The sequence below is a fragment of the Pleuronectes platessa genome, chromosome 22 (genome assembly GCF_947347685.1).
Source record: "Pleuronectes platessa chromosome 22, fPlePla1.1, whole genome shotgun sequence".
NCBI lineage: Eukaryota > Metazoa > Chordata > Actinopteri > Pleuronectiformes > Pleuronectidae > Pleuronectes > Pleuronectes platessa.
In genome coordinates this window covers 14,960,514-15,077,711 of record NC_070647.1, presented here as the reverse complement: position 1 = coordinate 15,077,711, position 117,198 = coordinate 14,960,514, and the positions used below count along the sequence as shown (strand labels likewise).

At 41.5% G+C, this 117,198-nt stretch overlaps 17 protein-coding genes, 1 long non-coding RNA gene and 1 pseudogene across 28 annotated transcripts; 3 read left to right on the top strand and 16 right to left on the bottom strand.

The window, feature by feature from the left end:
- Positions 1-1,724: 1,724 nt before the first annotated feature.
- On the bottom strand, positions 1,725-5,083 carry LOC128428941 (4-galactosyl-N-acetylglucosaminide 3-alpha-L-fucosyltransferase 9). 2 transcript variants are annotated; one of them, XM_053415207.1, is made up of 2 exons: positions 4,908-5,083; positions 1,725-3,332 (listed from the first exon to the last, which is right to left on the bottom strand). In XM_053415207.1, exon 2 carries the CDS (start codon positions 3,321-3,323, stop codon positions 2,154-2,156), a length of 1,170 nt encoding a protein of 389 aa, XP_053271182.1. In that variant the 5' UTR covers positions 3,324-3,332; positions 4,908-5,083; the 3' UTR covers positions 1,725-2,153. The 2 variants fall into 2 exon arrangements, with proteins under 2 accessions (XP_053271182.1, XP_053271183.1); XM_053415208.1 differs by lacking the exon at positions 4,908-5,083 and adding an exon at positions 4,014-4,214.
- A 2,269-nt stretch (positions 5,084-7,352) lies between these two features.
- LOC128428896 (4-galactosyl-N-acetylglucosaminide 3-alpha-L-fucosyltransferase 9) lies at positions 7,353-16,450 on the bottom strand. 4 transcript variants are annotated; one of them, XM_053415167.1, is made up of 3 exons: positions 15,123-15,676; positions 9,859-10,846; positions 7,353-9,179 (listed from the first exon to the last, which is right to left on the bottom strand). In XM_053415167.1, the coding sequence occupies exon 3, from the start codon at positions 9,168-9,170 to the stop codon at positions 8,001-8,003; it is 1,170 nt and encodes a 389-aa protein (XP_053271142.1). In that variant the 5' UTR covers positions 9,171-9,179; positions 9,859-10,846; positions 15,123-15,676; the 3' UTR covers positions 7,353-8,000. The 4 variants fall into 4 exon arrangements, with proteins under 4 accessions (XP_053271142.1, XP_053271143.1, XP_053271141.1 ...); XM_053415168.1 differs by having other exon boundaries at positions 15,413-15,676; XM_053415166.1 differs by lacking the exons at positions 9,859-10,846; positions 15,123-15,676 and adding an exon at positions 16,307-16,450.
- A 1,793-nt stretch (positions 16,451-18,243) lies between these two features.
- On the bottom strand, positions 18,244-20,791 carry LOC128428899 (4-galactosyl-N-acetylglucosaminide 3-alpha-L-fucosyltransferase 9-like). 2 transcript variants are annotated; one of them, XM_053415172.1, is made up of 2 exons: positions 20,655-20,791; positions 18,244-19,856 (listed from the first exon to the last, which is right to left on the bottom strand). In XM_053415172.1, the coding sequence occupies exon 2, from the start codon at positions 19,845-19,847 to the stop codon at positions 18,678-18,680; it is 1,170 nt and encodes a 389-aa protein (XP_053271147.1). In that variant the 5' UTR covers positions 19,848-19,856; positions 20,655-20,791; the 3' UTR covers positions 18,244-18,677. The 2 variants fall into 2 exon arrangements, with proteins under 2 accessions (XP_053271147.1, XP_053271148.1); XM_053415173.1 differs by lacking the exon at positions 20,655-20,791 and adding an exon at positions 19,962-20,137.
- A 621-nt stretch (positions 20,792-21,412) lies between these two features.
- Positions 21,413-24,267, bottom strand: LOC128428901 (4-galactosyl-N-acetylglucosaminide 3-alpha-L-fucosyltransferase 9-like). 2 transcript variants are annotated; one of them, XM_053415177.1, is made up of 2 exons: positions 24,142-24,267; positions 21,413-23,343 (listed from the first exon to the last, which is right to left on the bottom strand). In XM_053415177.1, exon 2 carries the CDS (start codon positions 23,332-23,334, stop codon positions 22,165-22,167), a length of 1,170 nt encoding a protein of 389 aa, XP_053271152.1. In that variant the 5' UTR covers positions 23,335-23,343; positions 24,142-24,267; the 3' UTR covers positions 21,413-22,164. The 2 variants fall into 2 exon arrangements, with proteins under 2 accessions (XP_053271152.1, XP_053271153.1); XM_053415178.1 differs by lacking the exon at positions 24,142-24,267 and adding an exon at positions 23,449-23,575.
- Positions 24,268-24,899: 632 nt separating this feature from the next.
- Positions 24,900-27,754, bottom strand: LOC128428904 (4-galactosyl-N-acetylglucosaminide 3-alpha-L-fucosyltransferase 9). The gene is made up of 2 exons (XM_053415180.1): positions 27,629-27,754; positions 24,900-26,830 (listed from the first exon to the last, which is right to left on the bottom strand). Exon 2 carries the CDS (start codon positions 26,819-26,821, stop codon positions 25,652-25,654), a length of 1,170 nt encoding a protein of 389 aa, XP_053271155.1. The 5' UTR covers positions 26,822-26,830; positions 27,629-27,754; the 3' UTR covers positions 24,900-25,651.
- Positions 27,755-28,380: 626 nt separating this feature from the next.
- LOC128428905 (4-galactosyl-N-acetylglucosaminide 3-alpha-L-fucosyltransferase 9-like) lies at positions 28,381-47,592 on the bottom strand. The gene is made up of 2 exons (XM_053415181.1): positions 47,484-47,592; positions 28,381-30,317 (listed from the first exon to the last, which is right to left on the bottom strand). The coding sequence occupies exon 2, from the start codon at positions 30,306-30,308 to the stop codon at positions 29,139-29,141; it is 1,170 nt and encodes a 389-aa protein (XP_053271156.1). The 5' UTR covers positions 30,309-30,317; positions 47,484-47,592; the 3' UTR covers positions 28,381-29,138.
- Positions 31,747-38,805, bottom strand: LOC128428895 (uncharacterized). 2 transcript variants are annotated; one of them, XM_053415165.1, is made up of 7 exons: positions 38,776-38,805; positions 37,335-37,362; positions 34,657-34,721; positions 33,584-34,538; positions 32,923-33,090; positions 32,730-32,825; positions 31,747-32,528 (listed from the first exon to the last, which is right to left on the bottom strand). In XM_053415165.1, exons 4-7 carry the CDS (start codon positions 34,532-34,534, stop codon positions 32,211-32,213), a joined length of 1,533 nt encoding a protein of 510 aa, XP_053271140.1. In that variant the 5' UTR covers positions 34,535-34,538; positions 34,657-34,721; positions 37,335-37,362; positions 38,776-38,805; the 3' UTR covers positions 31,747-32,210. The 2 variants fall into 2 exon arrangements, with proteins under 2 accessions (XP_053271140.1, XP_053271139.1); XM_053415164.1 differs by lacking the exons at positions 37,335-37,362; positions 38,776-38,805 and having other exon boundaries at positions 34,657-36,164.
- Positions 39,484-40,041, top strand: LOC128428907 (uncharacterized). Its single transcript, XR_008333848.1, has 2 exons — positions 39,484-39,745; positions 39,993-40,041. It is a non-coding gene; the product is annotated as an uncharacterized LOC128428907 (long non-coding RNA).
- Positions 40,157-45,937, top strand: LOC128429196 (uncharacterized). The gene is made up of 3 exons (XM_053415475.1): positions 40,157-40,258; positions 40,592-41,340; positions 41,644-45,937. Exons 1-3 carry the CDS (start codon positions 40,157-40,159, stop codon positions 45,935-45,937), a joined length of 5,145 nt encoding a protein of 1,714 aa, XP_053271450.1.
- A 648-nt stretch (positions 47,593-48,240) lies between the features above and the next one.
- Positions 48,241-55,194, bottom strand: LOC128428900 (4-galactosyl-N-acetylglucosaminide 3-alpha-L-fucosyltransferase 9-like). 3 transcript variants are annotated; one of them, XM_053415176.1, is made up of 2 exons: positions 55,063-55,194; positions 48,241-50,171 (listed from the first exon to the last, which is right to left on the bottom strand). In XM_053415176.1, the coding sequence occupies exon 2, from the start codon at positions 50,160-50,162 to the stop codon at positions 48,993-48,995; it is 1,170 nt and encodes a 389-aa protein (XP_053271151.1). In that variant the 5' UTR covers positions 50,163-50,171; positions 55,063-55,194; the 3' UTR covers positions 48,241-48,992. The 3 variants fall into 3 exon arrangements, with proteins under 3 accessions (XP_053271151.1, XP_053271150.1, XP_053271149.1); XM_053415175.1 differs by lacking the exon at positions 55,063-55,194 and adding an exon at positions 54,336-54,413; XM_053415174.1 differs by lacking the exon at positions 55,063-55,194 and adding an exon at positions 50,968-51,123.
- LOC128428897 (4-galactosyl-N-acetylglucosaminide 3-alpha-L-fucosyltransferase 9) lies at positions 52,044-55,196 on the bottom strand. 2 transcript variants are annotated; one of them, XM_053415170.1, is made up of 2 exons: positions 55,063-55,196; positions 52,044-53,655 (listed from the first exon to the last, which is right to left on the bottom strand). In XM_053415170.1, the coding sequence occupies exon 2, from the start codon at positions 53,644-53,646 to the stop codon at positions 52,477-52,479; it is 1,170 nt and encodes a 389-aa protein (XP_053271145.1). In that variant the 5' UTR covers positions 53,647-53,655; positions 55,063-55,196; the 3' UTR covers positions 52,044-52,476. The 2 variants fall into 2 exon arrangements, with proteins under 2 accessions (XP_053271145.1, XP_053271146.1); XM_053415171.1 differs by lacking the exon at positions 55,063-55,196 and adding an exon at positions 54,336-54,449.
- A 728-nt stretch (positions 55,197-55,924) lies between these two features.
- LOC128429195 (4-galactosyl-N-acetylglucosaminide 3-alpha-L-fucosyltransferase 9-like) lies at positions 55,925-58,587 on the bottom strand (annotated as a pseudogene).
- Positions 58,588-61,349: 2,762 nt separating this feature from the next.
- On the bottom strand, positions 61,350-71,259 carry scyl2 (SCY1 like pseudokinase 2). The gene is made up of 18 exons (XM_053415163.1): positions 71,085-71,259; positions 69,525-69,721; positions 68,633-68,790; positions 68,122-68,266; positions 67,863-68,012; positions 67,516-67,737; positions 67,297-67,413; positions 67,067-67,192; positions 66,772-66,948; positions 66,172-66,294; positions 65,906-66,019; positions 65,621-65,753; positions 65,379-65,497; positions 65,060-65,160; positions 64,716-64,785; positions 64,515-64,598; positions 64,301-64,423; positions 61,350-64,206 (listed from the first exon to the last, which is right to left on the bottom strand). Exons 2-18 carry the CDS (start codon positions 69,699-69,701, stop codon positions 63,577-63,579), a joined length of 2,769 nt encoding a protein of 922 aa, XP_053271138.1. The 5' UTR covers positions 69,702-69,721; positions 71,085-71,259; the 3' UTR covers positions 61,350-63,576.
- Positions 71,260-71,899: 640 nt separating this feature from the next.
- depdc4 (DEP domain containing 4) lies at positions 71,900-77,181 on the bottom strand. Its single transcript, XM_053415182.1, has 9 exons — positions 77,072-77,181; positions 76,153-76,576; positions 75,647-75,795; positions 75,340-75,535; positions 74,925-75,172; positions 74,599-74,741; positions 74,313-74,438; positions 73,980-74,058; positions 71,900-73,663 (listed from the first exon to the last, which is right to left on the bottom strand). The coding sequence occupies exons 1-9, from the start codon at positions 77,145-77,147 to the stop codon at positions 73,434-73,436; spliced, it is 1,671 nt and encodes a 556-aa protein (XP_053271157.1). The 5' UTR covers positions 77,148-77,181; the 3' UTR covers positions 71,900-73,433.
- Positions 77,182-77,481: 300 nt separating this feature from the next.
- Positions 77,482-81,514, bottom strand: LOC128428622 (uncharacterized). The gene is made up of 10 exons (XM_053414841.1): positions 81,393-81,514; positions 80,915-80,994; positions 80,610-80,814; positions 80,151-80,295; positions 79,696-79,828; positions 79,490-79,610; positions 79,316-79,394; positions 78,959-79,061; positions 78,757-78,865; positions 77,482-78,454 (listed from the first exon to the last, which is right to left on the bottom strand). The coding sequence occupies exons 1-10, from the start codon at positions 81,406-81,408 to the stop codon at positions 78,393-78,395; spliced, it is 1,053 nt and encodes a 350-aa protein (XP_053270816.1). The 5' UTR covers positions 81,409-81,514; the 3' UTR covers positions 77,482-78,392.
- Positions 81,515-82,167: 653 nt separating this feature from the next.
- On the top strand, positions 82,168-85,412 carry si:dkeyp-38g8.5 (uncharacterized protein LOC568385 homolog). Its single transcript, XM_053415306.1, has 5 exons — positions 82,168-82,588; positions 83,001-83,112; positions 83,363-83,456; positions 83,638-83,725; positions 83,811-85,412. Exons 1-5 carry the CDS (start codon positions 82,268-82,270, stop codon positions 84,516-84,518), a joined length of 1,323 nt encoding a protein of 440 aa, XP_053271281.1. The 5' UTR covers positions 82,168-82,267; the 3' UTR covers positions 84,519-85,412.
- Positions 84,957-97,345, bottom strand: epyc (epiphycan). The gene is made up of 10 exons (XM_053415305.1): positions 97,213-97,345; positions 94,591-94,789; positions 89,801-89,978; positions 88,997-89,467; positions 88,535-88,747; positions 87,660-87,782; positions 87,279-87,437; positions 86,983-87,185; positions 86,445-86,540; positions 84,957-86,014 (listed from the first exon to the last, which is right to left on the bottom strand). Exons 2-10 carry the CDS (start codon positions 94,780-94,782, stop codon positions 85,844-85,846), a joined length of 1,806 nt encoding a protein of 601 aa, XP_053271280.1. The 5' UTR covers positions 94,783-94,789; positions 97,213-97,345; the 3' UTR covers positions 84,957-85,843.
- A 2,062-nt stretch (positions 97,346-99,407) lies between these two features.
- kera (keratocan) lies at positions 99,408-100,566 on the bottom strand. Its single transcript, XM_053415260.1, has 2 exons — positions 99,705-100,566; positions 99,408-99,601 (listed from the first exon to the last, which is right to left on the bottom strand). The coding sequence occupies exons 1-2, from the start codon at positions 100,564-100,566 to the stop codon at positions 99,432-99,434; spliced, it is 1,032 nt and encodes a 343-aa protein (XP_053271235.1). The 3' UTR covers positions 99,408-99,431.
- An 8,019-nt stretch (positions 100,567-108,585) lies between these two features.
- Positions 108,586-112,315, bottom strand: lum (lumican). Its single transcript, XM_053414834.1, has 3 exons — positions 112,047-112,315; positions 110,325-111,200; positions 108,586-109,914 (listed from the first exon to the last, which is right to left on the bottom strand). The coding sequence occupies exons 2-3, from the start codon at positions 111,193-111,195 to the stop codon at positions 109,760-109,762; spliced, it is 1,026 nt and encodes a 341-aa protein (XP_053270809.1). The 5' UTR covers positions 111,196-111,200; positions 112,047-112,315; the 3' UTR covers positions 108,586-109,759.
- Positions 112,316-117,198: the final 4,883 nt, after the last annotated feature.

The window sequence follows — 117,198 nt, the reverse complement described above, 5'->3', positions numbered from 1 at the left end:
CTCTTCATCACACATTTTGACTCCTGAAATCTTTAAGCTTCAACATTTGTTGCACAAAAGCCAGATTTCTTAATAATTAATATTAATATTCTTAACTAAGAATAAAAGCACAGCATCTAATAAAGAGTTGTTCTTTACTTTGAGGAAAGTGACAAGGTGTGTGCCTTCATGAGTAAGATGAAGCACCTTACACTTTTACAGCCATGACCTTCATTACTGGCTCATGTCTATAGGAACAGCAGAGAACAAAGATCGTGTGTTTTCAAATGCATCAAACACAAATGACTAAACTATAATAGGAGTAACTAATAAGTAGAAAAATGAATTTTTGAACATCACAATTTATACTGGTGTCAGAAATCTTTTAAAACGTTTCAAGTGCTTTTTTAAGTCTAACATTGAACTAAAATTACGCTTTAAACCAAAGGCAAAATGGGAAAATGCCATTCTGATTTTCATTTCAATAAAACAGAAACACACTGTATGAACAGACTCGATTTATCCTCTGTATGTTCTCAATCACAAACTTAAAATAACTCCTGGGCACAATACAAGCTGCTCTGTACTATTAATATTCAAAATGATACCAAGGTAATTGTATGGAGACTCCATTAAGGTAAAGCTAGAGCACAAAGAAACAGTCTCACCTTGGTGTAGAAAAGCACAGATAGATAGAAAATGTCACTCGGTATTATTTGCCTATCTGGCACGTCACTCTGACAACAGCCATTTGAGTACGGTGACCTTATTGTAGACAATAGACTCTGTTTGTGTTTTTATGGCAGTGCCAACATTGTAACTGGACTCCGGCCAAACGTCAATGTTTCACCAGCTGGGTGTGGCCACTAGGTTGACAATAAAGGACGCTGTAACTGGTTATTCAGAAATGTTTATCAGATAGATTACCTCTCCACTCCCCTTAGTTTCGAAGGTGGGTATAAACAGGTTCTGAGGATTGTACAGTACCTCCATGACATCACCCTCTCTATTGTCTGTAAAGTCAACTGTGTCACAAGAACAACGGGATTCAAATGTCAGTCGATCAGATTGAGGCTGCAGTCAGAAAGTCAAAAAATGATCCTCACTTAACCTGCCTGAGCCGACAAAGCCCCAAAATTGAAACCACCTGCTTTAATTGTTTAATATTTATTTGTGGCGGCATAAACCTGAAACATTACCTTATATTAAAAAGACCCTGAATAATCTTTCTTTTTTGTGACCTTTAATGGGAAAGAGAAAGGGATTTGCTCAGTTTTTCCGTAGCAACAAGATAAAATAAATTTTGGTTGGTGGTTGGTTTGTTTATTTAGAGAAAACCAGCTGGACAGATTCCTGCGAAAACCTAATGGACAGATGAGACATGTTCCCAAAATGAACCCATTAAATGTTGGCATGGATCTGAAGAAAGCAGCAGACCAGGATTATTTATTATGTTTCTTTCTTTAACATTTTGAGGGTGTCTTCTGACACTTTCACAGATTTCACAGGAAAGAGGTTTACAGACAACAATCAGAATCTGTTTAAAGGAGACTGTCGATGATGTAGAGAACCTGATGATGCTGCTGCACTGCATTCCAAACTGGTTGAAAAATTAATGAGGGAAACAATCAGAACGAAAGAAATGTAGAACCGCCGTAAGCAAGATTATAATGTCAGAGTGTCATGAAGGATGCGAGGATGTCACCTCGTTGTGAAAGATGCACATAAAGACACATTCAACAAAGTATATTTATCAGTTTGTATTTCACACGCTGACTTACTTTAGATTCCACCACCACAACATGGAGCCGTTTGACATTAGTTCAAATTTAGAGTATACATCCATATCTGCATCCAGTTGTTCCCGGTTCACCTTTCTTAAATATCAACAATTTCCGAAGATATTCACATAACATTTTATAAACACAAAAGGTGACATTTTCCTTGATCCGCCCCCTTAATTAAAAATCGCCCCAAAAGTGAATGAGTCCTTTTGGGTCCAGACCTCACCCTTCTACGAACCAGTCTGACAGGGGTGAAAACCTTCATAAGAAATACTGGGTCCTGGGTAAAATCCAGTTCATATTATGATTCCTTCACCAAAGAAGTTCCCTCAAGCCCAGTCTCATCAGTGAACCAAATGAAAAGATAATTTGATCAATGCTCTTATATTGCTATTGATCCCAGAACCACTTGGTAAGAGAATGACTAGCCTGGTATCCTCTGTTTTCTTGTAAGTAACGACAAGCTTTGCAGGCATGTTCTCTGCCGAACTGTGCCTGATGAATTCTATACCTATTTTTCCAGTCAAAGAATCTCATGTATTCAGTCATATTCTGGTCTAGGTGAAGTAGCCTCTCTACCAGCTCCTTTGGAGTGGAAAAGTCATCGACATGAATGAAAGAGTCTCGTGGGATATGGTCCTCATAGTTTTCTCTTGAAGTGCCAAGAACTACGGGTACAGTTCCCAGTTTCATAGGATTGAATACCTTCTCTGTGATATAATCTTTGTGCTGAGAGTTTTCAAAGGAGAGGTAGAATTTACAACTAGATAATATGTTTGCATAGTTTTGACCATCTACATTTTTGCCAAAAGCCCTCCCATAAGTTTCTATCTGGATGTGTTTTTTCAGCTCGTTGTAGTACTGAACTCTTTTGTGCCCGTCATGCCAGTTGCTCACGATCCAACAGACCAACTTGTCCTTGGTTGGCAGCTGGAAACTCTCCACCTCAGATGTTTGTGGCACCAAATTCCCATAAGGCACTGGGATATGTGAATCTGAGCGATAACAGGATGTCAAGTTGAACAAGTTATCAAGTCCGGGTAATTTTGAACAGTGTGTAGGTGACTCCATGTCCATCCAAACCCATTTCTGAAACCAGGGACGTGGCTCACTCGGCAAGTTTCCCATATTTCCATGAATGTCCCTGTGGTGAATGAAAACCCCGTGGGCTTGTTGGTAAAGAGACTTGTCATCGGTCAAGCGGCATCCTTTATATTTGAACATATCGCAGTTGAGATCGAATTTGGACCCAAATGGCCACGTCCAAATCAAGAGAAGAGTATCAGGCTCAGCGTCCACCTCCACGTCCTGGATCTGCTTGGGACCATCAGTAGGTGCTTCCACGTGCTGCTCCGAGGAAGAGTTTGGGTTTGAGCCCTGGATCTGTGCTTCCACAGGGCACTCACAAGAATGATTGCCTCTCTTCAGATAATCACGAAAATCCGGGAACTCGATATCTGGCTTGTAGTATGTAAAAAAAATTACCAGGAAACACACCAACAGGAAGCAGCCGGAGGCAATTTGCCTCTGACGAGTCATCTGGCAGCTTGAGAGGGACATGGCTCACCTCTGGAGAGAAAAAAAGGTTGTGTTTTATTTAAGTTTTGTAATATTAAACCTATCGCTTTTCCAACTCACACCAGCCTCTGCGTCTGTCACTCTCCCCCAGTCTTACCTCCTGCTTCAGCTCAATTCTTTTGACTATTTTTTTTAGTTCGCTTTTCCTCTGTATCAAACTTCTCTTAATTACACATTTTGACTCCTGAAATCTTTAAGCTTCAACATTTGTTGCACAAAAGCCAGATTTTCAACAAACTAAGAATAAAAGCGCAGCATCTAATAAAGAGTTGTTCATTTCTTTGAGGAAAGGGACAAGGTGTGTGCCTTCATGAGTAAGATGAAGCACCTTACACTTTTACAGCCATGACCGTGTCAAACATGTTTAAAACATTTAATGTGCTTTTTAAGTCTAACATTGAACTCAAATTACATTTTAAACCAAAAGCAAAATGGGAAAATGCTTTTTTCTGTCTTTCAGTTCAATAAAACGACTGAACATACAGTATGAACAGACTCGATTTATCCTCTGTTTGTTCTCAATCATAGCTTTGTTCAGCAGAATTTACAAACTTAAAACAACTCCTGGGCATAATACAAGCTGCTCTGTACTATTATTATTGAAAATGATACTGAGATAATTGTACGGAGACTCAATAAAGGTAAAGCTAGAGCACGAAGAAACGGTCTCACCTTTGAGTAGAAAGCACAGGTAGATAGAAAATGTCGCTCGGTTTTATTTGTCTATCTGGCACGTCACTCTGCCAACACTCATTTGACTACGGTCACATGATAGTACACAAAAAACCTGTTTATGCTTTTACTCCAGTTTAAACAATTGTAACTGGACTCAGGCCCAAGGTAGATGTTTTCGGAAAAGTGTGGATGCCAGGTTATGTCTTTCCTTAGTGCCGAAGGTGGACAGGTTGAACAGGTTCTGAGGATTGTACAGTTCCTCCATGAACTCAACTCCTCTATTGTCTGTAAAGTATTTTTCTGTACCGAATAAAAATTTTAATGTGGTGTCATACAGAGATTGTTGGGCCGTAGGGGAAGTACTCATCCTGTGATATTCTACTTTTTAAGTGCACATGTTCTGGCTTGGTTTTCATTGCAAGTGCTACCCTGTGTTTCTGCAATCATTCACTGAAAGCCCATTTACACACTTCTCAATAAAGTGCACAAAACCTAATCTGACCTTAATGATCTGCACATGGATTAAATATAAATCGCATCAGCATTTTTTGAAAGTGTTGCCCACCATACATACATCTAAATGGATTAAAACAGAGGAATGATTGGTTAGATTCATTTGAAAAAATAACAGTATAGAATAGAAAAGCAATTGTATAAATATATGAAGCAGGAGCTTTGTTGCAGGAGCTAATATTTGAAAATGTAATAAAAATGTGTTACCGAATAAGCTTCAAAAGTACAAATGGAAATTCTTGTAAACATCTCAAAATGTATTAGAATTCAACAAGGAAATGTACCTACTAACGTACAATTTGTTAAGCACAATTTACAGACTCTTCTGTAACCACCACTAGGATCCATTGAATAAGAGGAAGAGAGCAACAATCTCACCTTGAAGTCGAAAAAAAGGTTTCTTATAAAATGTAATATTGCTCAACATTTGTCTGAAATATAAACGCAGAGTCTAAAATGTCCTTTGATTCTCGACAAGCTGGTGCTTTCCTGCACCGTCCAAGAACAGCGATCATATGTGAATGTGGAAAGGAAATACAAATTAACCAGTCAGACAACTCCCTGTCAAACAAGTTTTGCAGCATCAGAACAGGTGTAATGTTTTGCATCTAGTCTCCAACTTAGTCACTCCCACTTATGATTACACGAACATGATGGGAGTTATGAGCAAATATTTGTAAAATCTATATGCATATATGCATATTATTTAATTTAATTTAATATTACCCACTCCTTCACCCTGTAAACTGCTGCTTCATTTGACTTTGACTTTGACTTGACTATGTTATATGTATACATTTATTCATATTCATATTATTTAATTTAATATTCCATTCACCCTGTAAACTACTGCTTCACTTGACTACGTTACATGTTACGATGTGATGTTATATGTTATGTTAGATAGCATGTTGTTTTTTTCTATCCTCTGAACAGTCACCATGTACATTCATCTCCCCGAATCATACAAATACACTTACTTCACATATACTTATCTTATTTAATATTCCCCACTTCTTCACCCTGAAAACTGTTGCTTCATTTAAATTTATTTGACTATGTTATATGTTATACATATATTCATGTTATTTTATTTAATATTCCCCACTCCTTCACCCTGTAAACTGCTCCTTCATTTAACTTTGACTTTGACTATGTTATATGTTGTACATATATTCATATTACTTAATTTAATATTCACTTGACTGTGTTATATGTTATATGTTACAATGTTATGTTATATGTTATGTTACATAGTATGTTATTTTTGTTCATTTTGTAAAGTCGCCTACTGCGTAGATGTTTGCCTGCCATGTCATAAGAATTTCACTGCTCCGATGACGCTGTCATTGGTGCATGTGACAATAAACTTTGATTTGATTTGATTTGATTTGTACCCCCCCTCACACACACACACACACACACACACACACACCGTCAGAGCCTACAGGTGGATGCTGGGGTTGTAGAGGGGCTGAAACAACTGGAAGCAATACTGCAGAAGCAGTGGGAGCAAAGGGGATGATGGGATATATCTCTCTGCTTAAAAAGAAAACCTGATAAGGTGGGTGTGTATAAGATGGTAGTTGGGAGTGAGGTGTTTCACATGGTTGGAGCAGCGCAGCTCGAGTTGGCTGCCTGAACTAGCTCGGCCGCATCGCTCCATTTAATACCTGAATGAAAGTTAATATGTCTGAGACTCCACAAAGGACAGAAGGAAAAAAACATGCAGAAACTGTTTGAGGTAATTTGACCTGTATTTCACTTCCTTAGCAATTCATTTTTACTTATGCTAAATACAGTAGAGAGTCATCCACTTAGAAAAACATGTTGTTCAAAAATATAGATCCTTTTCAGAATAACTAGAATGAAAGAAAATGTAGGAATAAATACAACCTGAGCCGGTTTCTGGTTGAATTTAAACCTGAGGCTAAAATGTATGCTTTGAAACCATCTGTACATAAATGAGTCTGATCATGAAGTTTGTGATAAGTTTGATAGTGAACCTTGTGATTTTGAAGTTCAATGGGAGGTGTCTGTTACATCTTTGTCCTATTATAGGTTCCTCACTAGTAGAGGTCATATTTCAGCTAGATTCAGGGGGAGCTAAATTATGGCATGGCTTTCAATGTGGATGTAATGCATATATGTATATAGCTGTACTAGCAATACTGCTAATTCTAATAATTCTTTATTAGTAAGCCATGACTGTGTGCCAGTTACATTGCTAGAACTGCAGGACCCTGAAACTGACGTAGCTAAATGAAATTCAGCCATTTTTTATTTTAAATTATATTTATTTTTCATTTATAGTACTTATTTTCACGATATTAATACTTTTACTATACTGTGAAGTGTTAAAACGGCCACTAGATGGGAACAGAGTCTCTAGTATAAGCAATATATGTTGTGCTTCTAAAGTCTGCTTTGTGAAACAATTGGAGGAACTATTCTACTACCACCCAACTATTATTACTACCACTACTACTTCTTATTTCCCTGTCTTTGTCCCAGTAAGCCCCCACAACACCAGGACCCTCAAAATGAGGTCACTAGATGACATTCAGTCCTCATTATTGTTGTTATACTTTATGTGGATGGATCTTTCCTACTGGGGCATATTCAAATCTCTACTCTCTACTGTACTGGCAAATACTCAATGGGCTCAATATCTCAAAATCTATCTGTATTCAAATGGATGTACATGTATCTGAAATATCATACTGCACAACTCTGAAAGCGCAAGTGTGAGGAAGTTGAAGTTCAATGCTGTTTTAAAAAAGAGCACTTATTACTAACAGACAATTACGATCGTGTTTAGAGTACGATTTAAACTTTTTACTTCTCCTTTAAAGATTAGTAAATACCAAAAAATGTGGTTAAAAAAACTATTGATTTATGATCTTCTTTTTAGGCCTGGCAAGAGTTAGAAAAGAGGTTTAAGAAATGTAGAACCGCCGTAAGCAAGATTATAATGTCAGAGTGTCATGAAGGATGTGAGGATGTCACCTCATTGTGAAAGATGCACATAAAGACACATTCAACAAAGTATATTTATCAGTTTGTATTTTACACGCTAACTTACTTTAGATTCCACAACCACAACATGGAGCCGTTTGACATTAGTTCAAATTTAGAGAGTATACATCCACATTTGCATCCAGTTCTTCCGGTTCACCTTTCTTAAATATCCACAATTTCTGAAGATATTCACATAACATTTTATAAACACAAAAGGGGACATTTTCCTTGATCCGCCCCCTTAATTAAAAATCGCCCCAAAAGTGAATGAGTCCTTTTGGGTCCAGACCTCACCCTTCTACGAACCAGTCTGACCTTCATAAGAAATACTGGGTCCTGGGTAAAATCCAGTTCATATTATGATTCCTTCACCAAAGAAGTTCCCTCAAGCCCAGTCTCATCAGTGAACCAAATGAAAAGATAATTTGATCAATGCTCTTATATTTAGTGCTATTGATCCCAGAACCACTTGGTAAGAGAATGACTAGCCTGGTATCCTCTGTTTTCTTGTAAGTAACGACAAGCTTTGCAGGCATGGTCTCTGCCGAACTGTGCCTGATGAATTCTATACCTATTTTTCCAGTCAAAGAATCTCATGTATTCAGTCATATTCTGGTCTAGGTGAAGTAGCCTCTCTACCAGCTCCTTTGGAGTGGAAAAGTCATCGACATGAATGAAAGAGTCTCGTGGGATATGGTCCTCATAGTTTTCTCTTGAAGTGCCAAGAACTACGGGTACAGTTCCCAGTTTCATAGGATTGAATACCTTCTCTGTGATATAATCTTTGTGCTGAGAGTTTTCAAAGGAGAGGTAGAATTTACAACTAGATAATATGTTTGCATAGTTTTGACCATCTACATTTTTGCCAAAAGCCCTCCCATAAGTTTCTATCTGGATGTGTTTTTTCAGCTCGTTGTAGTACTGAACTCTTTTGTGCTCGTCATGCCAGTTGCTCACGATCCAACAGACCAACTTGTCCTTGGTTGGCAGCTGGAAACTCTCCACCTCAGATGTTTGTGGCACCAAATTCCCATAAGGCACTGGGATATGTGAATCTGAGCGATAACAGGATGTCAAGTTGAACAAGTTATCAAGTCCGGGTAATTTTGCACAGTCTGTAGGTGACTCCATGTCCATCCAAACCCATTTCTGAAACCAGGGACGTGGCTCACTCGGCAAGTTTCCCAGATTTCCATGAATGTCCCTGTGGTGGATGAAAACCCCGTGGGCTTGTTTGTAAAGAGACTTGTCATCGGTCAAGCGGCATCCTTTATATTTGAACATATCGCAGGTGAGATCAAATTTGTAGCCAAATGGCCACGTCCAAATCAAGAGAAGAGTATCAGGCTCAGCTTCCACCTCCACGTCCTGGATCTGCTTGGGACCATCAGTAGGTGCTTCCACGTGCTGCTCCGAGGAAGAGTTTGGGTTTGAGCCCTGGATCTGTGCTTCCACAGGGCACTCACAAGAATGATTGCCTCTCTTCAGATAATCACGAAAATCCGGGAACTCGATTTCCGGCTTGTAGTATGTAAAAAAAATGACCAGGAAACACACCAACAGGAAGCAGCCGGAGGCAATTTGCCTCTGACGAGTCATCTGGCAGCTTGAGAGGGACATGGCTCAGCTCTGGAGAGAAAAAAGGTTGTGTGTTATTTAAGTTTTGTAATATTAAACATATTGCTTTTCCAAATCACACCAGCTTCTGCGTCCGTCACTCTCCCCCAGTCTTACCTTCTGCTTCAGCTCAATTCTTTTGACTATTATTTTATTTCTCTTTTCGTCTGTATCGAACCTCTCTTAATTACACATTTTGACTCCTGAAATCTTTAAGCCTCAACATTTGTTGTGCAAAAGCCAGATTTCCAACAAACTAAGAATAAAAGCGCAGCATCTAATAAAGAGTTGTTCATTTCTTTGAGGAAAGTGACAAGGTGTGTGCCTTCATGAGTAAGATGAAGCACCTTACACTTTTACAGCCATGACCGTGTCAAACATGTTTAAAACATTTAAATTGCTTTTTAAGTCTAACATTGAACTCAAATTACATTTTAAACCAAAAGCAAAATGGGAAAATGCTTTTTTCTGTCTTTCAGTTCAATAAAACGACTGAACATACAATATGAACAGACTCGATTTATCCTCTGTTTGTTCTCAATCATAGCTTTGTTCAGCAGAATTTACAAACTTAAAACAACTCCTGGGCATAATACAAGCTGCTCTGTACTATTATTATTGAAAATGATACTGAGATAATTGTACGGAGACTCAATAAAGGTAAAGCTAGAGCACGAAGAAACGGTCTGACCTTTGAGTAGAAAGCACAGGTAGATAGAAAATGTCACTCGGTTTTATTTGTCTATCTGACACGTCACTCTGCCAACACTCATTTGAGTCCGGTAACATGATAGTACACAAAAACCTGTTTATGCTTTTACTCCAGTTCCTCCATGAACTTGTCGAGGGAATTTCATCCAGACATGTATCAATGTTGTAAGAATTCACGAATCAACACCACACATACACTCGTACGTTTTTACTTGCAAGGGAAGTCCGCACCTTTGAGTAGGTTGCAGCCAACTTCGACGGTACTTTCCATATACAGCGTATTTATTCGAAAGCTCAGTTACAAGGTCAAGGTGGGGTTACATTTGCATACAGAAAAGTGAAACATCTTCATCATCACATCTTTCCAGGCGTGTTTCCTGTTTAAGTAGAAAACTAGACCGCATCTGTCTGTGGTTTCTTGCAAAGCGTTGTTGCCCTGTTGTTGAACTCAGAGGTGCCAGACTGCACCTCTATGTCAGACAGTCACACTTTGCATCAGCAGTACATTCAAACATGATAACTTACATACAATTCTTCTAACATTTCCCTCCTGTTTATCATTAATGAATGTCAAATCCTCTTTGTCAAGTCATAGCATCTCTTTTGCAAGTTTTCTGCGTGACCATCATTTTCATAACACCTTCATTTCTTGTATACGAACCAGGTTTCCAGCGAGTGCCCTAACAGTTAGAGGATATGTTGGTTACTTCACTGACGTTGAGACGAGTTACCACTATTTGATAACCCCCCTTTGAAGTCAGGCTTCCCCTCCTAACCAATGGCGTCACCGGTCCCCTGTGTCGCTTTTTTGCAGTGGGAGAGATGTATCCAGGTTCCTCTCTCAGCGATCTTTACTGCAGTGGGTGTTGTGAGTAGTACTTGATGCGGTCCCTCCCACGTGGGCTGTTCCAGTGCTTCCTTTTTATCGCCTTGATGAACACGAAATCTCCCACGGTCACTTTTGGAACCTGCAAAGAAAAAGGATCGTTTGGCAGATCATTTGCAATTTTCACTTCTCTCATGAGCAGGGTGGCTTTCATATAGTCAGCAAGCGTTTGTTCTTCATTTGGTACAGCTGTTTCCAATGTGAAATTAGGTATGTAATATGGGCGTCCATACAATATTTCAAACGGTGTTAGCGAGTTGTTTGCTGTAGGTATAATGTGCATGCTTAACGTTACTAAGTCGAGGCACTCCACCCACGGTCTTCCTGTCTCTTCCACACATTTTCTTAGTTTACTTTTTATGGTGCCATTATTGCGCTCCACTAGTCCAGCACTTTGAGGATGATAACTACAATGGTGTTTTAAGTCCATTTTCAAACATGTCGACATCTTTTTTACTACATCGTTTACAAAATGAGTTCCATTGTCACTTCTGATGATTTGTGGAATACCAAACGTGGGTATGATGCGTTTGCATAATGCTTTTGCTACTGTGATTGCATCTGGATGTTTGGTAGGTATGATTTCAACCCATTTGGAAAAAGCATCTATTATCACTAAACAATATTTGTATTGTTGGCAAGTGCTTAACTCAATGAAGTCCATGTGGATGGTATGAAACGGATACGGTGGAGTGGGAAAAGCCCCTCGTCTTGGTCTTATGTTTCCCTGTGGATTATGTCTCGCACATGTAATACAAGCTGCACAAAAATTTTTAGAATAGAGATTATAACCATAGGTTGTATACTGTTTGTTTACTAGGCTCACCATTCCCCCTGTTGAGACATGGCAAGGCCCATGGCTCAATATAGCAGCCCATTTGTATAATGATTTTGGAAGGATAGGTTTTCCTTCAGGTCATGTGTAGATATCATCTACAAGTTTGGCTCCTTTTTTCAGCCAGCCCTGTTTTTAATGTCGTGCATCTGAGTTAATACAGATGTCATGAACCCTCCCCTGCAATCCACTGTTTGTGAGAATGGTTTATCATAATCAGGAAGTGCCAGTACAGCACTTCCAGCGAGTGTCTGCTTCAGGTTGCAAAATGCAAATTCAGCTTCCTCGTTCCACTCAAGGGTGTCACTCATGCGCAGTGGCGTCTCATACATCAACTTTTGCAGAGGTGCGGTTATCTCTGCATAGTTACACACCCACGACCTGCAATAGTTAGTGAGTCCTAAAAAGGACATCATCTGTTTTTTGTTTTTAGGTTTGGGTGCAGCCAAGATGGTCGATTTCCTATCTTCACTAATCTTTCTGCCTTCTGCCGTTAACATGTGACCTAGATATTTGACCTCGGTTTTGCAAAACTGTAGTTTGTCTTTGCTGACTTTATTTCCTGTTTTTGCCAAATGTGTTAGCAGGGCTGTTGTGTCCTGTAGACATTGCTCTCTTGTTTTGGAGGTAACTAGAATATCGTCTACATAAGATAATATTTGACTTCCTGCTGGTGGATCAAATTTAGCTAAACAGTTACTAATGGCAGCTGCAAAGATTGTAGGGCTTTCTGCATACCCTTGAGGCAACCTAGTGTAAGTATATCTTTTCCCATCAAACGTAAATGCAAACCAAAACCTACTATCTTCATGTAGGGGAATAGAGAAAAATGCATTACTTAGGTCTATCACTGAGAATACTTTAGCTTGTGGTCACATGCTGTTTAGCAGTGTGTGTGGATCAGGGACATTGGGCGCTCTTTGTATCACTGCAGCATTTACTGCTTTTAAATCTTGTACCATCCTCCATTTTGTGGATGGTGCTGCCTTTTTGACTGGAAAAATCGGAGTATTACACGGTGACTCTGGACAGGGTATCAAAACTCCTGCTTTTAAATATTCTCTTATTACAGGGCGGATTCCGTCAATTGCATCTTGTTTTAGAGCATATTGTTTTATGCGCGGTCGATATTCTCCTTTTGGTCTAATTTGAACTGGTGGACAATCTGTTAATGCACCCACATCTGTGGATCCAGTTGTCCACAGGCATTTTGGTATCTCTTTTAACTCTTTCTCTTCCTCCTCTGTTAACAGCATGGTTCATGTGTCTGTGCTATCTGTTAGGTGTGTCTGTGGCGTGGTTCTTGCAACCCAGTGCAGTGACACCCTCTTGTAAGCACTATGTGGATTTATTTGCACGTCTCCTTCCTGCGTCCAGTCAGACTCATCGTTTCTCTGCACCATTCTGGCTTCATAATTTAAGTCTTTCCATTTTTTCTTTTGCGGCTTCTGAAGTGACACGTGAGCGGTTTGGCCGTACCCTAAGAGTGCTTTTGCCTCTTTAGTCAATACCACTGTACAGAACGCGGTGTCTTCTGTAAAATACATGTAATTAAGAGTCACTTTCTGGGGTAGGAGCTTATGGAATGCTTTATCATAAGTGTCATCAGGCCCAGGCTGTTGTCTGTAGCGTATGGTGACATGCAGATCTTCTGCAGGCATCTGTGAGTTATCTTTTCCACAATGTTGTCTAGCTTTGTCAACTAAACTTTCAGTCACACGGCTAGGGTCTTTTGAGGAGAAATCGAGTGACCAGTAATACGTGGGAACCTGTTGTTCTTGATAAACGAATAAGGAAGATTCTCCCTCCCCCACCCGTTTTACAGACATTCCCCCCTTGTTGTTTGGTAATATCCCGATTCCCAGTTGCACCATCACATCACGTCCCAGAAGATTAAACGGGCAGTTGCTTGCAACTACTAGAGATGCTTTGGCTTGTTTTCCCGTTTCTGGATCTTCTATCATCAAATATTTGGTCAACACTTTCCTCTCAATCTGTCCATTTGCTGATCTTACTCTGACATGTTCGTCTGACATGTATCTGCTTTCTAACGGTGTATTTATAACTGTCCTGCAGGCTCCTGAATCTGCTATGAAAACCACTGGGGCGTTTTCCACCCACAGCGTTACTTCAGGTCTGCTGGAATTAAACAGAAACGTCTCAGTCAAATCAAGCAATATCTCTTCACTTTCCTCCTCTTCACTTCCCCTTTTCTGTTCTGCTGCTTTGCCTAGTCATTGCTTTTCATTATTATTTGGGCAATTCCGAGCCCAGTGGTCTGTGTCTCCACAGACCCAACATCTATCAGTTTGTCTCTGCTGCTGCTCTCTTCCTCTCCCTCTAAACTTGCCTCTTCCTCCGTAAACTCCTCTTCCTCGTCCCCTGGTCCGACCTCTTTGACCAACCCCAGAGAAAAACACATTACTGTCTTCCTCATAATCACCCTGCCAAAATGCTTCAGTTGCAATTTGCTTTCCTTTTTTCTTGTTTTTAATGACTTTTTCTGCGTGAATCAGCCAGCTCATGCATTCAGCCAGAGTACCCGTAGAGAGGCCGACATAATTTTTTAACACCCAGTCTTTTATCCCTGGGTGTACTGCTCCCACTAGAGCGTTTTTTAATTGTTGTCTGTACGGCCCCTCGTCATCGTCGGTCACGGGTAGTCCACTATTCTCTCTGAAAACTTTTTCGAATCTTGGTCTGAAATCTGTGACTAATTCATCATCTTTTTGTTTTGTCTGACCAATTAGTCCATAATCAGCGCGTCGAGTGAACGTTTGTGTTGCTCTAGCTATGACACCTTCCACAGCCTGTTGCAGTGCTGGGGAGTCAGCTGCCAGTGGGAGCGGACGAGCTGCACCCACTGCTGGTGCCATCGGAGTCCAATTACCCTGGATTCTCATCCAATTTGGGGCTCTTTTTTGTTTTTAATACAGCCTTTTAATTGTAAACGACGTACCAATTTAGTACATTCGTTAACATCTAATTTTCCTTTAAAGTCAAATTGTTTTTTTTTTTTTGTTTTTTTTTCATTTCCCCAGGTATTTAATACTTTGAGGTTCATACGTCTTCATATATTTTGCGTCCCCCTCTAGGGGTCCGGGCTTTGTGCAACAATTTCCCATTGTCTTAAGTTTACAAGTTATCTTTCAGTAACAGAGAATTCCTCTCCGGGCCACACAACACTTCCAGAGAAACAAGCTTCTAGGCCACACTTAGGGTGCAGTCCGGTCTCTCTCTTGGGGTTTAATACCAGAAGTCCTGTCGTGTGTTTTAGACTCTTTACTGTCAGACCATTCATTCACACATTCACTCCCCACAACCATATATCTAAACGTGTTGCAAATACGTTTAGATATTTTTATTTCTGTTTTTTTTATTATTTTTATTGTTTTTTTTCTGAGACGCGGGACTCGAACCCCGTCTTTGACGCGAGACTTCAACTCCGTCTTTGACACGGGACTCTAACCCTGTCTTTGACGCAGGACTCAAACCTCGTCTTTACAATTGTGTCATGTCGTACCTGTTTGATTCGTCTTCTTTTTGTTCGGATGCCGTCAATCCAGTCCAGGGAACAGGTCAGGTCGAACTGGCCTGGGAAGAATTCACTCCACAGGACTTTGTCCTAAGGGCTGTGCACAGTCTTCAGTTCTCTCTCGATCCGCTCCCCTGATCTGGATCTGTTGGCATCCGGCTCGAAGGACCAAAAATGTCGAGGGAATTTCACCCAGACATGTATCAATGTTGTAAGAATTCACGAATCAAACACCACACATACACTCGTACGTTTTTACTTGCAAGGGAAGTCCACACCTTTGAGTAGGTTGCAGCCAATTTCGACGGTACTTCCCATATACAGCGTATTTATTCGAAAGCTCAGTTACAAGGTCAAGGTGGGGTTACATTTGCATACAGAAAAGTGAAACATCTTCATCATCACATCTTTCCAGGCGTGTTTCCTGTTTAAGTAGAAAACTAGACCGCATCTGTCTGTGGTTTCTTGCAAAGCGTTGTTGCCCTGTTGTTGAACTCAGAGGTGCCAGACTGCACCTCTATGTCAGACAGTCACACTTTGCATCAGCAGTACATTCAAACATGATAACTTATATACAATTCTTCTAACAGAACTCAACTTCTCTATTGTCTGTAAAGTATTTTTCTGTACCGTAGGGGAAGTACTCATCCTGTGATATTCTACTTTTTAAGTGCACATGTTCTGGCTTGGTTTTCATTGCAAGTGCTACCCTGTGTTTCTGCAATCATTCACTGAAAGCCCATTTACACACTTCTCAATAAAGTGCACAAAACCTAATCTGACCTTAATGATCTGCACATGGATTAAATATAAATCGCATCAGCATTTTTTGAAAGTGTTGCCCACCATACATACATCTAAAGGGATTAAAACAGAGGAATGATTGGTTGGATTAATTTGAAAAAATAACAGTATAAGATAGAAAAGCAATTGTATAAATATATGAAGCAGGAGCTTTGTTGCAGGAGCTAATATTTGAAAATGTAATAAAAATGTGTTACCGAATAAGCTTCAAAAGCAAAAATGGAAATTCTTGTAAAAATCTCAAAATTTATTAGAATTCAACAAGGAAATGTACCTACTAACGTACAATTTGTTAAGCACAATTTACAGACTCTACTGTAACCACCACTAGGATCCATTGAATAAGAGGAAGAGAGCAACAATCTCACCTTGAAGTCGAAAAAAAGGTTTCTTATAAAATGTAATATTGCTCAACATTTGTCTGAAATATAAACGCAGAGTCTAAAATGTCCTTTGATTCTCGACAAGCTGGTGCTTTCCTGCACCGTCCAAGAACAGCGATCATATGTGAATGTGGAAAGGAAATAACAAGAATTGAGTTGGTCAACTCACTGTCAAACATTTACTGCAGCAATAAAACAGGTTTAATATTTGGCATCTAGCCTCCAACTTAATCATTCCCACTTATGATTACACGAACATGATGAGAGTGATGAGCAAATATTTGTACCCCCTCACATACACACACACACACACCGTCAGAGCCTACAGGTGGATGCTGGGGTGGTAGAGGGGCTGAAACAACTGGAAACAATACTGCAGAAGCAGTGGGAGCAAAGGGGGTGATGGGATATATCTCTCTGCTTAAAAAGAAAACCTGATTAGGTGGGTGTGTATTAGATGGTAGTTGGGAGTGAGGTGTTTCACATGTAGCAGCGCAGCTCGAGTTGGCTGCCTGAACTAGCTCGGCCGCATCGCTCCATTTAATACCTGAATGAAAGTTAATATGTCTGAGACTCCACAAAGGACAGAAGGAAAAAAACATGCAGAAACTGTTTGAGGTAATTTGACCTGTATTTCACTTCCTTAGCAATTCATTTTTACTTATGCTAAATACAGTAGAGAGTCATCCACTTAGAAAAACATGTTGTTCAAAAATATAGATCCTTTTCAGAATAACTAGAATGAAAGAAAATGTAGGAATAAATACAACCTGAGCCGGTTTCTGGTTGAATTTAAACCTGAGGCTAAAATGTATGCTTTGAAACCATCTGTACATAAATGAGTCTGATCATGAAGTTTGTGATAAGTTTGATAGTGAACCTTGTGATTTTGAAGTGCAATGGGAGGTGTCTGTTACATCTTTGTCCTATTATAGGTTCCTCACTAGTAGAGGTCATATTTCAGCTAGATTCAGGGGGAGCTAAATTATGGCATGGCTTTCAATGTGGATGTAATGCATATATGTATATAGCTGTACTAGCAATACTGCTAATTCTACTAATTCTTTATTAGTAAGCCATGACTGTGTGCAAGTTACATTGCAAGAACAGCAGGACCCTGAAACTGAAGTAGCTAAATGAAATTCAGCCATAATTTATTTTAAATTATATTTATTTTTCATTTATAGTACTTATTTTCACGATATTAATACTTTTACTATACTGTGAAGTGTTAGAACGGCCACTAGATGGGACCAGAGTCTCTAGTATAAGCAATATATGTTGCGCTTCTAAAGTCTGCTTTGTGAAACAATTGGAGGAACTATTCTACTACCACCCAACTATTATTACTACCACTACTACTTCTTATTTCCCTGTCTTTGTCCCAGTAAGCCCCCACAACACCAGGACCCTCAAAAAGAGGTCACTAGATGACATTCAGTCCTCATTATTGTTGTTATACTCTATGTGGATGGATCTTTCCTACTGGGGCATATTCAAATCTCTACTCTCTACTGTACTGGCAAATACTCACTGGGCTCAATATCTCAAAATCTATCTGTATTCAAATGGATGTACATGTATCTGAAATATCATACTGCACAACTCTGAAAGCGCAAGTGTGAGGAAGTTGAAGTTCAATGCTGTTTTAAAAAAGAGCACTTATTACTAACAGACAATTACGATCGTGTTTAGAGTACGATTTAAACTTTTTACTTCTCCTTTAAAGATTAGTAAATACCAAAAAATGTGGTTAAAAAAACTATTGATTTATGATCTTCTTTTAGGCCTGGCAAGAGTTAGAAAAGAGGTTTAAGAAATGTAGAACCGCCGTAAGCAAGATTATAATGTCAGAGTGTCATGAAGGATGTGAGGATGTCACCTCATTGTGAAAGATGCACATAAAGACACATTCAACAAAGTATATTTATCAGTTTGTATTTTACACGCTAACTTACTTTAGATTCCACAACCACAACATGGAGCCGTTTGACATTAGTTCAAATTTAGAGAGTATACATCCACATTTGCATCCAGTTCTTCCGGTTCACCTTTCTTAAATATCCACAATTTCTGAAGATATTCACATAACATTTTATAAACACAAAAGGGGACATTTTCCTTGATCCGCCCCCTTAATTAAAAATCGCCCCAAAAGTGAATGAGTCCTTTTGGGTCCAGACCTCACCCTTCTATGAACCAGTCTGACAGGGGTGAAAACCTTCATAAGAAATACTGGGTCCTGGGTAGAATCCAGTTCATTTTATGATTCCTTCACCTAAGAAGTTCCCTCGAGCCCATTCTCATCAGTGAACCAAATGAGCAGATTATTTGATCAATGCTCTTATATCTAGTGCTATTGATCCCAGAACCACTTTTTAAGAGAATGACTAGCCTGGTATCCTCTGTTTTTTTGTAAGTAACGACAAGCTTTGCAGGCATGGTCTCTGCCGAACTGTGACTGATGAATTCTATACCTCTTTTTCCAGTCAAAGAATCTCATGTATTCAGTCATATTCTGGTCTAGGTGAAGGAGCCTCTCTGCCAGCTCCTTTGGAGTGGAAAAGTCATCGACATGAATGAAAGAGTCTCGTGGGATATGGTCCTCGTAGTTTTCTCTTATAGGGCCAAGAACTACGGGTACAGTTCCCAGTCTCATAGGATCGAATACCTTGTCTGAGATATAATCTTTGTGCTGAGAGTTTTCAAAGGAGAGGTAGAATTTACAACTAGATAATATGTTTGCATAGTTTTGACCATCTACATTTTTGCCAAAAGCCCTCCCATAAGTTTCTATCTGGATGTGTTTTTTTAGCTCGTTGTAGTACTGAACTCTTTTGTGCTTGTCATGCCAGTTGCTCACGATCCAACAGACCAACTTGTCCTTGGTTGGCAGCTGGAAACTCTCCACCTCAGATGATTGTGGCACCAAATTCCCATAAGGCACTGGGATATGTGAATCTGAGCGATAACAGGATGTCAAGTTGAACAAGTTATCAAGTCCGGGTAATTTTGCACAGTGTGTAGGTGACTCCATGTTCATCCAAACCCATTTCTGAAACCAGGGACGTGGCTCACTCGGCAAGTTTCCCAGATTTCCATGAATGTCCCTGTGGTGGATGAAAACCCCGTGGGCTTGTTTGTAAAGAGACTTGTCATCGGTCAAGCGGCATCCTTTATATTTGAACATATCGCAGGTGAGATCGAATTTGTAGCCAAATGGCCACGTCCAAATCAAGAGAAGAGTATCAGGCTCAGCTTCCACCTCCACGTCCTGGATCTGCTTGGGACCATCAGTAGGTGCTTCCACGTGCTGCTCCGAGGAAGAGTTTGGGTTTGAGCCCTGGATCTGTGCTTCCACAGGGCACTCACAAGAATGATTGCCTCTCTTCAGATAATCACGAAAATCCGGGAACTCGATTTCCGGCTTGTAGTATGTAAAAGAAATGACCAGGAAACACACCAACAGTAAGCAGCCGGAGGTAATTTGCCTCTGACGAGTCATCTGGCAGCTTGAGAGGGACATGGCTCAGCTCTGGAGAGAAAAAAGGTTGTGTTTTATTTAAGTTTTGTAATATTAAACATATTGCTTTTCCAAATCACACCAGCTTCTGCGTCCGTCACTCTCCCCCAGTCTTACCTTCTGCTTCAGCTCAATTCTTTTGACTATTATTTTATTTCTCTTTTCGTCTGTATCGAACTTCTCTTAATTACACATTTTGACTCCTGAAATCTTTAAGCCTCAACATTTGTTGTGCAAAAGCCAGATTTCCAACAAACTAAGAATAAAAGCGCAGCATCTAATAAAGAGTTGTTCTTTTCTTTGAGGAAAGTGACAAGGTGTGTGCCTTCATGAGTAAGATGAAGCACCTTACACTTTTACAGCCATGACCTTCATTACTGGCTCATGTCTATAGGTACAGCAGAGGACAAAGATCGTGTGTGTTTTCAAATGCATCAAACACAAATGACTGAACTATAATAGGAATAACTAATAACTAGAAAAATGCATTAATGAGCCTAACAATTTATACTGCTGTCAGAAATGTTTTAAAACGTTTCAAGTACTTTTTTCAGTCTAACATTGAACTAAAATTACATTTTAAACCAAAAGCAAAATGGGAAAATGCCATTCTGATTTTCATTTCTATAAAACAGAAATACACAGTATGAACAGACTCGATTTATCCTCTGTATGTTCTCAATCACAAACTTAAAATAACTCCTGGGCACAATACAATCTGCTGTGTACTATTAATATTCAAAATGATACCAAGGTAATTGTATGGAGACTCCATTAAGGTAAAGCTAGAGCACAAAGAAACAGTCTCACCTTGGTGTAGAAAAGCACAGGTAGATAGAAAATGTCACTCGGTTTTATTTGCCTATCTGGCACGTCACTCTGACAACAGTCATTTGAGTATGGTGACCTTATTGTAGACAATAGACTCTGTTTATGTTTTTATGGCAGTGCCAACATTGTAACTGGACTCCGGCGAAAGGTAAATGTTTCACCAGCTGGGTGTGGCCACTAGGTTGACAATATAGGATACTGTAACTGGTTATTCAGAAATGTTTATCAGATAGATTACCTCTCCACTTCCCTTAGTTTCGAAGGTGGGTATAAACAGGTTCTGAGGATTGTACAGTACCTCCATGACATCACCCTCTCTATTGTCTGTAAAGTCAACTGCGTCACAAGAACAACGGGATTCAAATGTCAGTCGATCAGATTGAGGCTGCAGTCAGAAAGTCAAAAAATGATCCTCACTTAACCTGCCTGACCCAACAGAGCCCCAATATTGAAACCACCTGCTTTAATTGTTTAATATTTATTTGTGGCGGCATAAACCTGAAACATTACCTTATATTAAAAAGACCCTGAATAATCTTTCTTTTGTGTGACCTTTAATGGGAAAGAGAAAAGGATTTGATTTGTTTTTCTGTAGCAACAAGATAAAATAAATTTTGTTTGGTGGTTGGTTTGTTTATTTAGAGAAAACCAGCTGGACAGATTCTTGCGAAAACGTATTGGACAGATGAGACATGTTCCCAAAATGAACCCATTAAATGTTGGCATGGATCTGAAGAAAGCAGCAGACCAGGATTATTTATTATATTTCTTTCTTTAACATTTTGAGGGTGTCTTCTGACACTTTCACAGATTTCACAGGAAAGAGGTTTACAGACAACAATCAGAATCTGTTTAAAGGAGACTGTCGATGATGTAGAGAACCTGATGATGCTGCTGCACTGCATTCCAAACTGGTTGAAAAACTAATGAGGGAAACAATCAGAACGAAAGAAATGTAGAACCGCCGTAAGCAAGATTATAATGTCAGAGTGTCATGAAGGATGCGAGGATGTCACCTCATTGTGAAAGATGCACATAAAGACACATTCAACAAAGTATATTTATCAGTTTGTATTTCACACGCTAACTTACTTTAGATTCCACCACCACAACATGGAGCCGTTTGACATTAGTTCAAATTTAGAGTATACATCCATATCTGCATCCAGTTGTTCCCGGTTCACCTTTCTTAAATATCCACAATTTCTGAAGATATTCACATAACATTTTATAAACCCAAAAGGGGACATTTTCCTTGATCCGCCCCCTTAATTAAAAATCGCCCCAAAAGTGAATGAGTCCTTTTGGGTCCAGACCTCACCCTTCTACGAACCAGTCTGACAGGGGTGAAAACCTTCATAAGAAATACTGGGTCCTGGGTAGAATCCAGTTCATTTTATGATTCCTTCACCTAAGAAGTTCCCTCGAGCCCATTCTCATCAGTGAACCAAATGAGCAGATTATTTGATCAATGCTCTTATATCTAGTGCTATTGATCCCAGAACCACTTTTTAAGAGAATGACTAGCCTGGTATCCTCTGTTTTTTTGTAAGTAACGACAAGCTTTGCAGGCATGGTCTCTGCCGAACTGTGACTGATGAATTCTATACCTCTTTTTCCAGTCAAAGAATCTCATGTATTCAGTCATATTCTGGTCTAGGTGAAGGAGCCTCTCTGCCAGCTCCTTTGGAGTGGAAAAGTCATCGACATGAATGAAAGAGTCTCGTGGGATATGGTCCTCGTAGTTTTCTCTTATAGGGCCAAGAACTACCGGTACAGTTCCCAGTCTCATAGGATCGAATACCTTGTCTGAGATATAATCTTTGTGCTGAGAGTTTTCAAAGGAGAGGTAGAATTTACAACTAGATAATATGTTTGCATAGTTTTGACCATCTACATTTTTGCCAAAAGCCCTCCCATAAGTTTCTATCTGGATGTGTTTTTTTAGCTCGTTGTAGTACTGAACTCTTTTGTGCTCGTCATGCCAGTTGCTCACGATCCAACAGACCAACTTGTCCTTGGTTGGCAGCTGGAAACTCTCCACCTCAGATGATTGTGGCACCAAATTCCCATAAGGCACTGGGATATGTGAATCTGAGCGATAACAGGATGTCAAGTTGAACAAGTTATCAAGTCCGGGTAATTTTGCACAGTGTGTAGGTGACTCCATGTTCATCCAAACCCATTTCTGAAACCAGGGACGTGGCTCACTCGGCAAGTTTCCCAGATTTCCATGAATGTCCCTGTGGTGGATGAAAACCCCGTGGGCTTGTTTGTAAAGAGACTTGTCATCGGTCAAGCGGCATCCTTTATATTTGAACATATCGCAGGTGAGATCGAATTTGTAGCCAAATGGCCACGTCCAAATCAAGAGAAGAGTATCAGGCTCAGCTTCCACCTCCACGTCCTGGATCTGCTTGGGACCATCAGTAGGTGCTTCCACGTGCTGCTCCGAGGAAGAGTTTGGGTTTGAGCCCTGGATCTGTGCTTCCACAGGGCACTCACAAGAATGATTGCCTCTCTTCAGATAATCACGAAAATCCGGGAACTCGATATCTGGCTTGTAGTATGTAAAAGAAATGACCAGGAAACACACCAACAGTAAGCAGCCGGAGGTAATTTGCCTCTGACGAGTCATCTGGCAGCTTGAGAGGGACATGGCTCAGCTCTGGAGAGAAAAAAGGTTGTGTTTTATTTAAGTTTTGTAATATTAAACATATTGCTTTTCCAAATCACACCAGCTTCTGCGTCCGTCACTCTCCCCCAGTCTTACCTTCTGCTTCAGCTCAATTCTTTTGACTATTATTTTATTTCTCTTTTCGTCTGTATCGAACTTCTCTTAATTACACATTTTGACTCCTGAAATCTTTAAGCCTCAACATTTGTTGTGCAAAAGCCAGATATCCAACAAACTAAGAATAAAAGCGCAGCATCTAATAAAGAGTTGTTCTTTTCTTTGAGGAAAGTGACAAGGTGTGTGCCTTCATGAGTAAGATGAAGCACCTTTCACTTTTACAGCCATGACCTTCATTACTGGCTCATGTCTATAGGTACAGCAGAGGACAAAGATCGTGTGTGTTTTCAAATGCATCAAACACAAATGACTGAACTATAATAGGAATAACTAATAACTAGAAAAATGCATTAATGAGCCTAACAATTTATACTGCTGTCAGAAATGTTTTAAAACGTTTCAAGTACTTTTTTCAGTCTAACATTGAACTAAAATTACATTTTAAACCAAAAGCAAAATGGGAAAATGCCATTCTGATTTTCATTTCTATAAAACAGAAATACACAGTATGAACAGACTCGATTTATCCTCTGTATGTTCTCAATCACAAACTTAAAATAACTCCTGGGCACAATACAATCTGCTGTGTACTATTAATATTCAAAATGATACCAAGGTAATTGTATGGAGACTCCATTAAGGTAAAGCTAGAGCACAAAGAAACAGTCTCACCTTGGTGTAGAAAAGCACAGGTAGATAGAAAATGTCACTCGGTTTTATTTGCCTATCTGGCACGTCACTCTGACAACAGTCATTTGAGTACGGTGACCTTATTGTAGACAATAGACTCTGTTTATGATTTTATGGCAGTGCCAACATTGTAACTGGACTCTGGCGAAAGGTAAATGTTTCACCAGCTGGGTGTGGCCACTAGGTTGACAATATAGGATACTGTAACTGGTTATTCAGAAATGTTTATCAGATAGATTACCTCTCCACTTCCCTTAGTTTCGAAGGTGGGTATAAACAGGTTCTGAGGATTGTACAGTACCTCCATGACATCACCCTCTCTATTGTCTGTAAAGTCAACTGCGTCACAAGAACAACGGGATTCAAATGTCAGTCGATCAGATTGAGGCTGCAGTCAGAAAGTCAAAAAATGATCCTCACTTAACCTGCCTGACCCAACAGAGCCCCAATATTGAAACCACCTGCTTTAATTGTTTAATATTTATTTGTGGCGGCATAAACCTGAAACATTACCTTATATTAAAAAGACCCTGAATAATCTTTCTTTTGTGTGACCTTTAATGGGAAAGAGAAAAGGATTTGATTTGTTTTTCTGTAGCAACAAGATAAAATAAATTTTGTTTGGTGGTTGGTTTGTTTATTTAGAGAAAACCAGCTGGACAGATTCTTGCGAAAACGTATTGGACAGATGAGACATGTTCCCAAAATGAACCCATTAAATGTTGGCATGGATCTGAAGAAAGCAGCAGACCAGGATTATTTATTATATTTCTTTCTTTAACATTTTGAGGGTGTCTTCTGACACTTTCACAGATTTCACAGGAAAGAGGTTTACAGACAACAATCAGAATCTGTTTAAAGGAGACTGTCGATGATGTAGAGAACCTGATGATGCTGCTGCACTGCATTCCAAACTGGTTGAAAAACTAATGAGGGAAACAATCAGAACGAAAGAAATGTAGAACCGCCGTAAGCAAGATTATAATGTCAGAGTGTCATGAAGGATGCGAGGATGTCACCTCATTGTGAAAGATGCACATAAAGACACATTCAACAAAGTATATTTATCAGTTTGTATTTCACACGCTAACTTACTTTAGATTCCACCACCACAACATGGAGCCGTTTGACATTAGTTCAAATTTAGAGTATACATCCATATCTGCATCCAGTTGTTCCCGGTTCACCTTTCTTAAATATCAACAATTTCCGAAGATATTCACATAACATTTTATAAACACAAAAGGTGACATTTTCCTTGATCCGCCCCCTTAATTAAAAATCGCCCCAAAAGTGAATGAGTCCTTTTGGGTCCAGACCTCACCCTTCTACGAACCAGTCTGACAGGGGTGAAAACCTTCATAAGAAATACTGGGTCCTGGGTAAAATCCAGTTCATATTATGATTCCTTCACCGAAGAAGTTCCCTCAAGCCCAGTCTCATCAGTGAACCAAATGAAAAGATAATTTGATCAATGCTCTTACATCTAGTGCTATTGATCCCAGAACCACTTTTTAAGAGAATGACTAGCCTGGTATCCTCTGTTTTTTTGTAAGTAACGACAAGCTTTGCAGGCATGGTCTCTGCCGAACTGTGACTGATGAATTCTATACCTCTTTTTCCAGTCAAAGAATCTCATGTATTCAGTCATATTCTGGTCTAGGTGAAGGAGCCTCTCTGCCAGCTCCTTTGGAGTGGAAAAGTCATCGACATGAATGAAAGAGTCTCGTGGGATATGGTCCTCGTAGTTTTCTCTTATAGGGCCAAGAACTACGGGTACAGTTCCCAGTCTCATAGGATCGAATACCTTGTCTGAGATATAATCTTTGTGCTGAGAGTTTTCAAAGGAGAGGTAGAATTTACAACTAGATAATATGTTTGCATAGTTTTGACCATCTACATTTTTGCCAAAAGCCCTCCCATAAGTTTCTATCTGGATGTGTTTTTTCAGCTCGTTGTAGTACTGAACTCTTTTGTGCTCGTCATGCCAGTTGCTCACGATCCAACAGACCAACTTGTCCTTGGTTGGCAGCTGGAAACTCTCCACCTCAGATGATTGTGGCACCAAATTCCCATAAGGCACTGGGATATGTGAATCTGAGCGATAACAGGATGTCAAGTTGAACAAGTTATCAAGTCCGGGTAATTTTGCACAGTGTGTAGGTGACTCCATGTTCATCCAAACCCATTTCTGAAACCAGGGACGTGGCTCACTCGGCAAGTTTCCCAGATTTCCATGAATGTCCCTGTGGTGGATGAAAACCCCGTGGGCTTGTTGGTAAAGAGACTTGTCATCGGTCAAGCGGCATCCTTTATATTTGAACATATCGCAGGTGAGATCAAATTTGTAGCCAAATGGCCACGTCCAAATCAAGAGAAGAGTATCAGGCTCAGCTTCCACCTCCACGTCCTGGATCTGCTTGGGACCATCAGTAGGTGCTTCCACGTGCTGCTCCGAGGAAGAGTTTGGGTTTGAGCCCTGGATCTGTGCTTCCACAGGGCACTCACAAGAATGATTGCCTCTCTTCAGATAATCACGAAAATCCGGGAACTCGATTTCCGGCTTGTAGTATGTAAAAAAAATGACCAGGAAACACACCAACAGTAAGCAGCCGGAGGTAATTTGCCTCTGACGAGTCATCTGGCAGCTTGAGAGGGACATGGCTCAGCTCTGGAGAGAAAAAAGGTTGTGTTTTATTTAAGTTTTGTAATATTAAACATATCGCTTTTCCAAATCACACCAGCTTCTGCGTCCGTCACTCTCCCCAAGTCTTACCTTCTGCTTCAGCTCAATTCTTTTGACTATTATTTTAGTTCTCTTTTCCTCTGTATCGAACTTCTCTTAATTACACATTTTGACTCCTGAAATCTTTAAGCCTCAACATTTGTTGTGCAAAAGCCAGATTTCCAACAAACTAAGAATAAAAGCGCAGCATCTAATAAAGAGTTGTTCTTTTCTTTGAGGAAAGTGACAAGGTGTGTGCCTTCATGAGTAAGATGAAGCACCTTACACTTTTACAGCCATGACCTTCATTACTGGCTCATGTCTATAGGTACAGCAGAGGACAAAGATCGTGTGTGTTTTCAAATGCATCAAACACAAATGACTGAACTATAATAGGAATAACTAATAACTAGAAAAATGCATTAATGAGCCTAACAATTTATACTGCTGTCAGAAATGTTTTAAAACGTTTCAAGTACTTTTTTCAGTCTAACATTGAACTAAAATTACATTTTAAACCAAAAGCAAAATGGGAAAATGCCATTCTGATTTTCATTTCTATAAAACAGAAATACACAGTATGAACAGACTCGATTTATCCTCTGTATGTTCTCAATCACAAACTTAAAATAACTCCTGGGCACAATACAATCTGCTGTGTACTATTAATATTCAAAATGATACCAAGGTAATTGTATGGAGACTCCATTAAGGTAAAGCTAGAGCACAAAGAAACAGTCTCACCTTGGTGTAGAAAAGCACAGGTAGATAGAAAATGTCACTCGGTTTTATTTGCCTATCTGGCACGTCACTCTGACAACAGTCATTTGAGTACGGTGACCTTATTGTAGACAATAGACTCTGTTTATGATTTTATGGCAGTGCCAACATTGTAACTGGACTCTGGCGAAAGGTAAATGTTTCACCAGCTGGGTGTGGCCACTAGGTTGACAATATAGGATACTGTAACTGGTTATTCAGAAATGTTTATCAGATAGATTACCTCTCCACTTCCCTTAGTTTCGAAGGTGGGTATAAACAGGTTCTGAGGATTGTACAGTACCTCCATGACATCACCCTCTCTATTGTCTGTAAAGTCAACTGCGTCACAAGAACAACGGGATTCAAATGTCAGTCGATCAGATTGAGGCTGCAGTCAGAAAGTCAAAAAATTATCCTCACTTAACCTGCCTGACCCAACAGAGCCCCAATATTGAAACCACCTGCTTTAATTGTTTAATATTTATTTGTGGCGGCATAAACCTGAAACATTACCTTATATTAAAAAGACCCTGAATAATCTTTCTTTTGTGTGACCTTTAATGGGAAAGAGAAAAGGATTTGATTTGTTTTTCTGTAGCAACAAGATAAAATAAATTTTGTTTGGTGGTTGGTTTGTTTATTTAGAGAAAACCAGCTGGACAGATTCTTGCGAAAACGTATTGGACAGATGAGACATGTTCCCAAAATGAACCCATTAAATGTTGGCATGGATCTGAAGAAAGCAGCAGACCAGGATTATTTATTATATTTCTTTCTTTAACATTTTGAGGGTGTCTTCTGACACTTTCACAGATTTCACAGGAAAGAGGTTTACAGACAACAATCAGAATCTGTTTAAAGGAGACTGTCGATGATGTAGAGAACCTGATGATGCTGCTGCACTGCATTCCAAACTGGTTGAAAAACTAATGAGGGAAACAATCAGAACGAAAGAAATGTAGAACCGCCGTAAGCAAGATTATAATGTCAGAGTGTCATGAAGGATGCGAGGATGTCACCTCATTGTGAAAGATGCACATAAAGACACATTCAACAAAGTATATTTATCAGTTTGTATTTCACACGCTAACTTACTTTAGATTCCACCACCACAACATGGAGCCATTTGACATTAGTTCAAATTTAGAGTATACATCCATATCTGCATCCAGTTGTTCCCGGTTCACCTTTCTTAAATATCAACAATTTCCGAAGATATTCACATAACATTTTATAAACACAAAAGGTGACATTTTCCTTGATCCGCCCCCTTAATTAAAAATCGCCCCAAAAGTGAATGAGTCCTTTTGGGTCCAGACCTCACCCTTCTACGAACCAGTCTGACAGGGGTGAAAACCTTCATAAGAAATACTGGGTCCTGGGTAAAATCCAGTTCATATTATGATTCCTTCACCAAAGAAGTTCCCTCAAGCCCAGTCTCATCAGTGAACCAAATGAAAAGATAATTTGATCAATGCTCTTATATCTAGTGCTATTGATCCCAGAACCACTTTTTAAGAGAATGACTAGCCTGGTATCCTCTGTTTTTTTGTAAGTAACGACAAGCTTTGCAGGCATGGTCTCTGCCGAACTGTGACTGATGAATTCTATACCTCTTTTTCCAGTCAAAGAATCTCATGTATTCAGTCATATTCTGGTCTAGGTGAAGGAGCCTCTCTGCCAGCTCCTTTGGAGTGGAAAAGTCATCGACATGAATGAAAGAGTCTCGTGGGATATGGTCCTCGTAGTTTTCTCTTATAGGGCCAAGAACTACGGGTACAGTTCCCAGTCTCATAGGATCGAATACCTTGTCTGAGATATAATCTTTGTGCTGAGAGTTTTCAAAGGAGAGGTAGAATTTACAACTAGATAATATGTTTGCATAGTTTTGACCATCTACATTTTTGCCAAAAGCCCTCCCATAAGTTTCTATCTGGATGTGTTTTTTCAGCTCGTTGTAGTACTGAACTCTTTTGTGCTCGTCATGCCAGTTGCTCACGATCCAACAGACCAACTTGTCCTTGGTTGGCAGCTGGAAACTCTCCACCTCAGATGATTGTGGCACCAAATTCCCATAAGGCACTGGGATATGTGAATCTGAGCGATAACAGGATGTCAAGTTGAACAAGTTATCAAGTCCGGGTAATTTTGCACAGTGTGTAGGTGACTCCATGTTCATCCAAACCCATTTCTGAAACCAGGGACGTGGCTCACTCGGCAAGTTTCCCAGATTTCCATGAATGTCCCTGTGGTGGATGAAAACCCCGTGGGCTTGTTGGTAAAGAGACTTGTCATCGGTCAAGCGGCATCCTTTATATTTGAACATATCGCAGGTGAGATCGAATTTGTAGCCAAATGGCCACGTCCAAATCAAGAGAAGAGTATCAGGCTCAGCTTCCACCTCCACGTCCTGTATCTGCTTGGGACCATCAGTAGGTGCTTCCACGTGCTGCTCCGAGGAAGAGTTTGGGTTTGAGCCCTGGATCTGTGCTTCCACAGGGCACTCACAAGAATGATTGCCTCTCTTCAGATAATCACGAAAATCCGGGAACTCGATTTCCGGCTTGTAGTATGTAAAAAAAATGACCAGGAAACACACCAACAGGAAGCAGCCGGAGGTAATTTGCCTCTGACGAGTCATCTGGCAGCTTGAGAGGGACATGGCTCAGCTCTGGAGAGAAAAAAGGTTGTGTTTTATTTAAGTTTTGTAATATTAAACATATTGCTTTTCCAAATCACACCAGCTTCTGCGTCCGTCACTCTCCCCCAGTCTTACCTTCTGCTTCAGCTCAATTCTTTTGACTATTATTTTATTTCTCTTTTCCTCTGTATCGAACTTCTCTTAATTACACATTTTGACTCCTGAAATCTTTAAGCCTCAACATTTGTTGTGCAAAAGCCAGATTTCCAACAAACTAAGAATAAAAGCGCAGCATCTAATAAAGAGTTGTTCTTTTCTTTGAGGAAAGTGACAAGGTGTGTGCCTTCATGAGTAAGATGAAGCACCTTACACTTTTACAGCCCACTGTAAACCCGAATAAGTAAGCAGTACTCAAAAAAATTGAGGCAATCAATTGCCACAATTTTTTTGAGTTCATAAACTCAAAAGTTTGAGTTAATGGGAGCTTGTATATTTGAAGTTGAAGGTACACATACTTTTTGATTAGTTAAACAAAATGACTGATAAAGCAAAATCAAATATTTCAGCAACAGTAACTTAAAAATACCCATAAGCAAACTCAAATGTTTTCAGTAACAGTTACTCAAAAATATCCATAAGCCACCTCAAATGTTCAGTAACGGTAACTCCAAAAAATGTATTTACATTGCTCAATGCAATAAGTTAGCTGAACTGAATAGTTTAAAGTATAGACACCAAGTATTTTTGTGTTCAATAAACTCAATGTTTATTAGTATATTTTCCAATATTTCCATTTAGTGCAAATCAAAACAATTGACTTTATGAAACTCCAAAAACTACTAGTACTACCAACTTGTACAATTTCAAACATCAAAGTTAGCCTTTTTTACCCTTCCAAAAGGTTGTCTTGCAAAGACTGCAACAAAAAGAATATTTAAAAACAGACACATTTACATAAAAAACAACAATTGCAAAGGCACAATTGGGGCCATTTTTGTAAACCTTTTAGTCTACATGTAAGGCAGCAGCTACTTTTGGTTTAAATCTACCATAACTCTTATTACAACCCATTTCACAATAATGTTAAAAGGAAACATTGCCACTGCATTTCCGGTAAATATAGGCAATTTGCACAATAAATTCCTTAGTGTGTGCCATATCGCCCTAACTGCTAAATCTGTTGTTCCTGCATTAGTGATGTCACAGTGATGTTGTGGACATGAGCATAGCCTACATAGCTCTGTGAGAGGAAGACCATAACATTTCCTTTTTTCTTGATCAATATAGCAGCACTGAGGAAATTATTGCTTGAATGGACAAAATTGACCATAAATACTGCTTCAACATCTACGTAAAAATGGCAATGTTTCATTTTAAAATGTAAAATTACAAAGTCAGTGTGTAATTTGTGCAAGGTGGCTAAAAACCTAGAGTACAGCAGCAATTTGATCATCAACAGTAGAACAGTTCAATCAACACAGACAATTTACATTTTTATGTTGTGGCTCTTAACAGTGAGACTCCAGAGTCCTCTATTCTTTAAGGCACTCAATTGTCTTGGTCAATTCTTTGGAATATCTGAAATGTGAGGTACATAGATGAGGCCAAAAGTAACCAAGAAGGCATCAGCATGTTTTTCGTTCATGCTCTGCATTTTCATCACAAACTGGGACAAAAATATTTCAATATCAAAAAGAAGAGTTAACAATTAAAGTAAACACAAAAATTGCATATGCACACGCTGTGCCATCTGGCTGCAAACCAGTGAGGTAGCAACAAGTGCTTGACAGCTTATAGAGCAGCAATTTTAACATTAATAGTTGAACAACAGCTAACACAGACAGTAACATATTTTTGTTATGGATTAGGCTCTTAACTGAATGAGCCAGATTATTCCATTATTGCTTTTCACATCTTCCAGTTCTACACATGTCCCATCAAGTCATTCTTCAGCGACTGCAGTCTGGGTGACAATTTACATTCTTCCAGACCAAGTAAAATTTTCTGAGCAAATTCGAAGGTGTTGGTCAGTCCTTTGGGATAGCTGAGATGTAGTGCATAGGTAAGGCCGAACATTACCAGAAAGGCATCAGCGAGTCTCGGGAGGGTGGCCACCACTTCACCCTCTAGGACAACTGAGATTTTCTCTGGTTGGTAGTGAACTCGACTCATTGAATTGTCGCTGATTGTTGTAAGGAGAGCAACTGACGCATCCCCAAAACCTGGCTCATCCAAACCATCCTGAAAAAATTTGAGAGAGAGATCATATAATTACAATTACATCCACTGAAACACCATGGGCAATAAGTGGGTGGCAAGCAAAACCCTTTGGCATGTCAATAGAAATTTTGACAAGTATTGTTTTATAAATAAATATAAACAAAAATTAAAATATGAATGTTAAATATAGAATGGGCCTGATATTTATATAATTAGACCTACCACACATGTTTGGAAAAATCCGGAGGTATCTTCACGCAGATACACAGGAAGGGCATGGAGAACAGTGGTACGCCTTGAGTGGATATCATGTAATACCTATGGAGATTAAAATTAATGTTGTGAACAAATTTTGATCATGGAACCTATTACTGGCATTACATAAAGAGTTAATTTGTGATATATATATAATTACCTGTTCATCATGGACTTTGAAAATTTCAGCCAAAGCATCTGCATTCTTTCCAGTTCTAGAAGCCTTTTGTCGGAATAAAGCCATCAAACGAGGAGTGTGGCGATCAAGTTCGGCATAGAATGTGTTAGACAGGTTCTGGTTAGTTATCCGCTGGAACTCTGCAAACACCTACAATTAAGAAGAGGATAAGGGGCAGAACACACAGCACAGTAATATTGATTAGTTGATAATACGGTAAAACTACACATAGAATCATTGGCCACCAAATGGAAGATATTAAGATTTGCCTTCATTTGGATTGGATAGGTTAGGGCGGTTGGTAGGAATTGACACCAGACCAGTGTAGCAAGGAACGGCCTTGGGGCGTACACTATTAAGGTTAATTATTTTGAGTTTGTAGTTTGCAGTGATGTTTTCCTGGAGTGCATTATACTGAAAGATGTTTTTTATGTTTCTAATATTCTGCCCCTCATGTATTTTAATGTGTCGCCCAAATATTGGAAACACCAACAATTTAATGACATCCAGTTCAGCTCCTCTGCAAACTCAATAAATGTATTGGATTAAATAAGATTGTGCAAGTGTACCCAATAAGGTTACCAGTGAATGCAATATGACATTATTGGCAAAGCAGAACAGGTGAAAAATCAATCCATATTACCTCAGACTGCATGCGAAGAGCAGGCCACAGGTCCAAGAGCTGTTTCACTGGTGGGCAGGACATCACTATTGTCTGTCGCCGCAAGGCGAATGTGGTCTGCATCATCTTACTAATGAGAGGAAGGTTTCTCTCAGTCTTCTTTACTTCTTCAACAATAAGATCCCTCAAATGTTCGAGACTTGAGGAATCTTCTCCTTGGGGAAAGTTTGGCAGAAAGTTAACTTCTGCCCGCTTGGGCCTTTTGATGTTAGTGTGTGAAGGTTCATTGTCAGGGTTTCTTCGGCTTCTTTTTCCAGCATTTACGGTGACCTCTTTACAGCCGACCCTTCTCATCTTGGTCATGTAGTTACCCATTTTAAACTTGATGCTGTTTTTCCAGCCATTCCATCCAGTGTCAGATCCTGCTTCCTTTAAACATGGATGTTTGGCCACAAGAGCTTCAGCTGCCTTAGCTAACTCTTTGTCACTTGGGTAAGCCTTAAAACCATATATCGTAGAAGCAAGTTGCTCAAGAATGTCATGCTTTTGGTCTCTAGCCAGCCGAAGAGGGGTTCCATTTTTCTCAAATTCCCTATTGCCTTCTGTAAGCATTACCTCAACAACAAATGAAAATGATGGAATCGGAAAAGGACCTGAAGGCCATCTGCTAAGACGTTCCGGTGTTGACATGTTTGAGAGTGTTTCAGTTGATGCAACAGCGCTGGAATCATTTGAAAGGGAAATATGCACAACAGCTTTTTGTGGCAACTCGTTAATGTCCACTAGTGAAGTGAGTTTCCCATCAAAATCTGGATCTTCATAGTGTAAGCTAAAGTCATTGTCCAATTCTAGTTTGTGTTTCAAAATGTTGATTAGTTGGTCAACAGAGCTAGGCCGGGAGCTGAGTTTTAATTTTATAACACGGTCTGCCTCAATGACACGGAGGATCATTTCTGAAGGTTCAGCTGCCATTGCACTAAAAAAAATGAAGAAACATTGAGGGATTAAAAGATTGCACTTACAAAATACAGACCATACACTGATTGATGCACACATTTTTGTATTTAAAAAAGGTATTATTAATAGTTACTTACCAATGAGTAGTCTCAATTCTGTCTCACTTGTAGGAACCTCTTCGGAGTCAACAGCAGCAATCCTTCTATTTGGTATGCAGAGAGTGGGACAGAATCATTGAAATCAGATTGCTGGTGGATGGACAGGCAATGTGTGGCTGAAAGCTCATAAGACCGAAGATGTTCTACATACCAGGAGTCAAAATCACAACAGAGAAAAGAAACATTCTGATTCACAAGGTAGATCTGTTCTAGTTTGCAAAATTTAGACAGTCCCCCACTAACTCCAACTGACACAAACATTCCACTGATATAGTCGATGCCATCAATTATCACCTTTGATGTATGGTAGACAGTATCATTAGCAGTAAGTCCTCTAATGTGAGCCTGAGCTACCTCTGGTAGAGCAGAAACCCAGACAGTTTCAACACTGGATGTTTGGGTTTTCGGCTTGAAAAATGAGGGTGCACCAAGATGATATGCCATCATGTGCTGGTGACTGATTGCGAGTGTTTTCAATATATTTTTGAAGTTTTGAGAGTCATGGACCACTCTTTTGAAGAAGCGATGTTTGGCCTCGAATCGCATCGTCCAAACATGTACTAGGGGTCCAAAGCACTTAACAAGGTTGGGGTAATGTTCCACATAGTGGTGTTTAGGACGCAGCCTAAAGTGAGGGAAAACCTCTTGCAGTATCTGTCTGTGATCGCTGATTTTGCACACAAAATAATCCAAGGTTTCATCAGTAAAAGATGGGCACAATGCTAGTTCCACCACTTCTTTTAATTCCATCAAAACTGCCCATACAACATTGCCCTCTGGCACTTTACTACCTACAAGTAATGGCAGTAGTCTGAGCAGAGTGGCATTTTCATGCGCATTACCTCCGATTGTTCTCCGAGTCATGAATGTCTTAGGAATAGGCTTAGGTTTGTTTACTTTATCAGTGTGCTGATATGGAAAGGAAGATATCTTTTGGTTCAAATACTCTAAAGTGAAGTACTTCAGCCGAATCATTTCTTTAATACAAAGAGAAAGCTCAACGGGAACAATACCTTCCAGAAGATCATGAAGGATATCTGGAGGAAGACCCGTGATTTGATGGAAGTAGTTCAGGTTCTCATGCAAGACACAATCACCTTTGACACCAAATTGGCTGCTCAGAATGTCACTTTCTAGGACGTTTTGTACATGAAGGTCATGACTGGCTTTGGATCTTGGAACAAACTTTTCCACTCTCACTTCAGTTTTTTGAAACTGTTCACTTGTGGCCATACAGAATCTGCAAACATACTCTGCTTTGAATGACTCTATAAAGCCACCTAATCCATGAGCAGCCAGATTGTCAGCAGAAACACAAAAGATGGTGCCTTTCACATTTTGACCTAACGATTCAATGAACACACCATCTTGTTCAAGAATGTGAACATCTCGCACAAATGGAGCAAGTATAGCTGCATACCCATACTTCTTGAGGTCCGTTACTTTAGCAAGCACAGCCAGTTGTATAGTGTGCATTGCTGATCTGTATTTGGGCGGCAGATTGGCAATGACCCAGTATAATGCACTAATTTTGTAAATTTTTCGTGATGTGCCAAGAGGGTTAGCAATTTCAAGGTCATCAATATATAGCTGGATTGCTATGTTTAGTTCTTCTTTTGAGAGTAACATATTTTCATGGAAATGAGAGCCATCACGATATGACACATAATGACCAGGCTCAGAATTAGGTTCTTGAATCTTCTTGAGAATATCTGTGTTTTTAAACAACTCCTGAATCATTTGAAGGATTGGAACATACATGATGGTATGACCAGATGCTTCTAAATGGTACTCTACCGGGATGACCATTGGATAGCTGTGCTCGACAAATGTCTTTCTTCGCTTGGAAGAGGACAGCTCTGCACCTTTGGAGGTACTACTATATACAACATTAGAGTCCATGACCGCACTGACAACTTCATTGAGTGTGGAATCTGTGATATTGTGACCATGTCTCTCCAATATATCACTAACTGCCCCCTTGATCAATGGCTGGGATAAAGAGAAGATCTGATTCAGGTTGTCCACTATTTCCTGTGTGGCTGTGTTTGACACATGAAGGATAGCCTGCATCTTTAAAAATAGAGACGCTAAATTAAGTTTGAGCTGATTTTTTAGTTCAAAGCTATCATGCTGCTCTTCATCCTGTATGTCAGTGCTATTACCTGGACACTCCTCATTCAAGTCACAAGTGACCTCGGAGCTAGTGGACTGAGGATTCTGCGTATGCTCAGAGACAATGTCATTGCGAAAGTCTGATGCAAGATTTGCTCGATGCACTCTGCTTTTATGAGAGTTGAATGAAGAGTACACATTTGTGCTATAGTTACAGTCTTTATATGGGCAGAGTACCATTTCGTGTTTTTTTAAGTGTGATCTTATGTGACTGAGGAGTACAGACTCAGAAAAAGGGTGCTGATATGTGCATAAAGGGCACCTGAATGTTACAGGTTCCTGACTCTGCCCTGCACTGGTTCTATGTTCTGGAATATGGTATCTTGACAAATGAGTTCCCAGTGCACTAAGTGTTAGAAATGTGCACATGCAATCATCATAGAGGCATGGTAGTGGGCTAACTCTTGAAAAGTGGCTATGCCTCAGTCTACAATGTTTAAATAATTGTGTCCTGGTGGTGAAATTAGCTGAACACAACTTACAGTTCCAAGTCATATTAGGAGCAGCTACCTGAAAATAGAAAATGTAATCATTTTAATATATTTGTCACCTCAAGTAATAGTAAAATGCAAAGTCAATGTAGAAAGACAGGGCTGAGAGTATCAGCTCAACAGCAGCAGTGCTCTGTGTGGACATGCATAGGCAGTGTGTCCTGAACATCAAACAAGGATTTCCCCGCTCCCTGCTTTTTCCACAATTTACAGGAAAACAGGCACTCACAAAGTTCTATTCTTGTTATTAATAAACCAACTGCCAAATCAAGCATTTTTTGTTTTTTTTGCAGTCACAAAATTATAAAATGAGTAGGGATGCACCGATATGGAAATTCTTGGCCGATACCGATATTTAAAATAACAATCTGGCCGATAGCCGATATTTGTTTATTTTCTTTTTGTTGTTATTCATTCACCCTTTTGTGCCAGAAAAATAATTAAATCATTATTTAAAAAGCACTATTTAAAAAATGTTCAGCCCTTCATCACTCTTATCTTTTAATGAGCACGAATTTAATCAGATTTATGAAACAATCTTTGATTTAACTAAACTTTATTTAACAGAGACATATTATGCCCATTTTACCGCAAGTTGAAATGGTTCCTTGGGATCTTAATGAAATGCCTGTAACATATTTTGGTCAAAATACCACAAGGATAATTTAAAACAGCACCTTGTTACCCTGTCTAAAACAGCCCTGTTAAAGTATCATTATAGAGACACTCTTCTCATTGATTTACGGTATTTCCCGTTTATTAGATGTGTTACGGCTTCTGTGTGTATGACGTATGTTGTCAATTCCCTTGTTACCTGTGCATGAGACGGATGAATAGAGCCGGTGCACATGAGAATAAAGTACTTTAACAGACGCTACGCTCATACTTTTTACGTCAAGTTACACTGCGTGAGTCAAGATAACTTAACAAGCCCTCCTCAGTTTGACCTGTTTTGAGTGTCGGGCAGAAATCACATCGCGTCAACACCCACGTGGCCCTTCGCGATGCTTGTTTTAATTAAACAGTCGGATTCCCCTGGTCCGCACCAGTTCTCAGGGTTCCCCCAGCGGTCGTCGTAGCTGAGGTGATCCGCGAGAAGGGCCCGACACGCGTCCAGAGTGGCCGCCGCTGACCGCGTACCCAGTCCCCTCCAACGGCCCGCCTTCCGCGCCGGCGATGGACACCGCCCCGCGGTCCAAGAGAAAGAAAGCCCCCCCACCAGTAACGCCGTGAGGTGCCACCGGATGAGGACCTCCCGGTGCCGCGCACTGAGCCTCCGGCGGCGCGGAGAGGAGGGCGACGGAGCGACTGCTCCCCCAGCCGCGGCACGTGCCCAGCGGTTTTACCACAAATATGAACATCGGCCGATGTACGACCGATAAATCGGTGCACCCCTAAAAATGAGTTACATACATTTAACCCCTTAACTTACCTAGCAAAACTAGAAGAAGATATTCCAGTGGGGTAGTCTTAAGATTCGGTTTTAAATTTGCCAAGGAGGATGAGGATGCTCCAACAGATTGGTTTACCTGGATGTTGAAATTAGAGTTTACATGATTAACACACTAAAAAAATAACACACTGCCATGTATCATCAAAACTTTACATCACACAAGTTCAGTAAGTTCCCGACAAGTCTTGCTAGCTTAGTAGATAGGACTACTTTTATACATATAAATTGTCATATTTGTGTAATGTGTGGCTCACATTCTTAACTTCAAATTGAATACTTACAATTGTATCCTTGGGCGTTGATGACTTAGAACCAGAAGCACAAAAGACAGGTCTGCAGGTCTTCTCTGTCGTTTTCTGTCGGTACCGGTGAGGAACAAATATCTCTGGGTAAAACTCGGTGCGCGCCTTCTAGAGATTAACCTCCGGTCAAAGCCCGCTCAAACGGAAGCTTAACCGTCAGAACAGGAAATGAACCTCGAACTTCAAAGTAAAATCGTGTAGGTACTACCTGTGGAGACGATTTTGTAGTTTGTTAATATTTAATAGATACATTTACACCGTTCCGTCGGACTGTTTATTTCTTAAAATTCACTTATACTTATTCTGTAAATATGAGGGGACCAACTTGTAAATCGCGATTGACTTTTCGATCTCTTAAGTACTGTGTTGTCTCTCCTGGCACTCATTTAATATTCTTACATTGATTTCTTAAATATGTATATGTAAAAACGGATGTGAATAATTACTTTACGGTTAAAATAAGCCAATGTATAAATTCATATTATTTTGCCGTTTTAGGTTTGCGATTATGTCACTTCCGGTTTAGTCACTTCCTGTGACGTCATTTCCTGTTAAAAATCTTACCTCTGTAGAAGGAATGGCAGACATGTGCATCTTCTGATTGTGATCCGCTAGAATCCACATGAAAGCATCTAAGAGGCAATGCCGTAAGTTTGTTTAATCAATGCAAGACATGTTTAAGATAATATAGTAGAGTGGATTTAGTTAAAAATAATGTTTGATGTGTTGTTAAAAACGTTTTGGTTAGCAATTGTGTACAAACTAAAATCAATGCAATTGGCATCAGAATGTCTTCATACAGTGTTAGACAGTTTATATTATTATTTACAACTATGTACAACATGCTGTTTAGTCAAATGTACATTCAGTATTTTTGTATTCTTTTATTTGCAGTTTTCACCGTCTGTTAATGAGGAATTGTGACAGTAAATGGTCAACCTTACTACGACTCTGTCTTCATTGGCTACGGTTTAACTCGGTGTTAAGTCAGAGTTACAACACACTGCACGAGAACACTACAGTGAAAAGGCAGCATTGGATGTTTTGAAGTGGTCGCCATGGCAAGCAACAGATCGTCTGTCGGCAGTGCTAAGAGCATCAAAACATCAGCATCATCAGTAAGCGCAGCCCGCGCCCGGGCTGAAGCAGAAGCTGCAAAGGTGAGAGCTTTATATGCTAGCCAGGAGGCTAAGCTAAAAATGGAAAAAGCTGCTAGAGAGGCAGAAAGAGCAACTAGAGATGCTCAAAATAAATTGGAAACTACAAGAATAGACACAGAGTTGGAAGTGTTAACCCTTCATAGAGAAGCTGACGCAGCCATGGTGACAGCTCAAGTTTTGGAAGACGCAGAGGCGATGCAGTCTGTTGTCGAAGACGGGAAATCTGAATCTGAAAAGATGAAAATTAAACGCACCAGTGAATACGTTCAATCCCAGATCGACCTTAAGAACCGTTCTCCTTCCTCACTATTACCCGTTGCTCCCTCAATTAAGGCAAAGTCACATGACACTTTCATGACATGGCATCCAGCGGAGGAAGACGACTATCAACCACAACCTGTCAGCAAGGAAAATGCTGACAGTAAACAACCATCGCCACCACATTTACATGACCCAACTAAAGCTGAGACAAAGGCGAAGGTTAGTAGAGCTAACCCCACCATGCACGCTCATGCTCCGTCGTATACTCCGCTACATTCCCCTCAAACTGGCACACCCATGTACCCTTTAGGGGAGCCTTTGGCACAGTATTTGGCACGACGAGACCTTGTGACTTCAGGGCTGTACCAGTTCGATGACAAGCCAGAGAATTATCGGGCATGGTACTCCTCTTTCTCCAGTGCAGCCAGTGAAGTTAACCTCACAGCAACCCAAGAGTTGGACCTCATGACCAAATGGCTGGGAAAAGAATCTAGCGAACAGGTTAAACGCATACGATCGGTGCATGTCAACAACCCCAATCTGGCTCTAGACAAAGCATGGGAACGGTTGCGTGAATCCTATGCCGCCCCCGAAGTCATTGAAAAGTCAATGTTTCAGCGCTTAGACAACTTTCCGAAGATTTCAGCCAAGGATCATTTGAAGTTACGTGAACTTGGAGATCTACTTACGGAGATCCAAGGTGCTAAAGAAGATGGATATCTGGCCGGCTTGTCCTACCTGGACACCTCACGCGGCATTGGACCAATCGTAGACAAACTTCCTTACGGGCTTCAGGAGAAGTGGGTGTCTGCAGGGTCACGGTACAAAGAAGGAAACAACCGTCGCTTCCCTCCCTTCGAGTACTTTTGCAACTTTATTAGCTAAGAGGCAAAAAAGCGCAACGACCCTAGCTTTAATTATCAAGGCAGCACAACAACACCCACCAAACCTGACAAACCATTTTCACGGAACTTGAACACCAACGAACCAATCTCAGTTCACACAACGGATATTTCAACAATCAACAACGAACCCATCTCGGTTCACACAACGGATATTTCCACTACCAACAACGACCCTAACAATAACTGCCCATTACATAACAAACCCCATCCCCTTAAAAGGTGTAGAACATTCAGGAACAAACTCCTCGATGATAGAAAGGCCTTCCTCAAAGAGAAAGGAATATGTTTCAAGTGCTGTGCCTCCAGCTCCCATCTTGCCAAAGACTGCAGGTCCCCTGTGATGTGCTTTGAATGCAACAGCACCGGTCATGATACAGCCATGCACCCTGGCCCACCTCCTCAAACTGTCAAGGCTCCTCCACCGTCACAAGAGTACGGCGGGGAGGGAGATCATCCCGACATGGCTGTCGTTGGAGCAACATGCACAGAAGTTTGCGGTCCAGGCCAGTGGAGCCGTTCATGCTCAAAAATCTGTCTCGCAAAGCTTTACCCCAAGGGTTCAAAGGACATGGCCATCAAAGCCTATGTAATCCTGGATGACCAGAGCAATCGCTCATTAGCAAGACCAGAGTTCTTTGAGCGGTTCAGTGTGAAGAGCGAACCATTCCTGTACCATCTCAGAACTTGCTCTGGCATCATAGAAACATCCGGCAAGAAGGCAGAAGGATTCGAAATCGAGTCACTGGACGGCACAGTTCTCATTTCTCTCCCACCACTCATTGAGTGTCATGAGATCCCGAATAATCGGTCTGAGATTCCAACACCAAACGCTGTTTTTCATCAGCCTCATCTCCGCCACATTGCAGAGCACATCCCTGAACTGGACCCAGAGGCAGAAATACTACTGCTGCTAGGAAGAGATGTTCTCAGGGCACACAAGGTAAGGCAGCAGGTCAACGGACCACATAACGCCCCCTTTGCCCAACGTCTGGACTTGGGTTGGGTAGTGATAGGGGAAGTGTGCTTGGGTAATTTACATAAACCAACAGTCAACACGTTCAAGACGAATGTGCTGGACAGCGGTCGCCACTCAATCTTTCAACCCTGTACAAGCTTCATGCACGTCAAGGAGACACATCAAAGCTCTGGAACAGCACCCGAGAGAATGCTGGGACAGACAGTGTTCAACCGTACTGAGAACGACAACAAACCTGCTCCATCAGTGGAAGATACCATCTTCATGAAGATAATGGACACAAACGTCTACAGAGACGACGCTAACAGTTGGGTCGCCCCATTGCCCTTCAGAGAAGTACGACGGCCTTTACCAAATAACAAAGAGCAGGCACTCAATCGGTTTGCATCCCTGCAACGAACCTTGAAAAGAAAACCGGAGATGCAAGAACAGTACGTGACATTCATGAAGAAGGTCTTTGCCAATGGACATGCCGAGGAAGCACCACCGCTGAGAGAAGAGGAGGAGTGCTGGTATCTCCCAACGTTTGGAGTTTATCACCCTCAGAAACCCAATCAGATCAGAGTTGTCTTTGACTCCAGTGCGCAGTACTCCGGTGTCTCCCTCAACGACGTGCTCCTCACTGGACCCGATCTCAACAACTCCCTCATTGGGGTTCTTTTACGTTTCCGGAAAGAGAGAGTTGCAATCCTCGCAGACATCCAACAGATGTTTCATTGTTTCTTAGTGCACGAAGACCATCGCAACTTCCTCCGGTTTTTGTGGTATAAAGACAGTGACGTGAACAAGGAAGTTGTTGAGTACCGGATGAACGTCCACGTCTTTGGCAACTCACCGTCTCCTGCTGTTGCCACTTATGGGCTGCGAAGAGCCATAAGAGAGGGTGCACGAGAGCATGGAGCTGATACTGTCGAGTTTGTGGAAAGACATTTCTATGTGGATGATGGCCTAATATCACTACCGTCTGAAACCGAGGCCATCGATCTTCTTCAACGAACACAGGCCTCTCTCGCCGAATCAAACCTACGCTTACATAAGTTCGTATCAAACAGCCCAGTAGTCACAGAGGCTTTTCCGCCCGAAGATTGCGCTCCAGTCGTCAAAGACCTAGATTTGAGTGGAGAAACTGAACCCACACAACGGAGCTTAGGTCTGCTCTGGGAGATCACGTCCGACACGTTCACTTACTCAGCATCAAACGTGGATAAACCATTCACTCGACGTGGAGTCCTCTCCACAGTCAACAGCATTTTTGATCCCCTGGGTCTACTGGCACCCGTCACTATCCAGGGAAGAGCCCTCCTTAGGGAGCTTACATCCGAACTGTCTGACTGGGATACACCCCTCCCAGAAGACAAATCAAGCAGATGGGCAGGTTGGAAAGATTCCCTCCAAGACCTGAAACAGCTTCATGTTCAGCGCACATACACGACAACCTCCCTCACGAAAGCTGTCCACAGGGAATTGTGTGTGTTCTCGGACGCGTCAATCAAAGCCATCGGTGCTGTGGCCTACTTGAAGATGGTGCAGGAAGATGGGAAGACCGAAGTAGGTTTCGTTATGGGTAAGGCCAAGCTGGCACCCCTGTCAGAACCGACAATACCAAGGCTTGAGCTGTGTGGCGCTGTCTTGGCAGCAGAGATGGCAGATCTTATCAAAGATGAGCTGGACCTGAAGTTAGATGCCATTACGTTTTACACGGACAGCAGAGTAGTGCTTGGCTATATTTGCAACGAAACAAAGCGATTCTACACATATGTCCACAACAGAGTCCAACGAATCCGGCAGTCCTCAAAGCCCGAGCAATGGCACTACGTATGTACAGAAGAGAACCCTGCCGACTACGCATCAAGGTCTTTACCCGCATCCCGCCTGGCACAGACCTCTTGGTTCACTGGACCTTCTTTCCTGCGTCAGCCACCAGCGGAGAAAACGCAGACAGCTGAGAGATTCAGGTTAATCGACCCTGAAAAAGACTCCGAAATCCGACCACAGGTACAAACTTCAGCTACTTACCTGGAGGAATCAATACTCACCTCTGGTCGTTTCGAGCGCTTCTCCACCTTTACTTCACTGGTAAGAGGAATTGCATTCCTCGTGCACATGGCAAGATCCTGCAAACATTCAAACCAAGACAGCAGGTGCAAAGGCTGGCATAAATGTAACTTACCTCGGACTCTAGACGAAATGGCACAAGCAAGGAAAGTTATCTTTAAAGCAGCTCAGAAAACAGTCCTGGCAAAAGAACTGGCAGTTCTCCATGCCAACAAAACCATACCAAAGAACAGTCCTCTGAGGACACTCAACCCAATCTTGGAGGGTGACCTCATCTGCGTTGGAGGGCGACTAAAGCACTCTCATCTTGCTACCGCAGAGAAGAACCCAATAGTTCTGCCCAAAGGGAGCCACATTTCCCTACTGCTCACACGGCATCACCATGAGCAGGTGAGACACCAAGGCCGTCACCTGACGGAAGGAGCGATTAGGGCAGCAGGACTGTGGCTCTTGGGAGGCAAGAAGCTCATTAACTCAGTAATCCACAAATGCGTAACCTGTCGCAAGCTACGCGGGAAGCTGGAGGAACAAAAGATGGCAGACCTGCCTTCAGAACGTCTTGAAATCTGCCCTCCTTTTACATATGTGGGCCTCGATGTATTTGGGCCCTGGTCTGTTACAATCAGACGCACCAGAGGAGGACAGGCAGAGAGCAAGCGTTGGGCCATCATGTTCAGTTGTATGAGTTCCAGAGCTGTTCACATCGAAGTAATCGAATCTATGGACACATCCAGTTGTATAAATGCCCTCAGACGTTTCTTCGCACTCAGAGGCCCAGCTAAACAGCTAAGATCTGATTGCGGCACCAATTTCGTTGGAGCAAGCAAGGAGCTTGGGATGGACAAATCAGTACAAAGGTACCTCGGTGAACAAGGATGTAGCTGGGAATTCAACCCCCCGCACGCCTCTCATATGGGAGGTTCCTGGGAGCGTATGATTGGCGTTGCCAGAAGAATCCTCGACTCAATGCTCCAACAGCAAAACACTTGCTTGACCCATGAAGTGCTTTGCACACTAATGGCGGAAGTCACGGCGATTATGAATGCACGCCCACACTTACCTGTGTCTACAGATCCCGAGAAACCTTTCATACTTTCTCCGTCCATGATCCTTACACAGAAGTCGGGAGTTACACCTCCTCCTGGAGACTTTTCCGACAAGGATCTGTACACAAAGCAATGGAGACAAGTCCAGGCCCTCGCAAACCAGTTCTGGACCCGCTGGAGCCGAGAATACTTACCTTCCTTGCAGCACAGACAGAAGTGGACAGTGCCCCGCAGAAATCTTCAGGTTGGAGATCTGGTTCTGCTCAGGGACAAGCAGGCCGCTCGCAACAACTGGCCTATGGCCAGAGTCAATGCCACATTCCCTGGGAAAGATGGGCATGTAAGGAAGGTCGAAGTGAAAACAACTGACCAAGGCAATGTTAAAACCTTTCTCCGACCGACTGCAGAGATTATTCTGCTCCTTCCTGAAGACTGATCTAAAGACAATGTTCAAGACCGGTACAAGTTCTAAGTGACCTCACATAGGTCAGACGGGGAGTGTGTTGTCTCTCCTGGCACTCATTTAATATTCTTACATTGATTTCTTAAATATGTATATGTAAAAACGGATGTGAATAATTACTTTACGGTTAAAATAAGCCAATGTATAAATTCATATTATTTTGCCGTTTTAGGTTTGCGATTATGTCACTTCCGGTTTAGTCACTTCCTGTGACGTCATTTCCTGTTAAAAATCTTACCTCTGTAGAAGGAATGGCAGACATGTGCATCTTCTGATTGTGATCCGCTAGAATCCACATGAAAGCATCTAAGAGGCAATGCCGTAAGTTTGTTTAATCAATGCAAGACATGTTTAAGATAATATAGTAGAGTGGATTTAGTTAAAAATAATGTTTGATGTGTTGTTAAAAACGTTTTGGTTAGCAATTGTGTACAAACTAAAATCAATGCAATTGGCATCAGAATGTCTTCATACAGTGTTAGACAGTTTATATTATTATTTACAACTATGTACAACATGCTGTTTAGTCAAATGTACATTCAGTATTTTTGTATTCTTTTATTTGCAGTTTTCACCGTCTGTTAATGAGGAATTGTGACAGTAAATGGTCAACCTTACTACGACTCTGTCTTCATTGGCTACGGTTTAACTCGGTGTTAAGTCAGAGTTACAACACACTGCACGAGAACACTACAAGTACTCTTCACAGTCGACGCCTTTCGCTATCGGGAAACACTGTCTGCAGATGCGCCGCAGACAGGCTGTGCGTCGCGGCGGTCTCTGGCAGCAAGTCCGCTGCTGGTGGCAGATCTGCAGCAGAGCTGCTGGAATAAAAACTTAATCTTGGAAACTGTAGATTTATGAGTCTCTGCACATTTTAAATTTTAAGTAGTACTTACAGAATCTACAAAAATAGTTCATGTAAATCAAAAATTATTAGTTACACATACTCTAAAATTAGAATGTCGTTTTGGTACTCAATATGTTTAAGCAAGGAGAACTTCTTAACAGATTTTAAGTTTACACTACTCAATCCAGTTGATTAATTTGAGCATTCGGGTTAACAGTGAGCCATGACCTTCATTACTGGCTCATGTCTATAGGTACAGCAGAGGACAAAGATCGTGTGTGTTTTCAAATGCATCAAACACAAATGACTGAACTATAATAGGATTAACTAATAACTAGAAAAATGCATTAATGAGCCTAACAATTTATACTGCTGTCAGAAATGTTTTAAAACGTTTCAAGTACTTTTTTCAATCTAACATTGAACTAAAATTACATCTTAAACCAAAAGCAAAATGGGAAAATGCCATTCTGATTTTCATTTCTATAAAACAGAAATACACAGTATGAACAGACTCGATTTATCCTCTGTATGTTCTCAATCACAAACTTAAAATAAATCCTGGGCACAATACAAGCTGCTGTGTACTATTAATAATCAAAATGATACCAAGGTAATTGTATGGAGACTCCATTAAGGTAAAGCTAGAGCACAAAGAAACAGTCTCACCTTGGTGTAGAAAAGCACAGGTAGATAGAAAATGTCACTCGGTTTTATTTGCCTATCTGGCAAGTCACTCTGACAACAGTCATTAGAGTACGGTGACCTTATTGTAGACAATAGACTCTGTTTATGTTTTTATGGCAGTGCCAACTTTCTAACTGGAAACGGCGAAAGGTAAATGTTTCACCAGCTGGGTGTGGCCACTAGGTTGACAATATAGGATACTGTAACTGGTTATTCAGAAATGTTTATCAGATAGATTACCTCTCCACTTCCCTTAGTTTCGAAGGTGGGTATAAACAGGTTCTGAGGATTGTACAGTACCTCCATGACATCACCCTCTCTATTGTCTGTAAAGTCAACTGCGTCACAAGAACAACGGGATTCAAATGTCAGTCGATCAGATTGAGGCTGCAGTCAGAAAGTCAAAAAATTATCCTCACTTAACCTGCCTGACCCAACAGAGCCCCAATATTGAAACCACCTGCTTTAATTGTTTAATATTTATTTGTGGCGGCATAAACCTGAAACATTACCTTATATTAAAAAGACCCTGAATAATCTTTCTTTTGTGTGACCTTTAATGGGAAAGAGAAAAGGATTTGATTTGTTTTTCTGTAGCAACAAGATAAAATAAATTTTGTTTGGTGGTTGGTTTGTTTATTTAGAGAAAACCAGCTGGACAGATTCTTGCGAAAACGTATTGGACAGATGAGACATGTTCCCAAAATGAACCCATTAAATGTTGGCATGGATCTGAAGAAAGCAGCAGACCAGGATTATTTATTATATTTCTTTCTTTAACATTTTGAGGGTGTCTTCTGACACTTTCACAGATTTCACAGGAAAGAGGTTTACAGACAACAATCAGAATCTGTTTAAAGGAGACTGTCGATGATGTAGAGAACCTGATGATGCTGCTGCACTGCATTCCAAACTGGTTGAAAAACTAATGAGGGAAACAATCAGAACGAAAGAAATGTAGAACCGCCGTAAGCAAGATTATAATGTCAGAGTGTCATGAAGGATGCGAGGATGTCACCTCATTGTGAAAGATGCACATAAAGACACATTCAACAAAGTATATTTATCAGTTTGTATTTCACACGCTAACTTACTTTAGATTCCACCACCACAACATGGAGCCGTTTGACATTAGTTCAAATTTAGAGTATACATCCATATCTGCATCCAGTTGTTCCCGGTTCACCTTTCTTAAATATCAACAATTTCCGAAGATATTCACATAACATTTTATAAACACAAAAGGTGACATTTTCCTTGATCCGCCCCCTTAATTAAAAATCGCCCCAAAAGTGAATGAGTCCTTTTGGGTCCAGACCTCACCCTTCTACGAACCAGTCTGACAGGGGTGAAAACCTTCATAAGAAATACTGGGTCCTGGGTAAAATCCAGTTCATATTATGATTCCTTCACCAAAGAAGTTCCTTCAAGCCCAGTCTCATCAGTGAACCAAATGAAAAGATAATTTGATCAATGCTCTTATATCTAGTGCTATTGATCCCAGAACCACTTTTTAAGAGAATGACTAGCCTGGTATCCTCTGTTTTTTTGTAAGTAACGACAAGCTTTGCAGGCATGGTCTCTGCCGAACTGTGACTGATGAATTCTATACCTCTTTTTCCAGTCAAAGAATCTCATGTATTCAGTCATATTCTGGTCTAGGTGAAGGAGCCTCTCTGCCAGCTCCTTTGGAGTGGAAAAGTCATCGACATGAATGAAAGAGTCTCGTGGGATATGGTCCTCGTAGTTTTCTCTTATAGGGCCAAGAACTACGGGTACAGTTCCCAGTCTCATAGGATCGAATACCTTGTCTGAGATATAATCTTTGTGCTGAGAGTTTTCAAAGGAGAGGTAGAATTTACAACTAGATAATATGTTTGCATAGTTTTGACCATCTACATTTTTGCCAAAAGCCCTCCCATAAGTTTCTATCTGGATGTGTTTTTTCAGCTCGTTGTAGTACTGAACTCTTTTGTGCTCGTCATGCCAGTTGCTCACGATCCAACAGACCAACTTGTCCTTGGTTGGCAGCTGGAAACTCTCCACCTCAGATGATTGTGGCACCAAATTCCCATAAGGCACTGGGATATGTGAATCTGAGCGATAACAGGATGTCAAGTTGAACAAGTTATCAAGTCCGGGTAATTTTGCACAGTGTGTAGGTGACTCCATGTTCATCCAAACCCATTTCTGAAACCAGGGACGTGGCTCACTCGGCAAGTTTCCCAGATTTCCATGAATGTCCCTGTGGTGGATGAAAACCCCGTGGGCTTGTTGGTAAAGAGACTTGTCATCGGTCAAGCGGCATCCTTTATATTTGAACATATCGCAGGTGAGATCGAATTTGTAGCCAAATGGCCACGTCCAAATCAAGAGAAGAGTATCAGGCTCAGCTTCCACCTCCACGTCCTGGATCTGCTTGGGACCATCAGTAGGTGCTTCCACGTGCTGCTCCGAGGAAGAGTTTGGGTTTGAGCCCTGGATCTGTGCTTCCACAGGGCACTCACAAGAATGATTGCCTCTCTTCAGATAATCACGAAAATCCGGGAACTCGATTTCCGGCTTGTAGTATGTAAAAAAAATGACCAGGAAACACACCAACAGTAAGCAGCCGGAGGTAATTTGCCTCTGACGAGTCATCTGGCAGCTTGAGAGGGACATGGCTCAGCTCTGGAGAGAAAAAAGGTTGTGTTTTATTTAAGTTTTGTAATATTAAACATATCGCTTTTCCAAATCACACCAGCTTCTGCGTCCGTCACTCTCCCCAAGTCTTACCTTCTGCTTCAGCTCAATTCTTTTGACTATTATTTTAGTTCTCTTTTCCTCTGTATCGAACTTCTCTTAATTACACATTTTGACTCCTGAAATCTTTAAGCCTCAACATTTGTTGTGCAAAAGCCAGATTTCCAACAAACTAAGAATAAAAGCGCAGCATCTAATAAAGAGTTGTTCTTTTCTTTGAGGAAAGTGACAAGGTGTGTGCCTTCATGAGTAAGATGAAGCACCTTACACTTTTACAGGCATGAACTTCATTACTGGCTCATGTCTATAGGTACAGCAGAGGACAAAGATCGTGTGTTTTCAAATGCATCAAACACAAATGACTGAACTATAATAGGATTAACTAATAACTAGAAAAATGCATTAATGAGCCTAACAATTTATACTGCTGTCAGAAATGTTTTAAAACGTTTCAAGTACTTTTTTCAATCTAACATTGAACTAAAATTACATTTTAAACCAAAAGCAAAATGGGAAAATGCCATTCTGATTTTCATTTCTATAAAACAGAAATACACAGTATGAACAGACTCGATTTATCCTCTGTATGTTCTCAATCACAAACTTAAAATAACTCCTGGGCACAATACAAGCTGCTGTGTACTATTAATAATCAAAATGATACCAAGGTAATTGTATGGAGACTCCATTAAGGTAAAGCTAGAGCACAAAGAAACAGTCTCACCTTGGTGTAGAAAAGCACAGGTAGATAGAAAATGTCACTCGGTTTTATTTGCCTATCTGGCAAGTCACTCTGACAACAGTCATTTGAGTACGGTGACCTTATTGTAGACAATAGACTCTGTTTATGTTTTTATGGCAGTGCCAACTTTCTAACTGGAAACGGCGAAAGGTAAATGTTTCACCAGCTGGGTGTGGCCACTAGGTTGACAATATAGGATACTGTAACTGGTTATTCAGAAATGTTTATCAGATAGATTACCTCTCCACTTCCCTTAGTTTCGAAGGTGGGTATAAACAGGTTCTGAGGATTGTACAGTACCTCCATGACATCACCCTCTCTATTGTCTGTAAAGTCAACTGTGTCACAAGAACAATGGGATTCAAATGTCAGTCGATCAGATTGAGGCTGCAGTCAGAAAGTCAAAAAATGATCCTCACTTAACCTGCCTGACCCAACAGAGCCCCAATATTGAAACCACCTGCTTTAATTGTTTAATATTTATTTGTGGCGGCATAAACCTGAAACATTACCTTATATTAAAAAGACCCTGAATAATCTTTCTTTTGTGTGACCTTTAATGGGAAAGAGAAAAGGATTTGATTTGTTTTTCTGTAGCAACAAGATAAAATAAATTTTGTTTGGTGGTTGGTTTGTTTATTTAGAGAAAACCAGCTGGACAGATTCTTGCGAAAACGTATTGGACAGATGAGACATGTTCCCAAAATGAACCCATTAAATGTTGGCATGGATCTGAAGAAAGCAGCAGACCAGGATTATTTATTATATCTCTTTCTTTAACATTTTGAGGGTGTCTTCTGACACTTTCACAGATTTCACAGGAAAGAGGTTTACAGACAACAATCAGAATCTGTTTAAAGGAGACTGTCGATGATGTAGAGAACCTGATGATGCTGCTGCACTGCATTCCAAACTGGTTGAAAAACTAATGAGGGAAACAATCAGAACGAAAGAAATGTAGAACCGCCGTAAGCAAGATTATAATGTCAGAGTGTCATGAAGGATGTGAGGATGTCACCTCATTGTGAAAGATGCACATAAAGACACATTCAACAAAGTATATTTATCAGTTTGTATTTCACACGCTGACTTACTTTAGATTCCACCACCACAACATGGAGCCGTTTGACATTAGTTCAAATTTAGAGTATACATCCATATCTGCATCCAGTTGTTCCCGGTTCACCTTTCTTAAATATCAACAATTTCCGAAGATATTCACATAACATTTTATAAACACAAAAGGGGACATTTTCGTTGATCCACCCCCTTAATTAAAAATCGCCCCAAAAGTGAATGAGTTATTTTGGGTCCAGACCTCACCCTTCTACGAACCAGTCTGACAGGGGTGAAAACCTTCATAAGAAATACTGGGTCCTGGGTAAAATCCAGTTCATATTATGATTCCTTCACCAAAGAAGTTCCCTCAAGCCCTTTCTCATCAGTGAACCAAATGAAAATATAATTTTATCAATGCTCTTATATTTAGTGCTATTGATCCCAGAACCACTTGGTAAGAGAATGACTAGCCTGGTATCCTCTGTTTTCTTGTAAGTAACGACAAGCTTTGCAGGCATGTTCTCTGCCGAACTGTGAAACTTCAACTTTATACCTCTTTTTCCAGTCAAAGAATCTCATGTATTCAGTCATATTCTGGTCTAGGTGAAGGAGTCTCTCTGCCAGCTCCTTTGGAGTGGAAAAGTCATTGACATGAATGAAAAAGTCTCGTGGGATATGGTCCTCGTAGTTTTCTCTTGAAGTGCCAAGAACTACGGGTACAGTTCCCAGTTTCATAGGATTGAATACCTTCTCTGTGATATAATCTTTGTGCTGAGAGTTTTCAAAGGAGAGGTAGAATTTACAACTAGATAATATTTTGGCATAGTTTAGATCATCTACATTTTTGCCAAAAGCTTTCCCATAAGTTTCTATCTGGATGTGTTTTTTCAGCTCGTTGTAGTACTGAACTCTTTTGTGCCCGTCATGCCAGTTGCTCACGATCCAACAGACCAACTTGTCCTTGGTTGGCAGCTGGAAACTCTCCACCTCAGTTGTTTGTGGCACCAAATGCCCATAAGGCACCGGGATATGTGAATCTGAGCGATAACAGGATGTCAAGTTGAACAAGTTATCAAGTCCGGGTAATTTTGTACAGTGTGTAGGTGACTCCATGTTCATCCAAACCCATTTCTGAAACCAGGGACGTGGCTCACTCGGCAAGTTTCCCAGATTTCCATGAATGTCCCTGTGGTGAATGAAAACCCCGTGGGCTTGGTGGTAAAGAGACTTGTCATCGGTCACGCGGCATCGTTTATATTTGAACATATCGCAGGTGAGATCGAATTTGGACCCAAATGGCCACGTCCAAATCAAGAGGAGACTATCAGGCTCAGCGTCCACCTCCACGTCCTGGATCTGCTTGGGACCATCAGTAGGTGCTTCCACGTGCTGCTCCGAGGAAGAGTTTGGGTTTGAGCCCTGGATCTGTGCTTCCACAGGGCACTCACAAGAATGATTGCCTCTCTTCAGATAATCACGAAAATCCGGGAACTCGATTTCTGGCTTGTAGTATGTAAAAAAAATTACCAGGAAACACACCAACAGGAAGCAGCCGGAGGCAATTTGCCTCTGACGAGTCATCTGGCAGCTTGAGAGGGACATGGCTCACCTCTGGAGAGAAAAAAGGTTGTGTTTTATTTAAGTTTTGTAATATTAAACCTATTGCTTTTTCCAATCACACCAGCCTCTGCGTCTGTCACTCTCCCCAAGTCTCACCTCCTGCTTCAGCTCAATTCTTTTGACTATTTTTTTTAGTTCTCTTTTCCTCTGTATCGAACTTCTCTTGATTACACATTTTGACTCCTGAAATCTTTAAGCTTCAACATTTGTTGCACAAAAGCCAGATTTTCAACAAACTAAGAATAAAAGCACAGCATCTAATAAAGAGTTGTTCATTTCTTTGAGGAAAGTGACAAGGTGTGTGCCTTCATGAGTAAGATGAAGCACCTTACACTTTTACAGCCATGACCGTGTCAAACATGTTTAAAACATTTAAATTGCTTTTTAAGTCTAACATTGAACTCAAATTACATTTTAAACCAAAAGCAAAATGGGAAAATGCTTTTTTCTGTCTTTCAGTTCAATAAAACGACTGAACATACAGTATGAACAGACTCGATTTATCCTCTGTTTGTTCTCAATCATAGCTTTGTTCAGCAGAATTTACAAACTTAAAACAACTCCTGGGCATAATACAAGCTGCTCTGTACTATTATTATTGAAAATGATACTGAGATAATTGTACGGAGACTCAATAAAGGTAAAGCTAGAGCACGAAGAAACGGTCTGACCTTTGAGTAGAAAGCACAGGTAGATAGAAAATGTCGCTCGGTTTTATTTGTCTATCTGGCACGTCACTCTGCCAACACTCATTTGAGTCCGGTAACATGATAGTACACAAAAACCTGTTTATGCTTTTACTCCAGTTCCTCCATGAACTCAACTTCTCTATTGTCTGTAAAGTATTTTTCTGTACCGTAGCGGAAGTACTCATCCTTTGATATTCTACTTTTTAAGTGCACTTGTTCTGGCTTGGTTTTCATTGCAAGTGCTACCCTGTGTTTCTGCAATCATTCACTGAAAGCCCATTTACACACTTCTCAATAAAGTGCACAAAACCTAATCTGACCTTAATGATCTGCACATGGATTAAATATAAATCGCATCAGCATTTTTTGAAAGTGTTGCCCACCATACATACATCTAAAGGGATTAAAACAGAGGAATGATTGGTTGGATTAATTTGAAAAAATAACAGTATAAGATAGAAAAGCAATTGTATAAATATATGAAGCAGGAGCTTTGTTGCAGGAGCTAATATTTGAAAATGTAATAAAAATGTGTTACCGAATAAGCTTCAAAAGCAAAAATGGAAATTCTTGTAAAAATCTCAAAATTTATTAGAATTCAACAAGGAAATGTACCTACTAACGTACAATTTGTTAAGCACAATTTACAGACTCTACTGTAACCACCACTAGGATCCATTGAATAAGAGGAAGAGAGCAACAATCTCACCTTGAAGTCGAAAAAAAGTTTTCTTATAAAATGTAATATTGCTCAACATTTGTCTGAAATATAAACGCAGAGTCTAAAATGTCCTTTGATTCTCGACAAGCTGGTGCTTTCCTGCACCGTCCAAGAACAGCGATCATATGTGAATGTGGAAAGGAAATAACAAGAATTGAGTTGGTCAACTCACTGTCAAACATTTACTGCAGCAATAAACAGGTTTAATATTTGGCATCTAGCCTCCAACTTAATCATTCCCACTTATGATTACACGAACATGATGAGAGTGATGAGCAAATATTTGTACCCCCTCACATACACACACACACACACCGTCAGAGCCTACAGGTGGATGCTGGGGTGGTAGAGGGGCTGAAACAACTGGAAACAATACTGCAGAAGCAGTGGGAGCAAAGGGGATGATGGGATATATCTCTCTGCTTAAAAAGAAAACCTGATAAGGTGGGTGTGTATTAGATGGTAGTTGGGAGTGAGGTGTTTCACATGTAGCAGCGCAGCTCGAGTTGGCTGCCTGAACTAGCTCGGCCGCATCGCTCCATTTAATACCTGAATGAAAGTTAATATGTCTGAGACTCCACAAAGGACAGAAGGAAAAAAACATGCAGAAACTGTTTGAGGTAATTTGACCTGTATTTCACTTCCTTAGCAATTCATTTTTACTTATGCTAAATACAGTAGAGAGTCATCCACTTAGAAAAACATGTTGTTCAAAAATATAGATCCTTTTCAGAATAACTAGAATGAAAGAAAATGTAGGAATAAATACAACCTGAGCCAGTTTCTGGTTGAATTTAAACCTGAGGCTAAAATGTATGCTTTGAAACCATCTGTATATAAATGAGTCTGATCATGAAGTTTGTGATAAGTTTGATAGTGAACCTTGTGATTGTGAAGTGCCATGGGAGGTGTCTGTTACATCTTTGTCCTATTATAGGTTCCTCACTAGTAGAGGTCATATTTCAGCTAGATTCAGGGGGAGCTAAATTATGGCATGGCTTTCAATGTGGATGTAATGCATATATGTATATAGCTGTACTAGCAATACTGCTAATTCTACTAATTCTTTATTAGTAAGCCATGACTGTGTGCCAGTTACATTGCAAGAACAGCAGGACCCTGAAACTGAAGTAGCTAAATGAAATTCAGCCATAATTTATTTTAAATTATATTTATTTTTCATTTATAGTACTTATTTTCACGATATTAATACTTTTACTATACTGTGAAGTGTTAGAACGGCCACTAGATGGGACCAGAGTCTCTAGTATAAGCAATATATGTTGCGCTTCTAAAGTCTGCTTTGTGAAACAATTGGAGGAACTATTCTACTACCACCCAACTATTATTACTACCACTACTACTTCTTATTTCCCTGTCTTTGTCCCAGTAAGCCCCCACAACACCAGGACCCTCAAAATGAGGTCACTAGATGACATTCAGTCCTCATTATTGTTGTTATACTTTATGTGGATGGATCTTTCCTACTGGGGCATATTCAAATCTCTACTCTCTACTGTACTGGCAAATACTCAATGGGCTCAATATCTCAAAATCTATCTGTATTCAAATGGATGTACATGTATCTGAAATATCATACTGCACAACTCTGAAAGCGCAAGTGTGAGGAAGTTGAAGTTCAATGCTGTTTTAAAAAAGAGCACTTATTACTAACAGACAATTACGATCGTGTTTAGAGTACGATTTAAACTTTTTACTTCTCCTTTAAAGATTAGTAAATACCAAAAAATGTGGTTAAAAAAACTATTGATTTATGATCTTCTTTTTAGGCCTGGCAAGAGTTAGAAAAGAGGTTTAAGAAATGTAGAACCGCCGTAAGCAAGATTATAATGTCAAAGTGTCATGAAGGATGTGAGGATGTCACCTCATTGTGAAAGATGCACATAAAGACACATTCAACAAAGTATATTTATCAGTTTGTATTTTACACGCTAACTTACTTTAGATTCCACAACCACAACATGGAGCCGTTAGACATTAGTTCAAATTTAGAGAGTATACATCCACATTTGCATCCAGTTCTTCCGGTTCACCTTTCTTAAATATCCACAATTTCTGAAGATATTCACATAACATTTTATCAACACAAAAGGGGACATTTTCCTTGATCCGCCCCCTTAATTAAAAATCGCCCCAAAAGTGAATGAGTCCTTTTGGGTCCAGACCTCACCCTTCTATGAACCAGTCTGACAGGGGTGAAAACCTTCATAAGAAATACTGGGTCCTGGGTAGAATCCAGTTCATATTATGATTCCTTCACCAAAGAAGTTCCCTCAAGCCCAGTCTCATCAGTGAACCAAATGAAAAGATAATTTGATCAATGCTCTTATATTTAGTGCTATTGATCCCAGAACCACTTGGTAAGAGAATGACTAGCCTGGTATCCTCTGTTTTCTTGTAAGTAACGACAAGCTTTGCAGGCATGTTCTCTGCCGAACTGTGAACCTTCAACTTTATACCTATTTTTCCAGTCAAAGAATCTCATGTATTCAGTCATATTCTGGTCTAGGTGAAGGAGTCTCTCTGCCAGCTCCTTTGGAGTGGAAAAGTCATCGACATGAATGAAAGATTCTCGTGGGATATGGTCCTCGTAGTTTTCTCTAATAGGGCCAAGAACTACGGGTACAGTTCCCAGTCTCATAGGATCGAATACCTTGTCTGAGATATAATCTTTGTGCTGAGAGTTTTCAAAGGAGAGGTAGAATTTACAACTAGATAATATGTTGACATAGTTTTGATAATCTAACTTTTTGCCAAAAGCCCTCCCGTAAGTGTCTATCTGAATGTGTTCTTTCAGTTCTGTGTAGTACTGAACTCTTTTGTGCCCGTCATGCCAGTTGCTCACGATCCAACAGACCAACTTGTCCTTGGTTGGCAGCTGGAAACTCTCCACCTCAGATGTTTGTGGCACCAAATGCCCATAAGGCACTGGGATATGTGAATCTGAGCGATAACAGGATGTCAAGTTGAACAAGTTATCAAGTCCGGGTAATTTTCACAGTTTGAAGGTGACTCCATGTTCATCCAAACCCATTTCTGAAACCAGGGACGTGGCTATCGGTTATCAGTTCTGCTGTTCCTGTAAACTAGTGCAAAGTGCAAACGACAACATCATTGATGGGGATGAGTCCTGGTCACTGCTGCTGCAGAGCGCTGGTTGTCTGTTTATTTAAAGGGGACATATTATGAAAATTCCACTTTTGTAGTGCCTCTACACGTTAATTTGGGTATCTGGCATGTCTACCGTCCCAAAAACTCTGGAAAAAACAACTCCCGTGATTTGTTGTGGTTCCTCTATGTCAGAAACGATACGCTAGATGGCGTCGAATGGGATTATGACCCAAAAACACGCCATAGTCTCGCTACATGGCCTTGGACCACCCCCCACCATCATCTCACCTGCTCTGGGGAGAAACGGCCCGGCTCCCCGGCTTCCCGCGAGGCTAACGCAAGCTCCGTGGAGCCCGGGCTGACACTGGCGACACTGTGCATTAGGGTGACACCGCCTCGACGATTTGCATGTTTATGCGGCCACTTAAATGTCGGAGGGGTAGCAGCAGCGAGCTAACGCTAGCTTGCAGCAACTTAGATCGAAATCTACGCGGGGGCAGCTCACTTGGAGCATTGGAGACTTCCCTGCGGTGTAGCCGGCTCAAGGTAAGCAGCGAGTTAACACGCGGCAAAAGCAACGGGGGGAGCGGCGGTGACACGGTGCGATCCGGGCTGTCCGAGGCGGTGACGTAAGCTGATCCCAGCCGCTATGTCATCGCATTAGCAGATCCGCCGCTGCCTTTGACGTCCCCGCATCGCACCGTGTCACCGCCGCTTCCCCGGCTACAACGCAGGGAAGTCTCCAATGCTCCCAGTGAGCTGCCCTCGCGTAGATTTCGATCTAAGTTGTTGCAAGCTAGCATTAAAATCGGGGCACTCAAAACAGGTCAATCTGAGGAGGGCTGTTTTAGACAGGGTAAAAAGGTGCTGTTTTAAATGATCCTTGAAGTATTTTGACAAAAGTAGGTTACAGACATTTCATTAAGACCCCAAGGAACCATATCAACTTGTGGTAAAATGGGCATAATATGAGTCCTTTAAGTTTAGTCATATTAAACCTAACGCTTGTCCAAATCACACCAGCCAGTGTCCGTCACTCTCCCCCAGTCTCACCTCCTGCTTCAGCTCAGTTCTTTTTACTATTTTGTTATTTCTCTTTTCGTCTGCCTGCCTGTATCGAACATTACTTCATTACACATTTTGACTCCTAAAATCTTTAAGCCTCAACAATAACAATAATAATAATAACAAAAAAAATGCATTTTTGATCCTTACATTTTATACTGATGTCGGAAATGTTTGCACAATTAAAGTGCTCTTTAAGTCTAACATTGAACTCAAATTACATTTCAAACAAAAAGCTAAATGGGAAAATGCTTTTTTATGTCTTTCAGTTCAATACAACGACTGAACACACAGTATGAACTGACTCGATTTATCCTATGTATGTTCTCAATCATAGCTTTGTTCGGCACAATTTACAAACTTAAAATAACTCTTGGGCACAATACAAGCTGCTCTGTACTATTAATATTTAAAATGATACTAATGTAATTGTACGGAGACTCCATTAAGGTTAAGCTAGAGCACGAAGAAACAGCCTCACCTTGGTGTAGAAGCAGAGGTAGATAGAAAATGTTGCTCGGTTTTATTTGCCTATGTGGCACGTCACTCTGACAACAGTCATTTGAGTACGGTCACCTGAAATGAGCAGGAAACACACCAACAGTAAGCAGCCGGGGACAATGGTTTGATGGCAGTGCCCATATTAACTCAGGGCATGTAAGGAAAATATTTCCCAACTGGATATGGCCTCTAGATGACATTTTAAGGGGCAAAAAGGGGCCTATGTTGAGGCTCTGTGCACTTCCCCTAGTAAAACTTAGGTCTCGGGGTTGAACAGGTCTTAACCACTTCCTCAGTAGTAGTTTCTCACATCACCCATTTTCTATCCACCTCGTCACAATGGGAACAAAATTTGCAAAAAATGTGTATGTTCCTCTGATTTTAGATTTCATCGCATCTTAGAACAGATTTTCAGTCCTCTCTGTACATTTTAATAACTAGCCTGAGGTCCTAAGTGAATGCCCTTCTCAAAGGTGACTGGGCCTGTTCTGTCAGAACTCCCACTCTTTGGAACTTTGGAGTCAAAAGAGTTTTCTAAAATCTGTTAACTGTCAACACAACGTAACCCACAATGACAATACTGCATTAACACACACTGATTTGAATGTTTGTTGTTCAGGCAACACTGTAATAATTTTGTGACAAGTAAATTAAGCCTTATTTGGATTTCATCATTTTCATTTTATCACTACCCATTTCCTGTGTTATTTTAAGCAGGAGTTTCATTTCTATGTTTGAAATAAATGTATTTTATCATTTAATATTCTTAAATAATCATTTTCCTTTGTCCTTTCTTACTTTAAAAACAAACGTAATTTTTTTATTTCGACGTCACTTTTACAAACACAGGTCAAAAACGACCCACACAGTATCACCTTCCATTCATTTCACTTTCATTTTACAATCTATTCCTAGTGACAAAGAGAAATGTGTACAATACTGGCTAACCATAACTGAATAGATTGATTGAAATGCATTTGAAAATATACTTTTGATTTTCTTGATCCAGTGTGTCAGTATGGCTGGTCCCAATCATGTCAGACTTACAGTTGAGGTGGACTTAAAGATGCTGCATGAAGAGCAGGATGTGGAGGGTGAGGAGGCCTCGAAATCTCTGATGCTGAGGACCTGTGTTTACCGAATTTCGTGAAGATCGGATAAACCAGTCGGAGCCACAACCATTTAAAATAAAAAATGAAAATGGATAGAGTACATACATATATATAAAGATATGTTAAAAATTTAAACTAAATATAAAGGGAGCTGAATTATAGGATGGCTTTTTACAGGTGTCAAAGAACTGTTTTTCTCTAACACTTCTACAGAAGATGCTTAAAAGATAATTTAACGCTGTCCCTTTTGTATTGTTATCTGGTGATAAGAAAAAAACAACTATTATGTTAACGGAAGCAGCAGTTTGACGGAGGCAGAAAAACTGCAGTGCAGTAATTCTAGATTCTTTCAAATCAATTGTGGATTGACAATGAACTGTTGCTTGTTTCTAAGTGACTGTTTAAGTGACTTATGCTCCAGTATCTGAAATGTTGTGCAAATAATGACCATGATCTGAGAGTATAGATTGTGTACTTGTCCTTTATATGTACAGATTTTCATTGTGCCACCTCAGAGACCAGCACCTCAACACATAGAACACAGGCCACACAACACATATTTGACAGCAGTAGTTTACAAACAATCTTGTAGAAGAATACGATTTTAGCTTTCAGGGGGGGGTTTCTGCCAGGAAGTGTGTGTGAGACACGCTGCAAAGATCAAATCCAAACTACCACAGTGCAAGTTGATTCTAGTGATGAAACAGATTTCAACCTCAGACATGTTTTTTTTGCAGTGTATGACAAAAATGGGGGAATTATCAGAACCTAAAGAGTCAAAATTCATGAGCGTGCAGATGCCATGCAGCTGGAGAGACGGCTCACCCTGTATTGGTGCAAACAAAAAAGTGAATCCGGTAGAAGACGTTACACTTCAGCGTGTTAATGATAACTGTCGGCAGAAACGGTGTCCCAGGTGCATCGAAGACTTAAAATGGTGCTATTTCAAAAGTGTACGATTTAGAACGAGCACAGATCAACCCTACGCACGTTACGGAAATCAGAAAGTCCCTGTAGGTCAGTGGAGATAAAGCTGCTCGAGCAAATCAATTTCCACCCTCAACAACCGTGAAGGATTATTGCACACGACTCATCTAAGGCCTCTTCACCACTATCTACAGAACATAAAAAAGCAGAGCGACAGCTTTTTTAAATGACTTTATATTTACACTTCCTAATATGTCGCCAGCACATGTCCTCTGACAGCCGAAAAGTGCTGAAATCAAAATATAGAATGATATCTTTACCTGTACAAAATCAACAGAAATGGTCAATTGAAGGATCCAGCTGCGGAAAATAAAAAGTTATTGGTCGCTGAAATAATCAGGAATGATTTAGTGGTCGAGATCAGTAACAGGCGATAAAGTAAGTAGTTTGAAAAGCAGACAGCTGATTAACAGGGAAAATATTAATACTCCACAGACGAGTGCCGTCCGTCTAGTTCCACACATGTACCCATGTAAGGCACAGCAGCCTAAGCAGCGCATGTGATCTTTGAAAAAAGAAAGATTAAATCGCTTGTAAAATTAGCATCTCGCTAAAAAGACACTGGTATGATAGATGTCAACACATCGTAACCCACAATCAGACACACACCGCTCATACTGCATTTACAGACACTAATTCAATGTTTGTTGTTCAAGCAACACTATGTAATTTTGTGACCAGTAGCGCCCCCTGCAGCCAGATGTGGTTATTCATTCTGCTGGGCTCCATCAATTCCTTGTTGAATGGTGGATAATACCCATGATGTCCAGCTTCAGCAAATGTTTCCCCCCCGGATATTGGAGATAAACACAGTTTTTTTTTAATGACTTCTGAACATGCTGTTTTAAGGTTAAAAAGTTGAATAGTGTTGCTTTAACAAAAGGAGGTGAAGTGGTGGTTTTAAACATTGACATGACAAAACCAATCTTTTCCTTTTTAACATGCTTGATTATCAAATTAAGTGACTGGGACGACTGCAGAGGGGCTGCTCTTGATTGCCCCATCTCACCCATATATGCTGGGCTGCTTGTTTTCTACACCCCCTCCCTGTCTCCACAGAGGAGCCTCCTGGATGCAGATCCGTCACTGCAGGCTTGTCAGTGCTGCACTTGAGGCCACCTCCCACTGGGCTCATTTTGGTGTATGCAGTACAATTGTTTTTTCAAGCCATAAAACAGTCTGATCCCTTTCGACATGCAGCGAATCTTAAAACAGCCTGGAGAAAAGAAAGGTAGAGTAGCCTGAAAGTGAGCAGATGTGCGCCTCCTTGTGGATGATTCCTATTCTGCAGCTTGCTCGAGAGGAGAAAAACACTCATTCATGATATGCACACAAACACCTTCCTGAATAAACTGAGTTGGGATTCATCTCAACCCATTGCCATTTGGACTCCCAAGAATTTTGAGTACAAAAGAGTAAGAAAACCCCAGCATTTAGAGAACACAGTATAGAAGAAGTTCCCACCACAACCTTTTAGTCCTTCTGGTCGGGTAGATATTGAACTCAGGTGCAGGTTAATTCGCCAGCAGAATGTTAGCAAGATTGAGAATTTGAAACCAGGTTGAATTTAAAAACACACACAGCAGAATCCTTGAAGGGATTCCAAAACTTCACATTCAATCAGTCTTTTTCTGTGAGAATCCCAGGCTCTTCTGTCTAAAGTTATTAAAATAAGATACTTCACCTGCCATCCGTGCACATATATTTACCCAAATAAGTCTTTGAGGTCATTGTTGACAGATGCACTATGTTTAACTCCACTTTGGTTCATACTTGGGGCAGTAGGAGGTTGAGAAAAGTTCTGTGGGCTGAAAAAAGGGTTTGCTTGCATCCCAAACCCAGCGGGCACTCCTCCAGAACCTACTGGCATACCCTGCATCTGAGTTTGAGCGTTCTGGGCAGAACCGTACTGATGGAGCCAGGGTGTGTTGGTTGCAGGTGCGGCTATGGGACCCATTTGGTTGAGGCTGACTTTGGGTTTGCTGGGTGTAAAAAGACTGTCCAGGGCTGACAAGTCGGGAGCTTGGTTTGTCTGCCCAATGGATATGTGATTCTGTGTCAGCGCGCCAAAGTTTGGGGTGCTGGTGGTGGTGGCCATGCCGCCATAGAGGCCAGGGCCGGTGGGCCGCATGCCCATCCCCATGCCCCCTGTCTGGAAGCCCATAGGTGCATTGAAGCCATTAGAGACTGGGGTGCCCATGGATCCAACCACAGGGCTGGAGGTGGGATAGGCAGACATGGTGCTGCCCTGCACTGGAGCTGGTCGTGCTGTGTTGGCCAAAGACAGGCTGTTGAGCGTCGTCATGCTGAGAAGGCTGCTGGTCAGATCTTTAGTCTGCAACATAAAACAAGGTGAGATTGATCTTCACGAATCAGCAGTGTTTGAGCTTAATGGTGAGTTTGTGTACACTGAAGTGAGCAGTTTGTACCTGTGAGTTGGTGGTGGTGTTCTGTTTGATGGTCTGTGGTGCCAACGGCTGCTGGTTCCTCAGTTTGACTGCTTGTTCTTGCTCCTTAGCCAAACGCTGTTTCTCCTCCAGAGTCAGAGACATCTAGAGGGGGGTCAGGGGGAAAGAGACCATTAAATAACTGGAAAGCAAAGGGGACATTTTGTGTAAATGAGGTGCAGAATCATTTCCATACCCTGTTAGGCTGTGAGGTTGCTGCAGCTGGGGCAGACCCATTCTCTTTTCCATTAACCCCTGTGCTGCCAAAGATATCATCAATCTGAAAGAAAGAATTTGAATGATTACACTACAGCGTTTTGAAAACATGACATTTACAGCCCTTTCAGGATCTTATTATCGTTTCCTATGATCTTTGAACACGGAATCGACCTCTCACCTGGTTGCCCGAGCTTGGTGGGCTCTTTGTCTCCTCTGGTTGGTTCCCTGGGTTTGAAATGTTTATACTCCTGTTTAAAAAAGACAACAGATATCAGTAAACAAAGGGAACATATATAGACTCATTTATAAAAACCTCATTAGTCAAACGATTAACTTATTCATGTGACCAGCATCGAACATGTATTGCTTTCAATTGGAGATGTAATTACCTAGGGCGTCTAAGCAAATTTTTCTGAAAGTTTACCATGAATATTTATGACTATTTGATTAATAATCAAAGTTAAAAGTATTAAAGTGTAAATCACAGTGTAAAGTGATATAAATGAAGACACAAACACGCACCTCTGCTGCTCCTGCATGAGGTGCAGCTGCTCCAACTTGGTCTTGTGTTCATTCTCCATGCGACTCAGCATTTCGCGTATAACCGCCATGAACGAGTTAAACTAAACACAGAGAGGATGAAATTAGATGCAACTTGCATAAAACTGAATTGTAAAGATGATAGAAAAAAAACAGATGAAGATAATATGATGTGTTTTTGTCAGATTTGCAGATAAATGCAGGTTCACTGGAGCTCAGTTCATGTGTGAAAACAGCTTAAGACAGAACTGGATTCTTTGTGAATTACATTTGAATTTTAAATGTGTAGGCTGTATAGTACCTGATTCAGATTGAGGTTGTTGTCTATGCTAAGAGAGACGAGGTGGGGCAGGCTCTTTGAAGCGAGGTGCTCTTTGGGAATGCCCAGCTTCTTATGGCTGAAAGTGCATTTATAGATTCCTAAAGACAGGAGAAGGTAGTTAAAATAACCAACAATTAAAAAGAAGACAAAGAAGAAGAGGTCGCTTAACTCTTTGAGTCACATTGGATGGAAGTGGAATGGGGGGGGGGGTTCATCTTTACCTAGGATGCCCATGAGCACTGCTGGTTCTCTAGAGGGGATCTGTTGTAAGAAGGGCAGGATCTCATCGATGACAAACCACTTGTCTAGATATTCCAAAATCTTCCCTAGACACACCAGAGAGTTCACTCGTACCTGTGCAGTAACAAGGGAAAGAACAAATTAAGACAAAGTCAAAGTAAATATATATTGAGAGGAGAAGGATAAGTAAAGAGAGTTAAAAGGAATAACAACACAATGGAAGGCAGGTGCACACAGGGAGCTGAAAATATCTAATCAAGACTCACAGCTAGCGAGGAGGTCTGCAGGCAGGCTGATTTGATCCGAGGGATGAGGGAGTTCTTCATGGACGGGTAGTCAATCAGGTTGGCAAATGTGGGGATGATGTTCAGGCACAGCTCCTGCTCGGGCGCAGATAAGACATGAAATATGACATTTATATGATGCCTAGGAGAGCATCTATTGTCAGTGTTCTCTCAAGAATAACACTCAAAGAGACAAAGGGTAGCAGCAGGTGACAACAAAAAAAAATCACTGAAGTTCAGGCCTGTACCTGGATCTGTACAGAAGGGGCTCCTAGAGCTCTGTAGACCATAGGCAGCACGCTGTTCTTGATTTCCTCTGGCGGTGTTTTGGTCAGCAGCAGGTCCATCTTCTGCAGGAAGATCAGCAGGATCTGCACAGCACAGGGCCAGTTAGATAAACTTAACAGTTTAAAGTAAGAGGACACTGTCCTACCTTCCACTCAAAAGTATGGTGGTTAAGTGGACGTAGGTGGAGTCTGTGATTTCAGTGGCTTTAGTACGCCTTTTTTAGTGCTACAACATCGACAACACAACAAATACACTAGCTGATGAAACTGGAGTATATTCACAACAGAGACCACTCACCATGTTACTAGCCTAAGGTGGCATGGAAAGAAAAATACAGAGAGAGAAGTGTTGATGAAGTAACAGAATGAGCCCAAACAGAGAATTCACTCAGATTAATCTCACTTTCAAAACCTCAAACACAAGATTGCCAGAGAAAACGACTGTTTGCAGGGATTTTTCAAAACGTAAACAATTTTTTAGCTTAGAACATATTATCCAAAAATGCTTTATTTTAACAGTACAGTGTCTAGAGCCTCCTGTCAGTGTTATAGGCCTTTTACCTGAATAGGCTCCTGCTGTTTGAAAACAGGTGTGAGGTCAGGCAGGATGAGACGAATGTACTCCTCCTTTGTGCACTCCTCTGCAATCAGCAGAACATTGGGAAGCACGAAGGGAACCATGTCCGGGTTGACAAACTCAGAGGTCAATGACGGCAAGATCCGATACACCACCACTCTCTGCAAAAGGTTGAAGAAGCAACAAATTCAGATTGTAATACTGCGTTTTCATTGGAGGGCATTGGGAAGCCTTTCCACCCAATATACACTACCTTTTGCAAAATATACAAGCATGTACCTTGGGCAGTTTGGGAAGGACTTTGGGGAGGCCTTTATAGAACTGAGACTTCTGTAGGTTGTCCCTTTGGAAAAGGGTGTCAAAGTACTGAAGAGTGACAGCACCCACGTCATCAAAGAATGGGATCTGAACAAGTTGACACCAAGAAAATGTTGAAGATAAGAAACGTGTTCCAACACAAGTGCAAACAATATACTTTGTGATTTGTGACTGTACATATTATTGCAAACCTTGGTCATCTGGTCAGCATCAGGCCGGACATTGGGCGCGACACTGAGCAACATTTTGACGTGCTCCCGCACCTCTTCAGGGATCTTGTTCAGCAATGCTGGATTCATGCTGCTCAGCTACAATGGAAAAATAAAGAAATGATGGAACGGCACATAAACTCATAAGCACAACTCTTCATTCATTGTCACAGCTCCACATTCTGCACACGTCTACTTTACCTGGTCCAGCTGCCGGCTGAAGCTCTTGAAAATGTCATGCTTGTTGACCTTGAAAACGGGCTTGCCCTCATTGAAGATGGCATGCATGACCACACCCAGTGAGTACATGTCGGAGGCAGAGTCGCAGCTGACAGACAGGATGTACTCAGGGGCCAGGTACTCAGGGTTGGGGAGGCAGAGTGGAGGGAGGATGGGCTCCCACTCTTTACATGTGTACTTGGGCTGAAGGGGAAAGGAGGATATGAGAATGTAAAGATGTGACAACACTATGAGACATGGATTTGGTGGAGCAGCTTGTAGGCCGTGCCTGACAGGCCAGTCTGAGGGAACAAAACTCCCCAGCATACCTCTGCATCTGAGGGGTTTGACGAGGAGATGCTGAAGTCAAAGCCCATGATTTTCCAGGCTCCACTCTTGTTGAGGATTATGTTCTCTAGACACAGGTTGCCATGAACCATTTTCACGCCACTGTGGAGGAAGGCCATACCCTCCGAGATCTGAAGAGACAGACACATTCAAATGAAATCAGGAGCGTTCAGGCGCCTTTTCTTCGCGAGATGTTTCTATTCTATTTTTATTTGTTAATTTTAGTCTGAGCACTCTCACCTGTAGCAGGCCATACTTGGTCTCCACGTCATAGAGCTTGTACTCCTTGATGTCGTTGGGCACAGGGCTCGGCAGGTTGTCCCAGTGGCCAAGCACATTGGACAGACTTGCAAACACCGGCTCTGTACAGAACGCCAGGCAGTCCCTGATGGCCACACACAAGGAATAACATCACTTTAAAGGTTGATGTACTGAGCATGTAGAGAAATTCAACAAAACAGCCAAAAGGCCAGAACTGTGAAGTAAGAGCTGAGCTGCACGGAAGTTAAAGAAAGACAGTGGAAGAAAAAAGGAAGCACAAGAATATCTCTAAACTTTTTTGCATATACATTATGCAGGAACTCATTTTTTGACTCGTTTGGTCATGACAAGCATCTGTTCACACACAGAAGCAGACAAATGTGTTTGCTCCCATTTTCTTTTTAAATCTTAAATGTCAAGGCCCTCTTTGACTTGTGACTCATTCAGTTTGATTTATGTGTTTGTGTGAGTGTGTTTGTGTGTTCCTCACCGTGACTCCTCCAGAGGATGCTGCACAGTCAGGAGACGGGGATGACGCAGTCTGGTCAGCTGTTGCACTCCTCTTTTCAGCGAATCGACGATTTGGTCTTTCTCGAATTTCTGATACTTGTCGACCACCTTCTTCTCGAACACAAACACTGCCACTTCCTTTATGGTCAAAGACAAAAAATAAGGAGTATGAGACAAGTCCCAAAGTAATTTCTGGTATGGAAAGTTGTCTTGTAGCCATGGTCTATGGCACGAGCAGATATTTATCAATCCAAGTCTGAGGCTTTGTCTATACAGCTACGTTTCAGTTTATAAGCAGCGTTTACAAACTAAAACAAACTCTGTGCACGCAAGCGTTTTTACTTTATCAGTTTTAATCACATTCCATACCAACATGCCTGAAAACGTACACTGCGCATGTTAATGTAAACAGGAAGGCATATGTGTCCCTCTGGACATTTCACAAATTGCTTGAAAAATAGCTTGTCTCCTACACATGTGAGCACTTGCATCATTGTAAAATGTTGAATTTCTCTGCACTAACACTTTGAGCAAAGACAACAGGCTCAGCCACACTTGTAACTGATCCTTCTTGTTACGTTCTACACTGGTAGCTGAGGCAAATGCCAGTGGTTTCTTCCAGAAGGGGGTCACGTGATAGGAACCTGACAGATCAGGGAAGGTTGCGTCATGACCGAATAGACCCAATCAACAAGCAGCTGAGTGTCTACATCATTGTTTCCAAACATCTTAATTTCTGCCTGTTTGTACTAAAATGCAGCCCCTGAGGTTTCAAACCTAAACAGGGCCGGCAGCATTTCAAGATGCTGGGCATCCACATAGCAGAATTAAGTTGGAGTTGATCTGATCAAGGGGCAGATATAAACACTCACCTGTTTGGTGGACTTCTTGGTGCCATTGTAGATTCTCCAGCACATTCCAGGACCCCCGCTGGCGATATGTCGTCCAACCTCAAACTCTCGTGTCACTGGGTTGCCCATGACAGCGCTGGTGACATCTGCTGTCACCTTAGTGACAGTGCTTTTAAGCTTGTTAAGCATGGATTCCATGTTCAGGCCTGACCTGGCAGCTGAGGAGTGAGGGAGAGAAAAATGCAGTTTATTAAAGAGTTATAAACCAGGTTTTGCAGTCACTGACAAAGACAGCTGGAGCTGAACCCTTTTTAACAGCAATAGCTAAACAATCCACTCGACATGAATTTCGAGAAACCTGCTTAAAAATGTGCACATTAAAGTTCGAGTCAGCGTCCGGCTTAAGCTGAGGAGAATATGCGCCATAATAGGACAACCTGTCCTCAGAAATATTAAATTTTTCAGGGAAAACGCATGCACACCACAGTGAAGTACCTCTTTCACAATATTTCAGAGTACTTGATAGAATTTCAGGGAACAGGAAGTCAGACAAAAGAACATGACCAACAATAAATGCAACAACTTATTTTTATCTTCCTATTTGCCTTGAAGAGGCTTTTAGTGCTTTACTGTGTATTTCACTAAATTGAAACAAGGCCGAATAAGCTTTATATATAAAAGAATATGCAGTCTATTAAAATGCATGGCTCAATCTGATGCTGTCAGGCATTTATGTCAGTGTTTCTTACCCCAGTTTTATTCATTTCTAATGAAGCACCTTGTAACTGTGTTTTGAAAGGTGCTAAATAAATAGTTTATTATTATTTATATAAAGTAAGAAAAGGATAGCAGACATATTGAGTTGATTAGATTCGAGCAAAGTGAGAGAGCTTCATGTAAAAACATGCAATACAATACAAAGCAGAGGATGCAAGTGTGAAGTCAAAGTGACAAGTGGAGGCAAAGTTAATTCATAGAGTTCCTGCAGTCTTTTTAATAAATCATTAAACATGTTGTCTTACCAGCGCTTAGTGTCAATTCACCTGACATTAACTAACCACTTAACAGAGTTGGTCATCTCCCCGCAGAGCCTACCTTAGCACAGTGGCTAGCACGTTAGCCACCAGGAGGCAGGTTATCTAACCCGGGTTGCTAACTTCGGCGTGTTTGGACAGGTCACTTCAACCGCATCTTAGCGTGTTAAACCTGTATTGTGTCCGCTTAGCGTGACTGTCACGTCCGGCAGACACACACACACACCTCGACGTTATCCGTCTTGTTGCGCCTCTACTCGCACATTAGAAAAGGAAACTGGCGCAGCGCTGTGGAACCTATGGTAATGGGGCAGTGGTTTCCCAAACCTCCATCAGCCCTCCACCTTTCCCCCGTGTAGCCCCGGACAGCTGACATCACCGTGGCTAACAGCTAAAGCCTCGTTTGTCTTTGATTTCAAAACACAGACACACACAAGCAGATCCCGATGGCCACGTAGCCAAGCTAGCTAGCCCGGAACGCGCAGGTACGACAGTGGCGTTACTGTCATCAACAACAATATCCCCACCCCCTCCTCCGTCCACTTGCCTTAGTGGGAAAATGTCTGTCAGGTGTTTTCCCTGTAACGTGTGGCCTCTCGGCAGTGGCGCTGTCAGTGATGGCTGATACGCACAGCCCCCATGTCTTCCAGCCGCAGACGACAGGAGCTAGCTTAGTTAGCGCGCTGAGGAGCTAACAACCCCACTTCCGGGTTCTTTCCATGGCGTCAGGTGCATCGACGTCATCAAAAGCGTAAAGTGCAAACACTCCTCACGTGTAATATCTGGAATTATTTACGGTTGTTACACTTTCACTTGTACTGTAAGGATGTGTATTTTTTTTAATACAGCATGTATTTATATCCTCATGTCATATAATTACAAATAGCAGTCATTAACTATCATGGTCCTATTTAACTCTAATTCTACTGGTTTGTGATTACTTTAATTTCCTTTTTTTTCACCATCTAGTATCTACTTCTAAAATATGTAATCTACCTGGTCAGGGTCAAACTTCAGCATTAGCTACAATTGTATAGTGACCCTGTTTTTATCATATATTTTAATAGCTGGTTCCGTCATTATACTTATATTTGTTATTTGGTTAAAACAAAAAGGAGATGATAGAGCTAGAAGAAGCTCTGCAATAGAAAATGTTTTAAGAAGAGAGGTCAAAGACTAGGAGGCTGCCCGTCTCATATCAATAGATTAACTGTTCCAGTTTCGGGCTCTAACATAAAAGGCTCAGTCACCTTTAGTAAGCAACCGAGATCAGGGAATAACCAGTAAACATATAGATAAAATAATCTAAAGGAGGAGGATATTCATTCACTAAATAATTGAATGGAAACAGGTTTTTTTGTGGATCAATTACACATTTTATTCAGACGGAAAATAAAGCATGTTTCAGCATTTTAAAGTGCATTCTAACATGATTTTAGTGTTGGCACACGGAACAAAAGATGCTGACTGACGATTGTAGAGCAACTTTTGTTTTAATGAGCATGACCTCACCAGTTAAAAGAATAGAATCCAACCGAGGTCCTGTGCTTCACCAAAGATTAGATTATTAGCCTTTTAATATTCATTGTTCAAGTAAAACCCTACAAAGTTATAACTCCAACATATTTTACCAAGTTAGTGCGACTCGAATCCCCATTAAAATAATAAACTTCATATTAACCTGAGCTCCTGTTAGCTTAACACTCACACATTTCATATTCATTTCACAGGAGGAAAACATTGTGCTTCATCTCTAACAAAAACAATTTACATCCTGTGTTAAACTTCAGCTACATTAGAGTTTTTTTTCCAAACGCAACATTGCAAGCTACAGTAAAACTTCAAAACCAAAAGAAAATGGCTGCTATATTATTGCTATTCTTCACTAGATATGTATGAATATGAATTCCTTATCAAAGTGCACAATCGCTTTTCCAAAACTGCAAGATACACAACAGTTGGAACATTTGCTGTTTCCCAGCCTCAATACAGTCGACTAAATGGCTGATAAACCGTTTTCCAGGGATCCCTGTTGTTATGTTTTATAACTTCATTATATTTCATAAAATCTTGAATTTCTGCATCCTAAAATTTAGTGTTTCTCGTTAGTTGAGTAACAACAGTATGCCACAGCTCGAGATTTCTCAGCTCAGAGACGACCACCTTTAGACATTGATTATATCAGATGAACTGATCATTTATCCTTCATGGACCAGTGCAAAACCAGTCACATTCATCCATTATCTTCACCACATATACTTTGACGGTCACAGGGGGAACTGAAGCCAATCAAAGACAGGTAGCTGGCATATTGTTGGGTCAACATGCAGAGACAAACAACCGTCACTCTCACATTCCCACCGACGGTGAAGTTAGAGTCTCCAAATGACATAACCCCAGTCTGCACTTCATTGGACTGTGGGAGGAAGCTGGAATACCCACAGAAAACCCACAAAGTCATTGGGAAAACATGCAAACCCCACACAGAGAGGTGCCTGGCCAAGCTGGGATTCAAACAGGGAACCTTCTTGCTGTGTTAGGAAACAGTGCTAACCACCTTGTCACCACTACGTTACTTTGAAAAATACATGCATTACTAAAAGAACTTGTTTACAAAACACCCATTGCAATACTTAAAGCATTACGACAAATAGAACCTTGACTATCGAAGCCCACTGTGTTTTAAAAGAAATTAGGGAGGCTGCAGCCACACAACATGCTGCGTAAACATTTATATAAGGCATCAATCCATCTCTACACACTAGATTTGTATGGCAGTTTTTTTAAAGCATCCAGAATTATAAGGCCAACATGTTTTATCTAGTTAAAATGTTATCATTCCTCAGTGTAAGCGCTGTACCATCACACACTGGCTCTGTCAAGTGCACCTTGAAAATCAAACCGGTACCCTCCAGCTGTACGTTTCAGAAGGTGCGGGGGAGAAATGTTGGAGGAAAACCACAGGGTGATGCTTTTCGAACTCTTTGAGCAGCCTCCTCTTGTCCTTGGCAGACATGCTCTCACTGGAGGAAATATCACGCAGAAGCTGTTTGAGGCTCTCCAGGGTGGTAGCCTCACGCTGGTCCTCGTACTCCTGCGGGGTCGCCTGCTGGCAGAAGGTGAACGCTGCAAAGCACAGAGGAGAAAGTGACCGACGTGAGCGCAGAGGAACATTGGGCAGAGAAGAAGTGATTCATTTTTGGTGTGGATCTGGAGCAACAGTGTCACAATGTGGACCAAACAATTAAGCTCACAAAGTTTAACCCCAGTTCAAGTTTAAAACTTCTCATTCACAGTTACTAAAAAAAACATTTCTGTTGTTTCAAACACATCATCCAAATTAACATGAAGTAGAATAAATGCATTAAAAGTTCTGAAGTGTTTTATATACATGAGTTTCTTGTGGTGGTGTAACTTTGTGTCACTGTTGTGTTTGACTTACTAGCAATTGAATCAGGGTCTTTTCCCAGCTGCATAGTCCTCAGTGTTTTTCTCACAGCTTCAATAAGGGACGTAGGGGTCTGTATTTATTACAGGAGAAAAAAGGACAAGCGTTTGGCGATTGAAATCTTTCTGCTTCGTATTTCTTGTTTGAACAACAAAAAATAAACAATAACATCAGAGGCGGAACATATTGACCGAGATGCTCCTGCTAACATCGGTTTAATTTATTTGCATACATATGCAGATAGCTGTTAATAGAATATCAAACTTTTCGTGTTGTTTGTTTGTGATTACAATGTTCACAAACAAGACGGAGAGATGAGAAGTGCACCTTGAAGAGCTCAGTGTGACTGTCCATGAGAAACAGAACCAGGGTTTCACTCTGGGATCGAGTCAGTTCGTGATTCTGGACAATTGCTCTCTGAAAAGTGCGGCAGACCAAGGCCTTATTATCGGTCTGAAAGGAAACATAAGAGAATATCAGTGATTGTTAGAATACAACATATATAAAGAGCTGTACACAAATCTAAAAATAAGTGGTGTGCTTAATCATTAATTCAATATGCAAAAAGCTGGAGCTGATGCTATGATTTAGGAGGAGGAGACGAGTGACCTACTTGTTTCTGTAGACGACAGGCATCTGGGTGAGCTGCTGTGGCCATGAAGGCCAGTAATCTCCGCAGCTCATCTCTCACATTTCTCTCCAGAAGTCGCAAACACAACTGAGATGCTTTGATGGAATCCTGCACCTTCCCTCCATCTAGAAAGAAAGAAGAGATGGTCAGGAGATGGAGCAAACAGACAAAGAGAGGAAGTTCCGACCACTGAATGTGGGGACTGGGACAAAATGCTTCATATGTACAATCTCTTATCATTTGAAATCAAGGCAGTCAGAAATGGGTTCTCACACATTAATCGTACAAATCAACATTTCAACGCTCACCGAGGAGATTCAGAATTGCAACATGTATATCCAGGTAGCGTCCCGAGAGAAGTGGAGCTTTTTCCTGTCCACTGTAGTACTTGGCAATGGTTTCAAAGAGCAGTCTCTTCTGGGTGGACCTCTGCTCTGCATTTCCATCCTCTGCAGAGGCATCGCTGCCTTGGCGGAGCTGCTCCCCTGCAAACACAATCAGCTGGTCGGGGAAGAGCTCCAAACAGTCTGCTGCTGCCGACAGCCACTCATCCATCCTGAGATAAAAGGGGGATGAAACAATTTTACTGTCCCTGAACAGGAGCGAGAAAATTTGGACAACCGGAGCATTATCTCATCTAATTTTCTTTGTAATTTTTGCGTGGTATTTAAGCATGATCAATTTTTGTCTAGTGTGCAAAAAAGTATTAATCAGAGCACTAACTTAGGCAGGTTAAGGGAGTCGGGTATCTCTCTCTCCAGACACGTGTTGGAGATAACCAGGTCCTGGGTGGTCAGAAGAGCTCTGCAGGCCTGAGGCTCAGCACTGGAAGGAGAGGTCAGGATGCAGTCCAGCATGGGCAACTCCACTATCTGCAGCAGCTGCAGCAGCGTCTGCTGCTTCCAAACCTCCTCTACCGCTGTGAAAGAAATCGAATGTTGGTACAATATCTTTCCAATGTGCTTTCTGATCCATCTTGTACAGGACACTTGTTGTACGGTCAAATACTGACAGACCAGTGCAGTCTTACCAGCCTTGGACAGAGAGACGGAGGATGCTGCAGCTGTATGTAGACCCGGTGACATGGTGGGCCGGAGGTTGATGTTCCCCAGCAGCCTCTCAACCCTCTTGTCTGATGGGCCGACAGCAAGAGGATTGGAGATTGTTCTCAGTTCGTTTCTGCAGAGAAAATAAATCTTTTTGAAGTCTTGAAGACTTAGTGCTTATATGTATTAAAATCTGTTTTGGAAGGTTTATGACCCTAGGGAATAAAACGTTAACAATATGGCCATAACATTCATGCAAGCAGTCATAGTTTATTTAGCTGTGTCTTTAACTTGACTTAATGACATCATTAACGATTTTCAAAGCAAAGTGCGAGACATTATCTAGTCTCATATAACAATATATATATACATATACACGTTTATATTTATCTAATTATTCACTAAAATCTAATTAATAGTTTGTAACAAGACCTCCATACTGAGTATAATTAGTGAAGCTTCAGTATAATAAATTAAATGTGAAAGAAACCTGGAGCTCTTCTTTCTCTTAGTCTCCGGCTCCTCTGGGGACATGTTTTCTGTGACACTACGGCATCCCTTCATGGAAGAGCTGGGTACCACTTTATATTCCAGGAAACGGTAGAGGCTGCAGCTGCTGTCCTCAAACGTCACTTCCTTGTCTCTGCGAAACCGCTTTGTGCCCACTGGCTCAAACACCTTCGCCTCCATCAGAGCCTGGCAGAGCCGAGCAGCTTTGAGACGAGACACCTCACTCGAGCAAAACACCACATTCTGCATCAGATAGCCGAGGACGGCGTCCACAGCATCTGAGCCTGTGAAACATTCGGCATGGACGCGTAGGTTCCTCCTGCAGCGACGCACCTCCACCTGGGTTTGCAGGGCCTGGATGATGCTGTGCCATAGCTGAGTGGCACCAAAGGGCCCAGAGAAAACTATTAGGAGACACAGGGTTAGAGGAAAATAGGTAAAAATAGGTTAGTAGGTTTAAATGTTTTTCGGGTGGACTTCATTAAAGCAATTGCACAGTTTGTAACATGTCAGTCCTAAAAGGATAAAGATATAACAAATAAATCCGTTTAATATGTATAGATAAAAAGAGACAATTTAATTAAAAGCACACTTATAAATGTAGTTCTTGTGATAGATAGCGTTTATGTTCATCATGTATACTATGCCTTCCTACCTAGACAAGTCTACGCTGTATATACATACGTTCATTGCAATATCTCCCTTCACTACAATATAAAACGAGATTTGGGCTCATTCAAATGTCAATGTCCCTTAAAAACATCCATAAACAACAGCAGGAACACGGTGTTTGACGTGTGGAGCCGGTTCTTAGTTCAAACACCGCACACGAGCTTTGTTTGTTCGCTTTTTTAACGTAAAATGAAACCAGGTGTTTAGCGTCAACGTTCAGAACTCACCGTGCTGTATATTTTCACGCAAGCTTCTTGTTTGGCTGTTCAACCTTCTGAAGCGAGGAGTCAAATCCACCGCCATGATGAGCTCTGCGTGTGACGTCAGCACGCTTCCCTCTTCCTCTTCCTCCCCTGAACGTGAAAACCGACCGACAGGCTCCGCGCACTGCTGCCCTCTACAGGCAGCCACCCGCATTACAGTTTATATAAGAGACAGTAGAAAATGAATTACGTTGTTTTTCTGAAAATAATTGCGTTGATTCAGATTTAGAAAGTTTTTCTCATAAAAAATAACAATCTATGTCGTTGATTCCAATAAAAACCGAGGTAATATTGTCAGTATTGTCATATTAACAAAAATAAGATATACACACATTTAATAAGAAATAAAAAAGAGAGGTTTACTGACTTTACCATTAGAGTTATTTCATCCTTTGTTTATTTCACATAATAATAATAATACATGTATTCACACAGTACCTTTCACACATAAAAGCTCAAGGTGCTTTACAATAAAATCAATAAAATCTAACACATGAAATAAAAGATAAATAAGAGAACATAAACTCGAACCCTAGCCCTTGATTTATCGTCATACAAGGTTTATCTGAGATTTAAAATCACACAAATAAAGAAAAAGCAGCAAAAATAAACAGGATATATATTTTAATTGATAATCATACATATTTTTTTCAGCAGCAAACATAAGCTCAAAGACTTACTTAAAACAACTTTGAACAATTTCATAGAATTGATTGTGTAAACCTGTGTTATGACTTTAAATGTCATTAAAAAATCCCTGAAAGGTAGTATACAAAATGGCCTTCAATTCATTTGCATTACATGTGAGTCACTCCTCTTACAAAAGAACCTGTGTGAAATGTGATGCAACATCAAATATGAATTTGTGGGGGGTGTATTTTCTTTGTCAGTTTTATCAACATACAATACTTGCATTCCTGTGTTATGGCAGTGTGCTGTTAGTAATGTAGCAATGTGAATGAGTTCAAGTTAAAGTATTGTGCCTAGTTAGTTAACTTGTAAGTTAAGGCAAGTTGGCAGTACATCATTGGAGTTCATGTCTGTTTTGTACGATTAAGGTGTAAAAAATTTGACACAATTTTCTATGGAGAAGTTTTTGGTATACTCAACATTCCTCAGAAAAATTCAATGTAAACACAATATCAAGTCAACCATTATAACCATTATAAGACCAATATACTCCTGATCATATTCTATTCTACTGAAAACCATTGACAAAGCATTCCCCACATTTATGAAACTTTCTTCCGGACTTCCCTCTGGAGGTCAAACTCGTCTTCAATGCTCACACCAGCACACGTCTGATCTTGCGTGTGAACTTGGTCTTCAGGTTGGTTTGGATCATTGCTGTAGGAAAAATCAGTAAAAAAATAAATAAACATAGATTCAATTCTCAATGTCGTGTTTCAGGATTCCCATTTAAGAAAATTACAGAAAGATCTAGCTGAGATTTTTCTCGTAAGTAAATGTGACGATAAGAACGAAAACCTCAAACTATGGATTTGTTTTTTTTAAATACTTTTATATATAATAGGTTTTTGGATATCTTGGCTGTGAGTTAGTTGGGCCTTTTATATAAATATTCATAAATAATTAGGAAATAAAATAGCTGTAAAATAAAATTACAATATTTTCTAACAAAATCTAACCTCCGAAGTCCAGAATGTAGGTGTTTCCGTTGGCTTTGAAGTTCATGGTCTTATTGGGGTCGTCCTGGAACTTCCGCTCAATGTCATCGCTGGTTTCATTAGTGCCGCGCTGCAGAAATAAGACCAGCAAAGTTTAGCATTGAGTAGCTTAAAACTATTATATATATAATATTTTGTAAATGCCACTCGGAAGGTAACCCACCGTGTTCTTGAAGTTGTGCCAGCCTCGATGGTCCCCCTCGAACTGCCACTGAGGTTTGGTGCCCACAATAATATTCTGGGAAACTGAATGGCCTTGAGGAACTCTGTTTCAACAACATTTCGTAAAACTTACTTATTTGCTAATGCACATAATAAGGGAATACGGTTAAGGTACAGGGAGCACAAACTGTGTATTGTGTCTTTACACTTGAATTTTTTTGTAAAGATTAAACAAACATCTTACAATGTGTAAGCTAGTGATCCTTTGTGATAGACGCATAGTGCACAGTGAGGTTTTTGCCCCTTGACTTTAAATGTAATCAGTCTGGCCAACAAATAAAGAAACCACAAAACTCACCCTGCCCCTGCTTGGCGCTGTCGGTAAAGTGGCCGGCGGGTGACTTTCCTCTTTCTGTCCAAACTCACCTGTCGCATTTCTGTTAGATGACAAGAAGGAACAATGAGATACTTGTATGTAGTATTTTTTTAATCAAAATCTGCATTCTGTGACGGTAATGTGAATAAACCTCACCTGCAAATTTTATTTCATAGGTTTTAGCGCCGATGTTGAAAGTGAAAGAGCTTGTTGGGTTACTCTGGAACTTCTGTTCTATGTCGGAGCTGTTCGCTGGAGTGGGTTTTCCCTCTGGATCCTGGAAGAGAAGACAAACAGATCTAAACATGTTCACAGTGTGGGTTCAAAACTGTAAACATATAAACAAAGCTTAGTCCCTTTACCTTGTCTCCGTACTTGATCCACTTACTGTACAAAGTGCAGAACCAGACCCACTCTGTGTGTCCATCATCCAGACGTCTCACTCTCAGGCTCTTCCCAGACACTGTCATCGAGTTAAAATCAATGTTCACGACCCTGCACAGAGACAAAGAGATAAATCTTCCACTGGCACCGCTCCCTAATACTCAGAGGATGAGGTCAGTGTCATTAAAAATTGCACCTGCCTTGCAAAGTCAAAAGAAATCACCATTGTTGTTATAAATTTCCCTTCAACCTCTGGGAACTGCCCTTGAAAAGATGAATTGCCGTGTTTAATTGGACGGCAGTGGTAGAATACATTTTTGGATTTGGTCTTTAATTGAAATTCCTTGACAGCGAGAAACAAAATACCACCTGCCGTCAAATATTGATTGATTGAAGCCAAACAAATATTAACAATGTGTTTTTAAACACTTACCCATGCGTTGTGTTGTAGAGTTTAATACTTTTGGTGTGGGGCAGGCAGTACTGGGCCTCGATCACATGATCATTACTAAAATCCATCCAGCCGGTTCCATCATTCAACTGCCACTTGTACAGTTGGCCATCAGAAATCTTTGGATCTGGTGAAAATATAATTAATGTAAACAGAATTAAATAAATGTACTATAGATAAATTATATTGTATTCTACTTTTGTAAATACTGTTGTCACATTTGTAGTATTTTTGTACCATCTCTATTGTACTATTAAACCGGTAGTATATATGTGTGTGTGTGTGTGTGTGTGTGTGTGTGTGTGTGTGTTAAACACAGAGAGAGAGAGAGAGAGAGAGAGAGAGAGAGAGAGAGAGAGAGAGAGAGAGAGAGAGAGAGAGAGAGAGAGAGAGAGAGAGAGAGAGAAAGGGACTCAGGTTTTTTCTCGTCCTGCTCCTCACCTCTCGATGTAGATCGCTCTTTGGCGCCCCCTCCGGCCTGACTCGACCTCGACCTCCTTCCTCCTCTTGGGTGTTTCAGTTTACATCCGGACCCGTATCTACAGTTTCCACTCAGGGCAAACTTGCAGACGTGCGGGTGCGTGCACCTGACACCGTCCCGACAGTGGCCCTTATTGTAATACCTGCAGGGCTCCTTCGCAGTCACCTTAAATTAAACATATAAGGGGGGTTTCATCTCTGTTCGTGTAAGTCAGTGATAATGAAACTGATACAGATTCCAACATCCTGTGTGTCCGGAGACAAACCTGACAATCATCGTCTACATCTGAATCTCTGTCGCTGGACGACAAATAACCGGCCTCAGGGGGGTCTTCGTCCTCTGGAGCTGTTAACAAAACCACCATAATATAAAATAACAATATTAATAATAATAGGTTCGGTCTATACTTGCGCTTATGAGTATGTATGGAGCTTCACTTAATGTAAACGACTAAGGACTATATTATGTTATACATTAAATTGGAAAATAAGAGGATTATTGTTGATGTCCTGTTGTTTCTGCTTTCATTTGATCCACAATGTCAACACACATCGTTCTCCACACACTGCTCCTCTCACGAGGCAAAGAAAAACCTACACTGATCGAAAAAAGTGGCAAAAAGCCAAGAAACACGCACATCAAATATCAATCAGCTCGGTAGCAGACACACAGTCCACGCTGCAGGGGAAAACAGGAAACAACCAATAATCAATAACATAATATAGTGGAGAGGCTCTACTTACTGCGAGCTGTCGCCATCCTGCAGTTTGCTCTGTGTAATGATACCTAACATTAAAACGAAAGGATTAGAGCAGTTTGACATAATGCTTTCATTTTCATTCTGAGTTTTCAACGTAAACACACACATCCAGCTGTTTGTCAAGTTGCGGGTGACTCATCGATGGGTAACTTTTTACTCTTTAGACCTTAGTTTTTTTTTTACTTGAGGTCCCAACACAAGCTAAAAATATGTTATTACCTTATTAACTTATCATACGTGTTTTAAATGAAAAATCATCCTTTGACAAATATATACAGTATATCAAAAAGGTATGAAAAAATAGATTTATAATAAGTGAATGAGTAAATGTTACTCTTCCTCCATGTCAAAAAATATATAAATACAAAAAAATATTGTGATGAATAAATATAAGTATAAATATTTCCCCTATAAAAAGTGTTCGAGTGGACATTTAAATAAATTGTGTGTAAAGATTGTGTGTGTCTTGTCTTTATAAATATGTTCAATTTGTCCTTACTGATTTGAATCACTCAATCATATTATTTACTTTATTACTACCCTTGCTTGTATATTTTTATAAACACAAATTTTATGTGTATATGTATTTCATTTGAATGTGTATTTGTCGATAAATCAAAAAGTATTTTTATTTCGCAGTGTGATGAACACTCCACACCGCTGGGTGGCGGTGACGAATATAGCGGTCCTCGGGAAGTAGAAACGAGCCACGAAGGTCTTCGATTGGTCTGCTGACAACATCATTTCCGAACGACATCATTTCCGCAATCTCACACTTCCGGATCTCAAACTTCCGGTTTCGTCCTCTATAATACCAGTGCCGCCGTTTTAAAACCCAAACACAACTACGAATCAAATATGGACAGTATCATTGAAGAGCGCCTAGTGGAAGAGGTCCGGAAGTACGAGCACCTGTACAACCCGACTGCGAGTACGTACAAAGACGCAGGGAGTACTGCGAACTCATGGAATGAGATTTCGGCTACGGTCGGGCTAGACGTGCCAGAGTGCATTAAGACATGGAGGAGGATTCGGGACAAATTTGTCCGGGTCAAGAAGACCACAAAAGGCCGCAGTGGCGATGAAGGGGGGCAGAAGGTCCCTGATTTCTTTATCTTTATGTCGTGGTTGATGCCACACATAAAGCATCGCAAGACCAAGTCAAAACACGACAAAAAGGTAATTTGTTTTTGTTTTGAACAGCCTCTTTGTGCTCGAGCTGGCGGTGTAGTCAGGGTGGGAGAGCCACACTGCAGATAGATGTGTCCTTGTAGGCTTCAACATTTTGCAAAACTGAACACGGGATAAATGGTGGCAAATGAGCCTGCACTGTAGATGTTTTTGCAATTGCTAAAAGACCAAACTGTTGGTGGGCGAGTTGGCTCACTAGCAGTGAAAGTAGAATAGAACATATATAGGCAGCTCGGTCAGGCTTCTGGTCATAAACACAAAATGCACCGAACAAAGACCAACTGCCTGTTCTTAAAGTGCTTACGTTGTTGATGTACTGAATCCAGTTACGTAACTTTCATCATTGCAATTTTCATATTGCTAACAGAGCAACTGCCTGTTCTTTTATTATTATGAATAGCGGACGGAGCCATCATCCACTTCAGCCCCTGAGGCCTCCCCCAAGTCCTCCACCTCAGCACCTGAGGCCTCCCCCAGATCATCCACCTCAGCATCTGAGGCCTCCCCTGAGTGTAAATTAATGTGCATCCTCACGTTTAAATAAATAACCACTCTAACCAATATATATATATATATACACATAAAATCTATCGATCTATCTATCTAATAACACTGTGTAATAACAAGCTCCAATTGCAGTTTAATTTCCCACAGGGGCTTTTTCGCTGTCTTATCTTTCAAATGTGATTGAGCCTAAAAAGAGTGGACGGTAAATTTGTTTTAAATTTAAATTGATTTTTCCCTCCCTTTTTTCTCTCTCAGTGAGTCTGAGAGAAGTTGAAGAGTTTGTGAAGCTGAGGGTTACAAATAACTCCCTCTTCTCTGGAAAAAGGGACTCGAACACGCTGGCATGGAAGTACGTCAACGAGTCAAATGTATATAAAAGCAAAGGTCTATATAAATGAAACAACTTCTTGATAGTTTTTCTCTATTTCCATCCTCTGCTTTTAGATTTCTCCAATTTCATTCTGCAGAATTGAAGCTGTAGAATAATTATTATCACTTTGTAACTAACACCTTGCTCCTGATATTCTCAGGGCCATCCTCAAGCATATGGGATTACAACACAAGATGAACTTCAGTCAAGCATCCCAAATGTGGGAGAACATGAAGGAGAAGTACACGGTATTCCTTTTATTTATTTTTCCATTAGATTGATAAAACATTCAGACTGGTCTTCAACTTGATGTCGTCATCTCATTCTCCGCAGGCCCTGAAGAACCCTTCAGACGGGATGAACGTGATCCCTGAGATGTGGGATCACTTTCACCTGATGGACGAAGCCGCAGAGGGTCGACTGGAAGGCAGCGCCCCCGTCCTCAAGGTTTTCCCTGGTGATGAAGACAATCGTGATTTCTTACCCAAGAAGAGGAGGAGGGTATCCATGGGGACATTGCCCCCTGTATCTTCGGTAGCAGACAGGCCGGAGATCGAGGTTTCACTGAACGGAGACGACGAGGAGGAAGGGGAAGGAGGTCTGGACCTGAATCTCATCATGAAGGAGGTGGACGACGAGAGGAAAGGGATGGAGGCGGAGAGACAGGTGATGGATAAGGAGAAACGGATGATGGAAAGGGAGCGGCTGGTTCTGCAGAGGGAGAGGGCGTTGCTGGATCGGGAGGCCGCCACTCTGGAGCGAGACAGGGCCACGCTCGACAGAGAGATGGCGATGATGGAGCGAGAGAGGGTGTTGCTGGAGAGGGAGAAGGCGATGGTGGAGAAGGACAAAGATGCTATGTGCACTGAAAAGCGGGCTCTGGAGCGGGAGAAAGCCCGGCTGGAGAGTCTCTTCGCCCCAGGAGAAGCAACAGAGGAGAATTCGGAAAACCACAGTGAGAGGAAAGACTCGCACGCTGTGAACATGGACAGGAAGGAGCGGTTCCTTCAGTTGTTTGAAAAACTCATTGAAAGTTTTTGAATTCACGAAATCAGTTTTCACTTTTAGCTAGTCTCAGATTTGCACTGAACATTCTGTGTGAGCGCAAATGTCCGAGTGAGAGCCTCCGGACTCTTGGAGGAGCCGATTTGATTCCCTGCCAGCGAATGGGGGTGTTGATGACGTCACTAATGCAAAAATGATAAAACCCAGATGTGCTGTAAACAACATGTGATCTCCAGAACAGAATCTGTCTGCACATCGTCCAGAGGGTCACGTCTGAAAATTTATTTTTCTTTGAAATCCACACTTTTCTTAAACCTGCAACTTCTCAATGAAAACGTTGAGCCACTCCTGGTTCAGAGAGGTCTTCAAAACAACTTTATTCACTTGTGGTTATTCCATACAGAGCACACAATAGCAAGCTATTAGCATTATTCTCAACCCCATCCACAATCAAAATCAACACCCCCCCCCCCCCTCCCAATCAAACAATAGTCTTTAGTTGTTTGACTCCAGACATTAGAGTCGTTGGTAAAAGCTATTGTGCATAGTTGAAACATCATTTTTGGAAATTTTATAAACCATATTACAGTTCATGTAAAAAAAATCATGTTTCTTTTTCAGAATATATATTTTTATATTACAGTACAGACTTTACAACAAATGATGATGTATTTAAATGCTTCTTTTATTGCATTAGATTCAATTCACCTTTCGTTAAGCTCCAGCTTCAATAAGTTTATGCTAGTATACATTTCAAAAAAGTGTTAAATTTGTTATTAATATTAATATAATTTGAATTTTTACAAAAAAAACATCTTTAAACAATATTAGTTATTTTTTTCTTCTTTTGCCAGTCTTGTACAGAGAATAAACAGAAACGTACATGTTGTTCAAATTTTGTTTTCTTTCCAATAAACTGATTTCTCTGAATGTTGCCACTTCATCAAGGTGCAGAAAAATTACAATAGATCTTACAAAAGAACAATTTGGCTTTTAACAAAGTTCTTGTGTGTTTTTGTATGTGTGTGTGTGTAGATGCATTTTGGTTGGAATTACATTTTTCGAGATTGGTCACTGTGTGTGTGTGTGTGTGTGTGTGTTAAACTGATGATAGCAGTCAGAACAACCGTAGGAGAAAGGAGCAGTAGAGTGTGTATGTGCTTGATCACCAGAGTCTGACTCATAATTTACGTGTTTGTGGAAGTTAATGAAATGAAATGTCAACACAAAGTTTGACAGACATTTTAATATTTGAAAAGTCAACAAATGGTTTATGTGTGTGTGTTTGGTCTTGTGTGTCAATATGTACAAAGGATGTGTGCATGTGGTTGCATTCGTGCATTCGTATGTGTCTGTGTGGTTTAAATGAGATCCCCGATGGGTATGCGGGGCAGGCAGACGTAGGCCTGCGGGGTCCTGCTGAGGTTGATGGGGTTGCCATCCAGACGGATGTCCTCCAGCGCGTTCCTGATGTAGTTGAAATCTTTCAGGTTGCAGAACGTGTCCCCGTGAATCATTTGAATATTGTTGCGCTGCATGATAAGAGGAGGACACAGCATGAGACATATCCACGTGTTTTAGATTTTATGTTTTTGAATTGGAGTTAGCATCTTGTTAAGCATTATCAAACAAATTGTAATTTATGAATACGGGCTATACAAATCAAAGTATATATATAATATATAAATATTAAGTATAATTAAAGTGTACTATGCACGCTGTCACACACAGGTGATTTCAGTACTACCCGGGTGTGTGAGTATGATTTGTAACACGAGCAGACATCCAGACAGAATACATGTGTTTACAAGACCTATAATCACTTCCTACTCCAGATGACTATCCTATTTAATCATATATATTTGGAAATAAAAAAGGGATTAACCCTAAGTGCTCTCTACATTTCATCTTCAGTGTCGACCTTTCGGAGGGCGATGAAACGTGAGGCCAAAGCCGACCTACCTGTAGGTGTAGGGATCTCAGGCTGTCTGGCAGAGGCACAGGCACGTAGTCGATGTGGTTGTCTGTGATGTACAGGTACAGCAGGCCGGTCATATCCTGGAGACAAAGAAAACAAAGACACAGATCTTTAGTACCCCTGATCTGTAGATGTCCCCATTTATGACAGAACCTTTTAAAGTATTATTTCAAAGAGGAATGTGCTGTAACATCTGCCTCCCGACGACATTGCTCTTTAAATTGATTCGTGATCACAGAAACAGAGGCTGTACTCTCTGATCTCTGACACTCCTGGTGGACAAACTATGCCATGAGTATTGATCAATAATTGATTGTTAAACCGCATTATAAGGTTATTCTGTCTGTGTGTGGGCAGCAGGGGGTTATTGGTTTTTCCTTTGTGTCACTTCTGTCTCCTAATTATTGATCAATAACACATTCAATAACCGCCATAATCAATTCAGCTGATTAACGCATCGATGGGATAATTGATTAACCCTCCGACTTCAGGCTCTGGTGTGGGGCAGTCACGTGCACGTACCTTGAACGCCTCTCTGTGCAGACCCTTGGTGCCGATGTTGTTGTGGCTGGCATCGATCAGGGTCATGGTCTCGGGGAGCGCAGGCAGCTGTGAGATGTGATTTTCTCGGATCACCAGCTCCTCAAGGTTGGGCAGACCCATAAACGCCTTATCGTCGATGCTGGTTATCTCGTTGGCGGTTAAGTCGATTTTCTTCAGCTTGTCTGGAAGGAGGCGAGAGCAAAGACACCGGGCGTTCACTAAAGGCCGGTGCCTGGTCTAGAATCATGATTTCATTCAAGGAAAGGGAAACTTACTCATGGAGGCGAAGTCGGACTTGTTGATCTTGGTGATTCTGTTGTAGCGCGCATAGAAGTGAGTGGTGTCTTTGGGCAGAGGTGGAACGCTGTCCAGCTTCAAGTCATCACAGTAGACCGAACCGCCGAGGCACGTGCACAGCAAGCAAGTGGGCATACCTGGAGTGCACGGATGAGAAGATGGAGGAGTAGAAGAAAAGAAGGGATAGAGACAATTATGAAGAGATAGGAGGTAGAGTGGACGATTGTTTAGGGACTTAACCTCCCTCAAAGCGCCAAGAGCTTCTAATCCCCGAAGTCAGACAAAGTTAAGTGAGCAGGATCTCGCAGAAGAGATTTCATTTGATCCTGAATTTTTTCCCTGTCTGGCTCAGTACTGACCTCGTCTGTCAACCACAGGCTCATCTGGCTCGTCGGGTTCTGGCAATCCAGAGCTCACTGACCCTTCTACACCGCCAGTACCCTCCTGAGGGGTTTCTGGTGTAGTGGGAAGCAGCCCCTCCTCTTGTTAGAGACAAGATCAGGTGTTATAGAAACAGGTTAGATGAGCATGGAGCAGGAAGTCTGGCAATCAGCTGTTTGCCGCCGTGGTTAAGTCACATCCAGTATATTATCAGTTCATCACTGCTAATATATTGTGTTTTTAGCATTTAGAGGAATGAATGGGGGTTAAATGAAATTGTCTTTCGGTGTTAATGACATGAAATGTGATTTGCTGAGTGGGTACAAAAAACATGATTGTTAGAAAAGAACACAGAACACTTTTAAGGGAAGTTGAACCAAAACTGTCGATAGTATAATTTGGCTGTGGGAGGGGGTATCAGGGTAGATAATCACAGTGGACTTGGTATAAACATTAACGTGAAAGTAGTTCTTGAAGTGAATGAAACAGATTATTGCTCAAATTCAGCTTTCACAATAAATCTTGACCTGTTCTAAAGATTTACATTTTGGTACTCTGTGGAGTTTTATCTAAAGGGAACATATATCACTTATATTCTAATGTTCAGAAAACACATCTTTCCTCAGGCTGTCCATTGCTGCAGCTCCTCTTTTCAGCCTCTGTCTTAAATGCCTGGTTTTAGCTCCCTTGCTTTAAGACAGGAGCTAAAACCATCAGCTCATTAAAACGTTGCTCTATTGTACTAGTCAAAGGTACATTTAAAGCTGCAGGTCATATAAAGACTAGCTGGCTCAGCACCTTGCTCAGGGACTTCCTTTAACGTATCTCACACAGAGCTAGAGTAGATACTGACCTTCGTCAATGTCAGGGACCAGAACAACCTCAGGGACCTCGGCGTCTCCAGAGCCAGAGACACTGGAGGTCCCGGAGGCTCCAGAGATGTCTAAGTCTCCGGAAACTCCAGTATCCCCTGAGGCCCCTGAGATTCCGGAATCTCCTGAGAAATCCCCAGAAGCACCCGATGCCTCTTGGGGGATAGTGTCGGAAATGAGGGGCAGCTCCTCCTCTTGTTAGAGCCAACGGTTGGGGTTAGGGGACACACAGTTAGGGAGATAGACAATCAATCAACAAATTAACCAATCGATCACACTCACACTGTTAGAAAGACTGAATATGAGCAAATACGACATTTAGACGAATAAACAAATAAGATCAACATTTAACTACATTTACAAAAGAAGCAGTTAAATGGAATTTGAGACGATAAATCAACATAAATCACAGAGTGAGACAGAGGTACTGTAAAGGTACTGACCTCCAGATAATAAAGTTATTCCAGAGTCCCCAGACTCACCAGAGTCCCCAGAAACCCCAGAGCTTCCCGAGGCCCCTGAGATGAAGAGATCACCAGAGAACCCAGAACCAGACTGGTCCCCGGACCCTCCAGAGCCCAGGGGGAGTTCAATTGAAATCCCAGAACCTCCAGAGCCAAAGTCTCCAGAGGCTCCAGAGGTTCCGGATCCCACCCCAGACCCTGAGAGATCCCCAGATCCCGAGAAATCCCCAGATATCAAGATGTCCCCAGATAAAAAGAACTCTCCAGACCCCCCGGAGCTCAGCAGCTCCTCGGAATCTCCTGAGATCAGGACAATGTCACCTGAACCCCCGGAGGAGCCAGAGACCAGTGGATCTCCTGAACCTCCAGACCCAGAGGCCCCAGAAGCTCCAGAGGCCCCAGACCCGGAGAAATGAAGGATGTCAATGGGCGTCAGACGCAGCTCCACCTCTTGTTAGAGACAAGATTAGGTATTAATAAACAGAAACATGAGACAGACATGAATCATGAATCAGGTTCAGTAGAAGGAGACATAATGATTGGACACATTTAAACAGACAGTTAAATGGAAGACATGCACATGGACACAATGATTGATGATGATGCAGAAAATGAGATGTGAGGACAGATTAGTGTTTTGGTTTTTTTGTTAATTATGGGCTCCTGTCACAAATTCAACCCCTAAGAAGAGCAGGTCTTCTCAAACCTCCTGAACTCGCTTTTACCGAATGACTTGATGTTTTTTTGGGTTTGCAGAATCTAAACGCTTGTGCTTTTTCAGACCTTTCTGTGTGTCTGGGCCCATGAGGACCCCGGAGCCCCCTGAACCCTGAGGGATGAGCTGGGGTGTTAGCGGCAACTCTTTCTCTTCCTCCTCTTCCTCCTCCTCTGTCTGCTCCTCTAGGGAGGCCTCGGGTACGGCGTAGTTGTAGTCAGGTGGGGCCAGCGTTCCAATCTCTATCTGAGGGAAAGACGGCAGCAGTGAGTCAAATATGTACGATTTTAGAAATGAGCACCATAAAATTTAATGGTTCCTCAAGATCGTTTCCTCAATTTCCCATGAAGTAAGGAAACGTGATTATTCCGAGTTTTATTCCAAAATAAAATAGTGAACAAACACATATCAACAGCTAAGCTCCAATTCCACACACACACAAATCCCCCCCCCCCCCCCCCCCCCCCCCACACACACACACACACACCCACACAATATAATAAAGTGAAAGTCCACCCCAATGTTATAAAGGTGGGCAAGTCGGAGCAGTATCTGATTTATTTTCAATTTACCAGTTGTACCTCTGGACAAATAAACGTCATGAATCATGTATTTGTATGAGGCACAACACATCAGTATATGACTATTAAAATCTGCACATGCTTCCAACCACAGATCTTTTGACAACTCAGTTAATGTTGAAGGTTGTGTAGCACGAGTTCTGCCTCAGGTCCCAGTGGGAAGTCGTTTCACAAGACAGACACGGGCATTTATGTGTGCACAAGTTGACGGTCAGTAAGCAAACAGGAACCAGGACCATTTTATGTTTAGAATTCAAATCTCTCGCAGTGTTTGTTTTATTTCGTCAACATCTACAGTTACAATACTCAGCAGAGGATTTAACACTTTGTGTATTCATGTATTTATTCCCAACAAGCAGCTACAGCAGAGTCATTGAGGCCGAAGCGTCACATGATCATAGGATGTATTTGGAGTCATCATGAGCAAAAAGTTAATAATAAGATAAACTGAGATTCAAAGTTAAGCATCTGTGACCATCTTTACATTCACAGTTAGTTGCTAATTTACACTATATTTCTGTATATTGCTTTTCTTTGCCCTTTCCTCTCTATTATTCCTTTACTTTGTTTAACACTTTAAATGACTGAATCATTTGTGAAAGGGAGAGCAGCCCTGCTCTCCTTCCCCTCAGGGTGAACAGTACAACTTCCTTCCTCCACTACTAGATGGCAGCAAAGAGTTGATGTTGCATCACCTACAGTACAGACAGCAAATTATTTCTGCTCGTCTCACCAACCTTACATCTGAGGGAAATATATCTGTTTAAGAATTTAATATTTGGTGAGAAATTCTCAGCATTCATACTTTTTTTGATGATGGCGTTTGCAGACCTTGCTTTGTACCTTTTTACTAATAGTAAGTTGCAGAAGTTAAAACTAAAGACTTGGATGTAAAACCATATTCGTGCTACTTTTTCCTTCATTTCATAAATATCAAATTACTTTGTAAATCAAAGGTGTAGCACTTTTGTTTATACAATAGGTTTTATGTTAGGGATTCAGTTAAAAGACAACCCAACCGATGTTTATGAATGAAAGATATTTGCATCTCCTATTATTCATGCATGTAAAGTCGTTGCATTTCTTTCCTCTAATATTTGGGTTTTTGATGAATCCTGCAGTTCCACTATTGTCCAGACGAGGGCCCTGAACGCCCACACACCAGCACAGGTAATACCTGACATGAGTCTGACTCAGCCCTCAGAAAAAGGGAATGGTCCTTGTGGAACCAAGACACACATGGTAGCTGCAAGAATCCATATTTGAGTCTTTTCAGCCACGTTCAACCGAAGTCATCAGATGCCAATAAGCCCAGAGAAGTCAAAGTAAATAAACGTCCAGATGAGCGAAGTCAGACAAATAGAAAAGGTTCGAAAAGGGCAACGTAGACACATTAAATCAGGTGGTGAAGAGATATTCAGCAGTGTTGAAGCTTGGCAGAGGCACAGTTTGAGATACAACAAGGTGGGCCTTTGAAATGTCCTGCACGGAGTTAGCTCACTGCAGCGCTCCCCTTCAGTCCCCCCCCTTTCCCAAAAGCAAACATTTACACTCGAGGGAGAAGAAGAGGCGAGAGGCTGGCCTCCAAAAATACTGAAAAATCTGGAAACGGCACGGGAACACAGAGAGCACAGGCAGAGACTCTGAATCTGAGCATCAATAGGTTGTTGCTGTGTATGCTGAATGCTGTATGCTGTATGTTGTATGTTGTATGTTGTATGTAGAATGTCAGTCAGTTGAAATTCAGTTGCTTCATCAGCTGCATCTTTTGCAAGCGACAGAACGACAGAAGGATTTGCTGCACTACTGGTTACAGCCAAAATGAAGGATTCTGGTCATCTGGTAAATTAGTTGAATAGTGAGCTTCAAAGATGCTGGCGCGGCTAGCTGTTTCCCCCTGTTTCCATTCTTTTTGCTAAGCTAACTGGCTGCAGGCTGTAGCTTCATGTGTAATGCACTGTCATGACAGTAGTATCAATCTTTTCATCTGTCCCTCAACAAGACAAGTACAGGGACACAATTCACCTGTTTTTAAGTTAGTCAATAGACAAGATTATATGAGATAAAGATTATGAACTTTTCAGATAAGGCTGTGTTTTTAAATCCTCTCTAAGAAAATTACTTTTTACCGAACGGCGTTAGGCTTCTAGTGTATTTGTATTATTTTATGCGTGCCTCTGATTTTAAATTCTATTGCTAAATACTTGTTGCTTTTCATGTTTTGTTTTTCTTATTTTCATTTTGTCCTCTTTGTGAAGGATTGCGTAAAGAATGTTTTGTAAAGGTGTAGAGTAAAGGAGTAAATGTTAATTTCTCCAGCATCTGTACAACAAATGTTCAAAACTCACGGTACCAGCTGCAATGAACAAAACCACCTATAGTTCTAAAGTTGTTATCTGACTCAAGGAAGAATTTTGAAGGACAGAAAGTCTGCATCAAACGAAGGATGGATAAATAGACCTAAAGTCTGCGATTAAAGCAATTTCAGGGACTTTAGAACGCTGCAGTTCTGAGGATACTTGCTTACATAACATCGTAGATGAGCCTGAACTTCTCATTCCTCGAGGGGAAAGAGGAGACGCTCTAACAAAGAGCTGGATGTGGAAAGTAAAGACTCAGCATTCCAGAGGCAGGGAGCTTATCATCGCTTCATTTCTACCCCGACATCTGACATGTGGATGGATCCACTTCAATCTCAAACAACCGTCTGTCGTCTCGACTTTAACTAAGTTGTCGACAAAACAAAAAAGACACAAATCTTTGCATTGTGCTCCGTCTCAGATCTGTGTGTATAAATGTGTGTTTATTCAGTTTGCACAGTCAGAAGAGAACGTTTCTACTCCCACGGACTCTTATGCAGCGTGCTGTGTCACATCCAGGCGTGTTAAACAGAGACACATTATCTAAACCATTCCCCCCACGACACATGACAACTCTCCCACAGTGAGCTCTGTCATGTCTGCACAAGATTTGCAGACCAGAAGTCAAACATTTCAAACTCGGGACAAAAGATTGTGGGTTACGACTTTGTGCTTTATGTTCTTAGCTCCACCACATCTCGACAACTCTGCCAAATCTGCAATGCATTGTGGGATAGCATCAGTTTTGTGAGTGCAATCCACATCAGGTTTAACTCAAAGGAAGCGTGAGAGCCCTCTGTGGATGGGGCCATTTTCCTCGTGCCAATTTGACATCACTTCAACCAAATTTCCTTGTTGCATAGAAGTGTAAATGGGAACATGAAACTTGATTACATCTTGCCGTCTCAGCATGCCCTGCTGGCGTGCCACATGACACTCAGTGAGATCTGAAGAAAGTGAACTTCCCGAGTCCATTTTTCACGTTGGTAACCCTTCCTGCCACACTCTGGCAGCAATTTGGGGATTTTAAGAATTGGCCATGTTTAAATAAATGAACAGATAAGCAAATATTACTGAATGCGTCTTGATTAAAAGATAGAAAAAACAAGATAAAAAACTAGTCCTTAAATAAGGTTTGATTCCAGGAATAAAACTTCTTCATACCCAGGTGGACTCTAGGGCATGGAAGTTAAATCGGAGCCTGTCCAAGGTATGAATGTGAAGTATTTGGGGTAAAGCTGTAAAGCGGTTTGTCCCTTTTCCAAATGGCTCCTGTTGGTAGCAGCATGGTGCCGGTCTGCTCCCTGAACCTGGTGACCTCAGATCCAGAGCCAGTTATTGCACCAACACAGCTGTGATTTGTGAAATCTGAGGAAAATCTGGATTTTCGAAGGAATTTGAGCAGCTTGTATCTGTTTGTCACCCCCGAGGTTTCCAGAAATAGATAAAGATATCGTGCATATTTGTGTGTAATGTCAAACAACTAAACTGATAGATAGATAACTGGCAAAAATTGCATAAATCCCACGTCAGCTCCACATGTCAAACTTTTTTGGGCCACAATCTATAAACCCTGACATATTATATCACCTGTAAGATAAAGCAAAGTTGTTAGCAAACAGTTGCCTATTAAATCATTCATACTAGCATTCATTTGGAGTCATGTTTCAAGCCACCCGCTGACTGTAATCTCTTTTAGCTTAGTTTTTGGTCTCCACCATCTCTCAAAGATTATATCTGTCTCCTGATCAGCTGAATCATAGATATCCTGGTCGGCCTTTTGGTGGTGAGCAAAACATAACGATTGTCTGACTTTCTTCTCAGTAGAATAAATGGCAACATAGAATGACCCCAGGAGAACAGAAATAAACCCAGAGTGAATCACTGAAATGGTCTTGGACCTGCACAGTTTCTTACCAGAGGATCATCAATTGTCAGCCCATCTTCGTAGTCGTAGATATCTGGGTTCTCCAAATTTGAATTGTCTAGATCCTCATCGTAGTTGGTGCCGTCGTATGAGTCCAAGTCCGCTTGTCGGGAAAATCTGGGGCTGGCCGCCACCGCTTTGAGGACGAAGAGTCCCAACACGAGCCGCACGATCATCCTCATTGTCCACCTGGACACGGACAGAGGGAGGTAAGATCGAGGAGGGAACATCATTTATTTCCAATTTCCATCATTTTTACCAACAAATTCAAATAATCAGCTTTAAACCATCGGCTGAGGATTTAAGTTTCACATCGGTGCACTTCAACAGGACGGGTCTCTCTGGTATTGGCTCCATGGACAGTATAGCATCTCTATGTTGCTATAGATCAGGACTTTGGGTCACTAGGCTTTGTGAATTCATTACTGAGGTGCAGACAGCTGAAGAGATCAGAGTATGAGGGCCTCACGCCTCACTGAGCCAGGGAGCAGCCATCTTGGCTTAAATTGCTGCTTTCCTGTGGCATGTCAAAGGTCAGAAGTCACAGCTGAGCAGATGAGGAACCATGGGGACGTATTCTTGATTCTGCAGAGCTACACTTCTATTAGACATCTACTGTCGGCCTTTTAGGAGGAGCAACTGATTTTTGAGTTGCTCCTTCTCCAGTAAAACCCGGACAAAGCTCTGTTTGAATTCCTGTGTCTTTGGCTGAGGTTTCGATTGTTTCTTCCAATCATACTAAAAAAGGCTTTGGCAGAAACCTGCAGCAAGATTCTGAAATCTGAAGTGAGGGCACAGGCGAGATGTTCCTTTTCGACAGGAATATAAAATGTGTGTGAGTGTAGATCTACTAACTGCTGGCTTGACCTGGATAGTACCTCATATCCCTGCTAAGCTAAGCCAGGTTGATTAAGTTAAAAAATGTGAATAACAACTGTGAAGCCGTGATAGGATTAGTATATTTAATTACCACTTAACTAGCTGCATCCCAGATATTAGACTGGGTAATGAATGATCTGAGAGTGGGGAATTTTCACAGCACACTGACGGCAGGTGTAGCCACATCGCTGCAGGCACTGAAACAGTTTCAAGAAAGTCCTCCAGGCCTGGGCAGAGAAATGGAGAGCGAGGGAAGGGAGGAAGAGGAGAAAAGAGCGAGATGGAGAGAGAGGTGGACAAGACGCTGGCCCTCAGGGTTAGATGGAGAGAGTGAGGAAAAAGACTGAGGGAGAGAGTGCAAGGAGAGAGAGAGAGAGGGAGAGGGAGAGAGAGAGAGGGAGAGGGAGAGACAGGTTTCGAAGCTAACTCGACCCCTCGCCCTTCACAGAGGGGCTTTATGAGGCCCGGTCGCTGCATGTCTCAGCACTCAAACTCCAAATTCCACCGAGGTTTGTGGACAGGATGGCAGTGAGTTACGCCTGCAAGGAAAAGCTTCATTCAGCAGTCAAACACACACAGACACACACACACACACACACACACACACACACACACACACACACACACAAATATACACATTCACACGCACACTTGGAAAGACACATCCTCTCACAGACACACACTGTGTCTTAACACACCTATCTTTTCAGAGAGGGAGAAAGTTGAGAAACGTCCGCTGCTATTTTAGGATGAGGACCGATTTAAAAAAAAAAAGCACACACCATCCCTGAGTTATTTAAGTCGTCAATCTAATCTTTGTGGATACGAGAGCGATAGACTAACGATGCAAATCAGTTTCTTTATTTTTACCTTCACGTGAATATTGTGCATCAGACTGAAAAACGGACGAGTCCAGCATCTCCAGTGAACTGACTTTCTGTCACGAGCCTGAGAAATGCAGCATGTCTACACTGAAAGAAGGACTATGCTGGAGACAGAGGTGTGCTTTTATACAGGCCATCACAGTGTGCAGTGTGTGGAAAACTGTGTGTGTGTGTGTGTGTATGAGTGTAGCCTCCGGACTACCTATGTGTTATGCTTGGCTCCACGTTGGGCATTCCAGATATCAACCGATTCTACCTTTTTCCCTCAAAAGCCACAAGTAAACATGACGGACGTCCCTTTGCTGCTTGTTGCAGAGGAAACTGGGGCATTTGTCTCACATGAAAATTTGAAGGTATTTTCAAAAAGCAGGTGACAAAGAATTTAACATGGTTCGAAATAAAAATAGTTTCTGATTCAAGGGGGGGTCTATAAAACTTTTTTAACAACAAGCAAAACTTTTTCCCTAAATTTGAAGCAGGAATTTTGAGCAAAACTGGCAGAAGAAAGTGCAAAAACTAAAAATAAGTCATTAGTTGTCACAGATCCAAAGCCACCTGTTGGACACCTGAATCTCCCGAAGCTGATTAAACCCCCCGCCAACATTTAACAATCACCATCATTGCTTTAGGATAAGAAACACATCCACATTGCAGACACCTGCAGCCCTCCACAGCGAACCCGTGAGTGAAAATCAACAGCTGCATCTCCAACCCATGGACAAGAAGCCTCCAGTGCAAACCCCCACCAGCAGCATGTTTCGGAGGGGCTAGTTGAGCCTGCCTGCCCGTCTAATCCCCTGCACCACAGAGCCATTGAGCAAACGTGAAGATAGCACCAAGAACACTTACCTCTGTCTCCTGCTTTCCCGAATGGTCCCTACAGCCGTGATGGAGATGCTGAGGGCTCCGGGACTTGGCCAATGGTGAGAGGTCGCGCAGGGTGCCTTGAAGAGGGAGGGTGTGTGTGTGTGTGTGTGTGAAGTGTGTGAAAGGTGTGTGTGTGTGTGTGTGTGTGTGAATGTGACGAGTGTGTTGGTGTGTGTAGGTCTGTGTGCTCTGGCAGACCTGAGTGCCCTGCCGCTTATGTGTGAAGGTAGGCACTGAGACTGATTGGACCAGAGCAGATTGCTTTTGGTCACTGGGAGAGCACCCACCCCACACTGCACACCAGCCTGCACGACCCTCTCAAGCAGACACACAGCAAACACACCAGGCCTAGGGAGAAAGAGAGAGGGAAGGCCCCCCCCCCCCCCCCCCCCCAGTGACGAAATACCTTTTTGTACTTTACAAGAGTATCCTTTATTTTTATACGACTCAATCAGACTGAAATATTTGTGCGACTTTTCCTGGGGTGAAACTTTGGCATGTGTTGCTTTCATGTTTGGGGGGGGGGGGAGCCCTTGTACACAATGGGATCTCTGTCAGGAGCCCGTGTTAGCGTGGAGCTGAGAGGAAGTCCCCGCTTGGAGGAAAGGCCTCTGCCCTCCCTCTTTGGTTGAAGCTGGTTTCTCTTTGCGCCGTCACTTGCTAAATGTGCAGATCTGCAGTCAGTTGAGGGGATCACATAGTTTGAGTTCGCTGGCAACGGGCCGATCTGGGGTCAGAGCAAGGCATGTGGTTCTTTTTCAACACTGTACAGAGGAATTCAAATAGATGCACCTACTCAATCTGTCATTAGTGTCCATTGATGGAAGGGAAAGAATGGACACACAGGAAGCTGCCGTCTGCTTTATTTGGCCACAACGTTCAACCTGCCCACCTCTTCCTCTCACTGCGATGGTAACTCGAGACCTTCTGATGAGTGAGGGGAAAAGGACACAGTGGGACTGCCAGAAATTGGTCTGCACCTGCTACATAAGCTGGAGTTTATATTCAGAGCTTTCCTTCTGCCAAAAATTCTCAAAAAGACGAAGAATTAAATGAAATTTGGCCTCAAATGTCTTATCCCAGTCACTGATGCCCACAGTAGGAGACAGAGTGCATTGTACAGAGCCTGGGAATTCATGTGATAATTGACAGTGAGCTGGGATACCATTTTTGTGTCAGTGAAAACATGGATTATGTGTTGAAAAGACCTGAGACTTGACTGGGAGTAGAAGGCGTGAAGGTGATCTGGGCATGTTATTTCATATTTATGATGGTTTATAGGCCAAAGAGGTGTGAATGAGTCAAGACAGACAAACACAACATTTAGGTCAAGGCTACTATTCTCATGCAATGGAGTCCGGTAATTCATAGAAAATGTTTTATGAATGGAAAAAATACATCTTAGTAACGTGGCAAAAAAAAAAAACGATTGTCAACAGTATTTCTGGTATTTCAAATAATTTACATTTTGGTGAAAGTGCTTGAGATGTAAAAAAAAAGAACAAGATTGCATTTTCATTTTTGGAAATTTTATTCAAATTAAGATAATTAAAATTGAATCTCTTGCTCATCTAATTCTGGTTATTCAATAATGACCAGAATTAAAAAGTAGTGTTGGCATTCGTTTGAATACAAAACATTAAGGAATATTGGCCATGAATATAGACAGGACTCTAAAATGTTTTGCATTTTTTGGAAATTTTTTCTCAAACAATAAAAATAAAAATAAATTACCTACAGTACATATGCATAATTGTCGAACAGAATGCATTTCTGAGGTTATAAGAACACACAAACCTAAGTACATAATTCGCCCCCAAATCACTGTCATGCTATGTTGTAAGAGATTTTGGTTCATAATTCTGAATGTGGATGTTTACAACAACATAAGGCACAACTAGTGGGCAACAGCCGCCTCCGTTCAGTGTCTAACTCGAACTTTCCTTCAAGACTTTGTTGTTACTTTTGAATTCTATTAGAACTGAACTGAAATCCTCCATGTTCTCTGGAACTGAAATGAACTTTTCCCCAAGACACAACAATAAAGTCAGTTGATGCCAACTAGTGTAAAAACATTTCACAAACATGCAAGTTTGACCTGTGTCACAAGTCCAATTACTTTAGACCAGCATCCAAATTGCCAAGTCTTTGATTGGGGGAAATAAGAATTAGCCAATGACATGTCACTGAGTTTCATTTTCTTAGATGACAATGGACGTCAGGAGACGGAAGCAGAGGATGACATCCCTCGAAATTGGTGGTTTAATCTCGTTGCCATCCAGCCGGAGGTAGCGCAATCGAGGAACACTTTCATTGATAGAGTCGTCAACAGTGTCAATGGAGACAGGGCAGATATTGGAGCCGCTTACACCTGTAAAAACAAAAAAAGGAAATCAAGGTTACATTAACTGCAACGGATGCATAAAAGTAAGTCTCCTCTATGCATCTATAACTGAAATGAATCATAGACTTACTTTTGATCTTGTTGTGGTCGAGGAGAAGGTGTTCAAGGCCTGAGGATATGACGGGCACCTCAGTCAGCTGGTTGTGGGACAGCTGCAAATCCAAAATGCTGGAGACATTAAACACATCATTGGGAACTCCACTGCTCTCAAGTTTATTGTGGTTGAGCCTCAGGAATGCCACTTTGGGCAATCCTTTAAAGTAGCCGGCTGGGATCTTCTCAATGTTGTTGCCATCAAGAAAAAGCTGAGTGGTGGTGGGTGGTAGGCCAAGAGGCATGCTCGTCAGCTGGTTCTTGGCCAGGTTGATCTGTACCAGGTTGGTTAGACCCTTCAGGCTCACCTCCGTCACAGCGTCATCCATCAACTTGTTGCCCTGGAGGTCCAGGAGGCTCAGCTTATCCAGACCAATGAAGACACCGGCGGGGATTTTGGAGATGCGGTTGCGAGAGAGACGTAGATGCTCCAGACTGGCTGGCAAGGGCGATGGCACTGAAGACAAGAGGTTGTCATCCATGTACAGGTGCGCCAGGTGAGACATTGCATTCAGGACACCGTCTTCCACTCCTTCACTTGTGATTTTGTTGCGGTTTAGGGTGAGCCAGCGCAGTTGTGTAGCGTTACGCAGGGCATCAGCTGACAGCACTTCTATTAAATTGTTCTGCAAGTAGAGATACCATGTGTGTGTAGGGATTTGGGGAATGGTCTTCAGGCCTTTGTTGTCACAGTAGACAGCACGCGGAAAGTTTCGGGGGCAGTGACACTCTTTAGGGCAGGCTTGGATCTGGGCCATGTATTCCTCGTAAGGCATGTCCTGGCCGATGACGGACCCGACCAGGCACAAGATGCAGAGAAGGCTTGTGAGATGTGCCATTTTGAAATCCAATCTATGATAGAAGCAGAGAAAAAGCAAAGTTATGGACAAACAGCTGCGTACGGTGCTGATCGGTGTAACATGGGCCTTGAGGCAAAGAGACATGTGAATGCTCCATATCCACTTTAAGTGGGATCAGATAAGATGATATCGTTTAGAAAGGATTGGGGTCTTTGAGGAATTAGGACAACACTGTGATGACCCACGCAACTGTTTACACGTGAGAACACATGACTATTTTTTGATTCTTGGTTAAGAAGGCCTATCAATCTCCACCAATATATCAATCATGTGGGTGGGTTCATTCACATTTGAAACAGCTGACTAATTATTCACTAATGCAAACAGTTGCCTAAAATAGGCCCAAACCAGCGCATGTCGCTAACTCTGCCTCTAATGTCATTATCTTTAAATTCCAGTGGCAGCTGCCAGCAGGTCAAGGTAGTCAGGGTCATTGCTTTGTCTGCGAGTGACAGGTAAAGCTCCGAAGACAGGATGAAGATCCAGGTCAAGTTTAATTGCATTTGGAAAACCTTTGAATTTACGAACTTGAAGAGTTTGCATGTCAGTTATAAGATGCACACTGAACTTCATGTTCATGGTTTGATTGCAGAGTGTGTGGCTAACCATGCCATGCAACTTTTAGCTCTATTACTTTGGTTGGTACAGCTGATTTAATAGCAAACAAATGGATATACAATCACATACATTTCAGCTGAGCATTGAAGATATTCAACTGAGGATAGATGTATTATCGCCTGAAACAATGTCAGGTACAAAAAAAGAAGAAGAAAGGAGCAAGCAACAAAATCCAAGTCCAGCTCTGACATCTTCCATCCATCCATCTCTTAAGCCTGAACTTGATCCCTCTCAGCTGCCATCTGTTGCTTGTTTAAATTTTTGATGCACTCTACGTTCCTCTGGAACTCATTCTGGGTCGGCCATGGATGGGCACACTTCAAAGACAAACCCATCTGCTCGGAGAGATGTGCCCCTGTTTTCTCATTGTGCCGGGGTCGAAGCTTCTTGACCTAAGTTGAGGTGTTGCTTTCTTGATTAAAACCAAGTTATTGAAGTTGCCAGACAGATTAATATCAAACCAACCCACACAACCCATCAGTGCCGTCCAGATATCCAGCTTACCTTAAATTTAGCACGTTCCCTCTTTCCTGTCCTCCTTCAGCAAGTCAACAAGTGTTGTCGCAAAAGATGAGGCTATCCCTCTGACCTCGCTCTATTTGTACCACTAGCTTTTTCATTCACCGTGTGCCAGCCTGTCACTCATGATAACACTAACGCTCCTTTTTAGGCCAATCAGATGCTGCACGGATCAAAGGTCGTAATCCCATGGTATATAGCGTACTTAAGCCTGTTCAGTGCATGAGACTTGGCCCAATTAGAAACAGGCTGATGCAAGCCTTCGTGTTCTATGTTTGCTGACTTCCACATGTACAACACTTCCTCCCTTGGGTGCAGGCTTGATCTCTTTTAAACTCCACTCACAAATCCCTGAGTCCTTACTGACCTTTGCACTTTTGCCCTAATTTTGTGCTATTGCCGTCCACAGTGTGATCATGATTAATGAATCTGGTTGATTGTGGGCAACAGAGGATGCACGATAAAGAAGAAAAACTAAAATACAGCTCAGTATAATTATAAGGCCCACTATATTGTCTTCAAATGTACAACTCCCAGGAGTGGAACCAGCAAGAGGCCATGTAGCTTGGCTGCCAGGACTGTAAGCATGTGATCCCCAAATGTGTACAAGAACCATACTGCCTCATGTTAAACAGGACAACTAGTAGATAGAGTGAAATTATAAACAAAGTAGAATCTATAGATAATACAGTACAAAATAACACTGGCTGACACAGGATATTTATATATACACGGGCGTGTGTGTCTTTTCATGGCCACGGTTGACCTCCTTTCCAGCAGTGTCACCTTGAAGCAGGTGGGAGGCAGCTCGGAAAGACACTGCAATGGCTTCATTGTGCTGGGCAGTGGGGTGAGGTGGAGCATCATTAACATTTTGCTGAAAGATCTGCCGGAACCGGAGTATGAAGGGAAATGCAAAGAGGAGAAGTGTTCTCAAAGCAGTACTCGAGGGAAATCTGTACATAAAGTGAGTATGAATAGTGTAATTGAATAAAAAACACTTTGTTTAATGGTTAGCTATAAGGATTGTGATGGGTTTACGTTCACACGAGGGAAGGCTCCTAGTTTAGGGTTAGGGTTAGGGTTAGGGTTAGGGTTAGGGTTACAGGTAAAGCATAAAGCACCAATATGACTCACTGGCCTTACACACAAAACATTGTTAGCAGACATGAGAGGTAAAGGTTTTATGAGAGGCAGGTCAGACTTAATCTGGGGATTTTACGGCACGCTGGCCAAGCAAATTGTTTTTGCAGAAGATAGCTAGCGTCAGGATTGGTGACCTCGCCACATGCACACCATGAGATTGTGCTAATTTCTAGCAATGACGGCAAAGGCTTGAATGCAACAGGATAATCCTCGCTGATTTGGAGCAGCACTTGCCATCAGCCATGCAAGCCCATTAGAATTCCTCCTGTGTTAGCCAAAGGGCGTTTGTGCACAGTGATCACTCCTCTACACACGGTCACTCACACAGCCAGACATGGAACAGTTGAAGGAGCTGTAAGTTAACGACAAATTGACATTTAGATGAAAACACACATGATGTGATGTCCAAACAATTGTAGCTGGTTGGCCTAAAGTGAGTGTACCACCCTCCACACCTTTATGGTATCATGATAATTGTTTACAGATGGCTAATTCTTGTTGTTTACATACAGGTATACGATTGATACGCTCTCTGAGGATGATGCCGTTTGCTGACAGTCTTCAAAAGGCTTTTGACCTGACACTTACTTAGCATGCAACAGGTTAAGTATCAGGACAGCTGGCTTGTAACCTCTCCACTGAAAATACACCTCCACTCCACCACTGTGACCACTACAGGTCCAGCAGCCTCATAAAAGCTTCGTGGATTAAATCTAGAATCAGTCGAAAATGTCCGTGTGATAAGAAATTACATTTAGAATTCTCTATAACAACACAAAGTGCAGGCACAGTTTTTACAGAGTGAGAATAACACTTATTCAAGGTGTCAGAAATGTGAATAAAGTTCAAAAATACAATTAAAGATGTGTGATTCAACTGAAATAAACTATTTATATATTTGCCGACACAGACAGGACACCCTTGTATACTTATTACAAAACAACATAAAATGAGGACATGTGCTTCCACAATTAAATACTCCAGCTGCTAAAAAGTGATGAGTCAGACTTTGCAGATCTCTCAAAAAAACGGAACATTCATAACAGAAATCACTCTGAAAAACTAAAGAGAACCACATGCAGAGGAATATGATAATGCTAATTTCCTGCCAGGGGCTTTGTGTCTGAGCCAGCTATGTTAATCTCACCCCAGTTTGTATTTGGACTGCATGGGCTTTTGGAGGATGGGCTCCAGTCCATGGCTTTGCCGAAATCCACCTCATTAAACATTTGGAGGAGCTGGCATGACTTAGACTGCATCCAGTAATGAGAAGGTAACTGTGTTTAAGGGTAAGTGTAGGAAAAAAATAAACATGTCTGGCAGTGACAGTGATTTTCCAAGATGTGTGTCCAACAAACACAGCAGATTTTTTTTACAAAATTTCCGGGTTTAAGATTGTGAATTGATAGAATTGAATCGAATCCCAATATTGATGTTATAAAATTAACCTCTAGGCTCTGAAAAGCTGGAAAGGTGCACATCAATGCTTATGATGAAGGCAGTGATCGTAACCATTAGCTGTTTGTTTGAACTACTCACTCCTCCTCTTTCAAATGGATTTATTACAAAGGAAAGATCAGATCTTTACCTGCTGCTCCTGGTTTGAGTGGTCTGCCTGCAGCCAGGTGAGGACTGGTCTTCTTGCTCTCCCAGCGATTAGGTCTGGTGATCGTCCACCGGCTTCAGCGGCTCTGATTCAGTCGAGACGGAGCTAACCGGGTTAGTCTTGTGTTGTTGTTGGTCTGATTCCCACTCGTGCTGCACGTCAGACATGCACTGGTGGAACCAAGAGGATGGAGCGTGTGTTGTTGTGGGTGGGAGAGCGATGGTGTGTCAGTTGGGATGTTCCTTTCAGAGTTCGGGGTTGTCTACCCTCCTGCCAGCCCTGCAGCCTTTTTTTGTCTGCCTCTTTGGTCCTGTCCCCTCTTCAGTGTAGAAATTAAAGTCATCACACTGCTTCTGAGGGTTAAAGGGCTGTGACCCCACCCAACTTAACCATTTGGTCTCCAACTGGGCTCTCTACCCATCACTCACCCGTTTATGGCTCATTTCGGTTCACAGGCCTCAGGGTGGTTTACTGGGCTGTCAGGTGAGGTCAGAGAGGAGCGTAGGGGAGTCAGAGCTCAGATGTTCACACCCAACTATCTACAGGAGACCCACGCCCCCCCCGCCCTTCTCCTCTTTTTAACAACCCAAGTCTTCTCTCTGTAGTTAATGACTGTGAGTGACGATGAATGACTCGCTGACATCACTTAAGAGAATTTAAACTTGAGGTCATTGCCAGAATGGGCTTCACAATACAACTCTGTGTGTTGTGGTGGAACAGGAGCCTCAGACCACAATTAAAGTGAACCACTTATTTAGCAGCAAAAGTCAAAGTGTATTGTTTTTGTAGCGACTCACCCATGAGCTGCCATGGACCCTTTTATTCCCAGTAGACATGGTAGAGTAAGCAACCCTTTTTTTTCAACTAGGATTAATGTGAATTCGAGGATTGTAAAGATACGTGTATCAAAAACTCTTAAATCAATTGGATTGCTTAGACATTTTGCAATAGAGTTATTCAGGTTTCCCAAATGGTGCATCCCAATCATTTGAATGATCCCCTGTCTCTTCTTCTAGGGCCAGCATGTGGTTTTGAACAAAATGCTGAATGGTTTCCCATTAAATTAGATAAAGAAAATGATGTGATCCCTCACATCTGTGGTGGTGGATGACAAATTCCCTGTTGTTGGGGAACATTATAAACGCTGAGAATATTGGTCCATCTGTCAAAAGGCCATTCCACCAAATTTGTTAAAACAATTGGAAGATTGATGTGAAAGGTTGGAATGGATTTATCCATGGCCCCCAAATGATGAATGCACAAACACAAGTTGTATTAGTCAATCACTCACAACTGCAGTGTTGGTTGACACATTCCTTCTCTTGTTGGGGAACTTCATGAACTTTAGAGAACACGAGTAATTTATTACGCCAGCTGAACTATAAAGTTCTGCAGTGTGAAAGATCAAAAGTGGTTGTTTTGTGGCAAAATTCAGTTTAAAAATGATTTCATGCTGTGACCCCACAACAGACACTAGATGTAAATTAGGTTATTCGGTGCACGATGACCTGAAGAAAGTTAAATGTCCAAGAATCATCAGAAACAGTCCGGACTGAAGATGGACCTTTGGAGTTGAGCTGCGAGGCTGCAACAGCTGATTATACTTTCACTCAACGTCCCCAGCACAAGGATGTGAAGCTTAAGGCCTTATAAAAGACTTTATTGTCTAGACTGGGGCACCAGAAGCTTTGCTCGGGATTTAAATAAGGGCCACTCAGGAGGAAGAGGAGGAAATTGTCCCAGATTGGGAACAGGTACGAGAGACCATACAAAAACATGTGAAATGTGAAAACGGGATCAGAATAAACATGTATCATGTTGTAATAGCGAAGGCAGTGACTAGATTGCTAATGTTTTTAACCCCCAGACTTGTATCAGGTTTACCTTTAAATGATTCCAGTGTTGGATGGCATACAGGGAAGCTGTGGGTTTATAAAATCCCCCCCCATCGGTTAATGACAGTCCAACGCACACACAGCTACTGACTCGCATTTACATAAGTGGGTCCAATTGTACGTACAGCAGCTGGAATACATTACAGTCACCTGGCAGGAATCGAATGGGACATCTGGAAACTATTTACACAACAACTATTTGCCACGAATCTAGTCTACTAACCTACTGGCTTTGAATAGCGTCTGTTCGAAAAGAGGAACTCTTGACTAATGCACTGAGAGGAAAAAGAAGCAGAGCGCATCCAGCACATGTGGTGCACATCAGCCAGGATGAGTGGTGCTGTGAGTGCACAGCTCTCCAGAGGCACCGTTGATATTGTAAAAAACAAAGTGACAAGTGAATGTCAAGCCCAAACCCAACGGCAGTGGGTGTTAGACTGTGCTCCTGATTTATTACACACTCTTTCAGTGCGTTCATATATCACAGGGGACATTTCGGAGGATGTGAAAAGGGGCTGTGGTTTAAAGTAGTTTCAAGTGAACCTATATTTCTGTCATTTCTAGCACTTAAATGTCTTTGTCATATTTTACAATCTACATTGGAGGAAAGGATGATAGACCATGAAGGCAACAAATTAAATTATTTTAAAATCTCATGATTTATAAAGGAGCAAAGAGTCTTTGGAAAAAAACATGAATGATAATGAAAAACAGACTTTTCAGGCTCTGACTGAATCCAGACTCATCTTCTTGGTCAAGTTTAGTCGCCATTATTATGAGTTAATGATTCAATAACACGTGCACGACTGCTGGTTTTGAATTATAGTTTAACCTGATGATGAGAAGTCCATAAACACAATATCCAGAGCACTAAAAGAAATGTGGGGTGGCGGTGAATCTTATGAATCTTGAAATCTTATACCTTCCCTTAATAAAAAAAGGACTTCAGTCAAAATAATAGAACGAAATACGATTGATTCTTGGACGCTTTTGAAACACTGTGCAGAAACCAAAAGGAATGTGCTGGTTTGTGCGGTTTTCGTTCCCTCTGGCAAAACGGTCAACACACATTTCTCACCCTTTTCCAATCACCACAAGATCTTAAATAACAGCTCTTAAATAACTTAAATAACCTGAACAGAATCTTAGAATATGAATAACGACATAAATTCTTATTCCTACGTGTTGTTTTCAAGTGACCTGTGAGAGAAAACAGAATTTACTACTTATGGTTCTCACTAAAGGACATAGCCTTGATAAACCTACATGCTTTGTCCTAGAATGGTTCACGATTGGCTGTAAAGGCAGATGAAGGTTTTTGTAGAACCACAGCAGGCAGATCCTCACTCAAGCCACATATGCAAACCATGATGTGTCTTATTGGAAACAGGGAAGCTACAGTCCTCTCTCAGGGATACTCATATTAACCTTCCTGTGTTAAAGCTTCATAGACCAAATAAAATAGTTTTCAAACAGCCGTAGATAATTTGCGGTTTCTATCTGAAACAGTTGACGGGAGATTTACACAGGAAATATATGAAAGCTGCAGGAACGAGTGAAACCCTGCAAACCCTGCATCCCTCCAGGACCAGCAGCTTTTGTTTGACTCCAGCTATAAACCGAACAAAGATGATTGTGTGTAAACGGACGGCTTGAGAGACTCAGAGTCCAAACAGGGGGATAGAGAAATGCAAATTCAGACCACAACGTAGAGAGCTTTAAAAACAACTGGGCCAAGAACATAAACAGTGAAAAAAGAGACAAGTACGGGCTCTGAATAAAACCTGGAAGGACTTTCCATCCATCTCAGAAGATCTCATTTTGCCTTTTGTGTCCCATGGCATGGTCTCTGTGGACAAAACGATACACAACAATATTGTTGTATTAAATAAAATGCTTGTTTACTTGTTGCTAAAACTAGACTAAGAGCAGAGGTTCTGATCTTGATCATTTATATATGTATTTATAAAAACCGAATAAGGTCACTTCATTTATATCTTCAAGAATACTGTGTAACCTTAAAGTTACACCAGCCATTGTTAACTATCTGACTTGTTTACCAAACTTGTCTCTATTTATAATTTAATATAATATAATATGAATATAATAATATGTAATATGAAGCACAAACTTTTTTCAGGATGTGTTTTTTAAACATGTTTCCCTACATGCTCTTCATTAACTACATGAAATTTAAAAAGCGATATCATACAATTATTTTGGAAACATAGTTTATTAAACTGTGTTTGATTTCCTCACAGAAAAAAAAACAAGAGCAGTAACCGAGTCAAAGGCCTCATGAGAAATCACGATTACAAGACAAACCTGAACAAAATGTCATTTTCTCAGAACATGAATTCAATCAGCATGACCGCGCCACCAAGTTGACTTTGTATTGTTGTTTTTCTTCTTCTTCTTCTTCTTTAAAAAAAAAAGCACTTATCAACTGCAAAACACCTTAACTGCAAAAGCTGTAGTTTATTATCAAAGAATGGTACCATGGGATGCATGCAAGAAACACGAATGTTGTATACAAAGCAGCGATGCGCATGGACAGGGGACAGCGAGGAGTTAAAGTCGCACGAAGAAACAATTTGACAATCGTGATTTCTGAAAAGTAAAAGAGACATTCAGTCAGAGGACGTGTTTTTGAGGCCAACGCCAGTGTTGCTTGTGTCATTCATTTCATTTCCAACACCAGGAACCTGGAAATCCTGCTCTAGTTTAGGGTTTGAAGTGATTCCCAAAAGACACTGGATATTTTGTATTCTCACCACAGGAAAGACAATCATTCAAGTCAATCTCTGGGACTCATTTGCATAAATGTATAGTTTTAAGTTGGTAAATATTGACAGACAAGGGGTTAACTTAATTCCCCCCCCCCAAAAATTCAACTGCAACTATTTTACAATTTGATCATCATTTCTCCCCAAAGGCATTAAACACAGAGTACGCAATCCTCATTATAGCTGGTCCTTTGCACAGCAATGGATTCATCATTTAACCCATAATATATTCTACATGCTAAACACTGGAACACACAAGACGGACAACAAAATGACGCAACAACTGAAAAGAGACTGTGGAGAACTTTAGCCGCTGCTTACTCCGTTAAATCTCAATTTGAATACAAGTTAGGAATGTTTAAAGTGTGTGTTTTTAATCAAAGCATATACATTGATTTCTAATTGTACAACTTTTTCGTTGATGTACTTTTTATGTTTTTTTTTTGTAGTTGACTTTTTTGTTTTTGTTTTTTGACTCAAAATTTTCCAATTTGCCCCACTTCAGATTTGTTGAAGATTCGTGTGTATCTAACCGATGAAGATACCATCACATACCCTGGATTTGAATAATATCATGAAGGGCATAGGTTGGAGGGAGGTCCTTAATGAAACAGGATCTCTGAAGCTTGGCGCAGGCAGTTGACCGCGTCAGAGGGCATGTCGCTGTGTGTGACGTTGTTGCCGTCCAGACGCAGAGTCTTCAGATGGGAAAACGTGAGGTAATCAACGAACTTGCAGAATCTTGACATGTCGATCTCTGCAGAGAAGGAAACATAGAGGGAAAGTTATGGACGTTGGTAGAAAAAACTAAATTCTTTGTCAAATACCTTTTGAAAACCTAATGCTGAGGGTTAAAGGTACAGTGGTGAGTTTTTGACCACTAGTAGCGCTGAAGAGCAAGGTTTTCACACCCCGACCATCAAACAAAACCACACTGGACCATTAGCTTGTGTGTAGCTCACTAATGTTAGCAAAAACTATACTATTGCATTTTACACTGTGAGAGAAAGTGTTCCCACATTTTCTGTTCCGATTCCATATATCTGTCATTGACAAAGCTAAAGATTCTCTAACTTCCATTTCACTCTGACGAAAAATTCCGAAAGGCACCTCTGGAAAAATACATTCTGAGGCTAATATCTGACAATGCTGTTTACTGCCACTCACTGCTGATGTCGTTGGCCTGCAGGTAGAGGTGCTCCAGCTGACGGTGGATCTCGGGGACAGACTGTAGCTTGTTGAACGACAGGTCCAGCTCCCGCAGTGACGACACATTGAAAACTCCAGCAGGGATCCCGGCGTCCGCCAGCTTGTTGTGGGAGATCCTTAGGTACAGCAGGGACGGCAGCTTGTTCAGGTATCCGGCTCCAACACTGTCGATGTCGTTGTAGTCGGCGTAGAGGATTTCCAGTGAGCTGGGGACACCGGCTGGCAGCTTCTTCAGCTTGTTGTGGCTCACATCCAGGGACAGCAGCTTCTTCAGCCCTTTGAAAGCCCCAGAGACGGCGTCAGAGGTTAGCTGATTGAACTGAAGGTTGACGGAGGTCAAATTCTCTTTGTCGGACAGAAGTCCAGAGGGGAACTTGGAGAACTTGTTGTGCGTCATCTTCAGCTCTTCGAGGGACTTTGAGGGAGGAATGATTGGCTCTGTGAGGTTGTTGTAGCTGAAATATAGCTTCTCCAGGCCGGTGAGTTTGTCAATTGTTCCCTTTTCTACTTTAGCATTGGTGATCTGGTTGTTGTCAAGTATGAGCCAGCGTAGTTCAGCAGTAACGTTATCAAACACTCCAGCCTTGATCTCTTCAATCTGGTTGTTCTGGAGGTACAGGTACTTGATACCTGTTGGGACCATGGGAACGGACTTGAGCTTGCGGTTGTCACAATACATGGCAGAGGGGAAGAGGATGGGGCAATCGCATTCTTGATGACAGTTGGGCCCTGAGGGTCCCAGCATGGAAGGAGGCTGGTAGTCGTAGTCATACTGGCACAGGGCCACACTGACCAGTACAGCCAACAGGGGTAAACCAAGAGGAGACATGGCTCCTGGGGATCCAACAAACAGGGAAACAGATGGATTAGTTAGAGGTTGGAGCTGCAAAGAGCAACAACATTCAATAAACTCCTAATCATCTTAAAACAAAAAAGGACAAATGCACTTGATTAACATCACACCGGTCATGATTAAATAAGAAATATAAACTGTCAGTCCTGCCCCCCCCCCCCCCCGACACAAACCCTACCCCCTGCCACACCCACTCTCCTGAGTGTTAGTGTATATAATCAATCAAGAGTTCACGTCAACTGATCTCTTGATCTCAGTTGTTTGTGTCATCGTAGCTTGGACCCAAATCATCTTGATTGATTTCTATATAAACCACCAATGGGAGCAATGCAGATGCTGCAATGATGCACAAAACACATACAATAATAAATATAATAGAAATCTTAAGGATGTGTTTAAGATTTGAAACGCACAAGGAAATAAATCCAGACCTAGTTTAGAAATCGTGGCTGTTCAAAATCCACCCTGCAGACAATGCATAACAGGAATAATGAATTCCAGATCCATGAAAAATGCAGACAGACACTGGATCCAAGTGCAGCAGATTCTTTTCCATGACTGAAGTTACCACAAGCTATGAAAGAGTCATTAAAAGCCGCTTTAGATCCACGTAAACATGTAAGATTTAGGCAAATACATCATTGTTGATTTTCTTAATTCAATATGCAAACTGTAAAGCTTGTTTTTTTGTTCCATGCATTAGTATTCAAGCCTCCTCTGCTGTAGCACTAGCCCATGCCCATCTCATAACCCCATCCGGAAAACAGAAATAAAGAGGAATAATCCAACAGGAAATCACAAAGCCTTGCCACCAGATGCAAGCTTACCTGCGCTTCTCTCTGTTTGTGTGTGTGGGATGGAGGGCCAGTAGATAAGAACAGTGTGGTGTTCAAAAACTGGAGGTCTCTGGAGAAAAACACAGAGGGAAAGAGGGAGAGAGGGGGAGGAGAGAGAGGAGAGAGAGAGAGAGAGAGAGAGAGAGAGAGAGAGAGAGAGAGAGAGAGAGAGAGGTAGATGGAGAGACAGAAAAGGGAAAAACAGAGGAGGTGGGAGAAGAGGAGGTTTCTGCTTCCTGGAGTTGGTCAAGTCGTCATATGAATCGAAGGTGACATCAGTGTCTGGGGAGCATCATCCCAAAAACTGTGCTAACTGACCTGGAGCAGGTGCAACAGGACTCGGGGATATTTCACCTCTAAATACGTACAGAGGCTCCGCCTTTCCTCACTTTCACAAATCAGCTTCTTCTCTTAATTGTCCTCCCGAAAAAAGTGTTTGCAAGTTCCCCTCGGCGCTGGGTAGACGGCGCCTGGAAAAGTCTAAACAGCAGGAGAAGCAATGTGTGGAAAAAATTGTGAAAATTATCTCTGGCAGGCATTTGAGACAGACGCCGGTTATGGAGAAGACTAAATTCAATCATACCTCCTGGGCTGTAAATAGGGCTTCGGAAAATCTGACGGAAAAAAGGTTCTGAGGCGGCCAGAGAGGTCTTACATAACACTTGAAGCAAACATCTTCTTTTCTACTGTTTTTGACGAATGCACGGCAGCAAGGTGGGAGTTTAACGCAGAATCCAATTGATCCCATCTGTCTTTGCTATGAATTATTCCTCTTTTCAGTCCTGCACCCTCACATTGTCTTACCCATGCACTTAAAAGCCCTGCAATCATCCAGCTCTACAGTAAGCAAGCAGTCAGGCAAATCGGTGCAACTGACGAGGGTAGCGTTCTACTTATCTGTAAGATGGAGTTGAGGAAGAATGGAGTAGGGGGAGAAAATGGCCAAATGTTTCTCCCATTTGCTGGTGGACATCCATCAAGCCGTCGGAGCATGCTGGGAATCGACGGCTGGATTTAATTGGTCGCAGTGCAGTCTGTTACTCTACTCACATACCACACTCAGAGACCATCTTGTGGAAAAACTTTCATTCCTCACATTCTAACTCAAAGAAATCTGATTTCCCAGCACATGAAGGAGGGAAAATGTCTTGATTGTTGCACATTTTTCTTCACCAAAGTAATTTGAGTCATTCCTCTCTTTCCAGAATTTCTTATGTCCAATTCTTGCATCTGAAAGGTCGTCTCACCCCTTTTCACTGAGCAACAACTGCAGCCAAGTCATACATCTAGAAAAGCTCTCAGCTTAACAAACGGAAGAGGAATGATCATCGGCATCTTAACTGAGATTGTGGAACTCAACTCTCACCCACAATTGATGGAAACAATCAAGTCTTTGTAGATTCCAGGTCGATTTCAAGTTTGTCCCAAGCTAACGTGAATCCTTCAGCGGAACAGAGGAGGGGTTTGCTTCTAACTTTCTGCAGCTGGGCCTGCAAGCATAGCTAGTTCGTTAGCTTCAGCACGATTCTGCTCTTGATGAATCCTGGGATACGTTGGCCTGGGAAGGATCCACCCATTGAAAACCTTCATTGCTCAGGGAAGCTAGAAGAAGGATGTATAGTGACGCTGCCTTCTTAGGACGCGGCCCCTGAATGGGGACGCAGCTCTGGTGTCCTGTGGGGACGTGCAGCACAGGTGGCTTGTTAAATGTCCTTTTGCTTTAGATTTGGTCCTCTTTTGTCTGAAAGGCCCAAATATTTATTCACTGCAGTTCTTCTTCATGACATCTTCACAAGTGATGTTGGGAAAGAGAAGCCAGATGTGCTACGTCTGTGATGCAGCTGTTGCATAATGCTTCATCACACATGGTGCATATGTGCTGTTCTGCACGTTATCCAATAGATGCCCCTTCCTGTAGATGTCCCATTCAACCAATGTGACCTGCAACTGCACTGATTCATGGAGTAAATTCAAAGCATAATTTTTTCCATAATTTGCATTAATGGTCACACTGTCCCCCTTCATACGGGTAAAGGTTGGACAAACCCCCTCAGAAGCATCTGCTCCTTTGTTCCGGACACAATTGCCCTTCGTCAGCAAACAGCCCAAAACATTTCTTTGGTTGAGGTCGGTGTGTCGTCACCTCCGTCAAAAACAAGTTCTCCTGTGAACCCAGACTCCAGCTGTTCCCAGACGGCTGTGGAAAACAAACATTCTGTCATTCTGCTTAGTCACCGTGCTTTGTGTTGATGCCTCGGGCTCTCGTGTCCTTTCCATTCGACCAGATGGCAGACGTCGACTTTCTTTTCCAAATTAAGTTTGCACTTAACCGTAGGTTGTGTAATTCCCCTCTAAGCGGGAGAGGTTATAATAACGCAATGTCGCAAATCGCTTGATCAGTATCTGGTGAAAGTAAAAGAAACAGTGATGTGAGTTTTTCTTACTTTTTAGTTTAGAAGAATTTATTTAAATAGCTTTTGACTTTATAGCGAGATTGATCAAGAAAGCAGGAAATGCTTGAACGTCACTGGTAGTTTTTTCGGACAGTAAGAGCATTCATTGTTGGTGTAATGTGGATTTTGATGGTAAAGTAATGCTGTGTCCTTATTTTCAGTAGTTTTTTCACAGTAGTATTGTATTTGAATATTTTTTAAGGTGTGTCGAGATCCTAAGCGATTTAGTTCCAGAAACAATCCTTGTTAAAGGGGCAAGGCTCTTATTTTGAAACATGAGACGGGTCATGTTCATCATCACAAGCATGAAGGTGTGAAAAGACGTCAGGTGAGACGAAATGCGTGAACACAGACGTAATCCATATTTGAGTAAGTGCCCAAAAAAGATCAAAATATCATAAATCGTACAAATACAATAATTATCGTACATCTGGCAACACTGCATAGAGTCAATGGTTAACATGACAGCAAGGTAAAGCTATCATGTGGATCGCCCCCTGGTGGCTGGCTGTAGTATCGGTCATTATTGTTGCTCTCTCCGTGTTAGCAGATGGGACCTTGATACCACAGCTCCACACCACGATCACTGCTGCGCAAACTCTGGCTACGAATAACATCATGAGCACAAGATGGCTGCTCCCATAAGCGGAGAATTTAGGCTTCATTTTTTTCACCGTGGGAGAAGATGAAGATGCCTCGTCCATCTTTATTTACAATCAACTAGCTCAGCCAATTAATGGGGCTAATTTTAGCTTAATTAGCTAAGTAACCAAATTATGTATTAGTAGTCATATTTGTCAATAAAAGTCATCAGTTGCTGGGTAGAAATTAGATTTTGATCACCTCTGTTTTTAATTAAAAAAAATGTCAAGCGCTACAACTATCATTTCTCACTGTGTCTTATTGGCAAGCAAATTTTAAGGATGAAAAATGAAAACAACATTCTTCTGTCTTCTTCTGTATGAGAAGGGGTTCTTTAAAAACTTCAGATGTTTTTAACTTCAAGCTTTGGCTCTTTCTTTCCTTCAAGTGTCTGACGTCATCCTTCCTGAGTGATTTACAGCACAAGTAGCAGCATTGCATATATACGCCGTAAATCAAAGATCAAAAAACGAAAGGCAAGAGCTGGCACATGAGTCGATCTGACACGTGTGAAAGTGCAGCACCAACCATCATCCCTGTCAACGGCACACAGTGAGAAACTTTACAACTGAGATACTCGTACACGTGCTCCGACAGAGGTACACAGATGGAGATCCAAGCGAGCATATTAGCAAACAGGGATATTCTTGGACGTCTTGGCACGGACACAAAGAAGCTTCTAATAAAAATCTCAGACGTCGCCCTTCCACCACCTTCTGTTCCCTCCACACGGCCGTGTGGTAAGCGCTGCTTAGAGCTCTCATCCCCGGGCAGGCCGGGTGATTCTCTCACCCGGTCGCATTGGCTCCCATGTACCGCGAGAGTCAACCGGCACCGAGAAGATCCGCTCAAGGCTTCCGAGTCACACAGACCCCATGTATCCGTCTGCCAGGGGATCGGAGTGTGGTTGTAAACTTACCTCTTCAGTTGGGCTTCTGACGAACAACAACCTTTTAGACATTATACGTTTTATTTATTCATCCTTTAAACACAGTTCACTCTCTGTTATCCTCAACAACGACTTTTACTTATTCTTTACTGTGTCTCTTTTATCTCAACTTCTGTTGAACTCTATTTTATTCAGTTTTTTATTGGTCATTTATTTAATTTACATTTTACTGCATGTATTAGTTTGTTTTCTTGCTTGTTTTGTTTCATACCTTTGTCTTATCATATTGTCATTCATATGTGGAGCACTTTGAAATGCCCTAACCCGCATGAAAGGTGCTTTATTCATAAAGTTTGATTTGATATAGTTCATAATTATGGGTCTACTGGACCAGTTAAAGTCTATAAATTGGATATAATCCCACGTGTGTTTGGTCCATGCTCAGGATTTGCAGTTTTAAATAAGCTGCTCTGCACATTTTGCTTTCCACAGAGGTCTCAGCACTAAGGGTTTGACTTGGTGAAGCAGCTCCGGTTACCTTTGGTTGCATAAGGGCCACAAGGCAGCAACTCAACGTAGGGACGCACTGGCATGTGCACGTTAAACAGTTAAATCACAACACACACACAGACAGTGGCACGGCGCCTAAAGCTATAACTCCGAGTGCTCATGGTGCAGAAGATCAGACCAGGGGGTCAAGCTGCATTAAGAGAGAGAGAGAGAGAGAGAGAGAGAGAGAGAGAGAGAGAGAGAGAGAGAGAGAGAGAGAGAGAGAGAGAGAGAGAGCGCGCAGCAATAAGAAGTACTGATAAACCCCACCAGGGGGCAACATATTGAAGTGCATTCATGGCTCTGAGGTTCTGGGATCAGCTCCAGAGCTTAAACACTGAAGCTTTTCAGCCTGAAAAACAACACACACAAGACCTGAGTCACATCAGAGGCCGAGGAGCCAGAGACTGACTCTTAAATGTTCCTGTTCTTTAATATGCTTTTATTGTTTGTCACTTAACTCCCCACGTTCAAGTGAAAGTCCTGAGGGTGAATTTAGAGAATCTAATGAGATATACAGCTTTCAAATATTGTTTAAAAAAAATTATAGATACATTTAAGACACCTGATGAATGAGAATTTGTTAAATAATCAATGAATTATTGTGATG

What these genes read in the sequence shown, in the direction of transcription:
- LOC128428941 (XM_053415207.1), bottom strand. Translation starts at nt 3,323, where the DNA reads ATGTCCCTCTCAAGCTGCCAGATGACTCGTCAGAGGCAAATTGCCTCC.
- LOC128428896 (XM_053415166.1), bottom strand. Translation starts at nt 9,170, where the DNA reads ATGTCCCTCTCAAGCTGCCAGATGACTCGTCAGAGGCAAATTGCCTCC.
- LOC128428899 (XM_053415172.1), bottom strand. Translation starts at nt 19,847, where the DNA reads ATGTCCCTCTCAAGCTGCCAGATGACTCGTCAGAGGCAAATTACCTCC.
- LOC128428901 (XM_053415177.1), bottom strand. Translation starts at nt 23,334, where the DNA reads ATGTCCCTCTCAAGCTGCCAGATGACTCGTCAGAGGCAAATTACCTCC.
- LOC128428904 (XM_053415180.1), bottom strand. Translation starts at nt 26,821, where the DNA reads ATGTCCCTCTCAAGCTGCCAGATGACTCGTCAGAGGCAAATTACCTCC.
- LOC128428905 (XM_053415181.1), bottom strand. Translation starts at nt 30,308, where the DNA reads ATGTCCCTCTCAAGCTGCCAGATGACTCGTCAGAGGCAAATTACCTCC.
- LOC128428895 (XM_053415165.1), bottom strand. Translation starts at nt 34,534, where the DNA reads ATGGCAGCTGAACCTTCAGAAATGATCCTCCGTGTCATTGAGGCAGAC. An exon ending in CTCTTCGCATGCAGTCTGAG is followed by an intron (nt 33,091 to 33,583) that starts GTAATATGGATT and finishes TCTTAATTGTAG; the next exon opens with GTGTTTGCAGAGTTCCAGCG. An exon ending in TCAAAGTCCATGATGAACAG is followed by an intron (nt 32,826 to 32,922) that starts GTAATTATATAT and finishes TAATCTCCATAG; the next exon opens with GTATTACATGATATCCACTC.
- LOC128429196 (XM_053415475.1), top strand. Translation starts at nt 40,157, where the DNA reads ATGGCAAGCAACAGATCGTCTGTCGGCAGTGCTAAGAGCATCAAAACA. An exon ending in CTGAAGCAGAAGCTGCAAAG is followed by an intron (nt 40,259 to 40,591) that starts GTGAGAGCTTTA and finishes CCCTCAATTAAG; the next exon opens with GCAAAGTCACATGACACTTT. An exon ending in TGGGTGTCTGCAGGGTCACG is followed by an intron (nt 41,341 to 41,643) that starts GTACAAAGAAGG and finishes TCCCCTTAAAAG; the next exon opens with GTGTAGAACATTCAGGAACA.
- LOC128428900 (XM_053415176.1), bottom strand. Translation starts at nt 50,162, where the DNA reads ATGTCCCTCTCAAGCTGCCAGATGACTCGTCAGAGGCAAATTACCTCC.
- LOC128428897 (XM_053415170.1), bottom strand. Translation starts at nt 53,646, where the DNA reads ATGTCCCTCTCAAGCTGCCAGATGACTCGTCAGAGGCAAATTGCCTCC.
- scyl2 (XM_053415163.1), bottom strand. Translation starts at nt 69,701, where the DNA reads ATGGAATCCATGCTTAACAAGCTTAAAAGCACTGTCACTAAGGTGACA. An exon ending in CCAAGAAGTCCACCAAACAG is followed by an intron (nt 68,791 to 69,524) that starts GTGAGTGTTTAT and finishes TTGACCATAAAG; the next exon opens with GAAGTGGCAGTGTTTGTGTT. An exon ending in CAAACCCCTCAGATGCAGAG is followed by an intron (nt 67,738 to 67,862) that starts GTATGCTGGGGA and finishes TTTCCCCTTCAG; the next exon opens with CCCAAGTACACATGTAAAGA.
- depdc4 (XM_053415182.1), bottom strand. Translation starts at nt 77,147, where the DNA reads ATGGCGGTGGATTTGACTCCTCGCTTCAGAAGGTTGAACAGCCAAACA. An exon ending in GCGTGAAAATATACAGCACG is followed by an intron (nt 76,577 to 77,071) that starts GTGAGTTCTGAA and finishes GTCTCCTAATAG; the next exon opens with TTTTCTCTGGGCCCTTTGGT. An exon ending in CGTCTCTCTGTCCAAGGCTG is followed by an intron (nt 75,536 to 75,646) that starts GTAAGACTGCAC and finishes TTTCTTTCACAG; the next exon opens with CGGTAGAGGAGGTTTGGAAG.
- LOC128428622 (XM_053414841.1), bottom strand. An exon ending in AGAGCGATCTACATCGAGAG is followed by an intron (nt 80,296 to 80,609) that starts GTGAGGAGCAGG and finishes TATTTTCACCAG; the next exon opens with ATCCAAAGATTTCTGATGGC. An exon ending in CAGCGCCAAGCAGGGGCAGG is followed by an intron (nt 79,062 to 79,315) that starts GTGAGTTTTGTG and finishes TTGTTGAAACAG; the next exon opens with AGTTCCTCAAGGCCATTCAG.
- si:dkeyp-38g8.5 (XM_053415306.1), top strand. Translation starts at nt 82,268, where the DNA reads ATGGACAGTATCATTGAAGAGCGCCTAGTGGAAGAGGTCCGGAAGTAC. An exon ending in ATCTGAGGCCTCCCCTGAGT is followed by an intron (nt 83,113 to 83,362) that starts GTAAATTAATGT and finishes TTTCTCTCTCAG; the next exon opens with TGAGTCTGAGAGAAGTTGAA. An exon ending in TCGAACACGCTGGCATGGAA is followed by an intron (nt 83,457 to 83,637) that starts GTACGTCAACGA and finishes TGATATTCTCAG; the next exon opens with GGCCATCCTCAAGCATATGG.
- epyc (XM_053415305.1), bottom strand. Translation starts at nt 94,782, where the DNA reads ATGAGGATGATCGTGCGGCTCGTGTTGGGACTCTTCGTCCTCAAAGCG. An exon ending in TGACAATTGATGATCCTCTG is followed by an intron (nt 89,979 to 94,590) that starts GTAAGAAACTGT and finishes TCTTTCCCTCAG; the next exon opens with ATAGAGATTGGAACGCTGGC. An exon ending in TGCACAGAGAGGCGTTCAAG is followed by an intron (nt 86,541 to 86,982) that starts GTACGTGCACGT and finishes CTTTGTCTCCAG; the next exon opens with GATATGACCGGCCTGCTGTA.
- kera (XM_053415260.1), bottom strand. Translation starts at nt 100,566, where the DNA reads ATGGCACATCTCACAAGCCTTCTCTGCATCTTGTGCCTGGTCGGGTCC. An exon ending in CGACCACAACAAGATCAAAA is followed by an intron (nt 99,602 to 99,704) that starts GTAAGTCTATGA and finishes TTGTTTTTACAG; the next exon opens with GTGTAAGCGGCTCCAATATC.
- lum (XM_053414834.1), bottom strand. Translation starts at nt 111,195, where the DNA reads ATGTCTCCTCTTGGTTTACCCCTGTTGGCTGTACTGGTCAGTGTGGCC. An exon ending in GCAGGCCAACGACATCAGCA is followed by an intron (nt 109,915 to 110,324) that starts GTGAGTGGCAGT and finishes CCTTCTCTGCAG; the next exon opens with AGATCGACATGTCAAGATTC.